Source organism: Oxyura jamaicensis, chromosome 1, assembly GCF_011077185.1.
Source record: "Oxyura jamaicensis isolate SHBP4307 breed ruddy duck chromosome 1, BPBGC_Ojam_1.0, whole genome shotgun sequence".
Taxonomy (NCBI): Eukaryota; Metazoa; Chordata; class Aves; order Anseriformes; family Anatidae; genus Oxyura; species Oxyura jamaicensis.
In genome coordinates, this window is record NC_048893.1 from 22,843,604 (window position 1) to 22,987,782 (window position 144,179).

The 144,179-nt window shown below is 39.9% G+C and overlaps 4 protein-coding genes and 2 long non-coding RNA genes across 7 annotated transcripts in view; 1 reads left to right on the forward strand and 5 right to left on the reverse strand.

The window, feature by feature from the left end:
* Nucleotides 1-4,650: 4,650 nt before the first annotated feature.
* On the reverse strand, nucleotides 4,651-31,732 carry LOC118175260 (ADP-ribosylation factor-like protein 8B). 2 transcript variants are annotated; one of them, XM_035341253.1, is made up of 7 exons: nucleotides 31,157-31,732; nucleotides 26,825-26,905; nucleotides 13,088-13,161; nucleotides 12,177-12,270; nucleotides 10,014-10,081; nucleotides 7,996-8,066; nucleotides 4,651-5,061 (listed from the first exon to the last, which is right to left on the reverse strand). In XM_035341253.1, the coding sequence occupies exons 1-7, from the start codon at nucleotides 31,715-31,717 to the stop codon at nucleotides 5,012-5,014; spliced, it is 999 nt and encodes a 332-aa protein (XP_035197144.1). In that variant the 5' UTR covers nucleotides 31,718-31,732; the 3' UTR covers nucleotides 4,651-5,011. The 2 variants fall into 2 exon arrangements, with proteins under 2 accessions (XP_035197144.1, XP_035197154.1); XM_035341263.1 differs by lacking the exon at nucleotides 7,996-8,066.
* Nucleotides 31,733-39,625: 7,893 nt separating this feature from the next.
* Nucleotides 39,626-45,812, forward strand: LOC118175267. Its single transcript, XR_004754930.1, has 4 exons — nucleotides 39,626-40,025; nucleotides 41,291-41,458; nucleotides 43,724-43,814; nucleotides 44,393-45,812. It is a non-coding gene; the product is annotated as an uncharacterized LOC118175267 (long non-coding RNA).
* On the reverse strand, nucleotides 41,230-77,453 carry LOC118175252 (hyaluronidase PH-20-like). The gene is made up of 4 exons (XM_035341241.1): nucleotides 77,407-77,453; nucleotides 45,756-46,945; nucleotides 43,693-43,782; nucleotides 41,230-41,889 (listed from the first exon to the last, which is right to left on the reverse strand). Exons 2-4 carry the CDS (start codon nucleotides 46,722-46,724, stop codon nucleotides 41,230-41,232), a joined length of 1,719 nt encoding a protein of 572 aa, XP_035197132.1. The 5' UTR covers nucleotides 46,725-46,945; nucleotides 77,407-77,453.
* Nucleotides 77,454-84,145: 6,692 nt separating this feature from the next.
* HYAL4 (hyaluronidase 4) lies at nucleotides 84,146-95,243 on the reverse strand. The gene is given in 6 exon segments (XM_035347387.1): nucleotides 84,146-84,190; nucleotides 89,736-89,825; nucleotides 91,604-91,608; nucleotides 92,402-92,799; nucleotides 92,801-93,227; nucleotides 95,165-95,243. Coding segments are annotated over 6 exon segments (1,044 nt in total).
* Nucleotides 95,244-106,692: 11,449 nt separating this feature from the next.
* On the reverse strand, nucleotides 106,693-115,458 carry LOC118178717 (hyaluronidase-1-like). The gene is made up of 3 exons (XM_035347468.1): nucleotides 114,541-115,458; nucleotides 108,303-108,392; nucleotides 106,693-107,121 (listed from the first exon to the last, which is right to left on the reverse strand). Exons 1-3 carry the CDS (start codon nucleotides 115,456-115,458, stop codon nucleotides 106,693-106,695), a joined length of 1,437 nt encoding a protein of 478 aa, XP_035203359.1.
* Nucleotides 115,459-142,807: 27,349 nt separating this feature from the next.
* The window catches only part of LOC118169897, a 2,218-nt gene continuing 846 nt past the window's right edge, over nucleotides 142,808-144,179 (reverse strand). Inside the window, exon 2 of the long non-coding RNA XR_004752347.1 lies at nucleotides 142,808-144,022. This is a non-coding gene — a long non-coding RNA (uncharacterized LOC118169897). The remainder of the gene's footprint in view (nucleotides 144,023-144,179) is intronic.

A 144,179-nucleotide genomic window follows, 5' to 3' on the forward strand; every position in this document is an offset into this window, starting at 1 on the left:
CCCCTTTTGGCAGGTAAATACCTTCACCTCCTGGAGGACACAAATAGACCTAGTATATGAGCAGCTGATGGATGACACCTAGAACAGGCCATGTGCATTTGTTAATGGCTGTGGGCAGAACACAAAGCACTTCTGGGTGTTAGGCACATATTTAAGCATTGTTATATTAACTGGACAGTATCCTCAAGCACAGAGGTTTTATGTTACATACATTTCTTTTTCATTTGGTGCATTTACAAGAGAGGCAGCCACTGAACCCCACTGTTGAAATTCACAATTCATAAGGTCTCAGATGTTCAGTACAGGCTGGGTCATAAACACTGAGAAAATGTGAGTGTCTGTTAGAGTCAGAGATGTAGGATCTGAGGTAATAAAAAGGTTAAATACCTGGGATACCTCATTTCCTCACAAGCAAAATTTATACTTGTGTTTAACAATGCTCTTGGTCCAATATGGCTGTACCATGCAGCCTTCAAAACAAGCAGCATGCTGCAAACTTGCATTCCTTGTCCTTTAATGGATAAATAACTTTAAATACCAGCAGTGCATGTGCCTGCTTTTGCACTGAAGGATGGATTAGGGAAGTGTATTGACTTGTTTTCCACTTCAGTGAAAACACTTTCCACGCAATCTATAGATAACAATGAGCAAAGAGCCAGGCAATGCTGCTTAACAAACCCACTTACTTTAAGTGCACTTAACTGTAAATACCTTATTCCTGAAAAAGTATACTGCCTACATAGATGTATCATAATGCTTCAATTTTTGAAACTGGAAGGCAGATGAGCTACCTCCTTGGGGACCATTTTGTAAAATTATGCGCACTAGGTGCAATCTAGTCCACTCACTGTCAAAAAAAAAAAAAAAAAAAAAAAAAAAATTTAAAAAGACATGCCTTAGGGATGAGTCTTGTCTGGAAGCAAGGATTAAGTATTCAGAGATGACAGAAAAATCACCTCCCTGTTCAGCTCACAAGTGCAGGCCTTCAACTCCACCACAGCAGGTGCTGGACACTGCAGCACAACCCATAAAGAGCAGAATCACCCAGAGCAACGGGTCTTGAATGAAGGCTTAGGTGCCCAAATAAATATTTGAATGGCTACTAGGTCCTACACCTCACCCACACTGCCATGGCCTTGGAGAGCCATTAGGAAAATCTGTGCAGAGGCGGCTCACCATTCTGAATGGTCTTCTCAGTGCAAATACAAAAGCACACGCTGACGCAGCCTCCTCCCGAGTCCACCAACCCACACCCAACCGCAGCAGGGCAGAGCCAGTACCCCTGAATGGCATGGGACCACCTATCCTCCCTCTTAAAAGCTGTCCTGCAAAATCTTAAGGATGTGGGCAGTGGTCCCAGCCCCTTACTCCAGCAGCCTGAGCATGCTCCCACGCCAGCAACATGTGCCTGCAAGAAGAAATTTGCTCAGCATTTACCAGAGCCAGTAAGCACCTGCCAGCGTACCCCAGAATCCTTGCTGGGAAAAATATGAATGTGTCCTGCTGTCTGAAGGCATTTGAGTAAGACAGATCCACAGGAAGAAGTTCTGCACAGATGCTCTATAGACTAACACGTACAGACTTGAGGCATGGCCTTGAAACCACAGGGCAGAAAACTTGATAGCCAGAAGCCAGCCCTCACCCTTATCTCACGTCCCTTGTGTGCTTTTAAGCTGTGAGGTTATAGCCTGAGCTAGGTGGAGTTTGTCATGCAGCGCCTTGCAGGATCACCGTGTGCGTCCTGCAGACCCAGCTGCATCATAGCCAGAGGCAGAAGAGCCTGGCTGGAGGTGGCAGCCAAGGGTACAGCCTGTTCTGCTCCACAGACTTCTAAACATCTTGGGTGGCTATACACAATTCTTGTATTTGTTCCGTCGGCATGCTCAAAAGTCGCATGACAGCCGTTACGTACAGCCTGTCCTCACGCACAGAACAAAGGCGCTCAATTTGGTATGCTGCTCAGGTGACTGAAGTACCAGTGTTTTACAAAGTGGCTTATTCAGGAACAAATTATGTATGTGTCACTGCTCTCCGCAATAAATGTAGAAAGTTTTATAGTGCATTTGATAAATCCTTGACTTTTTTTTTTTGTATCATTTAACTAAAATTTTATGTTCGGGATTACTTTCTGCAATACACAATGCAAATGAAAAAGAAAAATCACATCTCCAAGCAGAAAAATAAATAAATAAATGAATGAATGAATAAGTGTGCTGGGTTTAAAACAGATGGGTTGTACCTGGTGGTCCTGTATAGCCCTGGGTGACAGTTACACTATTCCTACGCTTGGAGCAAGAAATAAGGGAGAGGAAACGTGTCTGTATGGCTGTTGCACTAATACTGTTTTAGGGCTCTCGGCGTTCTGGGTCTGGCGTTATTAGCTGTGCCTGAACAGAAGGTTAGTACAGGTTCCACAGTTGCCCACAGGCCCTGGCACTGCTCTGTTCCCATGGCCTGGAGGACATTGTGCATGGAGGTCCCTCCCTTCTTCTGAAACACACCTGACATGGGAAGAGAAAGCCTGTGACCCCTTCAAGTAGCTTTTCTGCCGTACCATCCCCAGTGGTCTAGACCTCGGTAACACTTTATGGCCATGTCCGGTCTCAGAAATAGGATGTCAGAGCTGACAGCCACAATCCATTCTTCCCGCAAGGCTATTGAGTGTGACAGCTAACACTCACTCTGAGCTAAGGCTGTTTTGAAAGATCACTTGAAGGCAAGTCGCTGAAAAACACGCAGGCTCTTTCAAATGGGAACAGCGAGACCGGCGCCAGTGCTGATTTGCCTTAGCTTCAGATACAAGGTCACACAGTAGGAGAAAAGAAAAAAGGAGAAAAAACAACCAATCAACCAATCAAAATTAAAACAGAAAAACAGCACGTGCTGTATATGGAATTATTTTAACACGAAAATCACTCATTCTCCTCTATTATTCACAGAGGTTCATTCAGCCAGCCTTTTCCCTCCACAGATTGTCTTTACTTTACGTTGGTACTTGCTAATGTGTATACCACATAAGAGAAATTAACTTCTTCAGTCCTTGCCCAGAGGAACACTAGGGAAGAATAGGAGCCAGCACTGCTTTTATCACCAGTACTGGTTCCAGCCAGCCAGCACCAAAAGTTCTTGCTTCTACCCCAGAAACTTCCTGCAGCAAACAAGGCAGGTCCACAGTAAGGAGCAACGCAGTAAGATCTGACATGAGCTCCTGACAGAAGCACGCCCTTGTATGCAATATTAGTAGGTCAGAAGGATGAGGCAGTACTGTCAAAAGGCACAAATAAGGATATTGAGACCAGCGATAAAGAAGTGGCGGCTCCTCTTTTGCTTTATGCAAAATGACTGCAATTCCAGTTACTACCTTTAGCAATGGCTCTACTACTTCAGAAGACCACGAGCAACAAGTGTTCAAAATTTATCAGCTTACTCATCTGATGTTGTTTTCTTCAGCATACAACATGTCACTGGATGGATTACTCATCACATTTTTGAAAGTCTTCTCCAACATCCTATTTCAGTAAAATCCACTGATTTTACAGAGCACTGAGCACTCAACACAATCAAATTATTTTCATGTAACTACTATAAAAATTAGCCTCTCTGGCCACAGCTCCACAGGTGATAACAAACAAGTGCTACACCTTGCCTATCGTGCTTACAGCAACATTCCTGTTACACATGAGAAAGATTTTATCAAGGCTGCTCAGCATTTATTTTAAGCAGCTTATTAGAGCCACGACCCAAAAAGCATCCTCAGACTCAACAAAAAAGTTACTATTTTTATAGTTCATGTATTTAATTACAATAACTGCATAAGCTACTTGGAACTGTTAATGCTTACAGCACTCAGTCCATCTACCACATTTCTAGACCAGGATCTCAGAACTTCGCCCTCCTTCATCTGCAAGTGTCCTTGAAACACTTGGCCACTGAGAAACTATCTCGTATAATTTTTAAGTCTATCTACTATTAGTTGACAAGAACTTTTCAGATTTAATAGAATTTCCAAATTCACAGAATTCCCAACAGAGTGCTTCTGAGTGAAGCACTCAGACACACGTATCTGTAAGATGTTAGTAATGCATCAAAAATGTAAAAGTGAATTACTCCTTTAATCTGTTTAAGAGAACTGATTCTACTTCTAAGCCTGGATATACAGGAAAATTCTGCAAGATTCAGGAATGAAAGTAGTAGTCCAGAAGCAAACTGAAAATTACTTCAGGCATGCTAGGAAATACATGAGTTTTGGGGGCAACAATGTCAGTTGGTCCATACAGAAAAGATGCCTGTGCTCTTACCTGCTCTGTTAGAGAAACTTCGACTGCAGCCCCAAACTCTCCTTTCCCAACAGAGGACAAGGTTGTCTAGGATTCATGTTTTTTGTTTTTTGTTTTTTTCCGATTCCCAAAGAATATTCATATGAACCATTTACCTTTGTGACTAAGAAAACTAGGTAACTGCAGATATGTAACTTCAGAAAAACTTCTCACCAACTGGAGTACTTGAAAATGTTCTGATTAACAGCATACTGGCAAATAAGAATCTTTTAATTATGGCTTCAATTTATTTTTGATACTTAACTACAGGTATTAATTGGAAAAAAATATGTACGAATAATTGATATCTTAATAAAAAAAAACAACAGTCATACCTGTTTCCACTGTGCAGTTTATTCAGTTTCAAATTAGAAAAAAATACTAAGTATTTGATAATTCACATGCATAAACTCAAACGTTACAGCCCAAAAAAGTACTGATTTCTTTCAGTCTTGTCTTAAGGCGTTCAGGAATTTCATCTAGGCAGACAAATATCTGGAATTAAAAAAAGAAAAAAAAAAAAAAAAAGGAACCCAAATGGAGAGGCAAGCTATAATTCAGTTTTATTTCTGTTAACAAATATGATCAAAGTGAGTCCTGGTAGTATGTAGTTGCATTCTTCATCTTTTCATTTGTATATAGCTGATAGGAGTCAAAGTGATTGGGAAAGAAGAGTTATCTTCAGCAAGTTTTCTTCAACAGTGCCTTGATTTGGAGTGCTGAATAAGCCATTGCAATGTTATGTCTGCCAGGACAGATAAAACAAAATGAAAAACTCAACAGCCTATTTGCAGAGTATAAAGGGATAACAGAGCACCAGCAGGTTAACACAAATAAAAACAAACAAACAAAATCCAGAAACCACAGATCTTCACTCACACCCAATTAAAAATTCAGGACTTAAGACTCCAGGGTTCTGTTTTCTGTTGCTTTTTGTTTGTTTCTAAGTTATGTGCATTTTACACTCCTGAAATATGATGGTTGACATCAAGTTCTCTAAGCCACAGCTGAAGAACTATTGGAAAAACAAAGATTTAAGATGACCATAAAATGTACTGTAAAATCCAGACTGGAATGAAATGCAGTATGAGAACAAAGGCAGAAATACATGACCAGAAGAAAAGAGAAGGGCAAGCATCTGACAAGACATTAAGAAGCCATTTAGGTAGATTGTAGGAGTCCAAGGTCTCTGAAAGACACGGAACAGTGGAGCAGAATTTGATAGCTGAAATTGGTCCCCCTCCTGACACAACCTCATGCACTGGGCTGAAAACTGCAGCAGTTTACAAGCTGATTCATGAGCAGATTAGATGCTTTTGCCTCAAGGCAGTAACATCTGTCAGGGAAGAGGGAAGAGTGTCAGGGGGCAGCAACAACTGCAGCCCTCAAATTTAAATTTGTTGTCGCATCTGTGCAAAGTTCAAGACATCACTCCAGGAATATCCTGGCAGAGCAGCTTAGGCACGGAGATTGCAGACAACAGCATCCCACAGAATCCAAAGCTAATAACTATATACTAATCTTCCCCAGTCTCTCAGGACCCAGAAGCTGGCAGCCTTACACCTATGCCCCTTGATGAGACCCGTTAGCTAGATTGCAGTTTGCACTGAAAAATGACTCTCTCATTCAACTGCATAGACATCAATCAAAAATGCAGACAAAGAGGACAGCTCCCACTCTTCTCCGTAACAGCCTAGTAGTTTCATCACTTTAATAAGCTAAATATATTTTCATTACATTTTTTCATCATTGATATTTGCCAGTCCTTTGATCTCCCCAGGTTCTTGCTCTTGCTTTCAGTTTCTCCAGGTGTTCTTCAAAATATGGCACAGGAATGAACACGGTGCTCCAGCAATGCTCGCACAGTTCTGAACACACAATGTACACTGTCTAGTCCCATCTGTTATTCCTTTGTGTGCATATTCAGGAACCAGTTCAGCCTTTCTAAGCACAGTGTTACACTGGAAGATACTTGACTGATTCTCAACCAGAACTTGAGTACTTTTCATCTCTACTCTCAGAACTACCACAAGTAGGTGATCTACAGTGTTCTGTATCAGTGATCTTTTACATTATTTTCTCATTTACAAATTCTAGCACACCTTCTACTGCATGCTTTTTTACTCCAGGCCATTCATATAAATGAGCTAGGATTAGAACTGACTTTCTCCAGGATCCTTCCAGAAATAATGATGATTGTTACTGTCTTGTTACAATACCACTTTGAGATCCTCCACTGCAGCCTTGCTAATTTGATGAGGATCAAATGCCACATTTATAAAACATGACAGACAAGATGGTACTTACGTAGCTGGGGAATATATCTGAGTTTTGAACAAACTAGTTCTTACTTAACTTGGAGCCATGCAATTTCTGAAGCCAACCAGCTTCTGGAGTCCTTCACCAGCAGTCTTCAGACTTGCTTTCCCTATATTCTACTTCATTCCTTTCAGTGTTAGCTGAGGCCTGCGTCCATCTCAATCTGCCCCTCACTTATGCAGATAGTCCAGACTATGCAGTCTTCCTCAGTCTTTATATCCCTAAGCCTATTCTTCACAAGTTTAGCAGTGCATTCTGTCCTTCCTTCACTCAGAAATAATGGCTGCACACCAAACTGCAGCAAAACTAGACCTTTTGAACCAACTTACCCAAACCCTGTACACCATTTCCAAGAGAATATATGAGTGTCCTGCCTGACACTGCCTAACAAGTTCCTGACAAGCACTCAACTGAAATCTTCCCAACTCTCTGAAGCCCAGGTGTCATAGCAGTCTCCTCACTACCTCCACTACCTGTTTCTCCCTGCCTGTGATGAACATTTCCCCTGCTGCTGGGAGAAACTGGCTTTCCTCCCATTTCCACTCCCACTGTCTCTCACTCAGCTGAGTCCTACAGAGCTGCATAACTCTTCCAACAAGCCTGGTTTCCTCAAGAAGCAGCTATAAATATCTACCCAGGCCGCATTCCTCCCAGCCAGCACCACCTGTCTTAGCAGTGTGTGGGGAAGAAGGGTGGCACAGAGGCAGCATGTCCCCAGCCAAGTGCTGCTGCTGGCACAGCCTGTGCTTCACCCCACTGGCAGCGCTGGCCTGGCCCACCTTCCCTCCCGCTCACCTCAGGGGCCTGAAGAGCTCAGCTTTCTCCACAGGGTACCCGGCGAAGGGAAGGGGAGAGCATGACAGAGGAAAGGGACAGGGAAATGGAGGAAAAAAGAAAAAAAAAAAAAAAAAACAGAAGAGAAAAAGAGAGAAGGGCAAAAAGAAAGGGCTAAATGGGAGACAACTTCGTAAGGCATTTATAGGTCCTCACAGACTTTAGGGTAAATATCACTGGAAGGCCTTCGTACCCAGTTACTTTTTTTTTTTTTTTCTTCAAAGTAACACGTTTTTTGTGAAGGATTCAGGTAGTCTGTTTTTTTAAACACACTTTTCCAAGGCCCCTGACAAACTAATGTTATAACTTCTTGTGGAACTGAATCACTCTAGAAGTGATTTTTAAATTATACATAATTCTGTATTAAAAGCAATTCTATTGAAGGAATACTATTTGAAGCAAAATCTTTCAAAGTAATTTGAGATTTTCAGTTATATGTTGGAGCTAGATATTCAAATCTCATTAATGTTTTAAAACATCTGATCCAAAGTATACACTGATGATGCCATAAGAAAAAGAAGCTTACCGATGTTATCCTTCTCTTTACAGGAAATAGAATAGCAACAGATTTCTCTGTCTTGAATAGCTGAAAGGTTTCTACAGAACAACAACAAAAAATCATTACATGGTGTTATAACTTCACTAAAACTGACAACAGAAATTGCCATTAAATTATGTATTTCCTGCTTTTTATTCAGTGGGTAAAATCCTAACCCCAGATTGTCAATTTTTAAAATATGCTATGACATAAAAAAGTTTTTTAAATTAAAGATTTTAAGTTAATAAAGTCATTTCAAACATTCAAATTTCTCACTAAGTCAATATAATAGTGAATAATAAAAAAGCAGAAATCCGTAAGCTGACAATAAAATTCTGTACTGGCAACTGAATAACAGTTTGTCTTAGCATTCACCTTTTACTCTTTCAAATTAGAATTCAGTGTTTTTAGATCTATTAAATCTTGCAGTCGAGCAACAGTACTCAGCATTAATATTCAATAAGCTTATTATATCATACACAAAGATATCAGATACGATTCCCACTGAAAGGATACTTCTACAGTTAGCAAGACACTGCTTCTTAATTTACTTGTTTTGTTACAAGAATTTCCCTATTCCCCCTCAGCATTTTTGAACGCTTTGCTATTTTTCATTTGTTTATCCTCACACAAGTCACGGAAACATGCAAGAAACAGATGATGCTCCTAGAACAGATGGGAAGTAGAAGCACTGAGAAGGGGAGTCTTAAGCTTTGGAGAAAAGGACTTGGAGGACCTGGCGGACACCAAGCTGAACAAGAGCCAGCAGTGTGCCCTTGCCACAAAGAAGGCCAATGGTATCGTGGGCTGCATTATGAGGAGTGTTGTCGGCAGGTCAGGGAAGGTGATGCCTTCCCTCTAATCAGCACTGGTAAGGCCAAACCTGGAGTACTGTGTCCAGTTCCAGGCTCCCTAGTACGAGAGAGACATAGACATATTGGAGAGGGTCCAACAAATGGCCATGAAGATTATTTAGGGACTGGAGTGTCTCTCTTGTGAGGAAAGGCTGAGAGAGTACAGACCGTTCACCCTGAAGACAAGGCCTGGGGGTGGGGAGTGGGAGGGATATCTTATCAATGTGTACAAATACCTGAAGTGAGGCTATAAATTATATGAAGTGGTGCCCAGTGACAGTACAAGGCAATGGGCACAAACTGAAGCACAAGAGGTTCTGCGTGAACATCAGGAAACGCTGCTTTACTCTAAGAGTAACCGAGAACTGGAGCAGGTTGCCCAGAGAGACGGCATAGTCTCCCTCCTTGGAGATACTCAAAAGCCATCTGGACATGATCCTGGATAACAGGCTCTAGGTGGCCCTGCTTGTTTAAGCAAGGGGCTTGGATCAGATGATTTCCAAAGGTCCCTTCCAACCATTATGTGATTCTGTGATTCCTAAGTTTCAGTTTAGTTGCTTGGCCTTTGGAGCATCCTTCTATACTGAAGGCTTTTCTTCACTTCCTATTGATTACTATTATGTGGTCTGAGATACAGAAACCTGTTCTGCAAAGTTATTGCTATACCACCCATTTTTACAAAACTGTATTTAAAATTACCCTTACAGTGCAATAGTTTAAGTTAGTTTCAGTTATACATAAATATATGCTTTGGATACATGCCAAAAATATTCCAAATTGCTTAAATTTACAGACAATAGTTTGAAAGGTTCCGTTGTAATGTCATTCAAGCACTAATCTGCCACTACAAAGTACTCAGAGAAGTGTAAGTGAGCCTATTACTATCTACCAGTTTTATCTTCAGTGATGAGAAAACAGGATTATCTGAAACAACTTTGCACAACCGAAATAATGATAAAGAGAAGTTCAATCTCCTGCAGTCAGTTATCAGCCTAGATTGCTACTTCAACTGCCAGCAGAACTCGAAGTGGAGCATCTGAGAATGTAAAACAGAATCTGTTACAGCTAGCTATTGCCATAGACTACCAATTCCCCATTCATACATACCCCATTCCTCAGCATTTCAGCTTTTTACACAGCCCAGCTACTTACAATTTCTCAATTAACTGCTTTTCATCCAGTGCACCTGGGAGGTCTCTTTTATTTCCAAGGACTAACACCTGAAATAAATAATTCATACTTATGTTAATCCAGGGGCAGTAAAAGTTTATTTTTGTCCTTAGCCACCTGCTGGCATTATTTTGGATCTCACAACCAAGTATTTAGAATGCAGTAACTGACATACTCAAAACAATCAATGTCTGTGTGAGCATCCTGGAAATACCCCTCCTAGTGTGGGTCTGGTGTGGGTACACATCCTTTGAAAACTGAACCTGTCCAGTCGTCTCTGGGTGTATCAGTATCAGAAGTTCCCTATGTGGATCCCTTTAGCATGAAATTAAACTCTTAAGGGAGCATGCACCAGTGCACTCAAGCCACCAATGACCATTCAATCCACAGGAACAGACTCTTGTTCATCAGAAGTAGGGCCCCAGAAGTAGATACTGGGTCCTCAAGACCATGATTCTCTCCACAGTTCTGCTTCCCTGCTTCTTAACATAGGTAAACCAAGGCACCCAAACCACAACCCACCTAAACACCAGCTAAATGACTGATTCCTTTCCCTCCCCTCTTTGAGCAACCATGGTAAAAATCAGAGGGCAGCCATTAGGAATTAAGTCTGAGAAATGCGGTAAATCTACCGAAGAGATGCTGGGACTTACATTTCCTACACAATACACAATACTTAAGACCTCAAGTATAAATTAAGGTCAGATGAATGGTTTGAGCACATTCTAAGATAAAGTAAGCAACAAAGGCTTTTCTAATTTTGGTTGCATTATTGTTTTCCAGATGTGTTGCAACTCCAAGTCAAAGTCAGGATTGTTCCATTATTTTCCATGCAATTGGAACACAAAAAACTCATTACTTGCACTCTCAGATTGAAAAAGGTACCTTAAAATCTATAATGCCAAAGCCTAAATAAAATAAATTGAAGGAAGTTCAAGCTAGCTACTACCTATGAAACAAAAATAAGTAAAAATACATTACTGCACCTTGGAAATTACTGTGCTGGTCAGGCTGGGGAAATATATGGTACAATAACATATAAAAGCAGAGAAGCTTAATTAAGTACTTCTGAAGATATTAGAGACCTACCCTGTCAAGGAAGGGGCAGTAAGAAGTAAATCAGAATGTGCAAACAGGAAAATAGAAAGACAACGTCACTGCTCATGACTGGTCTGACTGTACATTTCTGTAGGATTTGTTCAATATGTAATTAACATAGAAAAATGCAATAATAATATCAAAACTTGTAATAAATATGGAAAATCACTTGAAAAATTCTCCTCTGAGATGGATGCATTTACCTAATTTTATTTTCATGGTGATTTGATGGGGACTCTGTTGACTTTCTGTCTACTCATCTGCAGCTGACTTCAAGCATTTTCACTGGCAAATACTTGCTTACATAAATGGGCCAAACAAGATCCATAAAGTCATTATTAACTTCTCCCTGATTTGTATGTAGCATTACTTGTTCTTATGATCATTTGGTGATGCCAGCATCAAAGATCAACGCTTATCAGATTGACTCATGCTAGGTCTCAAATGGCAGATTACATTTAACTGAACATCAGCCTCCAACTTCATAATTCCTGACTAGAATTTCAGCAGGACATACTATTCTTTGACACCTCTTACTTCAGAACCAAAGTATTTTTGTACTTTTTCCATACATTTTTAATTTGAAAGGCTAAAAAGAAAAAGAAGTCAAGAGAAAAAGACAAATTCCTCCACAATCTCTGGAAGCAGAGGTGACTACTTGATGTTAGCATCTGCCAACCTTCAGTAAGACAAATCTCACGTCTTAAGATATTGCCACAATCATATCTAGGCCAGTAGTTTAAACCCAGCCAACATGGGGACTGACTGGAAATAATTATTATCTGATAATGCCACATGTGAAAATGAATTTGTTCCAAATCTATTCTGACCTTTAGACTAGAAAATGTACAAACACATTGCACCACTGATAAGATGCTGAGTTGTGTGGAAAATGTTACTTTTTTTTTTTTTTTAAGAGAGCTTGCTGTGTTAAAGCTACATTACACTTCCCCTAGTATTTTCAAGAGTCCAGGAGAATCCATTCATGAGGATATAAGACTACACAGTCTACATTCAGGTAAGAACCATAAAAGTCAAAGTACTTACTGGAATTCCATGCAATTGTGGCTTATCTATCAAACTGTGTAGCTCATTCTTTGAAGCTTCTACTTTTTCTAAGTCTGCTGCATCCACCATGTAACTGCAATGGGAAAACAGTTATTAATGATATTGTCTGCTACTTACAGGAAGTTGCATTAAAACTTCTGAAATGTGACAAATGTGTTCACATTGACAACAGCATTGACACTCACCTAACTGTATAAACCTTGCATTTATTAACAAAGGAAAACACAGAATTAAATATGGGCTGTGGGGAAAAATGGCCTGGAAAATGCAGTTTCTTATGTAAGTGGGATGTGGGACATGTAAAAAACGTTCCTTGTATTGTGCTGGTTCCTCTTACTGAATGGTTTGACAGGTCTAAGTGTCCCATTAAAGACTCTTCCAGAAGCAACTGTTTCTATTGGAAGGATTTTTGCAGTAGGAAAATCCAACATCATCAAGATACTGAAGAGTCACAGGCAAATGGATGGAAAGAATGGCCACTACTAAATACATCTGTATCTATATCTAGTGCTAGGAAACAAGAATATTGCAAGCATAGGAAACAATTTTGTGCCAGCTGCATAACGTAATACCTTTCATCCAGATGGCAGTGAAGTCAAAACAAGACATTGGTAAGTTAAGTAACTCACTCTTACAATCCAAATAGTTTTTTATTGAATTCTGCTTTCTGCTGCTACATCAATGAGGTTCTGAAAAGGACACTGCTGCGTATCTTATGCTTACTCTTTGTTTTCATATTATTACCAAGTTCAGGTAAGCAATTGGTCATAAGAGAAAAGCAGCGTAATTAAGAAAGGGGTAAGTAATTAAGATGGAAAGGAGTAAAAGCATATCTATATCAATATGTATTTTAAGTTACATTTTATATAGGCATACACAAGAAAACTTACACCACCGCATTGACTCCTCTGCAATAGCGTTCCCACATGCTTCGAAACCTTGGTTGCCCTCCAATGTCCCATACCTGGAAAAGGTAAAAGCACACCAACCCCAAAACGTTTTTAAGTACACAGAACTAACAAAACAACTCTTACATGCAGGATGCAGGTTGTATTTACTCTGCCTAAATGTAGGCATCTCTTAAAGTAATTGTCCTCAGAGACTGGTCTTCTCAGCCCATTCCAGTCAATGGGCAAGTCAGTCCTGTGACCATAACAGCTCCAAATGCCCACTTGGACACCCTCTTCCTCTAACTGCAAGAGAAGTCTATCTCAGATAGCAAATACACAGTCTAAAACCCACAGATAATAGCTTATTTGAATGAAAACAGTTAAGGAGTTGCATTTTTGATGGGGCTAGGGAGACCTGAGACAAGAAGGTCTGAAGTGATTAATCAGTAAATCTTAAGGAAGGGGAAGCTCAAATGCTTCTTGGGATTTTATCGATATCAATAAGCTCCAATCCTGCAAATACATACACATATACTATTAGTGCTGGAAAATCCCACTGAATTCCTTATCATCAAAGGGCTACCCCATCATTTTTCTGTAAAGGAGGAACTTATTCTGCTGTGCTTGCAAAAAAAATCAGAGAATAAACAGCTTCAGAACTGTTTCCAAGATCAAAAAAAAAAACAGGGAAAGAATCTAAATCACACCGGCAAGGGCTGCATGATAATACAGCTGTTGCAGCTACATACAAAGACAGTTGTATACAAGTGACAGACTCTTTAAAATATTGATGAATACTGAAAAATAAAAGGATTGGATTTGTTTCTATGTCAAGGGCAAAAATTCCTTATTTCAATCCGATTTAACTATCAGAGCAGTATATTCCATATACCTAAACTAGGAGGCATATCCATTACAGCATAGACTGAATTTAGAAGTAGCATGTGCAGAAGCAAAAATTTATGTCTTCTAAATGTTCTTAAGAGTTGTTTTCATATTTATACTTCCTAAATACAAACACATTAAAGCTGCTGTGGCAGTAAAGACTTGCACAAAACAGACTTAATAGACCCTTGGGGTAAGGACTTCTTAAAGTAATGTGGGCTGTATTTTTTACTCCACAGTCCATAAATCATATTTATGTATCAATTTCTCTATCATTTTCAACACCTTAGGTCCATATTTTGGAAACAAATATTCCCCAAATCACCATAAAAATCATTCCATGATTGATATCTTACCAATCCTCCTGGAATAAAATTAGTATACTACTTAAATGTAGATTGCCTTTGATCCCCTTTATAAGATTAAGAATTTTACACATTAAAGAGAGTTGAGTGAAATTCTGAACATGAACCAGGTATCAATTATTATCTGCACTGACATTTGAGGTGCTGTTTCAAAAGTCTTAATAAAATACACCTTTTATTTTTAAAGCTTGAAAGAGACGACTACACAGTTCAATATTATAGTTAGATGACAAATCTCACACCAACACTAATTATTCCAATAACTCATCAGGACCTTGAAACTATCAGTAGCCATCTGGTGCACATCTGTGTGTCTGGAGAAGTAAACTATATTATTTGCTTGGTAGATCTGAGAGGAAAGAAGGGGAAAGAGGACAGAGCAGGCCAGCAGCAAGGTTAGATTTTTGAAGGCTGATAGCCATTATTCCTGGTAGCCAGAAAGATCTACAAGATGATGTGGACTGGACTAATCAGAAAATAAATTCAAAATAGCAAAATACTGGGTTTGTCCTTATTTGATAATATATTGCATCTATACTATATTAAATTGCACTACAGAACGAGTGTTACTGTCATTAGGAGAAAGAGTCACCTTGAAGCAATGGGAAAATAAGTCATTTCCAGTCAGTTTCCCTAATAAGGCTTACAGCTATTCATTAAAGTACAACACAAAGGACACAAGAGAGATTAGGTGTTTCTAATAGCACTTTGAAATCCATTTTATATCAATATATTATCATTATGTTAACTAAGGAAATAAAATAAGCTGATAAAAAATCCCTCTCCTCCTTGCTTATGAAATTAAAATGGTGCAAGTACTAACTTCCTAATAGTCTTTACTATATTGAATAGCCAGTAACAGTGTTAGCTACTTTATTCCAAACAATTCTCTGCCTCAAACCATTTTCATTGTAAATGACTGAACAGAGAGAACTGTGTTACAATAAGGGGCACCCAAGAAGGGAAGGGGAGATGTGTCAGCATCACAGGTGTTTTCGTGCATGAGCCCTGCACATTTTGTACAACACTTATTTTTGTACCCTAGTATTTAGTACACATGGAAAACATTCTGGGTGTGAACTGGGAGAGGTGAGGGACTAGATCTTAACAACAGAACATCAAGTAACCTGTAAAAATAAAAGTTAATTTTGTCTAGGTGATTTGTAAGAGACTGGATTTCAAATTGCTTCCGTGGCTTTTGTTGGGCCCTCAGGAATATAATTTTCACAATATTTAATAGGTAGCTTTATCCTTAAACCAGCTGATGTTAAGTATCAGACAATGCCTATACAGGATGACCAAACTAAACAGAGGAAGAATTTATTTAATATCCAGTGCCATTGCCTCAGAGGAGATTAAAATCTCAAGGAGTTGCTGTTTAGGCTAAATCTCACCCTAGTCCTACTGCATTTTATAAATCGCTATTTTATCTGTCCCTGTCTATTCCTGCGGAATAGTAATTCTGATCATGCTTGCAGGTTCACGCTCCCATACAGTAATGCAATGTTTTATTTTGTAAATTAGACTAATCCCTGCACGTTGGAATCATCATTTACCATAGTGCTTATATTTAACTGTTTATTCAAATTCTTCTCAAACAGGAACCTCTCTGGGTACGTCTTGTGTTCAGCTTCCATACTTCATGTGGCTCTAAGGCTCCCTCCTAAGACTGCAGCTACCAGCTATGCTTAAGGAACAACCCTTTTCCTTTTGCAGAGGTGTATCATGACAGGTGAACAAAAATGCAGTTGTGGCATACGTTCAAAGGTTTGCAAAAGCTTTCAGTGACAGAAAGGCTCATTAACACTCTAGTTGTGCTTCTTTTAATTAGCTTTTATTGTGGGAGAGTTTGACAGTTAATGAGAAAGTTGCAGGAAGGGAGAAGTAGTATTTTCTCGATGTCAGTTTTTCATGGCTTTTGTTTTTCATACATGCTGGATGGGATTTACCTTCTGATAGAGATGCGTACAATGACACGTCTGTATGTCGATGCACGGGCTCAGTACCTAAGATCTCACTGTGGTCTGACAGCTGTTCAGCTGACCCAAAGCAATGTCTTCTTTAGGATGACAGCATTATGCCCTGGGGTTGTCGGTACCAACTACAGCTCCTCTCACTATTAAAGGAGCTTAACCCTCAGGCAGGCATAAAGCTGTTTACATTCAAGCATCTTAATTTGCTAGCTGAAATGACTCTACAAGCACCTGAATGCAGAAATATATCTTTCTAGTTGGAAGTACTCAGAAAGTATCAGCCAAAAAAACTAACCTGAACAAATAGGTTAAAGGATTGTAAACTCAGAAAAATATTTGGGCAGAATAAGGTAGCATCAGCAACACCTGACAACATGTTGTACACAGGCAAGTCCATGTACACTACTGACACGTCTTAAGAGCTCGCACATACACAGCAAACAGGTAGTATTCAAAGACAACACAATGTGAAAGGACGAGGAATAAATGGAAACCACTGGATTTATTTCCTGCAACTTCAGCCACCTAAAATGTAGGCATGTAACCCAAGTTAAAAGCATCTTCCTGGGATTACAGAGGGAGCCCTGAGGGCACCTAAAGCAGAAAATGATGACATCTGTCTTACGCATCTCCTCTATCAGGCTTCCTCCTTTTCACCGGTCTAGGGCTAGAGGGGAGAAACCCTGAACAGTCACCTACTCTAGACTGGATCCTTCCTTCAGTAACGTTCACCTTCCTCATCTAATAAATGGGAAAAATAAAGAGTTAAACAACCAACCTTAAACTTTTAAATAAAAAAGTCATGTGGCTACATTTTCTGCAGGCAATACTTCCCCAAACACTCTGTTCCTTGAAATCAGTCTTGGTCTGTGAAAGAACCCTGCTGACAACCCCCACTGGCGATAAAGCTCCCCCCCCCCCCCACCCCCCCAAAAAAAAAGAGCGCTAAAGATCTTAAACATCTTTGCAATTAGATAATTTATTTTAGTCACATCAGGAAGAAAAAAAATACTGAATGCACACTTCACATAGTTTATAATTATTTCATCATAATACTTTCACTGAAGAAGTGGAAACAAACTTAGATTTGCAACACAAAACAGCTGAGTAACTTCAACTCCTGAAAACAAGCTCAGAGGCATTTTGGTAGGAGAGGGTGTTTCTCAACGATGAGAGTATTTCTGCCATTCTATCAGAGACACGAGGTACAATATCCAAAGGATCAACAGCTGGATTATAAGCAGGACACAAAAGCAAAGTCTGTTCTCAGTAACCATTTTCTGAATCTAGTGCTGCTTACATCCGCACTGTGTTCGAAGGCAGGATAGCACCAGGGAACCTAGATTTAGAGCTAAGATCCTTAACCAAGATGTAACACACCCCAAAATCCAAGGAGCCAATCCCTCCTAGCCTCAATATTGAGTCTTCCCTCAAGAAGAAAGCCCAGAAGTTGGATGATCATGTGCAGTCCTCTGCACACACTTTTCATGTGATCATGATCAGGCTCCAGACATCAAAATCCTAGAGATTCTGGTGAAGGCTGGTACACAGAAGTTGTAAGCTGTAAGGAGAACTTGCATTTGGAAGACTGACAGCAAGGAGACCAGAGGCAAGGACATTGCTAGCTCAAAAGGGCTGATCAATAACTCCTGTAGTGATTATTAATTTAGCTTGTCCTTGAAGAACGTATTGCCATGAAAGCAAAATGAGTATTTGCTCAACAACAAAAGCTAGTGGGATGCTGGGAAAACATACACACAAGTGTGTATGCTGGGAAAACATACTCCAGTATTGTTAGACAACAAAAGGACATTCTCCCATGTCAGATTTAACCCCCAGGGCAGCTGCCTGACACTCTCCTCACGTGTCCCCTCTTGCCCTCTACTTCTCGGGTCTGAGCAATCCTGACAGATTCTTGGCATTTATCAATGAGACAAAGCTGCTGAGCAGAGAGCTAATCAGAGGCAGCATTTATGGTCCCCTGGTGTCCCAGCAGGATGTTCAAATAGGACATACGTTTAAATAAGTTGCAGATAACTTCAAGCTGAGAATGGATAGAAGATCAGAAGATCAAGAGAAGATCTTCAAGAAGATCTTCAGAAGATCAAGAGAAGATCTGATCTTCAAAGAGAAGATCAGAATCCTAAATGATCTGGACCAATTAGAGGAACAGTCTGAAATAAAACTGCTGTAATTTTACAAGCACAAGTTCAAAATACCACATTCAGAAAGGGGGAACCAAATGCACTGATGCAAAATAGATAACCAGTGAGAGACAGAGGACAAAAAGATCTCACACAGTTCACTTAGTATGAGTCTTCAGTGTTGCAGGTGCTAAAACAGCATGTACTAGCAGAAGCAACTTATGTACCACTTTGGGAACATTTACTGCCCTATCCTCAAAGACTGTGAGGCTCCTGTACTGGTTTTGACCATCAGTCTATATGAAAGATGTCAAATTTTAAAAAGTCAGATCAGCTTGGTGGCCCCCACACATACTGGTGCCTGGGGTTGTTCCCTTCCAGAAGCAGACCTGGTATGTCCCCTTGTTGGACCACACGAAGTTCCTGTCAGCTTACTTCTCCAGCCTACTGAGATCTCTCTAAATGATGAGCCAACCACCTTGTGAATCTACCACTCTGCTCAGTTTAGCAGCATCTGCAAACTGTGTCCCATCATCCAGATCCCTAATGAAGACGTTAAACAGACTCCAGGGTACATCAGTAGCAACTGTGTGGTGTCCCGATGAGGTGACTTAGCAGGTAAGGTATTTTTTATTGTTGCTGAATAGTAGGATGAAGCATTAAAAAGCAAGAGGATTATGTTTCTCTGTGAATATTTGGAAATTGGAAGCTCTGCTATCTAGAGGAGGAAGGAATGCAGCAATGAAGGAAGCTGGAGAGGAACACACAGAGCTGGAATTCTCCTCCTCCTCTGCTGTATTCCAGCAAACAGCAAGTAGCAAGAAGCTTGGCTTTGCCCTCCAGCTCATTTGCTTGCACTTGCCGAGGCTGCAGCTCCCATGGAAGGACGCTGGCCTCTAGTGGTGACAGCTGGAGTGACTGCAGCCCAACCTCTACAGCTCCAGTTCCTTCCAGCGTCAAATAGTCAGTGGGGCTGTGGGGCTGCAGGAACTGGCTGGTGGCGTGATTTTAAGACAGTAAGCTTAATACAAAGTGAAACGGCAAGGAAAAGAAGTTACTCTTTTGCCTGTGTATACAGATTTCTTGTGTTATTCTACTTCTTTTTCATATCTGAGATTATTCTAAGACAACCACTGTGAGAATCAAAGGCTGATTAGTTGGAATTTCACAATCATTTTAAGCAATGTGTAGTGATGCATGCCTTCTGAGCCTCTCAAAATTTGGTATGTCAAAAGAAATGTTGTAGCTGCTCTCTAGCTTATTGAACAGTAAATCTCACCAAACCAAAAGTACTACTACTACTGAGCTAATGCAGAAATGGAGCAATCCCACAAAATCAAATTACTCAGCAAACGACAAAACTTGTTTGGAATTAAACCCTCACATTATTTCTGTCACAGAAATTTTGTCAGAAAAAAAAAAAAATGATAGCTATCAGTTTCATTATAAATTTCATCAAAATAGTTTTAAGATAACCCTAGATTGCGGTACATCAGGTATTTTGATGCTGGAAATCATCTTGTAATTTAATAGCTCAACCACAGCCTCAAAATCCATAAAGCTTCTTGCTTGGATTCCAAATGGTGCCTGGTAAAATCTTTTCTCTTTTCCTCACCTGCTTTTTGCTAATTGTAGGTGACAGGTTTTATGAAATACATTGATACGCTGAATTTATGGAATTGATATGCTGAAGTTCGGCAATACATGGTTAAAGCTAACAGCTTTACAATTCTGATCACGCCCAACCACATGAGCCACATTAAAGATGAAATGAAATTGGCACTTTTCTACTCTTTAGACCTGCTTAAAATCAGTGTTTTTCTTTCAGCGTGGTTCAGATAAATACACAGATATGTCAGTGGCCATACTTTTACACTCTAGGATTACAGACTAAATACGAGAATAAACCTGCTGACTTCTGGAAAAGACTGCCAACATATTGAGAAAGTAGACAGCAGGGTCCTTAGTTTTTGCTGTCTTCCTGAGTTGTATGGAATCTAGAGATAGAACTGTAGCCAGGAAACCAGACAATGACGCTGCGCTAGCATAGTATTTCCTTTTTAGTGGCCTGACTGAAAGTATGGCAAAAAACAGATGAAGGATTAGTATCACCTACTTGTTGGCATTGTAGTTTTCTTTCCCTCAAGTGATCAATCTTAGCCTTCTGGATGACTTTTTGACCCAGATAATTTCTCAGTCTCATTCTTATATTAATTTATTCTGTCATACAGTGTCCCCTTAGACCTATGAAAAAGGTTAGATGCAGGACCTTTCTGCTTAATATGAAGATTGCTCCTGACATGCTTGAAGGACTTTACAGGTTTAGTAAAATAATGCTTTATCCAAGAATTCTAATAGTGGCTGATAGCTGGATATCATGCTATTTCTATGCTTCAGAAAAATAACCTGCTTTGTTGTGAAAGGTTAAATAAAATTACACTCAAATTCCTTCCTAACTATGCTGCAAATAGTTCACTGAAGGATGAGCAAGAGGTATCCCCCTCAGCACTCTCCAGTTATCAGCTTATCAACAAACAATGTAATTTCTTCTCACAATAAAGTAATTTTGGAAACTTTATCTAGCAATTAGATGGTAAGATTTTAACAGTTTATTTAAATGCAGTACTTTTAAGTACTTCTTGACAGGCTTTCAAGGAAATATGCATCTATATATGAGCCATATTCTCCCAAAATGCTTATTTTCACCTATACATTGTTGTAGCAGAGAGACCACTAGAATTTGTTGATAAACATTATTTTCAGTGCATATTGGTTTCCAAACTAAGTACTGTTTTCAAATCTAGTAAACTTACTACTAATGTTAGTATTATCCTCTTTTTCATATACCATCCTTCTTGAGAACAAAGTATAAAACAAGGCAGTTTTACACAGAAACTCATTACCTCATCCCTGAATGAAGCTGACCTTGATGTATCATCTGTGTAACCAATTCCGCTACATACTTTCTTTACCTACTTGAACTATCATAATTCAAACCACACTTTATTTTGAGGACTATGTTTACTTGTAAAATACTTTTGTTTGTCTAGTTGAATGAACCATCAACAGCTTTCTCCGTTTCTTCCATGTCTGACAATTCGGTAGCAGCACCAGTGCAGCACTCCAACTGTCCTTCTGTTTTCTATACATAACCATTAAATCATGGCTTATTGTTTCTTGTCAAAAGACATAAAACAGGGGAACGGAAAGGCAATTCATACTCTTATAGATGATTTATCCTATCCATAATCTTTTAGGGATTATTTATGGTTGAATGAGGCAACTTTTTTATTGACTGTGGCATACATGGACTTCTTTCATCAGTCTCATGGAAAGGCAGATGCGATGAGAATTATATAAACTGGATGTTTAGGAATAAATAAAACAGACTATCCTCTCCTGGATAAATTGGGCAGCACAGCCAATCGAATCTGGCAAATCAATAGATGGTTGCAGGACTGGTGCCACGACCAGGGATTTAGCTACTTAGATTTATTAGACTTATTCACTCCTCTGAATAAGTGAAAACTTAAGACAGTTTGACTACTTAAACAAAAACAAATAGCTTTGGCTTGCAAACCTGCTGCTTCACATGTTGCTGCTTCGTATCACAGCACTAATCAGAATTATGCCACTGGTATAGTTCTCCTACACATCTGCCATTGACTTTTAAGAGGCCAAGAATGCATGGGATGACCTTGGGATTCATACACATGCAAGGCAGTACCTCTGATGTTCTAAATACACTATCTTGATCTACTATCCCAACTAGTGCACATGTTCATTTGTGTATAATAAGTAGAATCTTTGAGAAGAAAATCTATACCATTAGTGCATCAATCAGACTGTTCTGGTACTGGTGGCTATTGACTTCATAAATTCTCTTTCATAACTAATATGAATAATTAATTAATCATGAGGATTAGAAAAGCTTAAAACCATTCAAAGTTTGTAAATCCTAACAATATAGCATTAAACTTTTATTTAAAAAAATATTGCCACATTTTTCCAAATCCACAGTCAGCCTATGTGTGCATACTGAACACATAATTCTGGCAGCCCCCTAGCCACATGCTGTGTTAGCTGTACTTAGAAGTTTGTAGCTATCAGGGTGGAAGAATGAAAAGCTTAATTTTAACTTAAGGAAAACTTATTTTTTTCTCAGAAGTGGAAGGACTGCTTTCTTCCTGTCCATATTCAATGCTCTAAATATGCAGTCTTACAATTGAGTCAATCTATCTAAGCTGCCCTCAAAATGCATGTGCCTGCACCCTGCTTTCCGATATTGGGGTACCACCACCAATCATGCAACCGTTTGGGGGACCGCATTACTTAGGTAATGTGACCATGCATAAACTAGTAGGGTTGTTTTTTGTTTTGTTTTAAAGAGGTTGCATTCAGCTAGATCAATTGGCTGTTCTGCTTACTGCTTTGCCATGTGATAGTTCCTGTGATAAGAAAAGGGGTGCTTGGGTACATGGCCAGGCTTAAAGTGGAACGTAAAGCCTCTCGTCATGGTCTACTTAAACTGACTGTAAAACCTGACCTTTAGTCTCCATCATCCTCACCTGATTCCCTCTTAGGTTTCCCAGAAGGGAAATCTGCTTTGTCCCCAGCATGAGGAATATCACTGGGAGGTTTAGAAGTGCTACCACAGGCAGAAAAGCAGGTGTGATAAAAGGTTATTTTTTGACTTTTTGGAAAAAGAAGTTGATTTCACCTCACTCTACATGAAAGGTTCTGTTTGGAAAGCAGAATTTGGAGCCAATTTTGAAAATACTCAGTTCTGATTTTGATTAAAAGACCTTCTCTTGTAGAGAAGATAATCAGGAATGTGCCATACTACTGTTATGTTCAAGTATATTCCTTCTACAGCAGAATTCAACACTTGCTCAGTAGTAGTGATGGCTGTTAAGACGCATTTAACAGAGGCATTCAAGTCTAGAATTCTATTCTTTTTTTCATTCACTGACATCCACTCCTAGACATTTGCTGCTTCCTCTTGAATTGGTATGAGAAGATACTTTGAGGAATGAAATGTTTAGGGTTTGGCCTTTGTTCATAAATGAGATGAGGCACAACGAAGCATAGCAGAGGGGATCGTGTTTGATGAGAAGACAGTGATTGTGAAGACAGTGGAAAAACAGTACAGTCATTGGTCACAGCCAACACGAGTTCACAAAGAGAAAGCTCTGTTTAACAAACATGATCCTTTTATGATAAGGTCACCTACCTAGTTGACCAAGGGAAGCCAGCTGACATAACTTTTTGGAATTTAGCAAAGCTTTCCAGACCATTTATCACAGCATCCTTCTAAACAAAATATCCAGCACACAGCTGGATAAATACATAATGCGATGGGTGAACAATTGGCTGGCATGCTGGGCTTAAAGGGTTTTAATAAATGGGGTTACATCAAGCTAGTGGCCAGTCACTGGTGGGGTTCCACAGGGCTCCGTTTTAGGGCCAGTTCTCTTTAACGTTTTCATAAATTACCTGGATGTAGGACTTGAATGCATACTAATTAAGTTTGCAGATTATAGTAAATTAGAAGGAACTGCTGACTCCCTCTAAAGTAGGGAGGCTTGCAAAATATTGACAAATAAAGAGATCTTAATAGGGAGATCTTGACAAATTAAGAGTGCTAGGCAATCAGCAAAGCTAGCAAAGCAGCTCCCTCACGAGGGGAGCGGAGGGGCAGGCACTGAGCTCTGCTCTCTGGGGACAGCGACAGGACCCGAGGGAACGGCATGGGGCTGGGACAGGGGAGGGTCAGGCTGGGTGTTAGGAAAAGGTTCTTCATCCAGAGTGTGGTCAGGCACTGGAATAGGCACCCCATGGCACTGGTCACAGCACCAAGCCTGCCAGAGCTCAGGAAGCATTTGGAGAAAAAACACAGGGTCTGATTTTTGGGTGGTCCTGTGTGGAGCCAGGAGTTGGGCTCACCAGTCTTCATGGGTCCCTTCCAACTCAGAACATTCTATGATTCTATGAAACTCCATAGCAAGGAAAAAGAGGAAACAGCTGTCCACCAGTCAGTATACCTTCTCATTACTGCAATACAGTAGATGTTCCTGTAAATCAAGATTTCCCCTTACCAGGCTTCCCTTACTTGTAGCGTAAGCACTACTACAAACAGAGCTGACCACAGATACAAGCCACAAGAGATGAGGGACAGCTTGGATGATCTCGTGTATACTGTGAACATAGGTGAAGAAGGGCCAAGACCAGAAGTTAAACTTCTGAATGAAATTCTGTACATGTTTTTTCATTAGTTTCAAACATAGCATTAATAAGAATTAGAACAGAATGTATAATGAAATAACATCTTCCATTTACAATTTACAGGAGAAACCAAAATTAAAAATCTTTTGAAGTTTTTCTCTCAAAATTTCACAAGTTTCCTTCTTTCAACTCCAGCTGTGTATGCTTTTTGTGCTACCATATATATTTTAGTAAAAATATGATAAAGATATAATCATTTGTATTTATTTTAAAACATTAAATTGGACATCATCTCTGCCATCACACAAAAGATGGTTGTTTAAAGTTACAGAAAAGGATTCCCTACAGAAGAAAATTTCTCCACCAAAGTTTTTGTGTTCTGTGATGACATGCTTTTTTTACTTCAAAGAGTTTGGCCGCTCTGCATTGACTTTGCAGTGGTCATCACATGACAGTTTTTTTTGTTTTTTTTTAAACTCACAAACATGCAAGCACCATCTATACTGGGAGAAGAAAAAAAAAAAAAAAACATTTAGGCTTCTATCAATCATTTATCTTGCAGGAAATGCTCGAATTAAGAATTCTTCTTTGATTATAATTTGTCTTCTTGCTTACCTGTTCCGTGATAAAAGTAAGATCAGATTCTCTGCCAAAGGAGACTCTTATCACATACTTACTGTAATTATCATCCACAAAGTCACAAAACTGAGCTTACAAGGCAATAATGATTCTCCTCCATTTTACTTTCACTCCACTTTACTTTTAAGCTTTTCCAGTTGTTACCATAGACCTAGTTTTAAGGTACTTACTATCATTTATTTTTGGTATTCTGCCAAAATTTCATGGGAAATTAAAATCATACCAAATCATGGGTAACATTAAGAATTTTTAATTCATCCAAACCTGATGTGAATTTCACGAGGGTATATGGGAAAGAGGCTTGGAGTGCTGAGAGGAAATAGCTGGGTGACATTAGACTTTCCATTTCAATAGATTTCAAAAGACGGGCTTATTAGGCACTTATACATGTGGTTGTAGAGGTTTCTCTAGTGATTATTCTACAAGCTTCTATCATAGAAGGAGATACTCAGTTAAAGTGTTCAGCTGAAGGCCCTACAGTCATGAGGTTTTGAAAAAGCATACCAAGATACTAAGACCAGAAACAGGCAGTCACAATATCTATATCCCTATAGTCATTTTAGGTTTTGGATTATTATATTCCTTCAGCTTGAACATCTCCCAAGCAACAGAAATCAATTATCCCTTTTACCACCCTTTACCTGCTCATTGTTTAAAGTGAGTGGGTAGACAGTTACAACTGTTTATTTTCACATTATGAGTGTTCTCAGAAAATCCTTCCTAGGTAGAGCCATACCATTCCAAAGGAAAAAGGACATCTTTAGAACTACACAAGAAAGGAAAGAAAATGAAGGAAAAGAATGGAAAAGTCAAGCAAAGAAAAAAAAACAAAACCCTATATTGTCTTCACCTAATTTTAGATGGAAGTTATGAATTTGATCTAAACTAATCAACCAGGCTTCCTTCAAAATCAAGCAGCAAGAGAGCGTTAATGCTAGTGATTTCCCTTTATTTTGATGCTTATGGCATGAATCACAACCAAAGGGGTGGCATCTATACCTCTCTATATACATAGGAGATGGTGCCCTGACAACTGACTTAGATTAGATGTTCTGTTTCTGGATAGCTAACATGATGTGAACTCAACTATACTCTCTAATGAAATGCATAGCTGAGGAGCAAAGTTGCTTCACATTACACTGAAGAGTTGTGAAAAGGGGGGAAGATAACAGAAGAAAGAGGCACCTCCAGGAGACAGCTTGGCTCCCTCACTATCTCCAAATTTCATGACTTTTCAAATCCAACAGAGTGCCAGCTTCGGCCTGGCATGGATATCATGAAATCACATAGGTGAATGTAACACAGAAATATATATATATATATATATATATATATATATATATATATATATATATGGCTATATGCTTTAAAAATATTTTTGAACTAGGAAAACGGGTAAATGGTCCTATATCACCTTAAAATAAAATTTCTAAACCTTTTCATTGTAAGTTTCAATCGCTCTCTTTTAATTATCCATTCTGTATTAATGCAAACATGCACACCTACCTTTATGGTAACGTTTCCTTTTGTTATTTTCCTCATATTGAATCCTACTGTAGGAATCATATCTTCTGTGAACTGCCCTGACTGGAATACAAACAAAATGGTTACATATATTATAAAGTAATCCATACACAGCAGATACATCTCTCATTTGCAATCTAAATTTTTTATTTTACAAGACTGTAAAAACACCACATTAATTTTCTACAAGAGCATTGGCCAGCACTTCAATTAATGCATTGTCACGCCAAGGAAAACTGTTCATTTCAGTCCCTTTAAATGATCTTTTATTCTCCTCAGTGACAAAGACCATCCCAGAAACCACGAGACTTCAGATAATTCCTCATTTGATCTTTGAGCAAATCAGAATGCAGCATTGTCAAAATACGATTAAAGTAACTATACTTGGATTTTTCCCTATAGTTTCTCACCACTAATACCAACAATTTAACATGAGATGTAACAAATGGTGAAGGAGTACTCCTGGAGAAAACTTCATGCAGTCCCTTCCTTCCGAGTAGGTGACAGCAGAGAAGACCCACTGTGGAAACTAAACAAATGCCACTGAGATGGAAAAATTCAAAGTACTAACTCAGCACACCATAAAACTTAACCATAAAACTTAAGTGCTGAATGCCTGCCTCTACCTCCTTAGTTAAGAGAAGTATTCCTACAAGACAGACATTTATCAATACGACAATGGAAACCTTACAAAAATCTACCCAACTACAGAAGGTAGCTTTTGAGGAAAAAGGTGAAACTCACTTCTAAGAAGGTAACTCATTATTCATTCTTCCTATTCAAAATGCATTGTTAATGAGGTATTATACCTCACCAGGAGTGGTGCATTCAGATATGCAGCAGGGTACTTTACAGTTCTTTCTCCACAGAGGTCCAGGCACTCTGCAACTCACACAGTAGTCCTGGATTTCCAGTCACTTAGAAAGGAAGAGTGTGGTACCTTCATCTTCTATCTACTCCATATTCCTCACCTCATCAACCCATGTGACCTGCTTGGTTGGGTTTTTTGTTTGTTTCTCCCCAGAGAAAATATGGGCATAAGGACCTCACTCCAGCAGGTCCCTCCCATTCCAGAAGCAGATGATCAGAGCTTCAAGGTGCACCACAGCAGCAACATGCCTCCAGTCGTACGCCACCACCACCAGCTATCCCTAGTGCTGTTGCTGGCCACTAAATGCTTTCTGCAACTCTTTTCTGGCAGAGTGAGAATACAGTTTGTACCACGACTCCAGTTTGTGTTTACAGACGAAGATTATTTTAATTGGAGACTTAAAAAGCTGTATAACCTTTGACAGCTATTTGCTCCTCTTGCATGATTTTGGGGTTTGGAATTAGATCCTTTGGGCAAGAAACAACATCCATCAATTTCTTGTTCAACTTTACCTGCGGAAACCCCACTGCTAAATTCTGTACTATACATCTTCCCCATCTTTTGTTTCTGGAAGACTCTTTTTTTCTTCTCATTCCTTGGTTTGGTGACTTGTCAACAGCAGCAGCAAGGAAAAACAGGGAAGACAAATGTACCCGTAGTCTCCTACGGATATACACACCCAGCAGTGACAGAAGTTTTTAATTGGATAGTGTAAGACAAAGCCAATCAGTAACAATCTGCTGTAGCGGGTACTGGCCTAATTTGCTAGAACGCTGGGAATGTAATATCATTATTCAGGCACAGGAAAGCCTGGAAAACCAGACAGCCAACTCAGGAGGCTATCATTTAGGCAAGCTCATAGAAGGTCAGCAGTCCATTTCTGTTAGCAAATTATACACCATGCATAATATGCTAAACTAGAAGACAAAAACCAAAACAAAAAGCAATCATAATTGCTGTAGTTTGGGGGATAGACTGCAACATATTAATGTCTCCTTTACCGGTCTTTATTATTCTAAAAATTTTCAGTTATGGTTAAACAGAACAAACTACAAACTGTTATGTTTATAATTCTTTATTTTCTCCACACAAGAAAATTACTATGTTGAACTTTTTGCTCGTATTAGTCCACAAACTCCAATTACTGTGGTTTGTTTCAAGTGCTGCAAGCACCATAAAGTAAAAAGTAACTTCAATTTTGCTTGCTAAGGAAGTTTAACATGACAAATGGCCTACTTTCGTCAATATTCATGATGTGCAAACAATTTTGTTATTTCTCAGCAAAAAAACAGATTACATCCTGACACAAATGAAAATAACCAGTGCTAAGAAGTTTGTAATGTCCTTTTTAAATGTTGATGAATATTGAACTGACAATGAATACTGTCACTACCCCTTAGTATATCAAAAACAGTGGGCCAGATTCTACTTCATCACATCGTGCATATCCACAGTAAAAGGCAATTAAGTTATCCAAGGCTTCCACTGGTAACAGAGGACTAAATACAGCTCAAACAGGGTGAGACTGTTTCAAAGCATGTTTATTCAGTGTTAGTATGAGAGGATCTCTGAATACTATTCTAAAGTGAGAAAAATAATTATTTCCGATGTTTGGTTAATACAATCCATTGCCATTTTTATTTTAAGAATACACTGTTTTGTAATGGTTATGTTCACCTTGTCATACACCAGCCACATACATTCAAATGCACACAGAGATCCCTATCTATTTGCCATGCCACCCTCTTCTCAACTGGAATCAAGAGTACACTACTACCCATTGCCTTATGCAAAATTGTTTACTCCCAAATTCTTCAACTAGTCTTCTTTAGTAGTTATCAGGGCACGTGATCTCAAAATGGAAAGATCCGGAAGCTACAAAACCAGTCATCTGTTACACTCCTCGAGTCAGAAAACATGGATGCCTTGCAGAACACCCTTAAGAGCGATGTATGCTGACAAAACCATGCCTGCAGCAACAGGAGTGCTATCCGATTTGTGTTAGCATGAGAGAGGCGTGATATCATTCCACAGGTGTTGGTGCACATATGAGTGGGCAAACATTTACAAGCATTAAAACCAATATAGCACACTACTGTTAGAGCACTAAGGTCTCTGAACTGCTGTTTTCCTCTGCTCCCTTTATGAAATCAATACAAGAAGAAATATCATTTATTAAGCCTTTTTTCCCTTCCTCACCAAAGCCTGCTGTTGGGACATGAATGCTCCCTGTGGACATTAAGAATATGGAGACCCACATGAGTGCCTAAAAATTAACTAAAATACAAGTTTCAGAAAAATTTACGTTTATCGAATGATATCCCTTAAAGCATATCTTCATTGTTAGCTGCACTCTCCCTACCCCATTCCTCTTTATCCTTCTCTGTCTTAAGTTCTTCACTCACAGTAATTCAGTCTCCTTTCTTTCCTTTAATCCATAATCACATCTGAAAAGAAACAAGTACCCTTTGAGAGGGTATTTGAAATTACATTGAGACAACACATTGCCTCAATTTCCTTCACTGTAGGCCCTACCCCTCCCTGTCTGCTTTTGATTCTTGACCTAATAACTAATCAGGATGAGGACTGATGAACATATGGGAGCTCCTAAATCATGGCAGGTGAAGCTGCCATACACCTAACAGCAGTGGATCACTGCAGAGAAAAGGGTATCACCGATGAGCTTCCTGATTACTACTAATCACAGTTAATGTATATTTGTTTGTGTTGGAAAGGAAAGCTTTGGGATGCACCCAAATGCAGGTGGGTGGGCAGCACAGCAAAGACGTAGGAGGAGGTTATTTCAGCGTGGTGACAAAATGGAAAACGCCACAGCAGACGTCAGTGCCAGAGATGAAGAAGGCAGCAAGGCCATTGTCACCAGAGGAGGGGAATAGCAGAATCGGACTTGAATGCTGGAAGGAGCTACTGAGGGATTGCAGGAGACAATATTTGATGTCGCTGATAGATGGGGAGAATTCAGTGAAATGAGAGTTAAGGCCTTGGGGGAAGCACAATGTATTGGTAATTATTTGGCGATATACCGACACGGACTTTCAATGATGGGCAACAGGCCTTGGCTGGGGCTCTGTTTGCGGTGGCCACACTTTACAGTCACATCACGGCAGACATCTACCTTCTGTCCATTGCAGGATTTAACATACATCCCAGCCCGGTGCGAAACCCTGGTGGCTGCCAAAGGCCCACGGGGTCCTGCCGGCCCCCACCCCCCACCCCGGCTCCAGGGCATCCCACGCCAGGAGGGGCGGCTCGAGCAAAGCCCCCAACTTGTTGCGGGGAGCATCGAAGCTGGGGCCGAGCCCCGGGCACGCCACCAGACCTCCGCCCCCCTCCCCTACCCGCAGCGACCCCCGGCCCCGGGGCGCTGCCGCCTTCCAGCCTCCCCAACCCACCCCCAGCCCCGCCGGGCCGCGGCCGCGTACCGCCAGCACGGTGAGCAGCGTGGTCTTGCCCGAGTACTGCAGCCCCACCAGGGTGAGCTCCATCTCCTCCTTCCAGAACAGCGAGCGCAGCCACTCCAGCAGCCGCGCCACCAGCGCCAGCATCCCGGCCAGAGCCCCCGACCTGCGGCAGGCGCCCAGCCCCAGCGGCACCGCCTCGCTGCTGGGCATGGCGGCGGCGGGGTCGGGACGGCAAGGAAAGGGGAACGGGGAGGCGAGCGGGAGCCTTCCCGTGATGGCGCCGCCGCCGCCCTTCTCCCGCGGCCACTTGCTGCAGCCAGGGGAGGGGTTTGGCCCGGCCAGGGGCGGGGGAGCCCCGCGGGGGGCCCGGCGGGGAGGAGGCGGCGGCCGGGTGGGGTGGCGGGGACCGCCCGCAGCGGGGCGGCTCCGCCGGGAGATGGCGGCGGGGCGCGGGTGGACCCCGAGGGGTGAAGGAGGGGCCCGGGCGGGGATGGCCCCGGGGTCGCCACATCGCCTGCCACATCGCCTGTCACATTGCTTGTCACAGTTTGTCACCCCGCCTGTCGCCCCCACAGTGAGCATCGGGCTGCCCAAAGGTGGGGCGCCTCGTGGGACCTAACGGGCTGTGTCCGCCTGGTGCTGTCGCATGGGGTACCGCAGGCCTCGGGAAGCAGCAGGGTGGCCCTGGGGTCGCTTGGCTGGTGGTGGGCAGACTGGGCACAGCAAGGGCCCTGTGGGGTGAAACAATCGGTCTGTGGCAGGAGAGTGCTGTGACGGGGCAGGACAGGGTGTCACAGGGCCCCACAGTGTGGGCATGCAGCTGGGACCGGGAGCCACCATCCAACAAATTGCATCCATGCTTTCATTCTGCAGCACTTGTTTATGAGAGTTGGTGGACTTGGTCTACATTACGTGGTCGTTTTGTAGTTCCACCTCCTATGATGACAGTTCTCATAGCCCTCGTGCTTCCCACTTTCCGTGTGAAAGTCTTTTCCGAAACTGTTCTCTGCATGGGGACAGATTGGCAGTTCCAGGGCTTAGCACGTTTTTATTTGGGTTCTTTGACAGTGTTTGGAGAGTCTCCCTTAACATGCTTCCCTGCCTCAACAGGAGATGCTTCTTATGGTTGTTTTGTGAAGCTGGCAGTGACAAGATATGCAGCATCTTTTACCTGTACTAGGTAAGTGACATTTAGCATACTGTCTTGCCACACAGCATTAAAGAAAGGCTTGTTTTCCCTAAAAATACAGAGGTAATGCTTAACCTGGATCCATCTGCCAAGCTCAGAAGTTGCTGTTTAAATTATACATGATGCTCTAGGACATTACAGTGCTGGGTATTGGTTGATGAACTTCTTTACAGATATAAGCAAAGCACTTCAAAATGTAATATGGATACTTCTACATTTGAAACATAGCAAATTCATTAAACTGTTTAGAAATACAGTCAAAATGACTCATAATATAATTCCATGATTTTTTTTTTTTTTTGTAGATATTTATTTACCCTGTAAATTTAATTGAACATTTTCAGAAGAAAATAGGATGCTGGAACTGGCCTTGCCACCCAATGTTAATTCTAGGGAATTGTTTTTCATTACTTCTCTTATTAAAGTCTGGAGAAAAGCAGACATTAACTAAGTGGCAATTCCCAAACAAATAACAGGAGGCTTTTTTTTCATTAGCATAAAGTGTTGCCCTTTATACAGATATAATCCCTTTGTCTTAAAGCTATTTCCTAGTTACTCTTGATTCCCCAGTTTTGGGGGCAAGGTTCTGGGCTAGAAGGAGCGATGATTGGATCTGATATGATCATTCTTATGTCATTGGGAATTAGTATTTTTAATGCTTACGTTATTTTCACAGTTTTTTTATACTTATGAATAAACTTATCAAACTGGAGGTTGTATGGCTCAGCAACTGAAACAATTGTTTGCTCATACCTAAGACTGACTCCAGTTAAGAGTTGTGTAATTTTGTGTTTTTCTGAGTTTTGAAGTTTGAACTCAGAGAGATGGAAGTTGCCCTAATTATTTGTGTTTCTTCTTACTATGTTAGTTCACTGGTCTCGATCCTTTGTGCTAAGTACAGGGTGAAGTTAAAATGGTAGAGCATTAGCCTTAATGATTCATAAATCTAAATGAACAATACGGGAAGTCATGGGAGAAGCTTACAGGCTGCCAACCAATATATAACTTCAATGAATTTTCTTAAATAGAGTTGTGTCCTAAGCAAAACAACTAGTGAATTTAGTTTCTTACATAGCTAAGAACCACAAACTCCTGCTCTTCTGCAATAACTCCACTATTCCTCTGTCTTCATGTCTCCACTGCTACCTTTCTTATCCACAGCTCTGCATACACCCAAGACTAACTGCCTTCAGCAAACTGAATACAAAATGGCTTAGTTGTTTGCCAGATAGAATACTTGGGCTTGTAGTTCCTTCAGTGGAGAAACTCATTCATGTTCCTCTCCCATATCAACCACTACCTCTTTTGAAGTTTGTAGAAACATGATAGATTAAAGCTTCTGCCCATGATAATTGAAATTGTCCTTGGGGTTTAAAAAGCATTATGAAAATGGATGGTCAGGCAGCTGGTAAAGTTGTAGACAAAACAGTTTCATAAGTCTCTTTTTCTTAGGTAAGAAATTAAGATAGAAAATGGTGAAGTAGTTAATTTACAAGATGAAAAGCTTTGCTGTTTTTGGTTAAGGCTAGAATTTTGGATGCTATTGTTAAATCTGAGGCAGTAGTGGTGTCTTCAGGCAATTTCAGAGCACGGTGCAGCTCTCAAAGTTTCTTGAAACTTGGTGACACAATGGAAGGAAGGAACTTGATCAGGTTCAGCACTGAAGGAAACCAAAGTCAATTATTTTGCTTGCTTCTTGGTAGCAGCCAAATGGTCATTCAGTATGCACATACTGTCCTCAGACAGCAGTCACAAATTTACTAACTGATTACATTTTACTCTAAACATAAGCAGGGGGGATCACTGGAGACATTAGCGGAAAAGTTGGGGTAGGAAATAGGTTATTCTGGTTGGATGGGTAAAAGGATTTAGGGAAATAATTATAGGCAAACCAGTGTTCTTTTCTGCTGTTAATCTTGTTATTTTTAAAATCTTGCTTCAGCCAAGGCAGTTATTGATTTTTGAATGACTAGATGAAATGTTCCTGGCTGCATTCAAACTGAAAATATAAGAATTTCTCCCTCATCCAAAGGTCACCCAGCTGGCAACGCATGGACTAAAGACAGGCCATTTGTAAGGGTAGTTTCTGTGAATGAAGGGGTTCTGATTACTGCATGAGGGAAAACTCACATAAAATAGAGCAGTCTATTTTTTTCAAGAATTTTTGATAAGGAGTGCTTAAGGCCCATAGTCAAGCTTAAATAAACTATCTTACAGATACAGTGGCATATTCTGGAAAAAAAAAAAAAAATCTATCATATCCTAGTAATAGGCCAGCAGAGTAAAGGCAGGTAAATTTTAAAACTCTAATTCAGCTATCCACGCACTGAAATCTGTTACAGTGTTTAGAGGATTGAAATACAATATATTAAAAATTCTTGGAGTACTTGTTCACGTTCAAAGATATGTAATACTGTTTTTACATCTTTTATAGTGTCCCTACTTTTGTGACAAACTATATGACTGTGAAAGGCAATTCTTTAGTTTGCAGACTGTTTGCTAATAGAATATTGTAAAAATACTGCTACCTTGCTACAGTGAGCATCTCAAAGGGCATTTGTTCTTGTAGTTTAAAGCCAGAGCCAGGGCACAGAAGGCCACCATTCATTATCCCATGTGACTCTAGGCAAGCCACATAATCTCTCTGGGAAACATTTAACCACTGATAAAATATTTTATTTTTGTGTCTTGTCTATTGAGATTTACACACTTTAAGAACAGCGTAGCTGTGTTATGGCGACATGTAGCACATACTGTATTGAGTCTTCCAAGTGCCCTGTCTCTGAAACGATAATAAAGCAGATCACTCCGTTGCAGAGACTTAGTTGTGCTATAAAAATTATAGCAGTACATCTTATGTTTCAAATGATGATGATGTTGATGTTATAAATATATGGTCAGAAAAATTTGACCTGAACACTACAGATCCAAACATTTGATCAGTATAAGATGTGTGGGTCCCACTTCTTTAGTTCTGAATACTACCAAAGAGATCAGATCTGATTGTCTGTAGCATAAGCATGGGTATTAGTGACAGCTGTAGATCTTAATGAGAAGTCTTCAGCTGAATGAAATCTTTAGAGAGGAGACCATGAGAAGAAGTGACATCTCACTCTGGTATTTTCAAGTTTGTCCTGATATACCAGATGTTTGGAAAAATAAATAAATAAATAAACTATACGTCTTTTCTGCTAAAGAGGCATTGCATGGGTAAGACATTGGTCTTCCCTTAGTAGGCCAGAGTCAAGCAGCTGCTTTGCTAAGGAGAATAGAAAGGCTGTATTGAAGCTCTCAGTGAAAGCATTGTACTGCACCTGGTGTTTCTGTGCATCAGCTGTGCCCCCTACTGGCAGGAACCTCAGAGCCTCTGTAGTTAAGAGAGTAACTTACTGAGAGAGATCGTAATAATTTTTCTCATACTCCAATGAAGAAAAGAGTGAAAAAGCACTTAAGCATGGATTGGTACACTGACAGAGTAGGGCACACTAAGGTTTTTAACTCAAGAAATCTGTATTTTGGTTACCTAAGTTGCAGAATGAAATATGCAGAATGAAAACTTAAACTACATATTGGATTTACCGACAGACAAAGTTTGTATATTATTAGTCCGGTGTCCTTAATTACTAGTTGGGCCCAGCAGAGATACTTCCTACTTTGTTGTGGCATTAACAATACTGTTATTACGGAACCACAGGGTTCCCTTAGCCTCCCTTTTAAATGAGTGGTTATTAGGTCCCTGCCTCAGGAAACCATCACTTGACACTGGCAACCTATCATCTTGTCTCAACCTGGTAGTAGCCCGGGGGAGCAGTATGCTCCAGAAGGAGACATATGGTGTATTTCTTCTGCACAGTCTTGAAGTTCTGTTGAATAAATGTCCTTCCTGAGATGAAAACAAAGGCAGATAAAGGAGACTGCATGTTGTCTGAGGTCCACGTATGCAGCTGAACACCATTCTCCACAGTTGTGTGCACAGAAAAAAAATGATTGCTCAACATGCAAAGTAGTGTTTCACATTAATTTTCATACTGTCTGTTCATGTCTGATTACTAATCAATAAATACCTAATTAGTTATAAACTAAGAGATGTACAAGGATACACTGAAAAATGTCATCTAATTACTACTACCAAGGAGAAATATAATCAATATACAGTGATGGTGATAACACATTAGTGAACATAATGAGATCCTGAGTTAATTCCCTTAAGGATGCTAATATTGATAGTTGCCCTTTACCTCCCTGCCCTTTACTTTCTCATATGTAATGAAGGGACAAATGCAGGAGGATTTTGCAGTCCTGAGTACTACTAACAGTGAGGAGAAAAGTAGCTGCTGAAGGTTCAGAACACCTACAGAAGAGAACTGTTCTGTAAAGACACAGCTCCTTGACTGGCAGACACAAGAACTGGGGATTGATCTCAAATACTTCATGTTTCCGTAATTTTTCATAAAGAAAAATATCGCGATGGTGGGTTAAAATTTCAGTGGAGTCTTTCCAGCAAAATAGACAGAAGGGTTTGGGATAGCTACACTGCAGGAATTACTTAAAACTGTTAAGGGATGAAGTTAGATCAGTTAACTTTTTGAATCTGTTTCTAGCCACCTATACGCTGTTTTTTAGTTAGACAAGAAAAAAACCTGCAACAAAGGAACTGTGAAAAAGAGATTTCTTTAAGAAAGATGAAATCTTAGCTCAGTAAAGCAGTATTTGTTTCTTTTTTTTTTCTAAACCATACAATATTACTTTGTATCTATGTTATTCTTTGGAATGAAACTCATGACTGTGTTGAAATCTAAGGTCCTAACCTTGCTGACTGCTTTGACTTGCTAGTGTGAATAGGCTTGCCCAAACTGGCTGTGAAAAAAACTTCCAAATATTTTTTATTGTGTATGCTTGAAAGACAGAATTTAGTTGTCTCCTTGGAAAGGTCACTTGTGCTTTGTAATTGAATATATTTCAAAATTATGTAACTGACTGCTGTGTTGTTGTTTGTAATGTTATATGATGGATTGATACATATACAAATCTAATCTGTGTCTGGAAGTTGTCTAGTGCATCTTACACAGATTTGAAACCTTCCACACAATTCTTTGCTTATATATACACAGCAGGGTGTCCCAGTATAGTGCAAGCATTAACGCACATTTTCCTGGACTCTTTGGGATGCTGGTCACATCCTATGCTGCCTGCAAAGTGGTCTTATTGGCCTGTCTCTCAAAATCTTTTTGCGCATTGGTTATTTTTCAAACAGAGAAGCAAGAAGTAAGACATGGACTAGACTATGATTTCACTTCTGCTCAAATTATGTAAAAGCCAACAACCATCTCTCTTGAAAGTGCTAATATTTTTGGGTGTCCCAGAATAAGCAACACAATAAACCAGATCCAGATTCTCCATACAGAGAAGAAGAATTTTAATGAAAATTTTAGCAAAATTTACACTATTTGAACATCTTTCATTTAGACCTCTTCATTAAACCCAGTTTAGCGTTCCTCCGCCCTGGACTATTGCCAGCCTCCATTCTGCATGGAAGTGTGAAGTACAAAATAATGAATGGTAATCAAAGTGAAATGATTGTTCATCTCGTATTTAATCTTCTGAAAAAGATAAGAACATAAGAAACTGAAACTATAAGGCTACAGAGACAACATAATGATTACAGGACATGCAATTAATGCGAAATTATTTTACTTTTTGTCTGCTTTAGGAGAATACAAGTTTGGCTTTGAACATAAGGTAAGTCACCAGCAACGGAAGGAGCAGTTTTCCTTTTCCTTCTTTTCTCCGTCCTTACTCCATGAAAACTCTTGCTGACTCCATGGTGACTCTGATATAGAAAGAAGCAAGACAAATACAATACAGAGCAAAATAATGTATTGGGAAAATACTGTAATTATACACTGTAGGTAGGTGTGTAGGTGTGTAGGTCAGTTTATTGTGATGGCCTGCTTTACTCTTACTTTTCTTATACTTTTCCTATCCTAGAATATGCTCTCAAGAAAAAGATCAGATGGATCGATCTAATCTAACATATCAGTTACTGTGTTCTTTTATATTTATAGTGGGAATTGGGAAAAGATTGTCTACATTAAATACCAGGTAGATAAAAACTCTGGTACACAAAGACTGATCTGTCCACATTCACTATGCTTCACTCTTTCACTTCTGCAGTTCACTTCTTTTGCATCTACTGGGAAGTCCTAAATGCTCTATCTTAACTCTTCTGCTCATTCCTACTTCTTTCCTCATGATTTCATCCCTTCCCCATCACAAACACTCTGCTTGATATTACTTGGTTGATAGTCAGTAATATTTATGGTAAGACTTGTAGGATTTTGTGATCCTGCAAACTCTCTTATCACAAAGTAATACAAATCCAGTGTCTTCTAGGGAGCTAGATGTTTACAGAGAAGCTTAACCTCAGGAAACTTGTGATTTAACAAAGCGGTGCAGCCTTTGAGCTAAAACTCTATATGCCAGCATAAAATTTTAGCTGTGTTAAAGGGTTCTGCTGAAAAAATAAAACTTCATATAAGTCATACAAAATATGCTAAGACATTACCAGTGAAGTTTCCACTTTTTAGAAATCCTTTTATAGTTATCACAGGTTCAACATGAAACAGGGACCTCAGATGCAGCAATAATGCAGAAGGTATACAATGGCATTTGGTTACCCAAGGTCAAACATTGTCAAAGCTGCAGTGAAGAGCCTGCATTTCTACAGAGGTGATCAAAACCTGCTGGCTTCTTTGGTACCAGAAAAATTGCTACAAATATAGTTTTACTCATTAGTCTACTTGTAACATCAAAGGTAAGAATAGCTTTGACTTTTGGATTCAACAGCATAAATGCAATGAGAAAACCATCGCTTTTTCTTAATAACTTGCTGTCCAAAAGCCATAAAACATTATTTCTCCATGTTAAATCTAAATCCTTCATCTATTTTGCTGCACATCTGTTATGACTGACAATCTGAAAATTTGAAGGCGTTGGCTGTCATATGGGTTTTCTGCTGGATTTAGACATTAACTTTTCGTAAGTAAAAGGTTACTGTATTGAAATTCCAGGTAGTTCCATTAGTGAGGCACATTGTATCTGTGGGAGGTGATGATTTATTTATGCAGATCATGCCTAGCTCTAGGGAGATTTTTTTAATCTATCCATGCCAGCAACCAGTCTTTACCCACCAGAAGTCAAGCTTTCTATTAAGCATCTGACATAACAATTTGGAAATATTATTTTATCAAATGAACTGCAGTTAATTGCTTCTAAATGCTTAAACTGACTATACATAAATCATAACTGGCCTCAATGTGAAACTGGAATGTTTTTCTTCTGAGGTATATTTGATACTTCAATGTTGCTTTTGTCAATAAAATAATACTAGGCAAATAATCCTACTGTAGCTATGCTGACACTCTATGAGTGGGTATTGACATGTCTTTGACTTGACTCATTTTCTCCAAATCCCATACTGAATACACGAGGGTCTTTCATGTCTCTCCTTCACGAGGCAAATACAAGCCGCGTTGTCTCTGCAAGACAGCTGAGCATCTGCAGTGAAGACACAGGTCTTTTATGTTTGTCATTTCTCTTTGGAGCTGAAAGAAAGTGGTTTCACTCTGTGGTCTGGCCTGCAGTGTCCCCAGTGGCATGCTTCCCGTGTCTTTCTTCCACCAGACTCTTCTCCAGATACAGGTATTACCTCTTTCACTGTCTTACCCATCAACTGCTGTCTTCCTTCCCTGGCTAATGACGCATGGCAGTAGTGCCCCCACTGAGAGTGCTCGGTGACACACAGCTTTTTTGTGTGTGTGTGTGCCAGGGCAGGTGGTTTGTGAGCAGAATAGATCAGTAAGTTGGTCCTGAGATTACAGATCACAGACACTGAAGATGAAGAAGGAGAGTCCCGGGCCCCCAGCATCATTGCATCTTCCACTGTTGAGCTTTCCTATGGAACAAACTGGCTTCCACCAAATAGCTTGGTTAGGAAATAGTCAGGCATAGAGAAGGCAAACAGCCTTTTGTCTCAATGGCACAGAGACAAACAGATGCACTTGATAGGACTGGCTGAACTGAGAAAACAGGACTGGTGACCAGTGCCAGTAGGGAGTGAAGAAGCAGATCAGATGAGTTATTTGCTGGGCAGACAAAAGAACTGAAAGCCAAGAAGGGGAAATCTGAAACAAGATGTGGACTTGGGAGAAGAAAAGGAGAAGAAAGAAGGAAGAATTAACCACTACAACTAAAATTTGAAATAATGAAGCTGTAATATTTGAAGACAACATTTACAATAAAGCTAAAAACTTTTCAACAAGAGTTATGAATATATTTAATTAAAAGAAAAAAACACATTGTCTTTGTGAAAAGTGAAAAAGGGTCACATTAATCAAATAAATGTTATGCTGCAAAGTCCCACAGACTTAAAGTTAAGCCAAATATTTTTAATAGCTAGTATTGATATGGAATGAAATTAATTCCTGCATAGAGCATTAAACCTGTTGACTGCTCAGGATGAAGTCTGGACCGTGTCAGATTTGACAGGTTTAACTTGTTGTATACAAAATGACATTATCAAGAAATTTGTTTTTCAAATGTAACTGTTAAAAATGTAAACTGTAAAAAAAAAAAGTTTGTCATTCTGGATTATCCTTTCATACGTATAATCAGTATATACAGATTAGTATATTTTGGCACAAATAGTAGTTTATAGAACTAAACTGGAGAAATAACATTCAAACTGAAATGTCACCTAAGGAATAGAAAAGGTTACCTGTTACAGATAAGACCACAAAGCTGCACCTATTTTACACCTTTCAGGAGTGATTTCTCTGTGCAAATAAGACCTTTAGAATTTCAAACACAGCTAGGGGAAAAGAATATTCTCGCTTTCATGAGTTATTTATATTAAGGTTCTAAAAATCAGAATTAAACAGAGCAGATTAAACATCCTTATTTTATAGGGTGAAGAACTACTGAAAGTACGAGTGTCATTTGCTTCTACATCATATATAGTGGCAGCCGTGACAGTGTTATATTCTGCAGCAGTTATATGGAGAATATTATTTCCCATGTCAGGTTGGAAGTCTTCTGTTTCAGGATGTGTAGATAATGTCACCTTACTGTGAGAGGTAAGTGAAAATGCAGTCCTGTTAGACAGGATCTTTTCATCAGAAGCTTCTATATTAGAAAGTGAATTTGAGGATATCTGAATGCAAATATCTTCTGAAATGCAAGCATGGAGGTATTGGATGTCATTGATATTAACTCTAGGTTCACAAGTGTGCCCTGCATAACAGTGGCAGTCAAATTTTTCTATGAATGCTTGTAGATCCTGAAATGCTGGTTGCCCCTGTAAAGTGTATTTTCCATCCTTTGTCATTCGAATTACAATATTCTCTGGGTTCAGGTGAAGATAGTCACTGGAATTCCATTTTTTCCGTGCACAGGCACCAGAATCGTGGCATAATACTTGGCTACAGATTCTGGCTGCCATTGTGACATTGATGAGGTAAGGAGTCAAAGTCCTCCTAAGGTAGTTGTCCAGAGTCTTACAGGTGTTCTGTAAAAAGAGCATCATATCTGAAAAGTTTAGTGCAGAAACTAATAAAACGTTGTTATTATAATAACAGTACTGTAGTGGATATCTATAAATGTTTATCCTGAGGTTTTGATAATAGTTATAACTGGTTGTTGGAAGCAGGTTTATAGGAGAAGTTGCTATATAATTCAAGGACCACAGTAAGCTAATCTCGGTTGGTTGTTGAGTATGTTACTAAAAGCACTTGCATTAGAAAGTAGATAACTTTCAGCTTTCACTTTATCTGTATGACACTTCCTGTAGTACTTTGAATCAGATGCATTTTTTAAAGTTCCTTTTTATGTGTCCTGAATATTTTGAAGGGATCTTGAAGGAGAAAAAAAAATACCCAAAATGTTTCTTCAACCTGAACAAATATTTTTTCTATTAAATCATCCTTTGATACTCTCCAATTTTCCCTGACACAAGTAGCTGGCTGCAGGAATAGGGACCTTTCACAGCATTTTTGAATGGAATGCATTTTGGGAGGATGGACAAAAAGTATGCTAGGTGAACATCTAATTGATCATGAATCTGGCATATATTCTGTGTATGCTTGGCACAGTTCAATAACTAGAGGTTTGTTGAACTCTTTGTTTCTGAATCTGTCTTCTTAGAGGATTTGCTTAATACCATACATCAATAGATAGAAAAATCTAATTATTTACTCCCATGGAGATCATCTCAATGAAGCTGAGGTATATGTAATTGTTTTTCTTTTAGATATATCTAAAATCCCTGCCTAGAAAATTTTGGTTTATGCAGTTCATGCAGAAGTGAGGCTCGCAGTAATATTTCATTGCTGAGACACCACAGACTGTGATTCCTTTGAAAAAAAGTGCCATTAGTGCACAAATGCATAGTCTGGCTGAGCTGTAGAAAATCCTGTTTGCTCACTTAAGTTTCAAAATTTGAAAAATTAGAGTTGATAGGCTTTGTCAGAAGCAGGGACATACAAAGAATGGTCAGTGGGACACTTCTGAGAATTTGACCCTTACAGAGCTGTGGAGGTTTATTTGGCCATGCTGTCTGTGACAGGAGGTTCAGCAGTGCTGAAGATTTTTGGTTCTTTGCTCTTAAAAGGCTTCAAAAGTGTCTTCCCGTACAGTAGTTTATTTTATTCATTTTGCCTGGATATGAATGAGCTAGTTCAAAAGATTTGAATGTCCTTATAACAATGTTTCTCAAAATGTGTTTTTGACCTTCCTAAGACAATCTGATTTTTTTTCCTCGTCTGACTCAGATCTTTCTTACCCTGGAATTAGTCAAAGTCGTACTTATAGCACAGGCTAGAGCTGAAATTTCACATGCTGACTCCTAGTATTTTAAATATTATTGCCAAATGCACCATTTTAAAAGTAAAAAGTGGAAGGTGTTTTTTTTGTTTGTTTGTTTGTTTGTTTTTTTAAGAATTTTTCTGTGCAACTTCAAGTAATTTGTTCTGTACTTCACAAGTGGAATGTATGAAGATATGGGACTTCTTTCCTTAAGTTAAGTGAACAGGTGATAACTCGCTTACAGTTATCATGGTAGCTTGTCCGGTTACTTATCGCCAACAATGAAACTTCAAAAATTTGAACTCTTATTCTGTGTAGTCAATGGCAATCTTCGTAATCCTGAAATGGGCTTGTTTTTGTTTTTGATTAGTGAAGACAGTAGGTCTGCTGACAATATGGACTCATCATTTTTAAAGTGGAAGATATGATGTAAATAATTATAATGTTTTATATCATTTTCACTTTATTATTTTTTTAAAATGTCATAGTAATCATTAATCTGGCATACCTTACTTTGTGTTAAATTCATATCGCCCCAGATCACAATTCCAGAAGCACCCAGTGCAGCAGATTCTCCAATGGTATTTACCAGGTCATCCTGAGAGTGAATGTGGAAAGAATCCTACTGATGTAAGTAAGCTATAACATATGGGCAAAAGGTATAATACATACAGTAAATTACATAGCCAAAATAACCACTCTGAAAACAGCAAGCAATTATGCACAATGCAAACATTCCACTCACGATTACACTATTTTATTCTGGGATGGAGTTGAGCAGGTGATACTAGAAAATACTGCCAACCATTTCCAGTGTATATATTTCATCTGGTTAGAAAAACATGGCTGTAAAACTGAGCCGGGGGTTTGGCCCATGCACTCCACCAACCATTTTAAGATTTATTTTGCTGTATTGCCTCCTGACTGCTCAGCTGGTAGTAACCAATTTCACTAACGCTGCCTGAAGCAGAGGCTGGAAAGCACAGAGGTGGTAGTGGGGGGGGGGGGGGGGGGGGGGGGGATCCAATTTTTTTTTATTATTATTATTTTTGGTTGGTTGGTTTGGTTTGTACTTAATTTCAGTTACCAGAAAGTGCTGAAGCTGAAAAGTAGCAAGAGAATAGCTTTCACCAACAGGAATCTCTTTTCTCAGGAGAATGCCTCTGGCCTTTTACAGAGATTGATCTGGGAAATTTGTTTCTGTTCAGTTCTCTTTCTAGAGTCAGCTATTAGCCCAGCCCTAACAAAACGTTAAAACCCATGTGGGATAGGAGAGAACTATGGATAGAAAAAGAACAAGGAAAAAACTTTCTGTGGAGAACAACATGAAAAGGAGGGGTGTGAGGGTCTCAGTGAGTACCAAGAAACCCAGCAGCGACCCTAACAGCACACCCTGTTCCTCAAAGATATGCACAGAGCTGGGGGCAATGCTCAGTGATGCTCAGACTAGGATGTTAGAGGACACAACGTAGTCACCAGGACCACAACCTCTGATTTCCCCTTCCTTGTAGCCTGGATGACCAGGAGGAAGTTTTCCGAAGTGGTGGTATCTATAATAGCATAGATATTTAAAAATATGTTAAAGAAAAGATGTAGCCAGGAGTGTAATAAGATGGTTAGACCTTAAACAGAGGCTAACCTTGACAAGGCTGTGAGATGCTGATATGCCATTTAGGAGGCTACCCCAGTACACCTAAAGACAGAATTTCCTCACCAGCTTTAAAACCCGTTTACCAAAGAATCAGTAAACCTAATATCCTTGCTTTGATTTTTAAAAATTGAATTTTGCATCAGTACTTCAAGTCCTAGACAGACAAGGAAATTCTTTGACTTTGGAGAACTAATTAAATTATCATCACAAAAATCTGATGAATTGGGGTGGAAGAAAGGTAATTTACTGTTTAAGAACTCCTGCAATAGAAGTTGTCTTAATATGCATGTCATAATTTCAAAAGAAGAAAAAGGCTAACATTCTGGACATGGAAGTGATTGCTGAGTGACCTCTCATTCTCCAAATGTAGGCTGAGGAGTGGGAGAGGTATGAAAGTATGAGAAGATCTTACACTAATCATCTTTAATGATCTTCTATAGTCCTCTTAAAAAAGAGATATATCTCCTACTTATCAAAGTGAAAAACAAGGAGAAAGGAACACTTATATAACAAAAAAATAAAAATATATTTTTAAAAATCGCTTTTATTGTTTTTCCTTATAAATTTTAAAAGCAAACATTAGGCCAGCCCAGTTTTACTAATTCTCTTGGAAAGGTTATTCTTTCCTCTGAGTTAACATACTAAGTTACGCTTTTTAGCTTTCTAACATTTTGCTACATGTGAGGACTGTTCAGAGTGCAAAATATTATTTAGTAAATATTTAGTAAGTTCATTAGGAATGCTTGAAAATAAACCTCTTACTGTTCAGTCTGCACATATTTAGATGATAGTTTAATTTATTTTTATACAAAATCTACATACTTTTTTTCTGAAACAAATTAGTATCTTTGCTAAGTAAGTGTCACCTAGTAATTTCTTTCCACTTCAGTTTGAAATATTTAAAGTGTAGCTCCACTCACCTGAGAAAGATATTCCTCATAGACATCTGTGAATACTGGTCGTGTATATACAAAAACTGGAAGGGGGTAAGTAGAATTGGAGACATATGAAACTCTAATGGCTTCTCGAACTCTGTTGCGAACAAAGAGTTGGGCATTTCTGGAAGATCTTAGGGCTGTCTCTAGATAGACAGATGGATAAAGTGCTGTGCTTTTCTCCCACAACCAATTAAGTTCATTATTTCTTGCTATTTCAATATCCAAACAGGTTCCCGTATAATTACGTGGGTTTTGTTTGTAATCATAGTTATAACAGTCTGGGTAAAGGTAGTATCCCCATAGACGTTTTGGCTTCATTGCTATGCCCAGCTTCAAAGACTCCAACATAATAGATTTTGCTGCAGCTTCAAATTCCATTTTAGCTATAGTCCTGGCTTCAGCTTCTGATAGACTTAGGTCTCTCTGCTGAACAAGTTCAATGGATTCCTGTCTGTAAATGTCTTTTGATCCCCAGTTCCTTATCCACACAGGTCTCCAGTTTTCCCAGTCAATAACAGCCAACCCAGACTGTTCATCTGAAGGAATATAGAACTGGATGTCCTCTTTGGCTTTTTTCAAATGATTCTCCAGCTGCAAGAGTTGGGGGAGTCCTCCATTGAATGCCTCTCCCGTGACTTCATTTTTGTAAGGATAGTAACCAAGCCTGTCTGGATAGAATAGAGTAATGTTTTGCCCAATGGATGTCTTCAATGTGCTTCCAATGAGAGAAAAAAATGTCATATCCAGATGCACTCCAGTCCTTTCAGTACAAAGTTCTGTAGGAGCATTCCAGATAGAAAGGAATGGTGAATTAGAAATAAGTGGACGAGCTCTTATGTTCAGAGATGAGCAGCAAGAAACTAGAACAGTGGCGAACACCACACCAGAAGCTATGGGATACATACTGGTAACACGGATTCCAAAACTTTGTATTTGTCTTAAAGTTTCCATTGTAGCAACTGCAGTGGTATTAAGTGCTTCTGATCCAACAAAAATTAAATGCTCTCTGGGTGTTGACAAGTTTGGTAGTCTGTCAGAAGCTTTACCATACAATATATTTCTTCAGATTGAAGCTAATAAGCAATGTTCTTGAGGTGTAAAATCATCATGTTCTTTATGCAAGGTTCTATACCATTTCAGACTGGAGGAAAAATCTGAACAATTTTTAAGACCTAATAAAAAAAAAAAAAAAAAAAAAAAGCGCAGATAAAGTAAAAGGGGATAAAACCTTCTTTTCTAACTGTGAAACAAATACCATTTATGGTTTTGAATATATTGTCATCTTTGAGTAAAATTCCCTCTTAAAGGAAAAGCACAATGTACAATCTTAGAGGACATAAAGTATGTAAGAACAATGAAAATTGTCAGTGAAATAGTGTCCAGTGAGTTGTGAATCAGAATGAGTATGCTTGGTAGTCGTGATTGTGGCTGTGAATGATGTCTGTAAGCATGAGCAGTCTCACAATGTCTTCTCTTAGTCAACAGTAATCTATCAGTAATAATTCTCACCTATCTTAAAATATTAAAGTTCGAGGTCTTAATTGATTAATTGTACAGAGCACTTAAGGGAAGATACAAGATAACACAAAATTGGAACCCAAACTACGGCTTACATCCAAGAAAACAATCTATATAAACTCATTTAACTCAGTGAGGTATCCGTGATATGACAGACACTCTGTCTGCAGAGTCTCTGTAACTGCATATAGTCTTGGCATATGGCCATCTATCTGTTGCTTGAGATCACTTGAGATTTACAGATTAAGTGACACGAAGGCCAAGTCTACCCAGGAATGTAATGCATTAGGAAAGCTGAGGTCGTCCATACGTACACAATGAGCAGTCACACTTACTTTTATTCAAGAACATAATAGTAGTGGTGGTAGTCATGGTGTGGTCATCAACGTTTACATAGCAGAACGATAGCTAAAGCATTCCTCTGTGAAGGAGCTTACCTGAATTTACTTCCCTCCTGATTTTGAGACAGTTCAAATCTGGATCAGTCACTTCCCCTGGCAGCTTCATGGTTAGGCCACAGAGTATCTAAGGCAGATGAGAGCATGGAGGAAAATACGCGAGGCACCATGAAATGGGCCAGTGTGTTTGGGAATGCCCATCACCCAGATAAATAATGAAGATGTTAAAGAGTGGTGGGCCCTGAGTGAACCATTAGTTTATATTACCAGAAACAGGCCTCCGGCTGGACTTCCTGGCCCCAATCACAGCCCTTACAGCCTGCCAGTTCAGGCTGTTTTCAGGTTCACTGTCCATATACCTAGCCTGTACTTCATCAGTGAGAACGCTATGGGAGAGGGTGTTGAAAGTCTCGCTGTAATCAAGATCAACAATACCCACTGCTCTCCCCTTGTCCACTAAGCCAGTCATCTCATTACGAAAGGCGATCAGGTTGATGAGGAATGATTTCCTCTTTGTAAATCCATGGTGACTACTTCCAATCACCTTCTTGTCCTTAGTGTTTGGAAGCATTTTCCAGGATTATTTGCTCCATGAACTTCCCAGAGACCAAGCTGAGGTTGGGTTAACCAGCTTGTAGTTCCCCGGATCTTGTTTTTTTTTTCCCTTCTTGAAGATAGGGGTGACATTTTCTTTCTTCCAGGTCTCAGAATCCTCCCCCAGTCACCATGACCTTTTAGAGATTATTAAGAGTGACCTTGCAATGACATCAACCAGCTCCTTCAGCACTCATGGGCATGTACCATTACATCCCCTAGGCTTGCATATGGCCAGTTTGTTTAAATGTTCCCTAACCTGATTTTCCTCCACTGAGGGTGAGTCTTCCTTGCTCCAGTCATTGTTATGAGTCTAAGGAGCCTGGGATCCCAGAAGGCCGGTCTTTCCAGTAAGGACTGAGGTGGAGAAAGCACTGAGTATCTTGGCCTTTTCCATTTCCTTTACTACCTGATCTCCTGCCTCATTCAGCTGCAGACCCACATTTTTCCTTGTCTTCCTTCAGCTACTGAGAGACCTGTAGAAGATCTTCATGTGGCCCTTCACATCTCTTGCCAGATTCAACTCCAGGTGGGTTTTGCCTTTCTTAACACCATCCTTACACACTCAGACAGTATCCCTGCGCCCATCTCATGTGTGCTTCCTTTTTAGGTTTGAGCTTTGTCAGAGCTCCTTGTTCATTCATGCAGGCCTCCTCTTAGATAGCTTTGCTGCATGTGAGGAGGGACACTTCTTGAGCCCAGAGAAGGTAATTCTTGAAGATTAAACAACTGTCCTGGGCCCCTCTTCTCTCCAGGGCTGTCTCAGAGGATGTTTCCAAGCCAATCTCTGAGAAGGCCGAAGTCTGCTCTCCTGAAATCAGCGGTTGTGGTCTTGTCTCGTTTAGCCTTGTTCCTAGTTTTCAGGATCCTAAACTCTACTATCTCATAGCCACTGTAGCTAAGACCGATCCCAACCTTCACCTTGCATGTTTGTAACTCTGAGGTCCAACAGAGTGTCACTCCTTGCTGGATCCTACATTAACCAAACAAAGTGACATCTCTTGACATGATACAGACAGACTTCCAGGGCAAAATAAAAACATTCCATAGAGAAATTTCGGACAAAAATATTTTGCACTTATGCAAATGCAACTTAATAAAATGAAATTAAATTATCACACATAAAGAGCTGATATACACTAGCATTTGCCAAGATAGTGATCCTTTATGTAATAGCTTTTGTCATATTGAAGTGGGATCACTTCAAAAAAGGAGTTGTAGGAGTAGTTCAGCTCTGATTGTGCCTCTGGCTCTGGCTATGAATGATTTCTTGCCTCCACTGAGGTCAGAAAAATACAGGACACAATTTTTTTTCTTCGTTCCTACAAGCTTTTTCATAAGTGTATTTCATTAACAGGACATTGATAAAGAGGAAAGCATTGCTTTGAATACTGTATTTACTGATTTAGCTAGAATTCAGTTATTTATTATTGGCTAATCTTGCAAAGTTTAGTTTAACATTGTTGGGAAATAGTTCTCCAAATCTTGCTGTAATGTACTCTGCTGGGTATAAGCTAATAGATTACTTTATGTGATTGCTTCCACTTAAAAGGATTGCCTTTAGCCCAGCCTAACGATGACAACTCTAGTAAATGCTATTCTTTTCAGTCTCCTTGAATGTCAGTCTAAGCAAGCTGAGTAATAAAGCTGCTCTTGTCTTTGTCAAAAAGTCAATATCTTTACAATATATTAACACTAATTGCTCTGGGGCTATCTAACTAGAAGTACATACTGATGGATCTAAATGCCCTTTGTCTACAGAAAAAGCTACTGCTTTAGATTTTCCTGAATTTGGCATTTGTAAAGGTTGTATTAGAAGAAATCACAGGAGTTTTCTTGGTTTAATTACTTTATCATTTTTCACAGCATAAACTGGACTGCAGAAACACACATAATTAAAATACAAGTGTGCTCCCATATTTTGGAAGCTACACTGTCATAGAACTGGGCCACATTATGTGACCCTGAAAAAAATGACCTACTTGGCCAAAAAAAGTTAGAAAATAAAAGGGAGAGGAGTACTATATGTACATTTGAACCTCACAAATATTATGCACCATAACCTGATTATATGTCCTATCAAAAATTACTGGTTATGCTCTTTGGCTTATATTCCTGATGTGTTAGAAGAAATTAGCTTTTTTTTTTTTTTTGCTTTGCTTTTTTTATTAGTGTACTTAAACTTGGAACCTGAAGTAGAATCCAAAGTTTGTTTGTTTTTTAAACCAAAAGGTACCACAATACCAATACAGTTCATAAAATCATGGTTCCCTGAAAGAGGATCAAAGCAGTTCACACTGCTGGCAGTTCACACTGTCAATATCTGTATTTTTAAGGGATCAGTAGAAAAACCTGTGTTTGGAACCACCAGTGCTGCTGGAACTACAACCTAGAGAGGATTTACACCCTCGTGCTCCTTTTAGAGGTGCATATCCTGGGCAAGAGGCTGTTTGTTCAATACAGGCAGGTATCAGAGTTATAAACCAGCCACAGAAGGAATGGAAGAATAATCCTGCAATTGCATTGCACTCCCCTCTTGGGTCATTTGGGAATTTCTAAAATAGAAGGCAATGATATTCAATTAACACAAACACACTCAGACATTGTGAGAATAACATTAACACTTGTGAGGGGTAAGAAGCTCCCTGGGAAGAAGGTACAACTCTCTAAGCATGAACCATTTGTGCTGCACAGCTGATGGCAAATTTAACCTGATCAAACATTACGCATGAAGGATGGCCTTCGCAGGATTTAACCTCATTGTTAGCAATGGACTGAGATGCACTTGTCTGTGAAGTCAGAAATGGGTAAGCATTTATTTTGACAGGTTTCTAAAACTCCACCCTCATTTCAATATAATCTTCTCACTTGAACTACTACAACTGTCTGTGGGGCCACACGATGAATTGCTCAAGTTAAAAACACCTCAGCCAAAAGGGAAGAGAGGAAGGGTGTTTTTTTTTTTTTTTTTTTTTTTTTTTCTGACTAACTACACAAACCAGCAAAACTGGCTAGTTTAGCCAGCACAGATGATTCAAGAAATGCTTGTCAAACTACACCCCAGTGCTGTAGCTGTCCTTATCATCAATGACTGCCAAAACAGCTCTTTCATGATTGCTTACTCCCATTCCTGAGTTCTGGTTTTGAGTACAAGGCAATGGTTGTGTGAGAGGACTTGAAGACTGAGAAAATCTCCAGACAAATTTCTGTGCTGGCATTCCCAGCTTGAGAGGATTTTAAGTTGCCCATGGAAGAAATCAAAATATGTCGATGTTGTAAAGGCCAGTAGCTGGGCATCCAGGTTGTAAATAGCCTTCCTATAAAAATGTATATATGAAAGATTTTGTCAAACTACTGTTTGATTATTTACATGTAATTTTGCTATATGTTTTGTTGATATTCCAAATATTTTTCTACACTCCATTTCTCAGTTTTTTCTCTTGTTCTAATTCTCAATTCTGTAAAGTTCTGTAATATCCTAGCAGCCTGTTTATTGATGTTCTAATTTGATTTTTTTGTGAGTTAGCCAAATAAACTGTCTGAACACATTTCCAAGAGTATTTGGAAAATTTCTGTTGCTCTATTGTGGATAATTAGGCTTGGCAGAACTCTATTTCTGTAATGACAGTTTCCATTGCAGAGGAATCAAGGACAAGATAAGAGTCCATCAATTGTCACTTGGTGGAGAACTCCATAGCAGGCTTTGAAATTATTAGAAATATGCACTACTAGTCAATATCATGTGAAAAATATATGTCTACCGTTAATATCAATTAGTAAACAGCTAATTAAAGAACACATCGTATTGGGGATAGACTTGAATCACATTTCTGTAGTACATTAATGCTACTATAATGTAGAATATTGGGCAAATCACAGCCTCATTTTTAAAGGCAACCAGTGTTTTCCTTTGGTCTGTTTTTAGTTAAATATTCTTCACTGTATCATACCAAACCCTATTGAATAATTCTAATTAGAAGCCTTCAGAAAAAAACTCAACACCTGCTTTCTGTTTTAGCCCATGCTTTCAACCTGTTTTTCCCTCTAACTGCCTGACAAGGTTTGTAGGTGTAATTTTCATCAATTCCCCTATCCCATGGGGACACAACTCAGTAAAGTAAATGATCTTTGAATAGTTTCATCAAAATAATGCTTTGTAATTCCGTTCCTAAAATGCCCAATGTCTTTTGCTTTGCTGCCAGACCTTGTGTTCCGGCATCATTTAAAACTCTTTTGGACAGCAGTTTTTGTAAGAGAGCTGTAGTGCAGATGGCCGTGCTTTTGGAGCTGCAGTACAAAAACAGGCTTCCTAGGCAGTTTACTAGATCTTGCAAGTGAGCTCTTCCAAACAAGACAGTGTTATGCCTACAGGTGTGTGTATGGTCTCAAGGGGAGCCAATAACCTGGAGGATTACAATACTCCATTAATAAACATGTATGTTCATCACCTCTCATAGGAATGTTATTTTGAAAACCAGATATCTGAACTGAACAGGTAAACACATGATATTCTTTCCTTGTAAGCCTTCCATGCAGCACAGAAATATAACTACAGCACATTTTTGGTCAAAGAAGATGGCATTTCATAGCTGTGTTAAGAATATTTCCCCCCCGCCCAGCAAATCATGACCTTTTTTAGTAATTAATATGAAAAAAATTATTTACACTGTACAAAAGTAGCTGTCTTTGAAAGAGGTGAGACTGTTCCAGACATCTCTGGAAGAGACAGAATAGACCTTTGTTTAATCCTCTTTTAGTAATGCAGTATTACAATTAACATAGCAGACAATTCAGAGTGTGAAACAGTTTCAGTCACAAAATTATGCCCTTTTTTCTGAAAAAAATAATGCTTTATAACTAGAACAAGTGGAGGGAGAGGTAAGGGAGGCCTTCAAATCAGAATTAGCCTTTGAAAAAATGCGTATTATTAACCTCGGAACCAGTTTATATATTAACATCTGCCTTCACAGTGTGTGATTTCAAGTTCTCTTGTGTTATACCTGAATGCTCTCTCTTTCTAAACTTCCTCCCCTGGGACTGTAATTCATTCTATATTCACTTCCCCCATATGACTGTATATAAATAATCAGAGGAAAATATGAAACCACATTAAAAAATGAACCTTCCCAAATAATAATTTCTCTTTCCTACTGTTTTCCACTGCATCCCCTTTCACCCTCTGTTTCTTCACAATCTCCCTAGTCTTTTGTTATTTTGATAAACCTCCTAATACCAAGGAGCCAGTGTAATTGCCACCCATCCCTGGAGATAAGTGAGAGAGATGGGTAAGCAGATGTCAACGTCTCAAAACAAAGGTGAGTACAAAGCTATGCAGAACACTGGTGATTTATAAAGGAGACATTAGCATTATCGAGCACTGTTTGGGGAAATGGTTATGCAAAGAATTAACAGTTTCAGATGAAAAGAAAAAGGAGTGCAGTTGGACCTGCCTGAGCAAGCACATTAGCATAACCCTTAGAGAAAGCCTAAAGAAAAGGATTTACAGTAAGGGAGCTGGAAAGCAGAAGCTTGCGGCTCTCAGGAAGCAACAAGTTCTGTTTCTTTGGATCTGCCACTGCTACAGAGGGGATAGCTTGTATGGTTCTTAGTGCCAAACAATGAGGATACCTGACCTCATCATCAGTTTTTCTTCTAATTGAAATAACCTGCAAACCCTTATAAATCCCGGCTAAACAGCAAAGCCAAGAGACATAATGAACTCTACTGTTTTTAAGGATAAAAGGCCTAATGTCTTGAATTTGGACCACTTGCCAGGAGCTGTGACCTGGACAGCGCATGCCGTTCAGGCTTTGCTCTCTCAACCTGGAGATGTCACCCACCTCCACACCTTCTCTGAGGTTTCTCCTCTCCGGTGGCTTCAGCAGAAACCCACACCAACCTGTACCTGGGCAGGATCTGCCCGGCATTTGCTCTATTGTTTACAAGCAACTCTGACTCAAACCTGTTGCCTTTGATATTTTGTGGATTGCCTCGCCCATTTGTGGCTTTGTATAAAAAATAACTATTAACCTGCAACATATCATTTACCTGAGTTGAAATGTTGAAAACATTAAGGTCTCATCCTTTTTCACCCCAACTACAAACATTCACTAGGGACAAATAAGTTCTTACTCAGCTTCCCCAAAAGTAAGTCTATTCCAATAGACTCCTAAAGAAACAAAATCCCGTGGTAGTGTACTCCTGCCTGTAAATGAAACTGATTCCTGTCAAACCTAAATAGTTTGAAAAGTGTCATTTCGACTAAGATGGTTTTAGCTATTTTGTTGGTATGTACACACAGATTTTACTCAATAGGTATGTCAGATTTGTATTTACTGCTTGTAAGTAATCTTTTGTATGTGTAATAGTTCAATGAATCACTTGGAATGAAAAAAAATATTAAAACTTGCTGAGAGAAAAATAGCTGATAGTATCACACTCGGCAGAAGTTCAATACATGATTCATCAAGGTGGTTATGTTGTTACACGTCATGATTCCTGACAATCCTCCCAAAAAGTCCTACTGAAATTTACCTTAACTTTAAATGTCAAAATAGTAAAAATTCAAGCAACATAAAAATAAATAGTAAATACTCACCTACATGATACCACAGGTCAGGACTTGCTGGAATGAATGAACGGGTGAGTGGACAATATAATCAGTCTTGTCTGGAAAGGCAGGGCTCTGGCCCAGCCAATTGGGATTTGTCATTTAGTGAAAACCTTAGCATAATTATAGGGAAGTTGATTAAGGGTGTCTCCTGTCATAGCTGACTGCAGTGAGCACTGTGACAAAACATTACCTGTCGAAGATCTTACAACTAGTTTTATAGTATACCTCACAAATGCCAAACATTTTAAAAGAGGGTGCTTTTTTGTGTGTTTAGTTTTTTGTCTAAAGTAAGAAATACCTTACATTTCAACTTACTTTTGCTTTTTGATGCACCAGTGTTTTGACCAATGGAGGCAAAAGTTTTTTTCATGGTTTTGCTATGCAAAAATGGGGGCGGGGGGGGAGGGAGGGAGGCAAGACTGCCTTCCGTGGTGCCCAAGCACAGGTACCAATAGGAAATGCATGAATGCTTTGTGGCAAACAAGGTAGCAGGGAAAATTACCCACTGGGGAGCAGATCCTAAGGTTGCTAAGGATGGGGATCACTGAACTGAGCACCATGGTGCCCTCTGATTGCTCTCAAGAGAGATCCAGGCAGGAGCGCTGGAGCATCCCTAGTGGACGCTGGTGTAGGACATGTTACCATCCATGTAAAGGTCACAGAACAACTTTCCTCTCCCTCGTTCCAATCAGACTCGTACAGCCCTGTGGGATGAGGGCTTCCCACAACGATGGGATGGCAGGAGGTGCCACGGGTTATAACAGTTTTCAGCTGTAGGCCTTCCATTTTGCTTGTAATAAGGCAGATTAGAACCTGGTCCATTTCTCCCTCAGCAGCTTTGGAGCTCATCAACTTTGGAGTTGATATCAGTCTCAAGTCTTTTGTTTCACTGTGGAAAAAAAATTGTCATTTCAAATGTCACGTGTAGTGTTGTCTTTGTATTTTTTGTTTTGTATTTTTACTGTGTTCTGTACTGCATGACATATCCTTCATAAATGTATATAATGGATCCAATGATAAATTCACAAATGACAAAATAGCCAAAATACACAGTTATTTTACAATCATTAAGGTCAGCTGGCATATAGAATTAATTTTTACATTGATTTTAAGTAATTATTTAGAATACTAATTTAGAAATAATGGTTTCGAAAATAACAGTTTATAAAATCATTCTAAAATTATGACAAAAAATACTCTAAAGAGTTTTCTATGATGAAGGATGAAGATTTTTTCAATATTAACATATATTCATGTCATTGTTCCACAGTAACATGCTACTGCACATTACACAAACATTTTAACACAATATTAACTGGTAAAAGTCTTGAAATTCTAAATTTTTTTCTTGTCTGGATTTATTTTTTTCATTTGATGAGCTTGTAAAAGAAAGTATTTTCCTTCATGGAAACTATTAAGCCAGCTTTCTGTGTGAGATTGCATTATACACCATAATGAGACTTTTTAGGTCAAATTGCTGTTGAGATGCATGGTAGCTGTTTTCAAAAAGCCTTTGTTGTTTCTACTCAAGCTATAGACTGCAAGGCTCTACCACTTCACCTGTAGCACCGTTTTTCTCTCCTGTAACATTGCATCTTTGTGGTACACGATCCACTCCACAGCAGCCTTACAGACAGAATCCTACCCTGCAACTTTACCGCCTATCTTGTGGTCTAGCATCCATTACCACTGTCAAATAAGAATATCCTCCCCGAATAAGACTTTTGCTGGCTTTAGTATTAAGTAAATAAGTGAAATAACTCTCAAAACTGGAAGGAAACATTGCCATGGTTGGTGGAAATTATGTTGTGGAACAGAATGAAAGTTGAGAAGCCTGAGGAGATGTGGAAATGGCTCTGCAGGGGTATGGGAAACAAAAGGAAGGGAAGAGGAACTATGACCAAACCATTCTTCACACCTCATTAACCTACTAGTTTGTCTCAGACATTCAGCAACATCCCCTCTGGCTTCTATCATTAAACTATTTCTTTCAAAGCAAGACTTGGAGTTGCTGGTACATAAGGTTCCCATCCCCACAGCAAGCCCAACAGGGGTCAGCAAATTATTCACTCCGGTACTCTGGGGCTTTTCTGTGGTCACTGCCCAGCATTACAAACAGCCTCACTGCCCGATGAATGTGTCAGTCCCCTGCTGAGACTGCCAGCAAAAGTGTTAGTTTTGTTTGTGTGTTTATGATGTGGACATCTGTCCATTAGCGACTGGAGAAGAGCCCCCAGTGTCACACCCCACAGCTGCCGGCTCATCAGCAGACACTAACAATTTCCAGTTGCTACTGAATGAGCTGGATTCAACCCAATAACCTGATGCTAAATGTCTCTGTGCTCCTCCAAATTGTAAGAGTGTGTCTGTTAGGTGGCTCTTGATTTCACTCTGATACGGCACAAACTGGAAGGTGTTCCTGCTGGCTGTGGGGCATCAGGAGAAGATAAAAAAGAAATAAAAATAACAATAATAATAATAATAAAAGAAAACAGGAAAGCCACAGCTGGCAGCTAATAAAAGAGGAGATGTCTGAAGCCAGATGGGAAGAGAAGCTGGTAAAGATATGCAAATACTGCACAGTTTATATCACCGAATGCTACAGATAAAAAGTCGGGCATGTAATGTGCAAAGGCAGAAGTGGCCCAAAGCTTTTCAGCAGTGTATGCAAAACTGAACTGCTGCCTCAAGAACAAAGAACAGAGGAATTGACTTTTCTCCCATTATTAATCAGTAGCAAAATTCCACATTGTGATTTTGGCAGAATGGTTTGCAAAGCTAACAATAAATGGTGGACTGACGGGCGGCAGGGGGCTGAGCTGAGGATGTGGTGTCTCCCTTCCCTTCTCCCTTTCTCTCCACACATCCCCTGCTCTCCAGCCAGTCTGATCCCACTGAGATGAATCCCTCTTCCCTGGTACTTCATCTCTGCGGTGGTTTTACTCGTCTGGGCAGCTGAGCTCCACCACAACTGCTCTCTCCCCCTCCTGAAAGGGAAAGGGGGAGAAAATATGATGGAAAGGGCTCAAGGGCTGACATAAGGACAGGGAGATCACTCAAAAGTTATTGTCATGGGCAAAACAGACTCGGCATAGAGAAATTAGAGAAACTTATTGCCTATAAATAGAGGACTAGAACACTGAGAAAACAAAACAAAACAAAAAAACTAAAACCACCTTCCCCCCATCCACCCTCTTCTACCTCCTCCCAGCGAGTGGCACAGGGGAACAGGGAATGGGGGCTGCGGTCAGGCACTTCGTCTCTGCCGCTCCTTCCCAGTCCCTCTCTGCCCCTGCTCCCCATGGGGTCCCTCCCACAGGATGCCGTCCTGCCTGAACTGAGCCTGCGAACTGAGCCTGCGAACTGAACTCTTCAAGAACTGCTCCCACATGGCTCCGTACCACGGGGTTCATCCCCCAGGAGCAAACTGCTCCAGCACGGGTCCCCCACAAGCAGCAGCTCCCCCCAGACCCCCTGCTCCTGTGTGGGCTCCTCTCCACGGGCTGCAGCTCCGGCCCGGGGCCTGCTCCTGCGGGGGCTCTCCATGGGCCGCAGCCTCCTCCAGGCCACATCCACCTGCTCCACCGGGGGCTCCTCCACGGGCTGCAGCGTGGAGATCTGCTCCGTGTGGGACCCATGGGCTGCAGGGGGACAGCCTGCTCCACCAGGGGCCTCTCCATAGGCCACAGGGGAACTGCTGCTGTGTGCCTGGAGCACCTCCTGCCCTCCTGCTGCACTGACCTTGGGGTCTGCAGGGCTGGTTCTCACTCCTCACTCTCCCACCTGCTGTGGTGCAGCAGCTTTTTCCCCCGTTCTTAAAACTGCTCTCACAGAGGTACAAACAACGTTGCTTATTGGCTTGGCTCTGGCCAGCAGCAGGTCAGTTTTGGAGTTGGCTGGAACTGACTCTTATCTGACGTGGGGCAGCTGCTGGGCTCTGCTCAGAGGCCACACCTGCACCCTCCCTGTTACCAAACCCTTGCCACGCATACCCAGTACAATCTCTCAGGATGAAGGAGGACATGAAGGCACATGTAAACCATTTCTCAGCAGCTATCCCCTTACCCTCAGTCACAGGTCAGATCCTACTCTTCACATACCATGTCACCTTTTCCTAAGCTCACCCTTCACTGAGGTGCCCTTCTCTTTCTCTGTGTCAGCACAGTTCAAGACCTCAAACCTTCATTTCTCCAAAGTGCCTACCATAAAACTTACTTCCCCCAGGCAGAAGGACTGGCTCAATACTAACGTCATCCACCAGCTTGCCATAGAGCTAGTGCTCCAGTTTACACCCCTCAGGATGCTTGTTTCCATCAGCACTTCACAATATGGGGCTCAATCCCATAACTCACTCCCTTTGTGGAGGCCACCATGTCCAAACTGAAATATTATGGAGCCTGTCTCTGCAGCCCAGAAGTGGAGCAGAAGAAATGCTTCAAACAGGCTAAGGTCTCCTTTCCCTCTTTTCCCTAATGGGTTGCCTATGATCTCAGCACTGGCAGGAGCTGGAGCAGACACCACGCAAGCAGAACACAGCTACCAGCAGCAAGGCCACCACTGCGGCAGTACTCTAAGTGTTCCTGTGCATTGCCCTCATCTGAAACCAGACTTGGGCAGTGTTGTATAGCCCTTGCAGATAAGATATAGGAGCTCTGATCACTCCAGCAGTTTGGCTTGGCAGCACATATGTTTGGCTTGTCTTGGATTTTGCTTTCCCAGATTATTGCAGATAGATCTTTGTCACTTGCCTTTGTCACTATTTACCATACCTTTCCTTTGGTCGTGATTTTCTAGATATTCTCCTTTGTACATTATACAGTACTTTGTTAGTTCCTGCCTAAAGAATTCAGACTGCTTTTTGGAGAACTGTGCCAAATCCCCACCCAAGCACCCCACAGGGTTTAGCTACTCACAGAGGTGGGCCATCACAGCAACTGTCACCTGCATTCTCTTCTGTTTGACAGAGCCATGTTAGGTGCTAGTGAAGCTGTAGGTCTTCCATTTTCTAGGACCTACTGGTCTGAGGCTGTATGAGAAACCAGGGCACTGGGGAAGAGCCACAGAAAACAGTGCACTTCCCTATCTTGCACCAGGATGGAGGTGACACACACAAAACCAGGGAGTTTGGGAGCATATTGTGGTTTAAGTTGGGACCCTTCCTACATGTGCATAAACTTTCTGGGTGGAAGTATCTCCTGAACAATGGCAAGTCAGGTTGTCTAAACAACAGAGCCCTCTATTGTATTGCAGCAGTTCAAGTCATTTTGAAAACTTCCACTGTGCAGTGTGGCATTTGACTATGTCTGCGTCGTGTACTGGAGCCCAAAGAAGATTTTCCTTTGTGATTTCCAAACGAGCCAGTTTACCTATGTAGCACAATACAATGCAGAGGCAGCAGCCTGGGTCCTGAAAGCATTAGAGCAGACTAACACATTTCACCTTTTCATGTGTAGCATTGTTCTAATTTGGCACAGCTCATTTCTGACATGTGGACTACTTTTAGGACCTGAGCTGGTCTCTTTGTGGGACAGTTCAGCACTGCATCTTCTGAGACTAAAAGCCCCCTTGGATCAAATGGGCAGGATTCTGTCCCACACACCGTTCTGCAGAGCAGCTATGCTGTCACTGTCTCTGTGGAGCTTTTAGTTTGGGCATAGCACCACACTTCTGCAGTTACCATTTTCCCTGCTCTGGGGCTGACATGTTTGCATATGCAAGGCTACCTCTGACTCATGATTCTCTGTACAAACTGAAGAAGTCCTTTGATGGGCAGAACAGCTCTCCTCTGGCAGGCTTCCCACAACGTGGTTTGCACTCAGTGCCTTCCAGGACTCAGATCTAAGCTTTTAAAGAAATTATCTTTTTCTTCCTTTTTTTCATTTTTGCATAACTAACTAATTTTAGTTTTGAGAATGACACATTTAATTTACATTTCAATCTTTCTAAGCCATTGCCAAGCTTCCATGACAATAGGCACTACATAAATTTGTAAATAAGAATTTTCTTATTTACTTGATTGCCTTTCATGTCTCATTGTCTTTCATGTCAATCTATGCCAAGGCACTTTCAAGTTATAACTTCAGATGTGGAAGCTAAAAGCAATCTGAGTGAAATGGTTTTATGTCAAGAAAGATATATTCCTGTGTATCCTGCAGCAGCTTTAATAAAGAACAATAGACAAAGAGACACCCTTCCCTCAGCCAGACCAACTGCAAAAAGGTTTGGGAAACTAAAATCCAGCTTAAGCCAACAGCAATAGCACAAGATGCTTCTGAAGCTCACCCAGTCCCACGTTCTCTCTGCTGAAAGTCACTGCATTGCGTGTAGCTCTGGTGCATCTATGTGAACTTACAGCAGTGACCCCACATTCATTAATACAGCAAATGCTTGGGATTGTGTCTTTAGCAAGAATAAGCTCACTGGCCTATTCATGCCCACTGACATGAATATCTAGAAAGTGATCCCTTCCCCATGGACTGGCTCAAAGCATATGTGAAAAGAGGGAGAAGCAGATGTCCTCACCAAACGGGCATCATAGAAAAGGAGATAAACCACCATGGATCCTTTCCATTGTAACTACGGAGTTCAAAGAGAACTTCATAGTCTTCCCTAAACTCACAAATCCTTGCTGTTTAGGATACCGGACAACAATAAATCCTGCTTCTCACTCTCACTTGGCAGACTTTACTTTTTGGTGCCAAAATGCATCTCGCAGGCCAAAACTTTTCCCGTATTATGGAAATATAAGCTACCTGGAAATTATTTGTGTGCAAGACATACAAAATGCAAGATAATATTCTCAATCCTCATAGTCACCAAGAACAGTGTGGGGTAGAACATATCACTTAAGATACTGACCAGCAATAAACCATCTTTACTGAATAATACTGACCTCCACCCCAAACCCAGAGACATATCACTGCCCCAGCCAAAGATACATGCAAGGCTTGTGAGAGACAAGACCTTGTTTCCTGACTGTTGTTTTGTGACAGGTCGTGTCTGTGTGTATAGACAGGCAGAACAACAGCATAAGATGAGGAAGGAGCATACCTGGAAGTATTCCCTCACAGCTCTGGCTGGGGTGACCACAGGTGTTACAGCTTTCCACTGCCCTTTCCATCTCTTGTCTGGAAGCTCTCTACATGTGCAGCAGAGATGGGCAATACAGATGTGGGCAGCGTTCCTTAGCCAAAATAATCTTCAGCTCTATCTCACCTTAACACAGCAAGTCCTGGACCGCGGTAGCCAGAACAAGACATACCAGCACTGCCACTACACATTTCAAACTGTGAGAAACAGTATTTAACTAGTCAATGTGTACATGCATAAATTTAATAGAGAAGCCTACAGTTGCAGTTTGGTCTTCTGCTTTATTTTTTTAAAACAGATTGGAATATTCTTAAATAAAATAAAAAATAAAAAAATCCCATCCAGCAGTACTGTACAGTGTATTTGATTGATAGGTTTTTGTTCTCTTCATGTTTGCATGTATTGAACTTGATTTGGAGTTTGATCTCAAGGATTTTCTTCTGAGACCTTCCTGCAGTTAAATTAGCTCTTTTTCCTGAGCATTTGAAACTTCCCTGCTGAGTCTGCTTTTTTCTTTTCCACCCTGCCTGTGAAGTCAAGGAGAGTAAAAACTCATTAAAGCTTTGCCATAACTATTCATGCACTGGAAGGGCATTTTGAGATGTAGGTACTAAGAGATACTAATTAATCTTTGCCCTGTTTTAAGTGAAGTTTGGGGCTCCAGAGGCTTCTCTCTATTAACATTTTGAGTTTATTTTCCTGCTGCTGTCTAACACATCACTTCTGCAGAAATCAGAAATAGTTTACTAGCCATTTATCTGTACAGAATAATTCTGTCTGTCTTAAACTTCACCAGAGGATATTCCTGATTTGTTTCTGCCAGAAGAAGAGGAATCAGACCCAAGGATTTTTCCTTGTGATTTCTATATCAAGAACAACACCACAAGCAATTATAAACCCAGTCTGACAAGGTCTTTATGCACTTGTAAAATAACTTTGAAAAAAAAATAATAAAAAGAATTATTTAAATTAATAGGAATCTCTGTTCACTAGAAGGCTTGAAGAAACAGATCCATCTGTCTGTTACCTTCAAAAGAAAAAGGAAAAAAAAGTCCACTTTACTATGCCTGCTGAGAAAAGTGCTAATTAAAGCAGGTCATAAATGTTCTTTGTCAGGATGACTACCTAAATTTGAATTTTAAAAATAAATAAATAAATAAAACCAACACGAGGCTTTTCAAGGAGGCTGGGACAGGAGGTTGCTTACCACCCAGCTCCACCACCAGCCAGTTTCCACACCTTCTAACACAGTTGGAATGTGGCCTTAAAGAAAATCTGCATTATAAACTGCCTCTGAAGTGTTTCACCTGCTTGTGAAATGAATTTAAATGACTCCTAAAAGCTGCAGAGGTAGCAGTTCATTTGGATTGCAAAACATTATAGGAACGGTAAGTGTCTTCCCAGGCTACCCATCTACATACTAAAGGCATAAAAAGAACTACTTGGAGTCATAAAGACCAGTGCCAAAACAAATTCAGGGAGACCCATGGCAAGTGAAATGGTGGCAGCAATGTTTAGGGGTTATTTATCATACAGAGTCCCAAAACGTTGTACGTTATAAAAATTACACTTCAACATGGCATTGCCCAATATTTTTAGGCCCTGAAGGAATGAATAGCTTTAGGAAATAGCTATTTCTGTGAGACGTTCATATCTAGACTGCATTTGATTTCCAATAGTTTAATTCTTTGCAATATAAAATAGAATTACTGGAGGGTATTTTTGATACTCTTCAACTAGGCATTTGAGAACCATTACAGTTTCTTCTATGCTTGACTCTGCTCTACAATCATCTATGTAAAGATGATATATGAACTTCTGGAATACTTGTATAAAACAGAGTGAAACGTTTATTTCCAGTTCCATCTTTCAGACCCCTACATGCGGATTTGAACTTGCCAGCAAAACCATTTGTAATATGATCATTATGAAACAACCAGAACATGAGAGCAAGACAGAGACTTAGAAGTACAAAAGCTTTATGTAGGATTGTTGTAGATCATGTTTCGTCAACACAGAAGGAAGAAAAATCCAAAAATCCCCCCAAAACCCACTGAGTAAATAATCTATGACAGATGTTTCTCTGAACATAAAGGAAACGATCAGTTTCCTGAGAAAGGGGGAAGATTTTGCAAGCTGGGGAAATCCTGCCGGAATTTCAGCATGAGTCCTATATCAGCAGTACATGCGTGTGAAAGTGGCAGCTCTTTCTCTCCTCTCACATTACTTCATGCACTCCCAGATAAAAGAGGAAATTGATAATGGATAACAGTTCATTAGAGCCTCCTGTTTCTTAAACCTTTACTGTAGGACTTTATTATAGTAGTAGGACTTTATTAAGGAAATATTAGGGAAATCATTCATTTTCGAGATATTTCACAAATACATTTGAGCTCCATACAATGAAGGCTGCTATTGTGCGTGTTCTGTGTAAGTGCAATACTTGCCTCCCTGATCTGCATTGTTCCACTGGACCCTCCACCAGAAGCACCACAAAGTCAATCACTTTGTATTTCCATAGGATGTACAACCATTTCACTACAGCATTTAGCAGACAACCTTTTATTCACTAGTTAAACAGTTTTATAATTTATAACTATAATTATCTATGACCCAATGCTGGATATCTTGGGAATATTGTTACGGTCAATTAATATACATCTTGCTCTGGTGCGGCTTCACTGCTTCAAATACCTGCAGCTTTGCATAGGAGGAGGTGTTTACATGATGGATGCTAAAGCAGGCAGCGCTTTATCTGCAGCACCAGGTGGGAGAGAAAGGTGAGTCTTACCTCATGGTCACTTTCTAAGAACTTGTCCAGATCCACTTTCTGTATGCTGAGTCTGCGTCAGCTTCTTTGGGTCAGAGCAAGTGTCATGAAACCAGAACACGGCACTAATTTGGAGTATGAGATCATTAATTTACAGCTTTCTTTTGGCCTAAACCAGCTTCTTTTTCTTGTAAATATTTCAATACTGGTTAGATATAAGCAGAAATATTATGTTGAAGTAATTTGTTGGAAAAAAAAAAAAAACCACCGGGGGGGGGGGAAATGATCAGGAAAACACATTAGTACCAGAAAGATGTAAAAAAGCCCCCAGACTGAGGGAACAAAGGACTTTTATTTAGTCTTTAGATGAGAAAAGGAAAATGTGGCTGTTTTAATAGGTGTGAAAGGGGGGAAGGACTAAAAACAGATGAAGGAACGGAGAGATGGGAAATCTTTCAAAGAAGCTATAGTTATAAGAAATCGTAACTTTGGAAATTGGGATAATCAGATGATCTCCAAAGAACCTTCTCAGGAGTCTGTTCTTTGAATTCTGCAGTATTTAAACGTGTCTGACTTCAAATTATTTTCTTTAGATTGACTGATACATAATGCCTTTTAGCTACAGGTATGTCAGACAACATAATAATTCAAGAGATGAGACATACCACAGGACTGGCTGCTAGATAAAGCCTTTAAAGGCTGTGCACTTTCTCATTGAAAGTCAGTGTAGAGATACAGGGACCACAGTCCTCATTTCCAAAGCTGCCTGCCAGTTTCCGGTGACACGTATTTTTTTCCATAAGCACTGAAATCTCTTTACCCTTCCTTAGTCATTCAGAAATTTTAATCAGCAGTTCCAAGACAGTTACTTAGACACTGCACTAGCCAGAATTAAAAAGTAGGTTTAAAAATACAGGGCCATGACTTTTTTTTTTTTTTTTTTTTTTTTCCCAGTTGCCCAGATGAAAACATCAGCTTCAAGATAATTTATTTCTTCCTTGAGCAAAACCAAACTTTGAATTTCTGCACACTGCAGCCAGTAACAATAGAATAAGCTTTAAGGACTTGATCTTCATTCTGCCACATCTCGGGCCCCACGCGTCAATAGTAAGCCACTTCTCCAAGGCTGGTGTGCGTAGCCTTGGGAGGAATTTCTCAGAGTAGCAGCCGGTTGTTCACACTTGCACGAACTATGGTTACAGATTACGAGGGCTTTTAAGAGATTTTAAATGCTTAAACATGACATTAAAAAGCACTAAAAATCTATTACAGGTATTGTTACCAAAAATAAGTGATCAAGGCTTAAGGAATTTGAAATCTTTCTGAAACCTGTAATCTTTATCCCCTGTTCAAGCAATACTGGTCCTTTCTTCATCCTTTCTCTTTAAGGATTCAAAGTATCTACAGTGAAATCTATTTTTTTCTTCTATCACAGCATCACAATTAAGTTGAAAGCTCAGTTCCATTCTACTCTGCTAATATCTGAACTACTCGATCTTAACTACCTGCTACATTACATAATATCAGCATAGTGACTGTTTAGCTCTCTGACATAAAAGTTACAGTACAGTTGAAAGTAATTGAGTTAATGTCAATGAAGACTGAGCTATTTCCCCACTCTTCTGGCAAGTCAGAGCCTAGTAATTTTGAATGAAGCTCACTGAACATTATAGGGAAGCTTGTATCCTGCTGCCTGTTTTATCCTACTGGATAAGCTAAAAGATCGCTACAGTCTATTGAGCTGCTAAATTGATACTTTCCTTTATCACTTAGGAAGGGATTTCTCTCATCTGTCTTAAAGTTAGGTGCCTATTCCAAGATAGTTACTCCAAACACTATTTGTGGTTGATGAAAAAAGTAAGAAACTTTTAGAGCGTGTTTCGCTGTATCTGTGTATCAGTTACCATCTAGTAGCTTTATCTTTGCCAGGATATCCCATCTCCCTCTGATGACTGAGTAAATCATGGATGCATAGCTGGGCCCACAGACCTAACACATAAATGGTTAAAATTGTAAGAATTAGATGCTATGATGCAGTTCACCCAGGTAACTTCAGGCATTTTTGGCTGAGGTGCCTACTTGAGGAATGCAGTCATCCCAGACTCGCCCTGCAGGAACCTCTCAGCCTCATCTCCAATCCTGAACACAGGTGAGGGGGGAGGAATCACCAGGTGTCTGTCTCTATCCATTGGCTGCAGATGGTACCTAATGAGAGCAGGCCTCTAATTAGTGCAGGAGAGGTAAAGTATGGAGATTAGGTAAGGCCTAAATAGTCACTTATCACACAAAAAATGAAAAGTAATTTCTGTCTCTCAGAGATGGAAGCACTTTCTGCACTATATTGCACTAATCAGGATGTGATAAAGGACAACGTGATTATCATCTTAAAAATTACTCGGCTTGAGAATCAGTGCCTGGTCTGAAGGTGTGCTAGGGACCCACTGTGGCAGAACTGTATATTTTAGAGGCTTACCAGCATTTTCTCCAAGATACTACATGACTGAATACTTGATGTGTAGCCTAAATATCAATAAAATTGTATACAGATAAATTCTAATAATTACCCACTTGAAAGGGGAAAAGCTACAAAAAAAAAAAAAAAAAAAAGTAAAATGATAACATGGTAACATGGATATTAATGACTTTTCCAAAAAAACATACAGCATTAGACAGTTTAACGAAAGCACTACCCGTACCAAGTTAGCTCTAAAGTTGCCCACTATATAAACAATTATAATCAACTTGCTGCAATAATACCCTGTGCAAGTTATTTTTATAAAGAACAGGTATAGGACATAGGCATGCTCATCAACAGGGTCTGAGAAGCAACCAGGGCAGATTCAGCATCGAGTGACCCAGAGAAAATGAATGCAGATACCACTCATTTCAGGAGTTCATGCATACAAACATACACACATACAAACCCCTCAGCTTTATTAACTACAGCAGTGGGGCCAGAAATGTAGTTTCAGAAAATCAGGAATGCTTACAGCTCCTGAGACTGTTCATCAGCCAGTACCATAAACTAATTGAACAGCTCTGAACTAGTTTACCGCAGAGATTGATTACCCAAAGTCAGTCCTAAAACATTTGCAAGCAAAGGAACCACCCTTTTAAATTAATTTATTTTCAAAATCAAATACCAAAGCTAACCAAAGTAAAGGAACTTCCTGTTGGAAACCCAGTAGCAGACATTGTCCTTATCTATATGGGCGGCTGCCCTTCCACATGGCTGGCCCTGAGGTGTGGGTCCATGCATGCGATGTCAGCCGCTCAGAACGCGGGAGGTAGGGGAGAGGAGCCAGCAATTCCTCCATCCCTTCTCCACACCACCATAGGTAAAAGATGCAAGGGAAAATTCATCCTAGTCTGTCGTCTGTGCTTTTTCAGCATGTTTGAAAACATGACGTACATTGCTGTGATATACATTGTATATCCCAATGACAGAATGCGTCTACAAAACAGGGAGAAAAATTACCCTTTTTTATTATTCAGCTAGGCTATAAATTGCCATCTGGAAGCCGAACTCGTAAAATGTAGCAAAAGAGGTAATGACGACAGACAAGGCCAGGAAGAAAAATTGTTTGCACCATCCTCGCTGCCCCCAGACTGGGTGTTATATCCCAGCAAGGTGCAATCCATCTGGGATCCGTGGGAGTACGCATGGCTCTCTAATGGCAAATTCTGCCTTTAAAAATTAACTCACTACCCTGGGTTAACAGCTGGCACTTAGCAAATAGTGTGTATGCTCTACTGACTTTACCTCCTTTATGGCTTTCTCTGTGACTGCCCTTGAGTTAATGGTTACATCATGCGTTAGTAGGATGGTGCCGGTCATTCATTTCCCAACACGGTGAGTGCTGTCACGTGCTGGATGTTAAGTACTTCTCAGCCAGCCTAAGTCCTGTGTAATTAACTTTGGCCCAGCGCACAGAAGCGTGTTTGACAATGAGCATCATTCTCATCGGTTCTGCTGAGGGAGGCAGGGAGGATTCAGGGGGATGATATGAAACAACCTGGCATCTTTTTGCGGTTAATAGCACTACAGTTGTGAGGGAATGTCTCTTTGTCGCACTGCAGGGATTAGAAAATTGCAGAATGAGTTGTGATGGCCTAAAATGCGTCCATTCCTTTCGTTTGCACCCAAAATAATTCAGGCGATGATAATTTACACGGTAAATAAAATATTTTGTATTTTTCTTATTCAGAAACAAGGTGACTGATCAACTTCTTTTACTGAAATTGTCAACGATATTGAGGTTAGTGACATTTCTTTCTCTGAAAATAGCTGTCAGAATCTTAGAGTGAGATTAAGTTTAATAGGTCACTTGGTCTTTTCCTTAACAGTGTATGTTTCCCTTACCTCACATATTCTTTTCATATATTTCTGAGAGCACATCACAGCTTACAACTTTCACTTTACCCTACTATTCAGCAGACATTCCCTCCTTTCCTAGGTTGATCCACTGACTTCTTTTATAACCTTTGATATCTATAGAGATTTTTTGATAGTCTAGGATTTTGTCCCCTTTTACCACGAGTCATTGTGTAATCAATAATTTTTATCTTATTTTTTTATGTATATGGTGATTTCTTCAATTCCTTTTCATGTTCTTTTTTCTCTAACTTGCTTAATGTATTTTTAAGGAAGGGTCCTGTTTAGGCCAGTTGGCAATATTGCAGATGCTGGGATATCGCTTCATGAGATCACATAAAATTTAGATTTTTTTTTTCAGGTAGATGGCTTGCCAGCCACTGATATTTGTTATTCTCTCTTAGCATTTCTTTTCCTAAATACTTCTCTTTCACTGAGCCAGTGCTTTATGTTATTTTATTTTATGTTATTTTATTTATGTTATTTTATGTTATTCCAGCTATCTTTCTTTCCTTGAGGGAGAAAGATTTTTCCTTCTCTGATTGTTACCACTAAGTTTACCCTATTATGCCCACTGGCCTATGAAACCTGAGGAATTTACTACAACAAATCCCCTGAGAAGATTTACCAACTCAGAAAATGTGCTCCAGTGCCCAGCAAATACGCTTTACATATTCAGTGGCTCTTACTGTCTCTGAGGGAAAATCAAGCAGAGAGAGGTCTTTTCTTGCTTTAGTTTGTGAATAACTCTGAATTTCTTCATGCAAGGGAAACTAAAACACTGCAGAATAGAAGCAAAGTTTGAAAAAAACCAGCACCCTCTGACACCACACTCTTTCTTAATTACGTGGAAAGAAGAGAACTTGGCCTTATGTGAGAAATTTCAACAAACAGTTTAGAAATAGGATGGGAGGGGAAAAATAAGGCAGACAAATGGTAAAAATTATAGGTTGCTAATGGAAAGGTACAAAGAAGAGAGAATAATTTTAAGTAAATATGTTTATTTAGTCCATTTACTCGTTTCTAAAACAAACACAAACAAAAGAACTGATAAAATCACTTGCCTGAGGAACTGATCCTGTGCCAATAAAATTAATGCACTCTTTTTCACTGACTTTAATGAGTAGGGCCAGGCTGTAGATCTAAACAAAGACTTAGGATCTAAAGAATTTAGTGGGCTGGAGCTGTTGAGGTTGCCATGAGCTGAGCAAGAGGATCACTTTGTGAATGGATCACAGGAGCAGTCACTCTGCAGTGATGCATTTCTGTGGCGAGACTTGGAGTGAAAGTATTTTCAGGAGCCACAGGAAGGCAGTGTGTAACAACTTGATGGTGGTTTTGAAAGCTTCATGTAGAGCATCTGAGGAAAGGATGGGTGGCATCTATCAGCTCTTCTACCTGAGCTCAGCTTAAGAGTTGGTCAGAGAGTTTTCAGTGGCACGTCATTTTGGGGCAGAAAATGTTGACTTTTGACCTTTGGCTGACCTATAGCATTTTGATTCCTATAATGTAAATGACTGGTACAATATAAATTTGCATTAAATAATCACGGGGGTGTTTGACATTTATAACATTTCTATCTTCAAAGTGGAGTCAGCCTTCTGTGAATGCCCTGCAGCAACTGCAAAAATGGAATTTAGGTCGATAGATGATGAGATGTGTCAGGCAGCAAAATGCCTGGAGCCACAAACGTTCAAGCAACTCTAACAGCCGGCGCTGGTCGCTGCCCCTGGGTGGGGGTGCAGGGCTGTTTGCGATTTGAAGCTTTTTTTTCACAGCCACAACAAGAGGCTACCCAGGATCCATGACCTCCACTTTCAGGCGCAGCTAATGTGGGCAGCAGGCAACGAGATCCTCCCTCTCTTTTTTGGCTGCTCTGTCTTAATGGCCCAGGTGCTCGGATCACGTATCCAGGGTATTTGGTGTGACCCAACCTGCAATTACATTGGTGTCCCTTCAGAGGAACTTGCAGTCAGAAGGGGTACACGCACACCCTCACCATGTTTGCATACAAAACGGTTACAGACAAAATCCCTGCTCTTTCCAAAGAGTAAGATATTTTTAAAGGGTCCAATTCAAAGCTGCTTGAAATCCTTCTTTCTGGTTCTGCCCTTTCTGACTCCTCTAATACTGTCATTATCACATCTTTGTCCTTATAGAAGAGTCTAATAGGACCTCCACTGGTCAACAGTGTGTGATTACATTTATGGAGGGAAGTGGCAGGACACTGGTGTGTAAGAGCCCTCCAACAGAGATACCGCGTGGCTGGCAGGTATCCTGGTGCAGGGGAATCAACAAGTTGTCCTGTCCTGCCCATCACCAGCGCTCACTCTGTGCTTTCACCATCTTCAGAAACCCAGCCCTGCCAGCCTGTGCTCCTGGGTAGGCCGAGCTCTCTGCACAGCAGTGGTAACCATGATGGGTCTGAATGCAATCTGCAATGTAAAGATTGCTGCACAAAGAATTCACAGTATCACTGGACCCTTTGAAAAAGGTTCCTAACATTTGGCCTAAATTTCTGTTTTGGATCACTGTATTTCATGACACAAGCATACAAACTGTTTTCCCCAACTTGTAGCCTGACACTCAGCTTTTTTGGCAATAATGCAATTATATGAATTTCCATGTATTTTTCAATTTTCTAAAGGGAAGAATATATTTTCTTTCAATCATCATTTTCCCAATTTAATTAGTTAACATTAATACAGATTTCTCATTATGTAAATCAGCTTACAAACCCATTAGCCATTGTGACTCTTGTTGGTATTCCTAAGTAGCTTAGTCCTGCAGAACAGACTCACACAAAGTTTTCACTATGAGAAAGAAAACCTTATTATACCGCTCACCTCTCAGGGATATATTCCAGTCAAGCACGATTTCAGAAGCAGCTGTGTTTGCCGATGGGTGAATGTCTATCACTGAACTCAGCTGGATAAAACCTCTGGCTAGGGAATATGGAGAATTTTTGCAGAATTAAAGCAGATAATTGAGGGAGAAGAAGAGTTTTGCTGAAGCAGTGGGGGATAGCAATGTTTTGTTGAGTCTTGCAGCTTATATGTGGTAGAAAGGAACAGCTGGCTTGTGAACCTTCGAGTAGAAGTTCTTTGAGGTATTTGCTTTTTTGCAGTGCAGAAAACTGACAGCATTCAAGCCCCAAAGGGAAAAACCTTCAATTCTGCCCAAAGCCAATAAACTTGGTATCTGCTTTTGTGACCTTTTAATATGACAAACTTTCAATGTTGCCTAAATTGCTGTTTAAAGTATAAAATCTGAAGTTATATACATAACTACCAATATTGGGGGGGGGGGAGGGGTTCATAAATAAAAGGAAATTCAGAGTGCTAAATATTCAGAAGCTTTGATCAGCTTGCAAAAAGCTATCCAACAGTAACTGAAACTCAACAAAGTTTCCTGAACGAGGCAACTTTCCCAAGTAAAGTTGTCTAATTCAATTTCTAGTAATTTCTCTGTTCATGAGTTTAGTGGGATCGTCGGATGAAGGATTTCTTGCGGTATCCGTTGCTATTTCTATTTCCAATTTAAAAAGTGAAATTGTGGCAAGGTGCATTGACTGTGACAGGAAAAAGAAAATTCTCTACTCTTTTTCCAAGAATTCAAACTTAGCATTTTTTAGAGTTTTGGGGAAGGATCACTGAAAGGTGCTGGTCAGTTACTGAATCCACTTCTCTCTTAATTTGGATGTTATTTCCTAATCCTATTTTCAATACTGTAATTCCTGAATTATCATTATCAATATACATTAGAGTGGAGGGAGTAAGCTTTAGATCCTAAGAACTAATTAAGCATTTAGGCTGAAAAGCATTTCAAAGACTGAATTCTACTTAAATCAGCTGGAGCTTGTTGGTTAAATACGTTCTCAAACATGTCCACAGTGCAAATGTTAGGAAAAAAATATTACCCTTGCATGTTTATTTGCATTCTAAACATCGCTGGCTTTAAAATGTCGAACACCCTCTACACACATGGAAATGAGCAGAGGATATGAGCATTCTAAAGAACATGTCTAATAAATGTTTTAAAGAGTAGTTTGAATTTAGTATTTAAAGTGTGGGAGGCACAGCTGCTAGAAAAGCTGCTTTGCATTAAAGAAGTGCTACTACTTTTAATAAAATATATTTTTAAGATGTATAAAATGATTTAATTTTTGCCCATCATAAAATTTCAGTAAAAAGAGGGGAGAAAGTTGCAACAATATTGAAAGAGTCTGGGAAAAGTTTGTTTGTCAGTTGAAATGACTTTTCATTTTCATTTTGTATTTAGTTAGAAGTTGAAAAGCTGACGGCAAAATCATCTGTTGAAATAAAGCAGCTATAAAAGGACTTTTTCATTTCCTGACTGAAGGAAAAAAAAAAAAAAGAAAAAAAAAAGAAGAAGTAAAAAAAACAACCACTTTTGAATCTCTGAAGTGATAGCCAGAGAAGCATCTGGGTTACATTATCTGAATCCCTTGGAAATAAGAGGGCATAACTGCTGGAAAATGAAGTTGAAAAGTTGAAAATTAAGCTCTCACACAGTTGTTCCTAATCTTTTTTTTTTTTTTTTTTTTTTCTCCCAGGCCTTGCCCATTGCCTGTGAGAAACACATAGGCAGAAGCCCTGTGTCTGCCCTGGCTCTGAGGGTTAAACCTGGCTAGTAGCACTGACATGATCCTGAGCAGGAACAGATCTGGATCCTCCACTGGTGTGCTCCTCTGCAGCTGGGGGCTGGTATATGCAGCTGGCATATATGCAGCTGGCATATCATGGCCAGAGCATTGCCCTTCAGGATCTTAATCTAGGGGAAAAGTCACTGAATTCTGAACTCATAGGTTCCTACACTGCCTGTTGCACTTTTCTTCCTACTCATCTTGTTAGGAAAAGGATGAGTTATACTTTAATTAGTGAAATTTTATTTATGATTTAATAAAAGAAAAAAAAAAACAACTTGCATTCTCACTTCTAAAATCTTGCTTTGTTGATTGGATTTATCATAGAATTACAGAATTGCAATTCTAGAATCTATGATTCATAGAATCATAGAATGGGTTGGGTTGGGTTGGGTTTGAAGGGACCTTAACCATCATCTAGTTCCAACCCCTCTGCTAGGTGCTGGTGCTAGGGACACTTGCACCAGACCAGGTTGCTCAAAGCCCCATCCAGCCTGGCCTTGAACAGCTCCAGGGACGAGGCATCCACAGCTTCTCTGGGCAACTTGTTCCAGTGTATCATCACACTTACAGTAAAGAATTTCTGCCTGATATCTAATCTAAATCTACCCTCTTTTAGATAATATAACCCCTTGTCCTATTACTACAAACAGTAATAAAAAGGGCCTGCTTATGGGCTCTTTATGCTACTTACATGTTAAACTAATAGTAACAAGTTTACCAGTACCTATGCCCCCCAGCATACTGATAAACAGGGATACAACAGGCCTTGTTGTGACACTGTAAGATGCTTTCTTATTTTAGCAACAGATGTAAATACAGCAGAAAAACTATTCTATTTCATATATTGCTCAACTGCATAAAAGATGATTTTATTACCTTCATATGAATATTTTCAAGTGAAAGCACTTTCTTTATTGCATGTGCAAACACAATGAGCTGCCAAAGATTAACAGGCTCTACCACGTTGTAATAATTGAGTTTGTCTACTTGCCAGCATCACATTCTTTCCCTAACTTTGTCTCTTCGAGAGAAGTACATGACTTTTTGGAATCTTCCTACCATTACTATTGTCAGTGATTTAGTTGGAAGATATCATCTTGACTATGTGTCAGTTCTGAGAGTTATTTTCTGTATTATACCACGTACTTATGTCTGTTAAGTAGATATTTTACCATGTACACTGCCAAACCAGTGAGAATTAATGTACACAATAAAATTCAGACACCTAGTCTTGTTATCATCATTAACACTATGAAGAGCAGGAACCAATGCTATAATGTTTATAGAAGGCCTGTCTATGGACGTGTAAATAAATTTGACAAATAGAGCTATTTATTTGTGAAATGATGCTCAGTATCCTCCAGAACAATTTTTAGTAAGCACTATTCACAGAGTTCAGCTGTTTTTTCCCAAAGGGAGCAATGTATATTTTGAGTTACTTGCTATTTCTGTTCATACAGATCCTGATTTATTTATTTTCTTCTGGCTAGTTAGAATACTTGAAGCTTTGTGCTAAAATGTGCAAAAACTGAGGGAACTGTGAATAAACAAATAGAATGTCTTGGTTGTTAAGTGCTAAGTGATTTGGAGGGTTTTCTAAACCTGTCAGTAGAGATTCTGTGTGGTAACTACTCATTTGCTTTATTTATCTCGCTACTAAAGGAGGTTCCCTCAAATCTGTTTTAATTTTCCTTGTATTTTTCTTTCTCTACATTCCCGACCTTTCTCTATTCAATTCAAAATTAAATGAGACAGACATTGCTTTAGTAAATATGCAAATTCCAGTCGGACAAAGAAATATTGTTAGGAGTAATTGGTGATTGTATTTCTACAACAAATCTCATGAAGATGATGAATTAAGCAATTCTTTGAAAGTGAAAAATAATCACAGACTTTCCTATGACCACAAAATAAGGACAGAAGCAAGAGCAGTTTCAAGAGATCTTAATCCAGCACTTCATCCATGTCTGCAAATGTGTTACCTGTAAGTTTCAAAACACTCTCTTGACCTGCCTTTCTCAAAATAAACATCCAGCTAGCAAACATTAGTGGGAATTTAGAGAATCTGAGCCTCCTTCCTACTACACCAAGGTTTTAGGAACGATACACATGCCGCAGCTTCATTGCTACTGCTTGCAAAGCTTCTCATGGCATTGCTCATCTCATGTCTGCAGCCCTTATTTTCTATATCTTGGTGACTATTCAACAGGAGTTGAAACACTTCTCTATTACGGCCCTGAGGGTACTAATGGACTTTTTGCCCCTGCCTACCCTCCCCTGGGGCATCCCTCCACTCCTGCCTATGGCCCAGTACCCCGTTTCAGCTAAGGTCAAGGCTGTCATTTCTTACCCCAGCAATTTTGCAGGGGTGCCAACTTCTCCATCCCTGTTCCTGTCTCTTGTGTGCATCCCTTGGACCCACACCACCATCTCATCTCTGGCCCCATCTCCTGCTGCTTCTGACTGGGCTCCCTGAACAACCCCTGAACCTGGCACATCACTTGCCTTGTCTGGGGCTGTTGATGGATCCCTGTTACCAGCACCCAGATCTGCTTTCCATGTACAGCCCCCATGGGACTGCACCCTTTGGTAAGGGCATAACCTGTGCTGGGGTCACCTCAGCTTTCAGCTGTCAATCTGTCATAGAGTTGCTGGCTCTCACAGTCCCCTGATACTATCATCTTTGGCTTTCTGTTCTGAGCAACTACAAACAGCATCACATAGTATGTACAAAGAACAAAAGCTCTCTATTTTTCCCAACACTGTAATGATTCAGCAGAATAAACTCTTATTCTTTGCATGACTATGTGAAGATTCACCAAGCTTAAATGTACAGTAGGCCTGGGTTTAGGTCTCTGCTCCCAAACAAGAGCACCAAACAAGTCTTCCAGATGAATTGCCTACAATACTAGGCTGTTGAATAAAATGGGATACAGTTGGTGTTTATCAAGATTAGCTGGCTGTCCCTCAAATGTCCAGGCAATATGCTCTAAAGACACTTAGAGTGTTGTCATCTGCAGGACAGATAGTTGAGAATCCCAGAGAATCCTACCAAGCCATGGGTTTGAAATGTGTGTCCCAGTAGCCACATGTCAAGAGGAGTCAGCTGGTGATGAGACATTACTAGGAAAGCTTGATGTGCTGAAGGAACACAGTGGTCTGAACAGCTAGGAAATAGCTGAGCAGAGGAGTTTAGGAGTTCGGTAACATCTGCATACTAGACGTAAGCATCTTACCTCATTATGATTGCTAGCAGTGCACTACAAACCATCTTTCTGAGTGTCCCAATGGACACACAAATTTCTTGACTAAATATAAATTAATGCCTGCTAAGTTCCCCCTGAAAACAGTGCAAACAGTTGTAAAAACACTTGGTGATGACCCACTTGCCTATTTACAAGCATCTAGGAACTGCCCTGTTCTATCCTAGATATCTCCATGGGGTTGGCAGGTATGACACAGGATGTACATGCGTCCTATGTCCCTCTAGGGCAGCAGCTAAAAGTTAGATGGGATACACCCGAATCCCACCCTTAGCTTAGGAATGACCCAGCTCAAACAGTAGCAGGCTTAAACCAAAATAAGCAAATTCATGCAGAGATTTTACCTGGTTCTGATGAGATCTGCTGCTTACAAGGCTCTGCAGGAGAGAGCTACCAGAACTACCTGTTCCCAAGTTACCTTACCTTTATACTGGCTGGCGGATATCCAGTTCTCCCCGTCCTTCCTTAAGTGGCACAGAGTGAAGTTTGTGGCACACCACTTATGCCCACATTCACTTGTTACAGCATGTACTCTTTGGCAGGGCAAACAAAGCGATCCTAACCTCCCCCGAGTGTTTGAAATCAGGAGGAGGTGAGGGCTCTTGGTATGCAGACAGAAGCACTCAGTGCTTTGTAGAAACACAAGTCCCTAATCAGAGATGTAAAGATAATGAAAACTGAAAAATTCTGGAAGCTTCTGAACTGTAGGCATAAATATGAAGCCCAAAGGATAGTCTAAGACTTGATAACGTGTTTGTACTTTTTACTGGATCCTTGAACTAGTGCACTAGGCCTCCACATTCAAGTTAGACATCACTCACTGAAAAGCAGTATTACATAAAAGCAATGGGGATATTTGGGCAGCCCTAGTATATAAATGTTTTATTTCTGATGACTTACAAGGATTGGCTGAAGTCATTTGGTTTGCTCAGCCCAGAGCAGAGCAGGCTGAGGGGAGGCCTCATGGCGGCCTGCAGCTCCCTCACGAGGGGAGCGGAGGGGCAGGCGCTGAGCTCTGCTCTCTGGGGACAGCAACAGGACCCGAGGGAACGGCATGGAGCTGGGACAGGGGAGGGTCAGGCTGGGGGTTAGGGAAAGGTTCTGCACCCAGAGGGTGGTCGGGCACTGGGACAGGCTCCCCAGGGCAGTGGTCACAGCACCAAGCTGCTGGAGTTCAAGGAGCATTCAGACAGTGCTCTTAGATATATGACTTAACTATTAGGTTGCCCTTTGTGGGGTCAGGAGTTGAACTCAATGATCCTTGTGGGTCCCTTTCAGCTCAGGAGATTTTGCAATTATTATGTACACCACATCCAGCAGAAGCAGTGCAAAATTGTGAAGAAGTTGTAGAAGTCTTGCTCCTCAAGAGACAACTGGGTGCCCAACTCTGTGAGTATGAATGGGCGACATTTCTCATTCTGTCTCCCTGAGTAGCAAGCTAATTGCTTAGATTGTGGATCCTGTTGCAGTGCTGAACAAGAGCCCCACTGTCACTCTGCACAGCATCACCAGCTTCCCAGCCGCCTGCACACAGCCTCGCAGCTGGGAAGGGGCTCAGAGGCAACCAGAAAGCCCAGCACTGGAAGGCAGCAGTGGAACACAACATTACCAGGGCAAATAAAGTTGGGAAAAAAGCATTTCTTTCTTTCCTATCAAATCATCCTTGGGGAGGAAAAAAAAAAAAAAAAAGTTTTGGATGGCATTGTTTAAAAATATGTTTAAAAGTGAAGTCTGGAATAAGGGAAGGTGATGTCTCCTTTCTCTTTTCAATGACCAGACAGATCTACCTTATTTTGGAAGTGGTCCTTTCCCAGGAGATACTATAAAAAAGTGATAACTCCCACTATCTTTGATCGTTTCTACACTATCAAAGCTTCTGCTGAGCAAAGAAAATATCAGAAAGGTTATCTGTCCATGTTTTTCAATGCAATGAATTGATCAATGCTACAAAGTCTATTTGAGAAACTAGGCAATCAAATTCCTCTAGGCAGGTTTCAATAAATATGTGACTCTGTCCATGACCCTTTTCTCTCTATTTCCAATTAATATTTTAATGAGCAAATTTTCTTTGAAGATTCTCTTGAGGAAAAAGCAAATTTTATTTGAATGGAGAGAAATTCTCTAAAAAATAAATTTTATATTTCTTTTTCGATTAACAGTTGCCTTGGAGCTTGGTTGAAAGAATTTGATTGATCTGGTCAGAGATATCAAGTCACTCAGGAAACCTAATCAAATTGTGTATATTATTCATTAACCTACCAGGAAAAAGGACGGCACATAAAAATGTAAAGATTTTAATGTAAAATTCAGGTACTGCATTATATTCAACAAGTAGGCAAACCATGTAAATAAAGGTTGTCTGCTACAGAAAAACCTGATTTCTCTTGCAGAGGTTTGGTGGCACTATAAAGAACTTTCTTTTTATAGACTCTAGTTCCTTTATGTTGATTTCTGTGTATGCAGCTACAAGCTAGCCCCTACCAAATGCTCACCTTCATATATGCTATCACTTTTTCTATACTCTTTATTTTGCCAGTCAGCACTGTAGGAAATGTTCCACATAGAAAAAAGCAATGGTAGATTTGCAGGAGTTAGCAAATACAGCAGCCAATGAGTTTTCTGATGGCTACCACCAAATAGCCCTGCAGCTCACCTGTCGGTGCTTCACCCCTCCAAAGAGTAGACAGGGCCCCAGAGCCCAGCAGTCACATCTCACCCACACCCTCCCCTTTCCTCCAAAGCTTTGCACTGCTCAGACAAACCAACTGGATGCAGCTCAGGTACATGTCATGATCACTCCTTTTTCTGCTTGGAGCTCACCAGTATCTGAAGGGTGGCAGCGTAGTGAACCAGGGTGCAGATAGACCAGGGTGCTGGCAGTCCTGAGGAGCACACCCTGCTTGAAGCACTACATCCAAAACTTGCCTCATCAGCGCTGTTCACCACTGCCCTTGCTACTCTGCCTTCAAATCCCACCACAGCATACAATGCCATCTCTACCAACCTGTGATGTAAATAGGTTCCTCCAAAGCTCTAGTATCTGCCAAGACTGCCCAGGAATGGTCATGCTGATGGTTTATTATAAAGCTCTAATATGTAGTTAATGACAACAAATTTTCTGCCATGCCAGTTGGTATTTTAATAGCCTTAATAATAGTACATATTAGTGGCATTATTACTTGCTTGTGTAACACCCATCTTCACTGCGCTATGCCAGCAGTAACTGATGAGTACACATCCTAAGAAAATATTTGGCCTGGAGCTGACTTTTCAGAGCAGGTCTTTAACCTAAGGGAAAAGAAATGTGAGTTTGAGATGGGTAGGAGAGAGATTTGATGCTCTTTTGGAGTTACATATCTGCTTCCAGATTCTGCAGATGCAGAAAGCAGCTTAAAAATAGATTATTCCACTTGGGCTATTGCTGTGCAGACTGCTCCAGACTCAGCCAAGAACAGCAGACCTGCTGCACAAGCCAAGCTGCCAAGAGGTAGGAATCCAAGATGGGGAGATGCCAGTGTGCCATCTCTCAGACTGTGTTTTTTTTAATCCATTCTGCATATGACTGGAAAAGTTATTAGCAAGAACAGATGAGATGACTGGGTCAATATAACAGTTCTGGGGTGTCTAATGAGCAGCTTGCTAGCTGTCTCATATATTCAAGTACTGAGAAAAAGTAGGAAACCAGGCCTAAGATCATTTTAGGTCTTCTATTTGGCCTTGGGTCTTCTGCTTTACCCAAAATATCATGTAATCATAGGCCTAATCTATCAAGTTGGCAAGATAAAACTTTAGGATTGTTGACATCAAAAAGAAGAAGAAAGCCAAATTCTATAGGTTCCTGGTGAGGTCAGCTCCTGTCAAATGCTGTAACTACAAGGCTGCTGCCCAGAAGAGGGTCTTCAGCACCTCTAATAGGATCCCATACTCCACTGATGCTGTGGACTCCCATCTGGGGCAGATGTTGGCCTGTTTTGTGCTGAGCACTTGGTTCAAGTTCATTTGTCTTCTGTCTATTTGCTAGATGCTTGGTCCACACACTGGGCATCAATGTCCCTATGTCCTATACAGATCATCTTTCACTGGCACCATGCTTTTTCCTGTGTATGTTTAGGAACCTGGTAAGGATTAGAGAGTTTGTGCTAGTTTCAGACACTCTCTTTTGCTAAGTAATACCTGTCTCAACTCATAGTAGCTCCCAGGATGATGACCAGTTTGACATAGTCACCCAGGCTCTTTCCTTTGGCTCTGTGTTGATAGTCAATCCTTTGTTTTTCTCTATCCATCTGCTGAGAGAAATGGTCCCAGCACACAAGTCCCACATGTCTGTACCCCCATTTCATGTTCTTCCTGGTTCCTTCTCCCCTGTCCTGAAGTGCCTGTGAGGCCATGGCAGCTGCATCAAGCAGAACCTGCAACCTGGGCACCACTAAAACCATTGAGACAATTTTCTTGGCAAAAATTCCACCGGAAAAGCCAAGGACTAAATTGGCAGCTGAATGCTATTTTTCACATACCAACTGATTATTTTTTTTCCTATTGATTGGCAATTAGCCTGTTCTAAAACACTCAGGGTCAAATTTCCAGCTGGCATAAGTCAGAGAAGTACCACTGACGTCTCTGATTTATTTTCCAAAAGGTTTAAAAATTCAGCAGGAGCTTTAAAATGCCAATGTTATACATCAAACAGCTGGCTAAAACTCACAAATTTAGCATATTTTCTATAATGCTCTTTGACATTAAGTATTCCTTATGGACTAGTACAATAAATATAAGTGCTAGAGAGAGTATTCTGAAGTCTTTTTTTAATTTTTTAAAAAAAAAAAAAAAAAAAAAGTGAAAGACTTTATCAACATAAGTTTTAAGGATAAGAGTCAAAATGTGGATACAAATTTTACATTTTGAGCCCTTTCTATCTTTTACAGACATGTGTCAGTTACCATAATGAATCAAATTTCAGTTTTAGGAGTCCTGCAGATTTTTTTGCGTGGAAGTTAGACACTGCTGTCATGGTGACTGGAAGGATTTTGCCAGCTTTCAGTGGGAGTGGACTTCATCCCTTGTGAAGACCAATTCCCCAGCAGGTGTGGATATCATCTGTGTGCAATTTGCATGACACAGTTCCTGCATTTCTGTTACACTTCTCTTTTCAAATTTGCTTCTCAAAGTATGCAGCATGTTGCCATCCCAGATGAATGTTCTAATGAAACTAAAGGCCCAGGAGCTGGGTGCCCTTGGGGAATTCGGGTGGTAAAGGAAGGCAAGAGAAGCTCCGTATTCCATGTTGTCTCTTGTTGTCTCAAAGGCATAGTCTGAGGAGATAAACATTGCCAGCACTTATTTCATAAGTTCTGGGAAATCTAATATCAGGCCTGCCTCTATGATCTGCACATTTTAGGAAACTGTTGTAAGTCATGTAATTCTGACTGCAGTTTTTCCTATGCTTCCTTCAGTTGCCAACTAAGCAGAACTGGTTTGGGGCTGCACTTAAGAGTATGCATCCTATTTCTGGACATCAGTACAGACATACTAAGTTTTCTCCATCTGCTTCACCTTGTTGTGGAAGTGAGTCACTGCTACTGAAGTCTGTATTGTAACAAGAGAAGAACATGATGTATGTGATATAGAGAAGCGATATTTCATTCTACCAGCCTGAAACTCATGTAGACGAAGACAAGACCAGGCTGTAAATGGCATGTTTTCTTCTATTTTACATGGATTCAAAATACAACAAAAGCCTTTCTTTTAATAGACTCAGGTTCTTTTTTATATTTAGAATACAAGAGATCATGATGCAGAATATAATATATATATATATATATATAAAAGTGTGTTATTTGTATAAAAGCAATATACTCAGGAAACTCTGGAAAAGCATTTTACTACCTATAGAAACACCACCTTCTTCTTAGTCCCAGGAGTTACAAGTAAATCTTCTGTATTCATGTTGCCTTAACTGAATGCTAGTTAAGTCTAGGTTGTTTTCTAATAAAGAGTGATTTCCTTGGTAGCAGAGACATGTAGTAGTCTTTACTTCAGATATCCAGTCTTTTAAACTAAGGACTTTTCCCTCAATGCTGAGCAGCCATTTCTGCTCCCACTTTCTGGGAGATGGGAGATATGTCCCATTTGCTTAACATAGATCGCTCTGGTAGATGCAGAGATGACCAGAAAAGCTGGGATGATTTCAACAACCTGTGTCTGAAGATCTGGAAAAAGGTTAGTCTTTTCTTTGCTGAAGTGTTCCATGAGACTTATTCCAGATTCCCCAAGCAGTGGGAAAATGCAGAACCGTTCCAGCCCTAAATAAATCTAAAGAGAACCAATACTCAAGCCTTCACCAGCCACATCCAGTGAGGGTTAAAGAAAGAGCCATGTTTTCTATAGTCACATCTAAGGTGCAACTGCAGCCAATCCTGGCAGATTTCAAGATAATCTTGCTTATCTGCTGAGAGAGAATCCTTACACAAACATGTATCTCAGGAAGAACTAATAAGCTCCTGTTTTCAAGAACTGCTATTTACCCATAATCCTAGCAGAAACTAGATTTGATGTCATTATTAGCACATACCGTTATACTACCCTTGGAAAAGCAGAGCCTTGACTTTCTTTCCAGGAGGTTTGCCTTTACTGATTGTCAAAACTTGTTTGAGTAAGGATCTCAAGCATGGTGTTTTGGTGAGATGGTGGTGCAACACTTCTGTCCAATATTACCTTAGGAAAGAACTTGAATCTTAATCTCCTGCAATGTGTGTTAATAAGTGATAATTAGATGTTCCAGTTCATGCCACATTTTTCCTTTTCCACCTTCTCAGAACAGCTCCAAAAAAATCCAAAAGAATCAGAAGAACAAAAGTCTATAACAACAGTTAACATCTCACTTCAAAACACAGAGGAAGTCACTTGTATTTGAGACTTTGTTTCTCATAGAAAGTCCATCTGTGAAAACTCATCTGAGTACTGAGTAATCATCCCCATTGATTAAGTTCACAAGTTCATGTAGCAGATACAAGCCACAATTGTTCTGAATTTGCTACAGGTGTGAGTCTTTGAGTCTTTTTTTGTTTGTTTGTTTTTGTTTTAATTTCAACTGGATCTGTTTTCAGAAAATCCTGCATTAAAGCGGGAATCCTGTGGGAAAAGATAAAAGATAAATTAAGGGTAAGGGTAAAAGATAAATTAAGATTTAAATGTAATTCTGTAATTTTCTTAAAATGGTACTCCTCAGACTTCCAGCAGTGAAGCACAAGGTGGAAGTATACACAAGAATATACAAGACATCTGTACTTTGCTCTGTTATTCTCAAGACAATAACCATGGTGATTAAATTATTCAAGGTCAGCATAAAATAATCTGTCATAACTGAGAGTACTAAGGCTCAGATAGGTACTTTAGCTTTAATCCCTTCTACATGAAAATAAGAATAACAGAAGCAAACAAACATTAAATGTCCTATTCCCTTCAATTTCAATAAAATATACAATTACAATGAATGTGTCATGCAATCTGTACAGAGTTTATATGCTGTATCTAATAGTTTTTTTGCTGTAAGTTTAACCATCATTTCAGGAAGTTAGGCACCTGAATTATGCCAAGGCAAACCTGTTTTGCACTTGACTGTCAATCTGATATGCAGCAAGGCCCCAGCCTGGGATTAAGATCAACATCCAGACATCTGGAACTGGCTGAGTGATAAAGAAAAATCCTTGTCTGTAAGATCAAGCAGCAGAAATGGGCAAGAAGGTACAGCATTACCCTTCAGCTGCCTCCAGGCTAACGTGAAGAAAATGGTTTAGTTCTGAATAAATTAGGATGGTTGAGACAACGGCTGCCTACACAAGATCAGAATTTCTGATTTAATTTGAAACACTAACTTAACCTTGCTGTTGTTTGGATCTGTTCGTTCAGATCAGAATTTCTGATTTAATTTGAAATGCCTACTTAACCTTGCTGTTACTTGGATCTGTTCCTCATAGCTGGCTACACATGCAGATGGGGTTTGCCTGATTGGATCTAGATGAAGGAACAAGACCATGAATTTTACAGCCTCTTCACCGTATGACTGTAATCAGGTGCCAGCTTCAAACATCTGTCCTTTTCCAAGATGACAGTAAATGGGAGCAAAAAGAGAAGGTATCTTTATCGACATAAAGCCAGTGAGAAGTGTGGTACAGGGTTTTAAGGCTAGACATTACTACAAATGGAGCTTCTGAATTACCTGAAATTCAGAATCTGTGTCAGATTTCCCCTTTCAGAGTGATTCATGGAACAGCCTAGGAGGGTCATCAGCAGCCGATAATGTCAAAGCAGTTTTTCCTTATGTCCTGTTCTCATTCACAGCTTTTCAATAACCGTGGTTGCCTCTGCTAAAAGACTAGATGTACTGAAAATTGAACACTGCTTCAAGTATTAGTGAGACACATGCAGATATTTAGCTGAATGTTAAAGGGTTGTTAATCTTTTGTTTATGTGAAAGATCACAATGTTATCCTCATATCTTACACCAACAAATATTGTTAAATACCAAATCACAGAGAGTATTATTATTATTATAATTATCTAAATGCTTAGTAATTTATCAAAACCTTTAACAACTCAGATAATTAAGATTTTGTTTTGATGCTTTTTAGATATTTTTAGGTATTTTTTTGTATTTAGATACCTATACAGGTATTTTTGAAACTTTTTTTCCTTGCAATGTATGCCTTCATCCATCTGATTTATTGTAGGAATGTTCTAGCACAGAAGAGGCACCCATCAAAGTCTGAAGACTCTTGCAGTGTAATACTCTAGAAGACACCCAGCTCAATGCTAGGCCTATGGAAACCAGGGGAAGCTTAATATTGACTCCATATGGCTTTGGCTTGTACCATCAAAAGCATTGACTAAAATATTTCCATGTTTATCAGCTTTCCTCTGATTTTTAATTCCATATATTATTATTTTCATGTGCAATTACTAAGAAAAGTTTAAGCTCAAAAGACATGAAATAATAATAAACTCTAATATAATAAAGTATTAGTTATATTTTAAAACATTCATTCTCATGTATGTACAGAGATTAGTAAAATTTGTCACTATCATTTAGTGAGTAAAATAACATAAACTGGTCTCTAATCCTCTGCAGAGAAAAAGCCTACAGCTAGAACAATTTGTTCCACTCTGAGTTTTATTATGAGATGCTGCATTATGTTCTACATGCCATGTATGATGGTTTTAACCAGGCAGCTGCTGAGAGCCAAGGCACAGGTTTTGGGGCCTATTTAGGTGCCTAACTCCTACAGCAATCCATAAAACAATTTTGTCACCATAACACTTAGTTTTGGCATGCCTAAATCTTACAGGCATTGACACCAGAGAGGAGTCCAAAGTCTGAAGTTTAAGCAGTTTGATTCTTTATTGGGTTTTCTATGGCAGTTAAATCCCAAGGAGTTTTCAAATACTAGCACATCACCTGAGGATGGTGAAATATAGGCAATAGGAAACACAAAGAGAAGAAAAGAGAAATCAAAAAAGTTATAAAACTGAAACCAGAAACACTCCTTACATGAGCATAGAAGAGAGGTGGTCTCATCATAGAGGTGCAGCTGATAGGAGTTGATACCAGCTCTCACATAGCCTGAATCTCTGGCCTCAAAAGGAGAGGGATGCTAGCAGAAGAGCCATAAGCTGGTTCAGCTTTTCCATTGAGAACAGAGTCAGCACATGTAGGGGATAACCTGCTGTGGTTTGGGAAGTACCTCAAGTGTACCAGGCAGCGGTTGATCACTAGCACACCACAGTGTGTGCTAATTTGTCCTCACAGAATCATCTGGGCTGCCCATACCATTTAAAGAGAGAGATTGAAACTCCTGAATATAACTCCTGATTGAAACTTCTGAAATAGTTGAAAATCACGTTTTGTTGTATTGGTCTGTGCTTTGTTGGTTGCCTTCCTGGGCTGTAATAATGAAGAATTATAATTCTCAATGAAACCTGGATTTTGAGATCTTCCTCTGAATATATAATAACAGGAGAGCACTTGAAAAATTATTTGTGTTGTTGGGGGAAAAACAGACAAAAAAATAAGCAAAACTTGTATCTCTCAATGAAAGGAAGCAGTACAGCAGAGCTGTTTTGTACTTCCATAGAAAGTTATAGTACCTTTGACTAACAAGGAAACATGGCCCAGATCCAAACCAGGACTTACATGCCTGGCTTAAAACTAAGGTGAGATATAGGCACCTCTGACCAAACTGCCATCTCTAAGAGCTAATGCTCAAGTGTGACTTACTTCAAAAACAGCTAAATCCTACTGCTAAACCCTAAAGTCATCCTCAGGAGGTCTCCCTAACCCCACCAAATGTGTTTGCTTCTCATTTAGTTGTCCCATTTCAATGGATATATTGGGTGGGAGAAATCTGGGCCTGGAGAGCTGTATCCATGCCAGGATAGACAGAATATAATAACATTTATATAAGATGCATTAATGTAGTATAGGCAGGTACAACTTTATCATATAGAATAATAGAATAGTAGAATATCCTGAGTTGGAAGGGACCCATGGGGATCATCAAGTCCAACTCCTGGCTCCACACAGGACCACCCAAAAATCAGACTTTGTGTCTGAGAGCACTGTCCAAACACTTCTTGAGCTCTGTCAGGCTCGGTGTTGTGACCACTGCCCTGAGGAGCCTGTCCCAGTGCCCGACCACCCTCTGGATGCAGAACCTTTCCCTAACCCCCAGCCTGACCCACCCCTGTCCCAGCTCCATGCAATTTTTGTATCCTCTGTCCTACAGCATGTCCCTCAGTCCTACAGCACAAGCATAATGCTAAAAAAAAAAAAAAAAAAAAAAAAACTACAAACAACAACAACAAAACACAATCAGAAGATTTCTACTTTTCCTATCAAGAATATGCTTAAAAACATTTATTTTTTGAAATATATAGTCTGAATATCATATATTTTTTCTTATAAAGGATCGTTCTAAACTCAATTTATTTCTTAATCATTGGCTGTGGTCTAGTCCCCATCTCCCTTAACTTAAAAGGAATTTAAAATATTTCATTCTGTGAAGGAGTTCAAGGAGTTCTGTCAAAAAAAAAAAAAAAAAAAAAAAGTTTTCTTACATACCTTCTATAACTCTTTTAAGATAGTGTTTGTTTTACAATAATTTGCTTAACATAGCTATTATGACAATAACTCACTGAGGTTAGATATGAGGATAATAGCATATGTTTGAAGAATTAAAAGCTGCCAAGAGGTGCAAAACCACAAAGCTCTAAGCCTAACGATCGTAAAGTTCTGGAACAAAATGCATAATGAAAGCCAGTGGGAGTTACTGTTTCATTGCCTGTATAAAAAAAAAAAAAAAAAAAAAAAAAAAAAAAGTAGGGAACTCATCTTAGGTCTCATAGGTCCCTCATTGGTTTTGCAGTTATTTGTCTGTTATTTTTTCAACTACAGAGATTCTAATATAAAGACAATTATCTCACATATACTTTATGTGTGCATATGAATATTTATATATCTATTACCAGTAACCAAACAGTTTGTAATTGTTTCACTCAAGTAAATTCTCTTTTGGAAATACTTAACCCCTAGAAACTAATCACTCTGCTTTTTTTCTTTTTTTCAGCCCACATTAATGAATTAATTTGGGATAACTTATGTGTAACTAATGTAAAGGGTTGTCAGGAGATTTTATACAGAAAATGTAAACCTTGTGGAAGTGCAGAATTTTACAAAGGGCCTTATCAGTCTGTACTCCCCAGAAAACATTGCAACCTGTAGATGTAGAAAGGATCTATGATGTACGCTAGAAATGCAGGTGCTGACAGCATGGCTGTGTGGCAAGAGCATGGGGGTCTGGAGCTGATGGAGGTGCTCCAGAGGCTTGCCTATGTCACTTGACCCAGCTGAAAGGAAGTTCAGCCCTCCTTTTCACATGGACTCTGACAGAAGTCATGACTGAATATTCACAAAAATGGGCTTAAGTAATGGAATTTGCTGAGGACAACTGAACACTTACCTTCAGCCATTTATTCTCATGATGGCTGGGTTTTCTATACTATCTGCCAGGAGAAAAGTGGCCCAGAATACTCACTTCACACAGCTCTGAGGACAAAGCCTTTTCTCCTGACAAAAAATGTGGCTGTCTGAAGGCTCCAGGACATGTTGGGGCTTCAGACATAAATCTTTGAGTTTAATGTGGCTAAGTCTGATATCACATGATACAAAGCCTCTCCACTTGATCTGAACAGCCTGCTTCACTTTGCTTGCCCACACACAGACACGGTTCGAGTTCTTGTAACCAGAGAAATTGTTGGGCAGCACTGGTATACCTAGTCTGGGCTGACTGTTGTGCAGGTCAGGCCCTAGCAGATTTCCTGGTGTTTTATCAACTGGAAAGGAATCTGACGAGGATGACAAATACTGAGGAACCATCGCCCAGAACGCCAGGTATTAACCATGGACTTCCTTCCCTACCGCCGGGTTGCCCATAAGCCTCACAAGGCCTGGTTGAACCAGGAAGAATTGCATGTTGTGTGGTCATCCTGGCTGAGGGACAGCAAAGACTGATTAAGCAGTCAGCTCTGCCCTACTGACTACTCAGAACTGGTGCAGTTAAGGTCTATTAATAGGGTGAAATGAAGATCTCACACATTGCATTTAAATCAGGCACAGGCTTACTTCCGACAAAGTTAAACTCATCTCTCTCCAAATAACAATGACTGCAGCTCCCAAAGCAGCACTCTCTCCAATAGTGTTAATAAGATCTCGCTACTGTGAAAAGAGCGAAGATATCACTGTCAGGCTAATTCGGCATTTCACAGCCTTTCTCAAGCAATCCAATGGTTATTTATGTGGCAGTCCTTTGGAGTGCATATTCTTTTCATACTGGTTCCTATAAACTGTTTTTTATTGTGTTTCAAGGTTTGTTGTCTAGAGTACAAAGATTATTAAACATAAGCCGATCCTTGCAGACTTAGGTATTACCTGAGATACCTGAGAATAAGCAAGTGAGCAAACACTGGGAAAAGAGTGCATTTTAATCCACTGTGAATTAAAAAAAAAAAAAAAAAAAAAAAAAAAATTAAATATTTTTAAATTTTAATTAAAAAAAAAAAAAAAAAAAAAAAAAAAAAAAAACACGATTGTAATTATTTGATATCTCATTATTACTAGAAACAACTAAAATCTTTTAATTAAAGTGGGATTTTTAACATGAGAATTCCCGAAAGCATTCCATCAGCTCTGGTTTTGCTGATAAGAGAAGAAGAGAGCCATTCTGCCTTGTCAATCATCTATTATCCAGTCCCACTCCAATCTGAAAGCTGTGATTCCAAAGGCATGCATTGTTCATGCTGCTTTCCCTAGGAACTCACAGTTTCTTATAAAAACCCTAGAAGATGTTACCATAAATATACACACACTATAGGAGGGTGAATGCTGGCATTGTGTAACATTAAATGAAAGAAAAAATGTGGCTCTTGGTAACTCTTAAGAATTTCAGTTTGTTTTCATGCTCTTTCTATGTTTGTTTCAGAAAGATGTCTTTCACTATACTTTTCCCTCAAATTGCAGGCTCTAAGAGAAGGGTATTAGCGGCATGGATGTTTATCCCTAATTTGACTGGTGATTAAGAATCAGCAACAAGTAAATTATGATGCCACAAGTGCTGAAGATGAAAGACCATTGATATGCAAGTGACTCCTTAGACACCACTGTAGATTTAAGGGAGATTGACGGCCACATCACATGAAGAAGCAAAGTAGAAAATCTTCACAGGAATTGACTGTGTAAGGGGGAAAAGAGGTGGAAACTGGGCATAAAATGGTGAAGGGGTTACACACCAGCATGAAGCAGTTCTTGATGTCCATCTATCTTCTTGCAAAGCTAAGGAAAGGTAAGCTGGATAAAACCAGCAAAGCAGATGCCTATGCCTCCTTCAAGTCTGTCTAGGAATTAGATGAGCAAATAACTCTTCAGCTTTGCAGCAGGCTACCCTCTGAAAGATTCAGTTATCCTCACCCTCATCAATCCACATCTTTCAGAGTTAGGTCAAGAAAGTGGTCGGGTATAGGAAAGGAAGCTCCCTAGCTCAAAAGCAAAACCCAAAGAAAACTCAGCATAGACAGCCACAGGTACAAAATAGCATTTTCTTTCATCACCGTGTTTTGTCCATATGTGAACTGCATTGTCTCCAGTCTGCCACTTGATTAAGCTGTCACACATGGTAAATCGATAATACAGACTGTACATGACCACAGAATGTATAAAATTAACATCTTACACTCCTCTTTCCCAACCCTACTCAGATATTCAATGGCCTGCCCATCCTGTGGGACCTGCTTCCACTTCCCCCATCCCCAGCATACGATCTGGACTTTGCCCCACAAGACACAAAGAGGCCCAAAGCCAGGTCTTCAGCCAAGAACAGGCACATGCCTCCCAGCTGGAGTGAGTGGGTGATGGCAATGCTAGGGGAGTAGTGGGACCTACTAGGAGGGTGAGCTAATTCTCCTTCCCAGACAAGTTACCAGCTTCAGATTCTGTACCTGTGCTGAAAGGCTGAACTCAGCCTTTAAAAAGTGAATACAGCTGACTTGCTAACCTCTGAAATACAGAATTTGAGACTTGATAGTAGAGCAACAAATGTCTATCAAGGAGAGATAGATTATGCTGCTTTATCACAGGAAACCTGATGTCTTCATCCAATTTCTAGGAGGATAGCCAGAACCAAGTAAAGAAGGGGTAGGTTAAGACATTTGTTTTAAAAACATTTCTGTGTGTGTGTGTTTTCAACTGCTGTGACAAGTACTCCTTGCTTCTGGTGCACTGTTTGTCTATTCTGAGGTAGGCATGGGAATAAATTACATGTTTTTGAGATGGAGCCATGCGTCCTTGACTCCTGGTTTCAATACCTAATCTGAGTAAGTTGCTTAGTTGTAACACTGAGCGAGTTGCTAACATCTCTGCCTCAGTTTCCTTTGTATAAAAGGGGCAGCTACCTGGGGATTAGTTAGTGATTGCATACCTGAGCAGAAGAAAGTACATCAGGGGGAATTAATGTATTAACCGCATCCTACATACTACATCAGATTGCTGAAATCCTTTTAATCCATTCAAATGCATGTTTGAGTATAGCACCGTGCTGAAATAAAGCTTAAAAAAATGAAAAAAGAGTATTTGAGACTGATTTTTTTCTTCAGAACATTGAGCTCTTTAAGCATGTGGACAATTAACACGAACCAGCAGAGCTGGAGCCGGTTGGAGGTTTTCCATCCCAATGTACCATCTGCAAGAACGGTTAAAGCATAAACGCAACCCACATTGTTCCAGCAAGAGCTTATGACAGAGAGAAAAAAATAAAGGTTCATCTCCATAACCTAGTCAACTATACACAAATACAGGCAAAACATAACCTTGGAATGTCATGGAGAAAATCCTTATGGATTCATTCACCATAAGTTCAGAAAAGTGCAAAATATTTTCACTGCTTCCAAGGGATTTTTTAACGCCGATGGAAGGATACAGGGCTGCACTGCCATCCCAGAGCCAGGGAAGTTAATTGTTCCCCAAAACTTCACTCTTTAGGCAGCAACCAGAGAACTTCTGAATGCAGAAACTGTAATTGTGACAGTCAGGGTATAAACAGTGTCCCTGCAGGCCCTTTGGTCTGCTTTTGATTTCTAATGCAATTGTTTCCTTCATAAAAGATTTTGCACTTTTTTCAAAGGAAAATCTGACAACGTTCAACATCAGCTGCTGAAAAATTCCCTTCCATTTGAGAAATGAGTTTCCTGGTCTTTCTTCTGTAAACATCTTTTGCATCCCAGTTGCAGTCCCACTGAGGGCTCCAGTACTCCCAGTCTGTGTACACTAATCCACAGAAGTCCTTAGCTGGGGTGGAATACTTAATGTCACAGCTGCCTTTCTCCAGATGATTTTGCAAACTGAAGTTCTGTGATCAGCCGCCACTATCAGGGATTTCCTGTGATGTGTACCGAGGATAATAGCCAAGCTTATTAAAATAAAATATGGTCCCGTTCTGCCCTCTTGCTTTAGCTAATGGTCTCCCAGTTATACGGAACATTTTCAGGTTCAGCACTACGCTGTACCCCAGGGAGCACAGGTCTCTCAGTGCGTTCCAGGTAGCTATAAAACATTTCCTCTCCAAAACTGGTGGTCAGACTGGTTTCACGGCAGGAGAAGTCTGGGTGAGTGGTATGCACAGTCAGGCCAGGGGCTGAAATGTGAATGATGAATAATAGTATCCCATTTTCAGGCACTATTTTCGAGACTTAAGGGACAACATGACATGGATCTTCCAGTTTGTCTGTAAAACATAATAGAAGAGGCATTAATACTTATTCCATATACATCTATATGAACTTGCATCAGCCGTATCTAAGGTATCTGCCATGCTAACACTGAAGAAACAAAGTGGGCGCAAGCTAAAACAAACAAAGGGGTAGATTTTCAGAGTAGTACCTCAGTGTAGATCTGTGTATCAGCCCACAGTAGCTTGTCTCATCAGTCCAGGTCTTACTGAAATCACAGAGGATGTTGCCATCACTGCAGTGGGCCCCAGGGTGTCTTAGTGGCTGTGGCTGCTGTAGATGAAAAGGTTAATAAAGAAGCAGTTTTCTTATTCTTCAAGCTCTCTTAGTAATAATAAAAGCAACTATAAAGTCAAACCTTAGCTTTTATCACAGTCTTAATAGTTTGTGAACATCCCTGACCTGCCTAGTACAGTGCCAGCCAGAGATACTCCAAATAGCTCTAAACAAGCACACATATTTCACTCCCATAGTGCAGTACCCTAAAGGGATCCAAGTTCAGACCCCTGACAACAATAAAGCAGACCCATGAAAGCCTGCTCTGAGCTATTTATTAGCCTGGCTGCACTCTCACATTGAGCTAGCGCCTTCCAGACCAGCTCTGGTAGCTCTGCACAGCACCTCATTGTGCAATGTGGACTTTGATGCCAAAGCCTGTGACCACTGCTATGAGCAGAATCATTAGTCACAAGGTCCCTGCTGATTATGTGTGTGTTAAGCAGAAAAGAAGACAGAAAAAGAGAAAAAATATACATACTTATATGTAAGAAGGAGGGAGGGAAAGAGTGAGAAAGAGAGAGATGACCATGAAGATGGTCATCAACCTGCCCACCACAAAAAATAAATAAATAAATAAATAAATAATAATAATAATAAAAAATCAGCTTCTGACCAGTGGCATGTCTGAACTTGGTTGAATCAGTGAGCCTGAGTTTTTTACACAAGGGCATAGAAACCACTAAGAGCTTAAAGCATTTGTTATGTCTGTACAATAACAAATTGGTAATCAGTAATGGAATCCTCAGCTGTGTTCTCCTTTGCTCACATAGTAAGTGACCTCTTATAAAGACGTTCCTATGTACATCGAGGGTATGTGCCTCTCTGTGAGGATAGCACTGTCACAGCATCCTCTGCTTTGGTCTCACCAGTACAAAAATCACCCACTTGGTCTTATGCACCCTCCAACCCTAGGCTTCCTCTGCCTTCAAAACCCTGGGGTAATTCCATGTAACCATACAACCAGCTCTCAGGGATGATCATGGATTTGTATCTGAGTCCTTCTTCTTCTTCTTCTTCAGTCCTTGCCTACCTGTTCATTTCTCCTGGGACCATGACCCACTGGAGGGTAGAACCAGAGGTTTTGTGTGGGCAGCCAGCCTGCTTCATATACTAATAGGAATTGAAAGTCTATTCCTACCAGGCATCTGTGTTATCCTTCCTTTATCTCAAACCACAAAAGCAGTCAGATATATCTATGCACCTTGGATAGCTTATGGGCCTCTCCATACTCCAGTTTCTTTGCTATTTTAGGATAAGACTAGAAAGACCTAATCTCAGGTACATGCAAAAAAAGCACATTAACAACTGAACAGCCAACCTAGGTACTTTTAATAAAGCACAGATGCTTTTAGGAGATAGACATTGACTGTGACATCAGGGCAATCAGAAATGTCCTAGGTGCTCCTTTTCTTTCTGCTGATCATGCAGGCAGTCCCCAGGACACAGCAGTGCAGTGCAGACATTGCAGAACTCAGCGTTTCACCAGAGAAGCCTCACCTCTGGACATTTCCAGTGCATTTAGTGCAGAGGAGGCCCAGGTTTTCAAAACCACTATCCGTATATCCACAAGTAGCATGGTGGCATTAATGGGCCTTTTTGAATATAGCTTTAATGAAAATTAGCCTAATTTTCTGAGTATCTTCTCTAAAAGCCTATACCATACCGAGAACTCAAAGCATGCCCTGCATGCTCCCCTCTGCCAGCAGAGACCTCCCTGTGCCGGAGCATCGTCACTGAGCAGTGCTCCTGCAGCTTTTAGAGAATCAGAGCTGTAAAAAGTCCTGCCAGAGGGCAGCACATCCCTACAATTATATTTTCTTGAATTGTAGCATGCAGTTTTGAATTGCAGTGTGTTAAGTTGCCCCTTTGAGATCTGTGCCACTGTCCTGCCCCCTTGCTCCTGAGTCTGTCACAGGCTGGATCCGGGAGGTGCCAACAGCAGGGCCGGGCACATCCCTGGGGTGATTTGCCCCAGGATTCAGGGAGGGCTTCCCACACAGGGCCTGTCTGCATTGATTTTCACATGCAAAGGCACAGCAAGCAGTAGAAAAAAAATGCCATGGGGGACTCGCACAGAAAGATATTTCTAGCTACTCTATTGTTAAAGAGGAAACATTTACCACTTCATATTCCTGTGTGAGGGCAAATTGCTGAGTTCTGACTTCATTCCACTCGATGCGTTGAGCCATCACACAAGCACACACATACTCCAGCTGGGAGCACTCTGAAGTCACTTCTTTGCAGCTTGCCGAAAGGAATTCCTGTGCCCAAGCTCTGCTCAGGATTTTTCCTTTAGCCAGGTTTTTCAAATCTGCTTTTAATAGTCCAGGATGAGAGCATACGCTAAAATGTTCTACTCCTGTTTCTGCTAAGTATGTCTTTCATATGTATCTGTCAAAGTGACAAAAAAACAAACAAACAAAAAAAAACAGGATGACCATATCCTGTTATACCCCTTCTGCTAATTATATTTTTCTGTAAGCCAAGTCAATACAGAGGCAGTCCATGCTGGTGTCCAGCTGACCCTGAGAATGCACAGTGGGCAGCAATTCCCAGCAAAGAGAAGAAAGTGGAAACCATATGTCTTTACTAGACGGCACGCAGTTCTAGCTGGGACCAAGGAAAACCAGCTCAAAACAGATGGTTCAGATCTGAGTGGATATAGAGGGTATTACTTAAACCAGATATTTAAACCACAGAATACTGCTGAAAAAAATAAAAAATAAAAATAAAAAACTGACTAAATGGTAAAGAAACAACTAGGCATTCATCGGATTGTGCAAAGCCTGTATCCCTCTCCCCCAGTCCAGTTAGAGCTGAGGAATGTACTTTCAAGCCTTGGTATTTATCTCGTAACAAAAATCCTACTTCAGAGATGTTACACTATTCTTATTGAGGGATTAGAAAAATCACAGATGATAAATAAACACAATGATCTTTTCTCCTCTCTGGCTAACATTGTTACACAAGATGACATTGACTCAGCACAACCCTGATGGTCCTAAAACAGGCTGTCTCAACAGGCCAGCCAGTCACCAAATACTCTTATCAAAGACGTGCATGGTTTATAAAACAAGAATTTTCACACCCACAGAGATCCAATAAAATCCCTGGATTTTTACAGAATAATCCTTTTGTTGACTTTTTATCAGCAAAGCTAAAGCTGATGCACTCAGAAGTCTGATGAGCTGGAACAAGTTTTGTCCAGCTTAAGGCATGCTGCTAGAAGTGAATCTTGCTTCCTGTGCCAGATCTGCATTTGGAGGCAATATGCTTGGAGGCTGCACAGATGCCCAGAGGCTGGTGACGGAAGAGATGACCCTGAAAGCTCCGGAGACTCCAGCAGCCTCAGGGAGGACAGAAAGGGAGGATTCATTACTGTTATCTTCTACCTTCCCCCCTAAGGATGGGGGCTTATTAGACCAGTGCATCCATTTGCCTGGATGAGATTTTGCACAGCATCTCTGTTATGTTTGTAAATGCAGGTGACTATGCAGCATAATGAATAATAAAAATGGAACAGGATCTCACCTCACTGCTTTCTGACTAACTCAGTGATGCTGATGGCTGATTGTTGCTGAGAATCAAACTCTTTTAGTACAGTGTTTCACTGATCCCGATGAAGGTGCTGAATCCTGAGCAGCATGAACTGTTATGGGACATTTAACAGTGTTTCAGACCCTGGGCAGGGCACCCTGAAAATGCTACAAATGAAAGTACGAATCTATTGCAGAAAAACTGTTTTCCATAACACCTGTGAGGAATAAGAGGAATAATGCATCAAAAGCTGCAACTTAGCATTTTAACATAACAATGGCATGTTGGTATACTGATAGCAATTTTGCAGTGAAGTTTAACCTGTTATGAGGAAAGATTGAGACTACTGGACAGAAGAGGGCAGAGTTTAGCAAAACAGGCCCCAAGTCTGTGTGGGGCTCATCAGGAGTCACCTGGCCTCTATTATCTCAACTCCTTTTGCCACCACAGTGGAATTTTGTCATTATCTATGTGAGACTGCTTGTAGTCTGGTGGTCTACTAGATATCTAGAGTCCTGAATATGGAAAATGAAGAAAATTGATCAAGTGCCCTTATGCCATTTACTTTTCCTCTGGTTCATGCTGCATAGATGTCTCTCATCTGTAGACAATCACACCTGACAGTAGTCCAGCCTGGGAGATTAGGCTCATGCTTAGCCTTAGCAAAGAGGCAGCTGGTTTGAAGCATTGATTTAATGGCCCACTGAAACATCCATAAAATCAGTTTTAATGCTTAGCTTTGTGTTCCATGATGCTCTGGATACCAGTGACAGTCAGTTTCTGATATACACTTAAATAATCAAAGGGCTTCTTTGGCCTAGGTCTAGCCCATGCTCCATACCACAATTTTCCCCATTTTAAGCACAAAGGTTTTCTGGTAACATTCTTTTCCAAAGAGGGTAACCCTTGCACTGGGAGTTAGAATTTGTATACTTACGTTATAGAATAAACATAATGGCCTGAATCCTGTAATAGCCCGACTGGTCTGCAGTCCTATCACACTGCCTTCATGTGACAGTGTATTAGAAAACTGTAAGGATTGCACCACGTGCAAAGCAAAGGAGGTTTACATTCTTTGAGGGTACATCAGCCACAAGACACAAAGACTGTGGTCAGGAGTTAGCTCAACCTCTGACTCTCAGGATGCCCAGCTTTCCTGCCACACTGTTTATGTATCTGTAGTTCAAAATACCCACATCACAGAGACCCAGGTTTAGCAGATGTGCTTGGAGGACACCGCACAGCATAGGCAGCCCCCTGACTTAAGGATGCAGTGAAAAAACAGAGGAAGATCATTTTAAGACATCAAAACTGCTTGGGCTTTCCCTTTTCAGGGAGCTCCCTCACCTGCCAGAGCATAGCATGTATCCACACAGTGTGGATGGAGAACATTTTTAGACCAGAAATGGTCTTTATGGTGTGTTATTGCCACCCTTTTTCCTGCATTTCTGAGGCTACTGAGAGAAAAGAGCAAATACCAAAAGTTCATTGCTGATTTACTATTATTACTCATAGCATTTTAAATTGTTTTGAACTGATTCTCTTAAGAAATAGTTTTCTTCTTTCTGTTTTCCTGAGTCAGTTGTATGGTAAATCCCAACTGAAAAAAAAAAAAAAAAAAAAAAAAAAAAAGGAAAAAAGAAAGAAAGTTTTTGCTGTTCTGAGCATATCTTTCTCACATAAATTAAACAAAAGGGTAGCCCAGCACAACAGCAGGGAGTTGACTTTCCTCCCACCAACTTTCCCGCAAGCCCAGCAGAGTTGCTTTGCGTTTGCACCAGGATAAGACCGGCCCCCAGGACCGTGCAGAACAAACACCCACAGAATCGCAGCAGTGATTACAGCTTGCACCCAGCACCAGCACATTCGGGTGACATTCCTTTCTTCCCACTCCTACAGAATAACTGAAAGCAACAGCAAAAATAAAACAGGCATTCGATTCTTTCCCCAACCCCCCCACAGCTGAGTATTACATTAGAACTAAATGTTATTTTTGGAGGGAATACAACAATTCAGTGTTGTCAATCCAAGGGATTATTGCAATTATTTTAAGACAGGAATTGTGTAAACCCCAGTAAGCCTCATGTATGGATTGGTTTTGAACAGGAGACTTTGAACAAATCTAATGAGCCTGACCAGTGGAGTGCTGGTGCAGCCTCTCGATCTAGCTCTCATCTGCAGCCATACGACCTGCTGCTTCGAAGGGAGCACAGAGAGGGGATTTTAAAGAATTGCCACAGACTATCCTTGTAGCAGCTGGCAACTGCTAAGAACTAATGGACCGGTGCCAGCCTAAAAGGAAAAATCTGAGGATGAGGAAGGCAAATGTGAATATTTCAGGTCTGGTTTTCACCTACTGCAAATGAATAATCATGTACCATCTTAAATCAGATGGGGTTGTGCCCCTGTAAGAGTGGGGAAATCACAACAAAAATAATAAAAGATTGCATGCTGGAAAATCACAAATCAAGTACTTGCTATCAAAAGCAGGATAATGACCACTCAAGTTAGCATCTTTACTGCGGTCAGGTCGGTTTATTACCAGGATTTGATTCAAGTGTACTTGAAGCTGAGTATTGCTGCTGAGGTGCAAATGCAGCAGTGGTACTCACAGATTGCTATTCCTTCCAAATCAAGATGCATCAGTACCTCAGCCGCTACACAGGCCCAGGAAGAGTTTGTCTTATTTCTCCCTACTTCTAGGATAAATAGAAATGATATTTGTCCAAATTCTACAAAACAAAGTTCAATCTAGATACTTAAGAAAATAACACTTGTCTGTGAAGAAGTCCAAATTTTCCAAAGGGCTTCAGATCATGTTTGTGTAAATTATCCCCATGTGATCACTACCTCCATCCCATCCCCACCTCAGCCAGCTTGTACCTGGCCTGGGTGCAGTGTACGCAATGGCTCCCGCTGCAGCCCCATGACGGTGATGAGGGGGCAGGAGGACGATCAGAGGTGCTGCTGGATTCCCACACAGGGGAGTCCCACAGCAAACAGCCAACAGCCCCTGGGCCTTCTCCCAGCACGTGAACTGGCAAATTTCCTCCCCATGGCCACTGAATTGAGGCAGCCCCACATGGTGATAGAGACTCCTGGCGTGAGCCTGTGTGTCTGCATGTCCACCAGGAGCCCTGGACAGAAATGACAGGCTGATTCCCCCAGCATTAATACATGTACTGAAGCTCAATTCCAATGTACATGGTGAGATGCATAAGCAGCTGTACATGGCAGGGACAGCAGTAATAATCTGAGTTGAAGGCAAGTGTCAGCTTAGGAAAACCCAGCTGCCCTCTGTATGCATCGTTGTCCTTACTGCAGTCAAGGACTGACATGTAGGTCCTGTAGGGTTTCCATAGCATAACTCCTTCCTACCAGAGGGAAATGGAACTGCCCCCAAAGTAAGGAGCAAAGTCAGTAAGGGATAAACTGAATACTTTTTGTTCTGTCCCGAAAATCCTGCATTTGAAGGAGCAATATAAAAAATGCTCTTAATAATCTGCAGTCTAATTGTCTGAGAAGTTTATTACTGGTGTGCAAACAAACATCATTTTTCCAAAAGCTGCCCACAGATGTCAGACTGCTTGGCTATCTGAAGAGAAAAAGCAGAAGCCATACCCTGGGCCGCTTTGCTTCTCACAGATACAGGGCATCTTAAATAAAAAAACAGAAGAGTTTGTGCTGTAATGGAAAAATGAGAAAGGATCTCTGCCTCTCTCTAAGAAAACAGGCTGCCAGTATGATAGAATATCATCCTAAACAAAAAATAAATAAAATGTCTAAAAAGACCACTTTTATTGCTGAAAGAGAAGCAGCCATACAAGAGGTCTAAAATAGTGTCCTTTGAAATTACAGAAGTCTGCTTATTTTTAGCTTGTTAGATGCTGTCAGCTTCCTGTATAAACTCGGTTACATAATGGACATAATCTGCACCTCAGCAGGGACTATACGTGCCAAGCTATAAGGTTATACAACTGCCTCCCAGTTTGTTCCCACAAGACAGAAAATGAAAACTCGTGCCTGTCTTTGCTGTTCAGCTTCTTCTGAGGCTAAGTCAGGCATATAGACACATACAGACACATCTACCACAATTATGTTCAGTCATATATATGTGTACATACGTATGCACATTCCCTTGTTTTCTTATTGCATGCTAAGTGAGGTATTTCCTGAATCAGAAAAAATAATACATCGGAATTATTCTGGTGACATTAAACAAGGAATAAACTGGTATGCTGCAGCTATTAAATGCAGCAGAATTAAATCCCAAACTTTCTGAAGCTACCAAAATGTTCCCCCCTCTTTTCTAATCTGACCTCCAAATGCTCCTTCTTTTTGCCTGCAATGGTATGTGGAAAATGTGCAGTGCCGTTGCTGAGTGAGAACAAGCTAGTGGCTTTAACCTCATAAAACAGTGTGTGACATTGTTTTTCTTTGTGATTTTTTTTTGAAGGACTGCATTTTCATCTTTGAGAAGCTGTACTGTTCCCAGCTTGTATTGTTCTTCGAAGTGTACAAAACTATATCATTTCCAACTTATTTTTAGAGTAACCTGTGTTTGCAAATACTCCCACTCTGAGCCCGGCACAGATTGACAGGAAATTACTTTTCCCGAAATGTAAACAAAAAAGCAGTTGTGCCTGCCACAGTGTCTTAAGCGTATCAGTTTCTTTGGCAAAAATCTTTCATATGTCTTCTTATTATGCATGATGTGTGATTTTAATTCACTTTCCATTAGTTGCTCAGAACATGCAACTGCATTTTACAGAGTACAATACCCTGCTGAAGTAATGCTACCTATTTCTTGCTTGTCACATGGCTTTGCTACTGATCATTCAAGCTTTGTAATTCAAAGGTTGGTGTTAGTTGCATTTCCAGACATGGAAAAAAGATAGCATACAGAAATAGAAAGCCCAGCATGGAACAGAAGTATGCACAACGGCATTCATTCAACTTCAATGTGAGCACAGGATGAATTGAGTGTAGGAGATCGTGGCCCTCCCATGTGAAAACATTTTGTCCACCTATTCATTTTTTTGCTGATTACTAAGACCTCTGGGTACAGAAAGCAAGTGTCTTTATCACCAGAACAAACAGTGACCTAGTATTAATGAGATGACTTTGAAAACGTTTCCATCGCTTTGCATGTACATTTACAGACAGTAGTGAGGGAGAAAAAGGAAATACTTTCCTCAACTTTCAAAATTTTGGAATATTAAACTGGCAAATTTAGGAAAAGCTGGAAGTCTGTCAGTTGTGCTTCTGTTGGTATTGTTTATTCTCTGTCAAGAGGCAGAAGATTAGAGAACTCTACAGGTCAGCATTTGGGAAGAGTTATAGAAACATGGGGTCTGAGTACACAGCATCTTGAAACAGAGGTGCTCCAGATCATGTGCAGAAAATCATTGTTCCTATGATCTCAGGGAATCAAATCCCACCTTCCAGGATCAATTATTCTTTAAAATCTAGTTTTAACTAAGGGGATCATTGGGTGGCTTAGAGCACAATTCTCTGTGCTTCAAACTCTCCCTCCTCCAAATAATTCTAACACAGAGAGGCATCAGATTCTATGTTTCCAAAAACTGGAATATACAACTTGCAATTCATTATTTGTACTACAGAAGCATCTGGAGTTTGATTTGATCCCAAGTACCATCAAAGAGAGAAGAACCTTATTAAGAAATAAATTGGTAAGATTGTAACTACATAATACTGTGTAGGAGCATCAATGAAATTAAAATTAAAAAAAAAAAAAAAAAAAATACAGCTCCCATACCCTCCAGGTAGCTGGGTAGCTGGTCTTTGCAAGAATGGCTATTCATTTGAATTTGATTTCAGTGTCCTGACCCATACTATCAATTAGACCACCCATTATTCTGAAGACTACTATTAATTTAATGGTAATAGAGGATAAAAATATCTCATTACCAAGGTTATTACCATGTTTCACATTTCTTCATGTAAAAGGGAAAAGTAGACAATAGCATATCAGCTAACAGTTCACTGGAGGGGTGCCGGGGCCCCTGATGAGCACAAAGTACCCATGAAAAAGAAGGGACGGGAGCAGAGGGGTCTATGGACTCCCTTGCTATCATGGCAGCCAGCCAACAGGCCCTTCAGCGTGGTGCATCCTCTGTGGTCCCGCCAGGCATCAGGCTCCAGCCAACCTCACACAATCCCGTCCTGCACATACCCCAGTACAGGTCACAGTCACAGCACCACACAGTTCTTATACATGACCTACAGCCTATTCACCAGTGCTAAAGGGATGAAATGCATCCCAGTTTTGGTACTGCTTGTGTAGCTGGTGGTCCCACATGGGAGCACGCAAGCTTGCAGTTGCACAGCCTCTGCCTGCTCCAGTCAGCAGCACAGCTTATCTCCCTCCTGCCCCACCACTGCCAGCTGCCATTGTACAGAGCTTCCAAGGACACTGCCTAATGGTAAATCTTTTGTTCTAAAAAAATAATAATAATAAAAAAAGGGGGAGAGGGTTGGCTTTAACTAGCTGAAATACAAAAAGTCTGTATATATAATACCATTCACTTAAATGCATGGTTCCATCAACAAACACTATGGAGCCCAGGCCAAATTCTGGTTATGCTTAGGGAACTCTGCTGAAGACAACATGGTGATGAGGATGCAGAATTGGGCTTGCAGTTCTACACAAAAATATGAGCCAAATCCAAATACCTTTGTATCTGGGATTCTTTGTATCTACTACCACAGACCTTATACACTCCTCCATGTGAAATGATAACCTAGACTGAGAAAGAGCCACTGGGCAAATTTACAACTGACATAAACTGACAGAACCCTATGGACTCAGTAAGTCAGTCAACTCTGATAGCGTATATACATCTCAGACTGACCTGGGATTATTTCCAATTCACCCACAGCGTTTTTACTGTTTGTATAAACACCCTAGCTTCAGTCTGAAGCCACAGTTAACAACTTTCAGTTTTCCTAAACTTTAATTCTAATCCCTCTTCTGTCATAGCAAAATGTGGAAGTTTTTTACCTTCATTTTTCTGTCATCTATTGCTGTGGCATGCTGCAAAGTAAAAGATCAGTGGCAAATCTCTCCTGTAGTTTCTCAGCACAAGAGTCATTACTCAAACACTATAGCTAACAATAAGTCTCTATTTAACTGAAGTCAGTCCCATTTCAGTGTCTGGATTTAAAGGGATCATTGTGGCCTTAAAATATCCACTGCAGGTCTGTTATGAGCTGGGTGAGTCTGAGCATCTGTTATGAGGCTGGAGTGAGTCAGATCGCCATAGTTCACACCAGCTGTGAAACTAGTATTGGCAAAACAAATAAAGGGGTTTTTATTGTTATGTTTTTTTTTTTTTTTTTAATTTATTTTATTTTTTTGAGAGATTACCGTGAAGAAATGTTTAGAGATAAGAGGAGATTATAAAGAACATGAAACAGCATGGCAAATTGTAATCCATAGAGACATCACAGAAGCATAGAATATCTTGAGTTGAAAGGAACCCCCAAGGATCATTGAGTCCAACTCCTGGCTCCACACAGGGTCACCTCAAAATCAGACCATGTGTCTGAGAGCACTGTCCAAACGCTTCTTGAACTCCAGCAGCTTGGTGCCGTGACCACTGCCCTGGGCAGCCTGTCCCAGTGCCCGACCACCCTCTGGGTGCAGAACGTTTCCCTAACCCCCAGCCTGACCCTCCCCTGTCCCAGCTCCATGCCGTTCCCTCGGGTCCTGTCGCTGTCCCCAGAGAGCAGAGCTCAGCGCCTGCCCCTCCGCTCCCCTCGTGAGGGAGCTGCAGGCTGCCATGAGGCCTCCCCTCAGTATACGGGAAGTATCCTCTTCAAATAGCCCTGCTGATTTAAAGGAAATTGCTACAGAGTAGGATACTGTTTGATGGAAACAGTGACATCTGGCCACAGCTAGTCAATACAGTCACTATTGTTATTCATGGTAAAAAAAAAAAAAAAAAAAAAAAAAAAAAAGACCTACATATGTATTTCTCCTTTATTAATGCATACCATGCTCTGGAACAGCACTCAGTTGAACCTACCATAAGACAGCCTCAAAACAAATTTCAGTATTTTGCCTAAGTCACAGAGAGATGTAGGGAATTTCTTGGTTTTGACATCAGTTCAATGAGGGCATTCATTGTTTGTTACACGGAAAGGCTGTGTTGAAAGTAGATATGTTTTTGATGAAATATATTTGTTCACACATGAGCATGGACCAATGAATATATGGTAACAAATTAACATGCTACAACCTGACTGTGACAGGATGACATTTTATATATGCTATATTATCCAATAATCAGGGGGGTCTTTAAGCTACAGAGCCTCCAAAGGGGTCCCCATCTAAATCTGAATGAAGGTTGCAAGCCAAAATGTTGTCAGTAAAGTCCTTAAATTTCTCCCTCTCCTGCCTTCAGTTTCTCCCTCTCCTGCACAAGGGAGACACATGCTATCAGTGGGATCAGTCAGCCTGCTGCTGTTTCCCAGCCACTGACTAGCTTTGTTGGGTGACTGAACAACAGCTGTACAAGAGCAGAGCTACCAGACCCATGTTTCTAGCAGAGCAGAAAGCAGCCCCAAAGGGACCAGTGACACCAAGCAGCAAGGCAAAGGAAGTACGAGACTACCTGCTTCCCAAGGGCTCAGAGGAAAGGAGAAGTATTCTCCCTTTGTCTGCCTTCACAGGAACGCTGCAAAGTGCCAGCACAAATCTCCAGGCTCAGGATCCCCTAACCTAAACACATACATTCTGCTGGTTGACTGGTGCTTGTGGCTAAATGAATATTTGACCCAATTACTGGTAATTGCAGGGATTTTCGGTCAAACTACCTTTGAAACTGACGGCAGAAAACTACCACTGGAAATACTGATAACACTAGAAGTAACAAGATACAAATTAGACCCTGAAGTACTGAAATACGCATTTTTAAACATGCACTGATACATAACCATTTATGCTCTTTACATGCTCCATGCAGAAGCATTGGGATCAGTGAGCTGTGGTGGATGTGGATCTGGGGAATGTGCTGCTGCTCATGCAAAATGCCATTTGACTTCAGCAAGACCTGCAGCGAGTGGTTTGGGATCCCTGGTCTACATGAATACTTTTCCTCACCAACATATGTTAAATCATCCAACCTTGCCCGGAATAAAGAGGCACTGGGTTGTTTTTTCAGTTTCTGTATGGAAGAATCCTTATACAGGCTTAATCACCCCTTTTACTCAGATAAATTTTCCACTGTAGCAGCAAAAGCTTTATCTGCTTAAAACATGAGTAAAGAAGATGGTCAAAAAGAAGGAGCTACCTGAAATATGTTTAATGTCTGGAGCTATTGCAGAAGGCCTGGGGCACCAGCAAAACAGCATAAACCTATTTAATCAACAATGTCTCTCCCCTTTGTAATAAAAACTTGCTAAAAAAAAATGGAATTCCTAGTTGCACCATTTCTTATTTCCTTGCACTGCCTCAGAAGAGTTTAGCATGCAGTATAAAGCAGAATCAGCTGCATGGCTCCTAAGAGGAAGACATAAAGCTTTTGTTTTCTTGATCTACTCAACACAATGTGATCCCAGTGCTCCTTCAGCCTTTGGTCAGGCAACTCACAAAATATTCCCGTCCATCCTTGGTAACACTGGCACATGAACCTCTGCCTCATGGCTTCTATGTTCTCCAGGCTTGGTTTACCAGTCACCTGCAATCTTGGGCCCCTCCCTGAGTGACGGATTCGAATCTTAAAGTTAGTGGGTGGCAAATGGAGGTAAGCAGAAGAGTCGCTGTTTTTGCGGATGCATCTTCCATTCTTCTTGCACAGGACTTTGCTACAGAGTTTGGCTGCTGAGGTCACATTAATGACATAATGTCCCAAGGGCCCATCAATATATTGTTTCACAGTTGAACAGCTCTCCTATAAGAAGTAAAAGACCATGACATGTTAATCAGTAGCTAGCATTATGTCCAAATTTCATACATTTAAGAAGATACTAGTACAAAACTGTTCTTAGCTAACGTAATTTCTTGAGATAAATATGTTGGATTTACATACTGGAGTAATTGATTGTTTTAAGTGAGACTACTTCCACAGGTAAGATTAGCAAAATATTGACCTTTACTATTTTCGCTCTTTGGGTGCTTGGTAGCAACATACTGCGTTTGACTGCAGATGTATCAATATGACACTGATCTCTCTGATCTGATATTGATATGACACTGATCTCTCTGATCTGAGACTAACTTGTTCCTTAAGTGGAGATTTCTGGGAACTGCTGACAAGGAGCAATGTGTGTGATTAATAGGTTTTAAAGCACATAGAGTCACTGCTTTGGTCCTGTTTTCTCCATCTTCTTCAGCTTCAGGGGAGTTACATCATTCTCAGAAATCAGCACAGAAGTTGCAGCTAGAAAGTTCTTGGTGGTTTCCTTCCACCTCTGCTGAAGTCAGTGGTGCTTTCCCAGAGACTTCAGGAGCAGCACAGCAGATTGCATGAAAAGCAGAGAGGGAACAGAACCAAAGCCCAGCCTGGGTTCAGGATGCAGGAGGAAGAGTGTCTAGCATGCCATGCCCCCTACAAAGCCCCAGGGCAGCTTCCTGCACCCTCCATCACTTCAAGAACAATTTGTGAATACCCGAGGGACTTGGGAGGACTAAGTAAGCCATTTCTTTTTCTAGCAGCATTATTTTTATCTGTAATTTCAACACAAATTCCACTAGTGGCCAGAGAAAACTCCCCCTCTAGACCCCATACCTTCCCTGGGTCTGTACAAACTGCCATAGATATGAAGAAGAACACTGTAACAAGCTGTGTTTACATTTGTATGCTGTTGCTTCAAAACATGTCTATTTTCTAATCTGGACTCATTATTGCAAGCTGGCACAAATGGCCTGCTTGAATCAATGTGCTCTGAAGCAATGGGACCTCTCAGCGTAACTAAAGCACAGAATGAACAAGACCTGAGAGTAATCCTGTGCCTTCATTGTCAGCTGTAGGCTGGTGATGTTGATAACGATAGATAGCTACTATGAAGGGTGTGGTGGCAGAGAAAAGGTACCGATGTGATTCCTAAATGCTAATAAACCAATAGGACCTACCTTTGAGCTGGCATATTGCATACTGCCCCAAAGAACAACTCCAGCTGCTCCCAAAGCTGCACTTTCACCGATGGTGTTGACCAGATCAGTCTGAAAAAGAAGGCCAAAAATATCAGAAAACAGTGGTAATAATAATAGTTTAAAAAGCACTGGGACATGGGCATCACTTTTTTTTTTTTTTTTTTTTTTTTTTTTTTTTTTCCCAGAAGACTCAATGATACTGTAATATATTTTTCACCATAAAACCACTGTTTAGATTAGAAAGCTTTTCTGTGTAACTGCAAAGGTTCGCACGGGTTTTTATTCACAAGTGGGACTAGGAAATAAAAAAATCTTTAGAATTTATTCACAAAGTGTCCTCCAACCAAACAGGTGGTGTATGAATTGAATGATAGGTTTTATCTACCAGTCTTTGAATGATTACCATATGCAGACACCATTTTTGGCAAGTGATGTTAAGTATGGTCATGTCATTGGACTGCTCCTACAGGGCTTAGTTGCAACTGACAGGGTATAGGCAGGTGCCTAACTTGTGCTGCTTTAGTCATAGCAGTTACAGAGGCGCTGTTCCTACCAGCATGAATACCATTATTCCAGGAAACACACTGTTGAAACAGAAGCTGCTCCCTGTGCTTCTTTATGCCAAATGGGAAGAAAGCACACATTTAATGACTTAACCATGTCCACCTTTAGGCCTGTACCAATATGCAGTCAAGTCATCACAATTAGCAGTAATGCAGCTCTGCCAGAACACAGACTGTGTGTTGCACAGGAGTCACTGGTGCCCTTCCAAAAATATTAACCATCCATGTATCTTAAAACCATTCTGTGAAGCCATGAATAATGTGTCAAGAGAAATGTGACTAAATCTTACAAAGTAGGGAGGAAGGTTCTTCCATCCCCGTATCTCAAGGTATGATCAATTACATCTAAAATCATTTCTACCTACGGTAATTGTTTACTGGGTAATTTCCATTCAGTGTTTGCAAGGACAGATACTACAATATTTCTTGATCTGGTGAGAAAACAAGAAAGAACAAATTCCTTTAAAGCATTACTGGTGGTCTTCAATACAGTCTTTTAATCTCTTCTTAAGGGAAAACAGTACAAGAAAATAGCCAAATTATCACAGTGTGGTTGTGGGACCTTATAAATACAAACTTCTAGAGTGGAAGAGCTGTGTTATTATTGCAAATTGCTACTAAATAATTTATCTTACTCTTTAAGTGGGGCTTAAAGTGGGGATTTAACAGAGTATAGCAAGGAGTTCCCATTTCTGAAACATGGATGGCCCAAGAGATGTAAAATGAGGCATAAACTAATGCATTGCAAAAGGGAGATTCTGCTAAAGAGTTCAAGATTATGACAGAGAGTTGTAGTGAGCAGTGGTTTTCACCCTTAGCTGGAGGTCAGACAAAACAGTGCAGGAAAACCTGTGAAAGTTTCAAAGAGTAGAGCTTGCCTACTGCAGGGTTCAGAGCCATATAACATATAGTTAGTCTTGCCTGAAGATTATGTTGCTGCTGATCATGAAAGCAGTCTTTTAGAGAATGTCATTACTCTTAAAAGTATATAGTCCAGTGGTACTTTTATAAAATTAGAGTAGTGTGTGCTGCAGGTGTTATTTTCTACTGGGAAATGGTAGTTTTCTTCTTATGGGAATAAATGTATCTGACATAATAAATAAATCAAGATATCAAATGTGAAAAGAATGTGAAATATAACCTGACCTCTTGGTAATGAGGGTTCCTAAGCTTTTATTATCTACAAAGTATTTTATAAAGACTACCCAGATACAAAGGCTGGATGTTAGCCAAACAATGGTTCAGTGATTTAGCACTAACGCATTAACAAATCAATGAAACCTTTTCGTTCAGCCAAAATAAATAATCAGTAGACAGTTAGCGTTGCTGGATGGACTAAGATCTGAGCAAAACCCAAAACAGAGATTTTGTAAGTAATATGCTTTGGGATTTATGTTGCTTGATTACAAGTCAGTAAATCCAGATTTGATTCTCTAATATTCCACTTCTTTCTTTTGTTAATTGTAGAAATAGTTTATGTTTTTAAACACAAAAGTGTTTCAGAATTTTGTGTATGATTCATAGGGATATAAAATAGCAAAATTCAACAGCATGACCCTTGAATTTCACCTCTGGATGTATGAAGTCTATTGGCACAGGTAATTTCACAAATGAAGTTCCCAAAGCACCTAAGCTTCCACCTTTGTACACACCTAGAATCACCACTTTGCCAATGGTGAGAAACCAAGCACTTTTCTCAGACTAAGGCCAAAATGTGGCATTTGATTGGAAGGCACATTCCCCTAGGGACATTGAAGGACACTCACAACACCTTCACAGGCATTAGATGCTGTAGAAATCAGTAGGGATTTCAATTAAACAATCTCCTTCTTCCTTGTATTTCCTCCTTCTTCTTGTGTTCTTTAAAACAAAGGCCAAGTGGTAGAAGGAAGAATGAGAATTAGGAAGAATGAGAATTAGAAAGGAAAAATGAGAATTAGAATAGGATACGCTGAATTTTTCTGTCTTCCTCATGCACCTTTTAAGGTACACCATCTCCAGGTATGTAAGGGTTATCTTCACTGTGAGGTTACAGACAACACTTTAGAGGGTAGCATTTCTCTTTCTGATGCCATTTCACTTTGCACCAATTAAATGAAGGTTCAAAGGAGAGCAAGAGAAACAAGTGTGAATCTGACTACAGTTTATGATTAATTCAGCTTAATAATTACACAGCTTTTCCACAAGGAAGGAAGGTTTCTGACTGTCATTTCTAGACATAGCTATGTCTTTCACTGAATGACTGATTCATGTTAAGTACCTCAAAAGCCTTTAGCAGAGAAGGGCTCTTCTTTTAATAATCTATGAGCACTAGATAGTATCATCTTTTCCCTTTCTCTCATAAATACTTGTTCTTTTTGGTCTAGTGATTCCTTAACTCTTTCCTGGTGTCTAATAGAGACTGAGAAGGTCCTGGATTCAGTCTGAGCAGGCTGGGAAGAGACCTGAATAGAGAGCTCCTGCTTCAGGGTCGGTACTCTGACCACCAGCCAGCTGCACTAAGAGATTGCACCACCACCACCACTCTACCCTGTCATAAACCTGGCTAGAAAATAAAGCTCTCATCCCCTATCATCCCCCATTTGGATATTTGGGGGCTGGGGAATCATAAATGACTGTCATAACTGCTGAGAGTGGCAAATTGGAGGCAGAGATAGGGAGGTGCCTCCCCCAAGCTCTGAGCAAGGCACACAAGCTCCAAGATATGCAGACACACATGTCCATCCTGCAGCCATTCCACTTTCAGAACTGAAGCTGGTGCCATTCCTCACACAATACAGCTTCACATTAGTAGGGCTCACTGGCATGGCTTTTCCATGTGAGTGCAAGAAGACAAACTGATGGGCTGGTAAGAAGGTTTTCTGGCCTCTGCTAATTTATCTAATCTTCTTCTTCATGAGGAAGAAAACATGCAAGTTTTTTTTTTTTTTTTTAAAGTCATTATTTTAAATATGATCATCATGGCATGTGTCTAGATGAGGAATCTTGTTTCACTCTTTATATCAGATCCTCATCCATCCATGATACAGGGAGAAGGCACAACTTTACAGGTCAGCTTCACTTCAGTATTTCTCCAAGTGATAAACAAGTCAACAAAGCCTCTTTCCTTCTGGTTCTGATGTTTCTTCTTGTTCAAGCTACTAAGGGCGGTGTGCAACAACCAAAGATTCTTAGGATTATGCTAGACTGTCTCCTAGCAGAGAGCTGTTCTGGCACAGAGGAGGAAACTCTAGTTCCTATCAATGCTTCTTCATATTTTGGTCAGCCAAGTCACCATATTGACCACTAAAAAAGAAGGAGGTGAGCTGTTTCACTTTGGGAGCCCGAGAGGAAGCAGGACACTCAGTCCTTGTTACATGTTGAGAAAAGGCAAAGAAGTAATCTTTCTTTTAAATTTTGAACACTGTCAGTTTCAGACATGCTTCTTCTGTATTCAGGAATGGTAGTGCAAGCCTAGTGTGCTTGTAGGCAACGGCCTCTGTACACATGCACACCTTGGCATCAGAGATGACCATCAGGACTATCTGCAGGTGAATGAGAGAAATTGCTATCTATTTTTTCATCATTTGTTGGTTTATTTATAATTCTGCTGTATTCATGACTTCAGTCTTCTAGGCAGGAAGCACAGATGCTACTGTGCAACTCCTCTCTCCCACACCGTTAGTGAATTGTCAAGGCAAAGTTTCTAAATGCCCTGCAGATGGCAAATTGCTTGTAGGCATTTCTAGCAAATACAGAAACCTTTCATAATGACTGGGATCCCACCTGATTTCCAAGTATAGTCAAGGTGAAAGGCATAGCAGACATAGCTACAGCATCAGCTTTGGACCTGTGCCTTGTGTCTTTCTGAAGATCTGCTAGACCTGTGCCTTTCCCCTAGAGACTCTGACCCACAACCATTGTTTCTTTTTTCTCTCACTGTAATGTTTACTGTATTTGTTATACCATTTAGAGAAGACATTACACACAAAGCTTAAATACGTCACCAAATATTCCTTTCCAACAACGTCACAACTCTTGCCCAGCTTAATGGGGCAGGGCAGTGGTTCTCCTGGCCCCGTCCCTGTCAGAGCTGAGGTCCCTATTAGCCTGCTATCCCCATTTCTCATCGTACTACACTGGCTCCATTTCTCGTTGCACTCACACCCACTGTTGCTGGTACTCTTGTTTTAGATTTGTGAGCTTCACTTGGGAGATGTCATGGGTCAAATGAGAAGCTCCAGTCTAGTCTAAAATCTAAAAACAATAATAGATTTAAAATATTTTAGCATGGAGTGGAGCACGACCCAAAGATATTTCTATGTCAATGCATGGATGTTCCCTGGCTGCTGGTTTGTAAAGTGGTATTTAAAGCATCCAATAAAAAATGTCTGTATGCAATTGAAAAAAACAGCCATTGAGTTAAAGAGTATAACGTAAGAGAAAGATCACAGTACCGCTGTACTGTTCAGAAAGCAGTTTAAGGTGAAACAGTAACTTTGATTTTGAACAAATTTTGAACTCAGGCATAATTGGTAAGAGCATGTTAGTTTTCATAGCTTTCAGTAACATTTGTGGTACTTTTATATCTATCAGGAGATTGGTTTATACTGTAAAATTTATTATATATTGTAGACCGTTCATTTATTTCATGGCCTGTTTTAAGCTCTTCAGTAAAGGCATTCTGGGTGAAATCCTGCCTGTACTGACCCCAGAGGCTTCTAGTCTTCGGTGGGATCTGGCTTTGCCTGTTTGTACATGATTTCCAAGACAGCTAGGACCTGCAGTTTCCACACCACACAGAAAACAGCTGCAAAGAGCCACCTGTTGCTAAAAATGGGGCAGGCCGAATTCATGGTTGCTTCAATGTGCCATCTGCTTCCTAGGAGCACCCTGAAAGGCTTCTCAGGCTGTTGAGGCTCCACCACCCCTGCCCAGCTCCAGGCTGCAGCCTCACTCAGCTTGTGGCCTGCTGGTCTGACCGCTGCTTTTCCCTTTGCCCCTTCTTGTGGTGGCAGCTGTGTATTTATTGCACTTTATAATTGGTCGAAGAAACATTGCATGGCTCAAAAACTCAGATTCTTTGTTAGAAAGACTCCAGTGTTAGCACTGAATGCTGGATCAAGAAGACATTTGAACGTGTTGTACCTCTGAAAAGTGAAATGGCCAATGCTCATCATGCAGGAGTTAGGAACTTCAAGGCAGACCAGGTTACTTTACTGGTTTATTTCTGTACTGAGTGAATTTCCGCTTGGATAATGGAAGAAAAGCCGTGGGGTTCCTTTCTTATGAATATTTATCTTTCTATTATACTAATAAGTTTTAAACTTCACAAAAATTTGTCAAGTTTATTTCACAAGCTGTCCTGAAGAATTAAAATATCAGAATGAGTTACTTCCTTAAGGGAAAGATTTCTTCGTACTTTCTTTCTAAATTAGCCTAATTAAAAATATACAATGTTATCCTACAAAAATATACCATAATACTGCAGGATTAACTATTGAAAGGTGGAACGTTTTGTATGGTGACTACAGCACTTTCTTATGGAGTGGTATATTTTCATTAAATATGAAAAACTTACATAAATGCTTTTATATAACGGAAACTTTTAGAAAGTACCTTTTCTAAAAGGCTGTTTCTAATCTCTACATTTCTAAAAAAGTCTGTCTGCTTACCTCTGTTAAAACATGAAAAGTATAGGCATAAAATGGTCTGGAATAAACAAAAACGGGCAAAATGTAGTCTTTTCTAGCAATTGAGGCAATACGTATTGCCTCCTTAACCCGATAGTGAACAAATTTTAGTGCGTTTGGACTTGACTTCAGTACATAATCCAGGTATATTGAGGGGTAGAGAGCAGTGCTTTCCTTCCACAGCCACAGCAGGAGATCATTGCGGGAAGACTCAATGGCTGGGCATTTTCCTGTGTATGTTTGTGGATGCTCTTTGTAATCATAATTGTAGCAGTCTGGGTAAAGATAGTAACCCCACAGACCATTTGGCCTCATGTGTTCAGCCAGAAGGATGGTGTTGTTCATGAAACTCTTGCCAGCATTTTCAAATTCCTCTTTAGCTACTTTCCTAATTTTGTCCTCTGACCACTGAGGATGCTGTTGCCTTACCATCTCAAGAGATTTATTTCTATAAATGCTTTTACTTCCCCAGTTCCTGTCCCACTGGGGTCTCCAGTTTTCCCAGTCAATGACTGCAAGTCCCTGAAATTTCTTCACGGGTATGCAATAGTCAATGTCAGACTTTGCTTTATTAAGGTGCTTGATAATACTTTCATTTTGGGGCACCCCTCCGTTCACAGGATCTCCGTTATCTGAGTAGTACGGATAGTATCCCAAATGAGTGTGGTAGAAGATTGTGACATTTGATCCACTCAGAGTCTCGTTGGTGTTGGACGCAATGTCGAAAATGCTGAGATCCAGGTCCACCTTGTAGCGCAGCCTGCACTGCTCGGTGGGCGCGTTCCACACCACGATGAAGGGCTTGTGCAGGAGCAGGGGGGCCTGCGCCTGCTTCTGTACCTGAGCATCAGACACTGCAAACAGTGCTGTGACCGCCAGACATTTGATCCAAAGATCCATGGTGTGCTGCTTTCTGGGAAATTGTTATGCTGTGTCCCTGAATACAAAAATGAGAGAAGACATTTTATGTCAGTAGCCACCCTGGAGACAGATGGGATGTCTTTGGGTTTGATTTGCTTTTGTTAACGTCATACGTGGTGCAAACAGAGGAAAATGCAAAACTGTGTTTTGGAAAAATGAAGACTAATTTCAAGTGCTTTGAAAGACTTTTCAACAGACTTCACTTTCTGGAAGTGTGTTCTGATGCTTGGCTTTCCTTGCTTTCCTCTTCACCCAGACACCTAACACACTCGATTCAGACCTTTCCTTAATACTTATATGCTACAAGAAATGAGTTAATAAGAGAATAACTTAAAACAGTATAGAAAAGATTGTGTTGCTCATTTCAAATATCAGATTCCAAGTAAGTTCTTCTACAGCCAGTCTGACTTGCTTAGAGCATCATCACAATGGGGCTGAGGCCTTCTTTATTATTTGTATATGCTATTGATCATACTAAGGGTAATTTAAACAAAAGATAGACATGTCTACATAACATGGATTAACCAAGAGATTTCAGAAATGCTGCAATTTTTAGCACGTCTGAAAAACAGTATATTGTTACCTACCCCTGAATTAGCTTTCATTTTCTAAATGAATGGATGCCAGAACAATAATCAATCTGCAGTCTAGAAGGGTGAAGCTATTAATGGCTTAAAGTCTTAAGCTAGTTATTATACTGAAAGTAAATTAAATATCAATATGTGAAAGAAAATAAATTATGTCAAGCAGATCTGAACTAGCCAGAAATGCATGCTACAGCTTGGAACAAAAATTTAAAAGGGGAACTAGTGTGTAGAAGTGGGGACTTATTAAAATTATTTTTTCCTTTCAGGATTTCTTGTTTCCTATGGCTGTAAAGCACGCTGGTTTAGGGACTACCAGTACTCTGAGAACTGCCAGTGCTGCAGGGCTGCTGGTACCTGGGGCACCCACCTCCACACTTGGCACCCCATGGGGCAGATGTTCACAGGCTGCTCACAGCTGGCTGCTCCAGAACCTGCCCCTGCTCCTGTCTCTTCCCCAAGAGGCACAGCCCAGCTCTGTGTTGGATTTGTGATCAAGGTTCCGTTGTACAGTACATATTATCTTTACTGTTGTCCAAATACTTCATGGTTGGGTCCAGCTGATATATCAACTTCAATCCAGAGATCATAAAAATGGTTTAGTCTTATGAACATTACTGAATCTATACTACAATGTGGTTCATCCTCTCAGTTATCATCTATCATTCACTTGTTTATCCATTTTCTTCACATTAAATACAATCAAGAAGCAATCACTGTCTACATTGCAGGTTCAATTCATGTACTACTAGCCTTATGGGTTTGAAATGACCTGAACCTGGATATTTCTGTATTCTCATGTTCATTGTTAATGGCTTCTTTCCTTGACTGTAAACTCAGACCCCCAGTTATCCCACGCTAATTAGCCTGACTTCACCCACCCCTACTATCTTCTCACTCAGTTATAATCAGTTAATCACTTAACTCCTAGATAATGAGCACTCTTCATACCTATCCATCCTTTAATAAAACATTAGGCCATAGCTGAGGAGTCTAGGTTTCTTGCTTTCCAAACCACCACTTGAAATTTCCAAATTAACAAATGTACTACCCTAAATGCCAGATTTGGTTGTATTCCTTGGATATTGACTTTTAATCTGTAGTGGGACACCAAATCTACAGGAAGTCTGCAAGTACCCTATCTGAGTCTGCCAGCAGACTTATTAAAGAAAAAAAACATTTTTCCATTTTCTGAAAAATTGTTGGATCTCAGAAGAGATATAATGCAGGATTTCTCTCCCCGCCATTTGTCCTTTCTTCCTAATTCTATCCTCCGCATTTCATACTTATTTTTCTATATACCACTCCTCTCCTGATACTCTGCCTTTCTCTTAGGTCTCTACTTTGTCCTTTTACCTCCTACAGAACAATCTCTCTCTCCTCTGTCCCTACCCTTGAGTTTTTCCATCCTTATTCCCAGAAAAGGATTGAGTCCCTCTTCCCAGTGCTCAAGAGCACCTTCGTAAGGGGTGGACAAAGGCAATTTGCATTAAGTGATAGCTCAAGGCAGCACACAAAGAGCAGGAGTGCAACAAGCTACAACCCAGTTCTCAGGAGCAAACCGTCATTAGCAAGCCTAAGATTTACACTGCCTTTATTTCCTCACTCAGTCTCCAGCCAATGGCTTTGCATGCTTAAGTATAGATTTAGCAAAGTTTTAAAACTTTGCTCACAATCCTTTAGATCCTATTAAAGATAACGTCCTTGAGTGAAAATGACCATTGCTACAGGCCATCAAGCTGGTACAATATACAAGTGTACCTGTTGGGAAAGGATGTCAGGTTATTTTCACTCAGCTGAGCTGCTGGAAAGAACTCTTGCAACTGGTATCCTTTTCTCCATTTTTCTGCACAGTCCTACATAATAATCTAAATAATGTCACAGGCTAAAAACAAAACACACACACAAAACAAAAAAAAACCAACAAAACAACAACAAAAAAACAGCAATAAACAAAAAAACAAGCAAGCAGACAAACAGAAGAGATTCTCTCTTTTTTTGTACAAATTGTTAAATGCACCACAGTACTTCACACTCCTTTGATGCAGCATACTGACACAGTACATATTGGTGATTTTTCATGATGTGAACTGGATTGCTTTGAGAACAAGCCCATAATATGAACAAGGAATTTTTGGGGAAGTGATACCTCAGATGAAAGAGCAACAAGAAAGAAAGAATAAAAAATAAAATAAAATAAAAAACCCTAGACCTTTATTGAATTTCCGTGTAAGAAGAGATCCAGGAAAAGACCACAGCTGTTTTATCCCACAGTCCAAATGCTGATTTCGTTCAGTCTTATGTTATGTACATATAATTGGATAATTTTGTCATATACCAATGACTAACACAGTACAGCTTTTGTCTTGATGTGACACCTGTAGGCATTACAACAAAGCAGAACAGAGATAGTCCAGGAAATATATAATGGTGCAAGATAATTTCAAATTACATTTTTAATTCTGTGCCAATTCATGTCACTGTCCTTGACAAAGCTTTAAATCACAGAACCACAGAATGGTTGAGATTGAAAAGGACCTTTGGAGGTCACCTGGTCCAGACCGCCCTGCTCAAACAGGATCACCTAGAGCAGGATCACCTAGGACCATGTCCAGAACACTCCAGGTGATAAAGTGTTTATCTCAGGATGTAGTGAACAATTCTCAAGGGTCTGTTGCCTATATTGACCAAATCTTCACTGCAGTTGTGAAGGAGCCTGAACACCTTGCTCAAATGCAGACGTGCAGGTGTCTGCATCTGCAAGCTGAATCCCATGATAAGGGCAGGTGGGGAAATCTGTGTAATCCTGTTGAAGCTATTTAGGAGTCAGGGATCTGGTCGAGGACAGTCATTCAGGCTCCCCCAGTGAATAATTAACACCTCCCAAGGTTACTATGAATTCTTTATTTAGAGCTGCACAGAATTAGTTACACCGCTACCTCTGTTAGCCTAGAAAGAGGTGGAAAAAAAAGAATGGAGACAATTCCTAAATAATTGTCCTGTGAAAAATTTCCAATCCAGTTGCATTAATCTGTGATTAATTCAAATATTATCGGAACATGGGAATTAAATTACAGGTGCTTACTTTTGCTTCTAAAAGTAATCTGAAATAAAGTGAAGCAAATTTTCAAAAAAAGTAAGCCTTTAATTCTGGAAAAGAAGGGGAAAATAAATTATCTGTTGTTTCACAAATGCAAGAAAGAACCTCTAAAGAAGAACAAAACATCTTTTATTATATTTTTTTCTGCTGATTCTTTGGACTATGACCTTTTCAGTCTCATGCAAGAGCACTAATTGGACTGCTTTAATTCCTATTTTTTAATGAGTGTAGACAATAATGATTCCTTCTTGAAGCTCATTATCAACTTTTTTTTCCAAATCATCCAATTTTTCTGATTTAATGACATATTGTCATGGTTAATTTAACTTCCCAAAGATGCACATAATTTACTGAGGCACTGTAGTATTTTCAGAGCATAATCTGTTCCCAGTGTTTCTGCTCTATATTCTAAAAACAAAATGAATTCCTCATAAGTGAAAGAATGGAGGGTTTGATCACCAAGCCATTGAAGTAGATGAGATTTTGTATTGTGGTCAGGACAGTCTGGATCATGCTCTCACTGCTTCCTCTATACAGCTCAGGATGAGGCAGGTTATAGCTGGTTTTCAATGTACCCCTCAATAACTTTGGTGAAATTTACAGTGTCTTGAATAGAAAGTACATTTCTGCATACTCTTTTCCACATTTTTGTAAAAAGAAACAAGAAAACATTTTATTTTCCCAAGCAAGTGCTCTTAATTTAGCCCAATCTTTATTTCCACTGTGTTTATTGGCTAGAATTTCACTGTATTTCCATTTCCATACAGCTGATAACAGCCAAACCGGAAATCTTAACTGTACACTTTGTTTTCAGAATAAACATCTTTAAAATGGTAAAAAATGTAGACCTGCACCCTAAAGAAACCTATCTGCACAAGGTGGGTCCCAATACAGCCCAATGGCGGTGTCCAGGTGACCAGTTCTGCTCCTCTGACATTTTTTATTAATTATCCCAAGGTTCTTTGAACTAAAACACACTATGTTACAGCTAGCACTTTAAATTATGATTCATATGTTGGTCATATAATAGCTTGCCAGCACAGCTTTGTAGGAGTCAGCAAACACATCCTCTCACTTTATACTCCTCCATCTGATGACTTTTCAAGGAAGTATAATCCATACATTTAACTATAATACCATTCTGCTTTCATCTTCTACAGGTTTTAACTGGTCTTGAAGCCCAAGATTTTTGATAGCTTCTGGATGAACAGCTCATTTTTATGGACACATTCACTATTCATATTTGTTTTGCAGGAGTGCGACATCAGTAGTGTTTTGACTACCTATGGAGTTGAATGTCAATGCACAACAAAATGAGAGTCTTTCTTGCATTAAATAAGCATTTCGTAAAGCTTCATAATCTTTCACTGTACACTTTCATTAATAGCTGATGTTCCAGAGATATCCTTTCCTTATTTTTCTTCACCTGCCAGGTGATAAACTCTAATGGGAGATCTATGTCAGTTGTTCTACTATTTCTGAAGAAAAAAGTGTAACTTCTCCAGAGCTATAATGACAAAATATGACAAAAGAGGAAAGAGATTTTAAGCAGAAGTTGCAGTGAAGCAGAGAGTATGTAGATTTAGACCTAATTTCATCTACGATTTAAAGGTGGTTTAGTTGACATTTCAATACTCAATAGTGCATGTGAGAGGCTGAAAGCAAGCTTGGTAAAATGCTGTAAATCTAGTTTAAGCCACAAAGTGTAACTCTTTTCTGCTAAAGTTCCTGCTAAGTTGGATAAAACACCTTTCTTTTATGATATAATTGTATGTCTTTGATAAGTAATAAAACACATTCTGATTTTCCTATTCTGGATTTTAAATTATATTAGTCAGATACTGGTTGATGAGGAAATCTGAAGTAGCTGTTACTGTAAGAATCTCTGTTTTTTTTCCCTTTTTCTCCCCCAAATGTGTACCAACACATTTCTCCTTGTATTTCAAATACTAAGTGTAGAACTATACTTTCCTTCACTGTAGACACACACATACATTTTACATTTCTCATATCTGTAGGGAAACATTTTACATTTCTCATATCTGTAGGGAAACATTTTGCTTTATTTATTTATTTATTTATTTATTTATTTATTTTAATATGGCAGCACCTTAAAAAGGTAATTAAAGCAGCTGGATTCTTTGTATTCCACTGAGGAATGTGCAAAATTGGCAGGTAAAAGAGATGTCCTTCTTTTGAACACAGGCTGATCACATTTGGAGTAGAAATTATTATTGTGGCTAAGAAATATGGACAATTCAACTGTATTTGAAAAAAAAAAATGCATTTAAATGTAGCTTTTGAATTACTTAAAAAATCATGTGCATTGATACAGTATTCTCTATGAGATATGATTTATATGCACAAAATGTACCTTTACAAGATATAATGTATTTATCTATACAATTATTTCTTAGGATGTAAGGGAAAGACCAAATCCGTCCATCTCGTCCCTGTCTTACTCCCTCTCTACTGTTATTTCTCTGATTCAACATTGTCTCAAAAGTCTTTCTTTTCTTTGTTTTATGGCAAAATGGCTTGCACTGACAAGATGGTAAGGTAGACATAGACTGCATACCTATTGTGAATGGTATTATGGTCCAAAAATGTAAAACTGCAGTGTTTAAATGTCACTTCTCTTATATTTTCATTACCATAATACTTTAGAGAAATTAAGTGTTGACTTCATCCTCACCCCTACCAGTCTCTCTATTCACATCATCTTAATTCTTCAGCTTTTCTCAAGCAAGATTCAAAGTTGAAAAGTGAACAGAAGAAAAAAGTAAAACTAAAATGCTTGCAGTCTTCCTCACAGAGCAATAAAAATACAGAAATGGATGTATTACTGACTTTTTCCTTTGGAATTCATGTTAAAATCCACTTATAACAGGTGCACAGAGAGACTGGGCTGCAAGGTGTGAAGCAGCATCCCATGATTTTTGTACACAATATATGAAAAGAAATTCAAAGAGCAAGGAGATGGGGATCCATGTCTATGCTTTCACTGTTATCACTGCTGACCTTTTGTAAACTGTGGATTATTCATCTTAAAGCAAATGGAAAACTGCAGAGGACATTCTTGGGTGCATATCACAGTTTTACAGTTAATAACATTTGGGCCAAAGATCTGCTTAGGCATTTCCTGTTTAGTTTTATTGTTTCTGTTATGTGCAGTTTGTGTCATGCTTTAAATAGAGAGAAAAGACTGTAAGGAAGCATAGGAATGAAAGATAAAAGAGTCGGTATTGGAAAGATATTTTTTTCCTGGAACCCATCATCCTTCTGTTCTAATAAAAATAACCATTTTTTGTACTTCATGTGTCCTAGTCTACCTGTAATGTTTTTGTAGGACATTTTTAGAGGCCAGACTTACATCTTCGCTCACTTTTTTTCATATGCCAAGTCATTGCATTCATACCAACAAGACTGACGGCTACATAGGGTGATAAATGATGGCAGCATTTTACCTTAGCCTTCACTGTAGGACAGGTTTCATAGGAGTACAAATCACTCCTTAAACTACTTTCACATCACAATAAACCTCAGTAAAACCAGGAGACTCATAACTTTTCATTTCTGGTTGCAATGTTTGGTGTGTGAAATGACTGAGGTTTGTGTTGTGTTTACAAGCAAGAAAAACAGCATCAGTTAGCAAAGGGCAGAAAAGTCAGGTTTTCCCTGTTTTCCAGTATCTGTGCCAAACCCTTGGTGAAGCCTGCCATGAGCTGCATTCATTCCTTTGGGTTTTGCCATCAAATATGCTCTTGTCTCTGAAGTAAAGGCTTGGGATCCTGACCAAAGGAAGGTTTAGAGGCTAATTTCAGAAGGCAAAATTAGGCCTCTGAATTGGAGAACCATAGCTCCAGGCCCCACTGCTGACAGCTGTGTCCCTTCAGATGATGAGGCCCTCAGGAACACAAGACCAAAGGGCCACAAGGACACTCTGTGGCTCCATCCCGCTCCTCATGTCTGAGTTTTCTCCTCAGGGCATGGACAGTCTCATCTTGACATGAAGCCAGGATGAAGATGAGTCACATACTGAGGCCTGAATGCTAGATAGCCTGGTGACTTGCAGATCTCAAAGACACTGAGGATGCCTGCAACTATGTGTTGTCACCAAAACCCCACTGGTAAAATGTCCATACTTTCCCCTTCCCCATGTGTAGACCTTAGGCACCCTGAATATCTACTGATCCAGCACTCCAGTGCTGCCACATCGTCCCTCTGTAAACTCACAAATGACTTCTGGTCGTGTTTTTGTAGCCTGCATTATTATTATTATTATTACTTATTTATTTTTTAACACAGGGACCCCACACTGGTTCTCAAAGTTCAACTCCCTGATGGAAAAGAATACATCCCATGTCACACTTGTACAGATGCTCACATACAGAAAATTTTATGATTTGCTAGCAAATGGTGGCAGTGGGAAAAATAAGATACAGGTCACGGTTCCCAGTCCTGTGTTTTAGTTAAAAAACTGTCATGTCATTTTAAATCACTGAGATTATGGATGACACTTTGAATACCAGGGGAAGATAAATTATTATGGTTCAAATCTCTCTATGCAATAAAGGGAGATTAAGTATATATGTGCCACAAACAATTTTTCAATTGCTTAAGGACTGAGCAAAATGAAGAAATATTTTTGAGTAGATGAAACTATATAAAATCTAGAGTATTTTACCATTTTACCTATCTAATACTTGAAGTTCGATGATATGTAACATATGAGGTACCTATATGATTTGTTTTAAGAAAAAGTTTAATGTATTGTCTTTGTTATTTTCAATTCCAGCTGCTTCTATTGCATTATAAACTGGACACAAGCATATTTTAGAAAAAAAGTATTCGCAATGTTTAAAGTTGGCAACTTGTAAAAGTAGAATTAAAAGAGTAACCTTTTGTATGCAACTTTAGGATTTTTTTTTCTTCTACATGAAAATATCTTGCAAATAAAAGAGAAAAATAAATTGTACTTTTTTGCCTTCTTCAGAAGCCATATTGATTGTAAGAGCTGTTAAAGTCTTAATTCCCTGAAAAAATTAAGACTAATGTTCTCAGCAGTGCTCACTAGACTGTTCTGGCTGTGGCTTGTAATGGGTGAAAACAAAAGTGCATACAAACAGTATTCTGAACAAGAGTGCTTACTGGTTTATAGATTTTCCTTTTAATTTATTACTAAGCACTTTTAGCTGGAGATCATGAGCATTAATTGGCACTAACAGAATGCACCCTACCTTCTGGAACATAATTTTAATAGCATTTAAGACTGTATGAATGGGCAATACCATACAATAAATAATACATGGGTTTACATTGTTGTGAAGCATTTAAACTAGTTCAGCTTCTTTCACACCATCTGCTTAAATCAAACATTCATTTTTTGAAGTTTATTGTTATTAGAGTCACTAATAAAAGAGAAAATAAAGTCTAACTGATAACACAGAGAATTCCTACAATCAGGCCTTGGCTTAATCCTGAGAAAATGCTGTAAGCTAAATTAACTTTTGCTCTCTCAGAGATAAATTCTGCTTTCAGATGGTGTAATTCAAGAAACTTCAATTGAAATTAATTGAAGGGTATAAATCTGGAAATATTCCAGTTGAATTAATGGAGTTTTAAGCATTTATAATCTTGTGCAAGGAAAAATGTGTTCTTCAGTCAGCCAAAAAAAAACTAATATCTTGGCAAATTCTTAAAACGTTTGTGTATTTCCACTGTAAGTCTCTTATTGCAGTAAATAATTCCTATTATTTGGATAACACAAAAGGAAATACTACACTTTGCCAAACAGAAACTCAGGACAATTTGGAAAATATGTGTAAAGCATTTGAGGTGAAGTTAACTTCAGACTTTATTTGCATGCCAATACCCAGCTTGTCTGGTGTCTCCATTGTCTCAAAATAAAAATAATAATTAAAAAATAAAAAATAAAGGATTAAAAATCTCTCTCTCTCTCTGCAAATACCCAGCACAAAGCACAACACCTTAACACAAACCATGAACATAAGTCATTGTCAAGCAATTACCTGCATCCTCTTTTGGGCTACTTTTGAGATTATTTAAAAATATCCTCCTTATAGGTGATGGAATGTCTTAATGTAAATCTATGTGTCATCTTGAAACAATCACCTCTGATGTTTAGTTTCTAATGAAAAAAAAAAAAGTATTTTTTATTTTTCATATGGAATTAAATATGTGCCCAACATACAATTAGCTGCTTTGTTGGTCTGTAGTGTTGTATGCAAAGCCTAGTACTAAGTACTAAGTATTAAATTGGTTAATTATTATTCTAAAATATATTTAAAGTCAAAACATTACTCCTGTTTTTCAAATGTGAATCTTGCTCACAGACAGCTTTTCAAGCTCAGTTTTCTCATCTAAAGTAGCTGTTATACATTCCAGAGTAGAACTCACCAAATAGCTGTTTGACAGGAAAAAAATAAAAATACAAAATATATGGTCCAGAAGTGACGTGCTCCAGAAAATAACACAGAAAGACTTCCTAACTGGTAGACTATAAGCAGAAGAGAAAACTTCATCTTTACTGAGTATTAATTGAGTAAATAACATGGCACTTACCTCTGTAAAATCAGTGAACAGCAGAAAACTTTGGCAGAACAATTTACAACAGCTGATGCGTTTGTCCAGACAGTTTGCTCTTCCTAATGAGTGGGCTTTTAACTAATGAGAAACTGAGAGGATCTGAAGGTATGCACAGATATTTATTTAAACACTCATCATGTTATTGTAAAATAGGTAAACGAATGCACAAAATATTGGGCCATCGGCTATTGCTATGATAATTTTGTACAACCAAGTTTTATGGCCCAATAAGGGATGGACCCGATGGCTGTTTGAGCAGAATAAAGTTGTGTTTTGGGAGCTGCATGCTCAGTAGTGGCGAGCATTGACAGCAGAGACCGTGGGGCAGGGAAAAGCAGGGCCACTTGCAAAGCAGAGCCAAGAAAACGGTTCAGGAAGAGCTGTTTCACAGAGATCATTTGGCCATAAACCAAATAAAGCTTACCCCAAGGTGTTCAGTCTTCACTGTTCCCTGACCATGACAACTACAGCTGAGGACCTCTGGCATGAATGTTGACCAGAATAGGACAGGAAAGAGCAGAACCCTTGCAGCACCCATGTGTGCTCCTGAAAGAGGCTTTAAAAATGCCCAGCCTGATAATAGCTCTGTTTCACCTGACTGAGCAGTGGAAAATCTATCAGATGTGTTGGAATTTACAGAGGGAGACCCTACGTATAGAGGTGTGATGGCCAAAGGCATTTATTTGTGTACTGTAACAGTGCAGACAAGGAGCTCGGAAAGGTCCACATCCACATGTGGGAACTGTGAAGTGTAAAAGAAGGAAACTCTGCATTTCCTAATCTTGTCAAGCATGGCTGTTGCCATTTAAGTATTAAGTGTGAAATAAATACAGGAAAGAAGTACAGAGAACTACTGGAACAACTACAGACAATGTTGTTGTTGCCACCCTTGGCCCCGACTTTGCACAACTATTTGAATTCAATAGGAAACAAGTAGCTCCCTGAGCCCTGGAAATAATAAAGGCAAGTTTCCTATGGACCTGTGTCTCATCGCTGACCGAGCTCATAACTAAGTTTTCTCAAGGTCAAGGCATTTACTGATCTCTGCCACGCTGGAGCTCTGGCTTGCAGGACGATCACAGCACACGCCGCAGACTTTCCCTGCAGATAGGCTGTTTTCTTGTCTTTAACTCAGCAGGTGGTTTCCATTGATGGGTAGAGATGTGATGATCTCCGAGACCTGACCCCCTCCTATGCGTCTGGCTGATATTTGCTGTTGGGGGAAGACACCCAGTTACTCAGACAGCCCATATCTACATATGGTGAGGGCTGTAGCATCTCTTCTGCAACGGGAGAGGCTGGAATACCCTGTAGGCACTGCCTGTTGCCCAGCACCTCCAGTGGATATGTCAGACGGTGTTTCACAGCTCTCCCACCTGTGCCATGGGTGATGGAGGGGTGGTAGCCCTCCCAGGCCACCTGCACCCCCGTCAGGAGGTTGTGAGCAGCTTCCCAGACTCAGAAACAGCATATGCAAAACAAAATGCAATTTATTCACCTAGAATAGAACATAGGACAGAAGGTAAAATCAAACAAATAGCATTATTATTATTATTATTATTTAGCCTGGCCTAATTACCCATCTTCCTTTTGAAGCAACTGTAAAGGTCTCTTCAGCCCAATTACTTCAGGCTGGAGGCTCAGGGCACAGACCAACCTGACATGTGCAAAATGCCTCTTTCTCAATGTGCTGGATGGTGTCTACTAACCCAGGTGCTCCCCACCTGCCCCATACTACAAAGCCTTTGCAAGGGTTGGCAGCCTCAGCATTGCCAGCCCTGCAGCAAATATCTGCCTTGTTACTCAACTAACAGATTTTTTCTTTTTCTTATCACGTACTCAGGTAGAACAACGCAAAGCAAACTGACTCATAATTTACAACCAATTTATTTTGATGATCCTCTTTGCTCTATCAGTTCAAATAAACTATGTATAGAATTACTCTCCAATTAAATGTTATGAAATATATCAGTATGTAAGTTTCAAATATATACATGCTGTGCACATGTACTTGGTCTGTATAGATCTGTGCATAAAATCTTTGGTATAGATAAAAAATAGACCTGAACACACTTCAAATAGAGTGTCAAGGTGGAAGAAACATCTCAGGTTAACCACTGAAAACTATCACATTTCTTTGATTACAGTGGGAAAGAACAACAAATTTCATATAAATGACTGGCAGCCTACCAAAGTACACCCACTCTGGGGTTTTCCTCAGAAGCACACTCAAAAGTGAATCCTGAAGGATAAACAGGAGACAAAGAGAATTTAAGAACTTGTCTCTTCAAGGCATTTGGGCTGTGCTCTGAACTGCTGAAGAGAAATCCCTCCAACTGCTGGGGGAAAAAGACTGGCAAGGGCAAAATATGTGTTCAGGATGATGAAACAACCCCAAGCAACCCAGAATAGAAGAACCAGATTTGATAACAAGTACCTTCTGTTTTACAGTACTACTTGATAGCAATGCCAATACTTAATAAAAATCAGTGTAATAATACAATCTCCAGAGGTTTTTTGCTTTCGTTCTCTTTTACCTTTCTATCTACTTGCACTTGTGTGGGCACTAAAAACTCAGTGCTTTCTTTGCTGTTGTTATTTTTACTTGGTATTAGAGTTACATTTGATATTTGAGAAATGGAGATCACAAGGGTGCTGTAATGACGGTGAGTCAGTAGCTATTGATTACTGCCATTTGACAAAGGGAGATGTGTGTGTATATATATATAATTCTGGCAGAGAATGATACTAGGATTTGCAGCCTAGCTCCTGCCAACCTCCCTGTGCACCATACAAAGCCTTTGCTAAATCTGAAAGCCTGGTGTAGCTTGAGACATTTTTTGTGGAGAGCCCAGCTCTGTCTGGATCTCCCCAGACTCAGGTGCTGGGCATCTCAGTTGGGATCCATCTCAAGTTCTGCTCCTTGCTCCTGCAGATGGACCTCAGCCCTGCCATGCTGTAGGGAAAACAGAATGTGTTCTCTGGGACAGACAGGGTGGTGGTGGGATGCAGCAGGAGAGGGAAAACTGTAGGGACAGGCTGCTAGGGGAGTAATTCAGGGTAAGACTCATGCTTTGCTTTTATTTGAATTACAAATGGAACTGAGATCTTTAATGGATGAAATCTGAGGAAATCTGCACTTTACGGAGAGCAGTATTTGTTTAGAGCTTGATAGAAAGCTCAGCTGTTCCCAGCCTCTTATTAGGCATCTAAAAATAATGGTATTTTTATTTTAAATATCCTATATATATCCTACATATCCTATAAATATAATCTGGCTTCTTATGCATCAAGAAAGAAATGCCCCAGGAAAACATGGGTTGTCACTTGAATAATGTAATCTATTTTCAAGTACAGGACTTGGGTGGGTTGTGGATTTTTTTATTATTATTATACCAGATAACTGACAAAATAATTAGAATGTATTCTGCTGAATTAACCACGTAGTTATTGATACTGGTGTTTAAAGACTATAAGAAGAATATGAAGTCCTGCTGTATATTAAAAACCAGGTTCTACCCTATGTCACAAATGCCTTCTGAACAGTAAATGTTCCTAAAACACTCACAGCTCATTAAACAACTGGACTAACATAGCAATTCTATGAAGAATACACATTTAATATTTAAATTACTTTGAAGAGTTTCAGACAAAATTAAATTCAACGTGGCCTGCGGAATAACTCCTTATACTCCACAGCTAGGAAAAAGAAGGTTGAGAAAAGAGATTGGAATAATCCAGTTTTGGACTGGATTTAATATTGATTTTTCAAATAATTTCTGTCAAGGTCATTAGTCCTGTGGGTATGGACTTCATTTTAAGCCTGTACATGTTCCTTGAGCTGAATTCCATTCCTAAGAGTTTATTTTATTTAAAGCTAAATAGGAAGTAAGTGGGCTTTGTGCCCCTGTGGCCAGATTTCCAAGTCACATCATTGCCTAAAGATGCAAACAGGCACTTACTGGTGTTGTTAAAAGCAGTTGAATTGATTGAGCCTCATAGGACTGGGGGCTTGTATCTGCAAACTTGTTAAATACTTAATTCCTGTTTATTACTGATTTCATTGCAGTCAGGCATCCAACTGTCTTTGAGCATAAGACAGATAACATTGAGGCAGTTTTGTTACTTTTGAAAATATTATTAGATGGTTGTCTGCACTTTAAGCCCATGTATAATTTTATAAATCTATCCCTTCAAAGGTCAGAGGGTTAAAGCGTTAGGCCCCTCTCTTGCATTTCTGAACACATTTCATCATAAATGCTGGACATTTGGTTTCATTGCTAGATAAACTGAAAATAAAGCACACCCTACAAATATTTAGATAACCACAGAACAGAATAAATGGTCTCTCCCAGCTTTCCATTTGCACAGGTAGATGTTTGCCTCAGGGTCCTTGTACCTTCTGCTAGCTGCCTTTTGGCAGCTCATCCCTGACTTGTTTCTGGGGAACACCACCCTGTTGTGACAGGGCTTCCAAGAAGCACTGGTGACATTGAGGATGTTCACATCACCTCTACCAGGAAAGAGCTGGGCTCCTATTGCAGTGCCCACACTCAGCCTGCATCACATCCACCTCCCTCAAGCTGCAGGACCACATCCAGCCTGCTCCACTTATTCTGACTCTTCTTGTGTCAGCTGTGAAAATCATGCTGAAGTCTCACTGGGACTGCCTGCTGATGCATTGCCAATGTGATCCATGGATGCCAAACCATATAAAAACTCTTCCAGGTAGTATTGTCTATAATAAAGTATGTAATAACCTGCTTGTGAATGGCAATTCTGCCACACAGGAAAGGGCAGCAAGTGCACAGAGCCTTAGGGCAAAATCAAGCCTAGGCCTGTGAATATCAAGGCAATTACAAATCAACGCCAACGTCAATGCAAAGTTTGGGCTGGATATCTGATTTCATCAGGAGCAAGGTAAAAATTTAACAGTGTTACAAGGAAATTTTGCAACCAGGTTAGAGCTTCTGGCCAAGGAATACCAAATATTCCCTCTCAGCCAAACACAGAACATAAGAAAACAAAGATAAAAAGCCCTTCTGTTTCCTTATGTTTTCTAAAGAACCTAAAATCGATTTAAGACAAAGCTATTTATAGAAATGCCTCTGTATTTCTGTAAATATTTAATTCTGTGGGTAGATGCAAAAATTATGCCCTTTACTAACATTCTCTGAATGTATCCGGTGGGTTGGTTGGTCTTAGGTTTTAGGTATCCTTGCAAGAAGCTCCTGAGAATATGTTAAGCATACCAAGCCTCTGCACTTAGACAGCAGAGATCTTGCTCTGCTGATGGTTATGTTGACAATACCAGGAGAGAAAATATGTTCAAACCTCAAAACCTGCAAACATTTATAAGCTTATCATACTCACAACATAATTTTGGAGGAGAACTTTAGTAACAGCTCTCACAAAATCCGATCCGATCTCCTGCTTTTAGTATAGCTATCAAATAGAGGCAAGTAAGGCTGGCTTGCTGAGCACATTTCTCTGAAGATAAGAGTATCCAGGTCTGAGATACTTTACTCAAGGACCTTTTTCTATTTTTTTTTTCCTGTGATAATGCCATTATTTCAGCACTCCTTTGGAAAACAAAAAATGTTGTGCCTTCACTTTTTTCTGAGATTAGATGAGTTTTCATTGTCACACCAGAGGGAGTTGGTAATTTCATCACACAAGGAGAGAATAACTAACAGACCTCTTTCCTAGCTGAACAGGGTAATGAAGTTATATTTAAAGTGTAAGGAGGAAGAAATGGAATTTATTGTTCAGCTTCATGCAGGGAGGGTGCTGACTCACAGGCCTGCACGGCTGACAGTACTTTCAAACAACAGCAGGAGATAAATGAATAAGGCAAAAAAAATGTCAATGTATGTTTACTGAAGAGGAAGCTAAAGAACAGCCATGACTTCCCACATTCTTCTGCAAGGCAACTCTCTCTGCAAGCCTGGAAGCAGAGGCTGTGTCCTGTGGATAAATTACATCTCCATCATTTTCTATCAATACATGAAAACAAGCAGGATCATAGAAAATTCATGAGATCCCTACCTCTTCTACCTACGAAGTAGAATAGAGGAATTTCAGATTCTGGAAAAAGAATAAACACTCACTTTCTGGATGCTAAACAAAAATTAGGCAGCTATTGAGAAAATAGTTTTTTTTTTTTTTTTTTTTTTTTTTTTTTTTGTGGGATATAAGGCTTTGCTTATCTAAAAGTTATCTTACTATATACAGAAATCCCAGCCAGAAACTTCCTGTTACCAAAATGCCCTTCATGTGTGACACTCACTACAGCTAGTGCTGTAAAATGGAATTTGGTAAGTGGGGAGGGTATCAGCAAGCTACTGATGAAGCAAAGAGATTTTTGTTTTGTTTTGTTTTTCTGAAATTATTCATCCTTCTTTGTCAACACTCAGGTTCATGAAATTTTGTCCAGAAGTTGTTGATGCGACTGCCAGAAAAGGAAAAATGCTTTCAGAATAGCTCCCAGAAGTCACCATCGCTGCATGCCATTATGACACCACACAAAAACACTGAGCAAACCAGCCATGTTCAGAGTTGGTGTCACCCGAAGGCTGCTGTGTCTGCAGGGGACACGATGACTAGCAGCCCTGGAAGTTGCCATCAGTCATGGTGGGGTGGCCATCCCCTTCCTCTGACACAAGCCCTTGCTAATAACCATCCTCCTAATGTATGAACTTCCTTACAACTTCTCTCCCTTTGCTTTATTTTTTTTCCATCATTTCTGCCCTCTGTCTGCGTAAGAACCCAGCCTAGCCAGGCAGAGTGTCTTAACCCTGCTACATTTAGCTTAGCACAGCAAGCTAAAAAATGGCCCCAGACAATCAGATCTGGTTCTAAAAAAAAAGTTTTCCATGAATTGTAGAGAGGAAAATAAGCGCAAAAAGGTGAATGTTTTTCCTGGCCAGAAGAACACAGTCAGGATCATGTGCTCCAAAAGCTACCCAGATACAGAAGCTATATTTTCCTGCTTTTGCTATTCCTTCCTCCTTCCCCTTTCTAGCAGAGTGCTTTGTTTTGCTTTACAAGGAAATATGACTCAATTTTAACTTTGAAACACAAAAGCCACTGTCTGAAATCAACACCTTTTTTATTATTATTTTTTCACAGAAGAGACATTAATTATGACTTTAAAGACTACCAGATAGGAGCATTTTTCCTCTAAAAATGTATACAATCTAATAGAGGGGAACAATTTAGGAATATTATGTACTGACTTTTCTCATAAGATTTAACTCAAGTTGTATCCAGTTCTTTAAAAAATATTGCTCTTAATTCTGAAGCTTTTTTTTTTTTTTCTTTCTCCCTTCTCTCTATTCCTCTTCATTTTTTTGGCACTTAATAAAAATGAAATGTAATTTTGTTTCTTATATAACCAGCAAAAAACAAGGGCCTTGTAATATAACTTCATATCCAGATTTTGTGTGCAAATCAAGGAAGTAAAAAAATCATTCTTCATGAGTGTTTGTGACTGATGTCTAAACTAATTTTAATTTTTAAGGCACAGGCTGCATATGCATATGGGGAACTCTTATAAGAAACTTGATTACTTAAGCTTCTGAGAAACACATTCTGTGACTTAGGCTGGGAGACATCCTCGGGCTTGTAGCTAACCTAAACAAATCAGGTATGGAGCTGTCACACCTCCATGAGTCACACAACATCTCATACCTATGCAATTTGAAGCTATCCCTGCTGATACCCATAGGGATGGTGACGTGCTTCAGGTGGTAAATAAGCTGTTTTCTCTGCAAGTAGACATTACGATACCGATGACACTGTGTCACCTGGTCCAGAAGAAGCCAGGGAGCTGAGTGGGGAATTACCCTGAGACAGTGACTTGCTTCATGGTTTGGAGGCGTGTTCATGCATTGTCATCCAGCTACCTGTAGCAGGGTTTCTACATTTAAGAAGAGTTAATTGGGCAATAAAAAGACTGAAACCATTTTAGTCATTCACACTGCTGTTCCTTGCCATGTGATTAGAAGCACTTTTGGATTGTAGAGTTATGGAACCACAGGATGGTTTGGGCAGAATGGACCCTAAAGACCACCCAGCTCCAACCCCTGTGCCATGGGCAGGGACACCTTGCTCCTGACCAAGATGCCCAAAGCCCCATCCAGCCCGGCCTTGAATACCTCCAGGGATGGAGCATATACTTTCAAATATAACTGTCAAGATTGTTTGAAAGATATACCAGCTTGTGTTTTTTCAGCTTTCAGCAAGTCATTTTAATAAAAGGTTGATTTTTCTTCCTCTTGGTTTAAATGCAGATTGGGATTTCCTTGATAAACACAACTCTCCTCTGTGCTTAATAAGAAACATATGCTTATCACATGTTGGAGTGGGAGTGATGCACACAGTCTACTTTGTGCAATGTTTTCCAATTAGACACTATTATGGGGGTATTTACACCCCAACTAAATGCAGGGGGCCTCTCCATGCTATTTTGCTCCCCTGCACTTCTTTGGGTGCCCCATAGAGGAAACAGGTACAAAATGAGTGACAGGGGAAGCAGAGCAGAGGCAGGCAGGAGCTGCTGCAGCATGGATGGGAGGGCAAAAAGAAGACACGGGAGGGGGGAAAGCAAAGGATGGAGACAAAACTGCCAAGGGGCTGCCTCATTTGCCATCTCTTGCCCCTTGGGTATTTGACTGGAAGGTATTTTTACAGATGAGATTTTGTACAAAATCGTACATAGGTTTCTTAATCTTTCAGGTTTTCACCGTTAATGAGGTAAAAAGTACATAGGTTTCTTAATCTTTCAGGTTTTCACCGTTAATGAGGTAAAAATAATAATAAGCAGCAGTCGTCATCCCCAAAGATCTTCTGAAATGGCATTATAAATGATATCATGAGTGTTCTGCTTTTATGGATTTAGTTTAAAAGAAAAAAATATTCTTTTTTTCTTTTCTTTCTAATTTCCAGCTTGACAAATCTGACAGCAACCTAAAGGAAAGCTGGTAGCTTTCCACCCAATTAATCATCCCCAGCAACAAGGGCTCTCAGATGTGTTCTCAGCCACACGTTGGCAACCCCATTCTTTTCACATCGCGCTCTCGGATCTGTGCAGATTGTCCGTCTTCGGTACATTTCCTCAGATATAACGCTTTCAAATTTGGTAAATTTTTATTTTTATGGTGCACAGAAAGGAACAAAAACCCACTCAGACCGAGTCGTGTGACTCTGAAGAACTAGCAGCAGAGACAATATGCACTAAAAGTTATGTCTGTCACTCAGATTAGCAGACAAACCCCTGAATTCGTGCAGGACGAAATTTGTGCAGCGGGCCAGCACAAGGACCATATTTCATTTACATCCCAATGAAACCCTATTTTAAAGACACTAGTAGGATTTCTGCACTCCATTATTCTTTTCATGAGGATTAATTTCCTAAGTGTCATTTTTGAATATAGTTTTCAAAGGAAAAATTCACTTTAAATTGAGGAAGTGGCACCATCTTGTGGGTCAAAATGAAAGTGTTTTTCTTTAGTAAAGTTAGTTCTGTTTGTATTTTTTTACTTTTCTCTCTCTCTTTTTTTTTTTTAAAGAAAAAAAAAGTTCTCATAATCTTGCAGAGTAGTCTCTTGAGTCCAAAAAATAATGACTGTTTCAGAAGACAGTAGAGCAGCTCCCTGCTCTCTTATGCAACAAGTGCATCACATTTTGATAACTGATGGTGCTACACAGATTTCTAAGACACCAGCTAATGTCTGTGAATGATTTTTTAAAATCCATTTTGAGGTCAGTCCCAGATTTCCCAGAAATAAAACTCAATAAATATTTTTTAAAAGCTAAAATACATCTATCAATAAAATACATCTATATGAGCATGGGCAATGTCTTACTGCCAGAAGTGACTTGAAATCGTTCAAGTCCACATGGAGAGGTTTTTGGTTGGTTTAACAACTGAGCACAGTGTCCTCACTCTGAGAATATCAAGATCTGGTGTGCTATGTGGTCTTCTGTGGATTGGGACTGTGGTTAGGACCAATGCCTTCAGGGAAGCCCAGCCCTCGTGTTGTGTCCACCCAGAATTGACCAGATAAGACTCCGCAGGTGGGAATTACAGGTCAGACCTGAGGCAGAACAAGCCCGTGTGCACCCGTGTGGGTGCAGCTCCAGCCATGCTGCATTCTCATTTTTCTTTTCTTCTCCTAAATACCTTCATTTTTTCTGGTTTTAAAGAACAGGTCAGACTTGTCAGCAACTTACTGTGGAGGAAAAAAAAAAAAAAAAAAAAAAAAGACCAAGAAGGGTGTTGATGATAGAGTACTACAGGCTACAGGCTACACATTTGGGTTTAATACATAAATAGCTGTAGGGCTAAGAGTAAGATGTGTAGTGCCTGGGCTCATTTATTTAAAGGAATGCCCATAATTACAGTCAGTCACCTCAGTGGGGTTGACTTCTCATCAGTGTGTCTATACCTGAACTGGTCACTGAAAGTCCTTTTGAAGTCACTGGGGAGAAATAGTTGCTTTTAGAGTGCAGGTCAACACATGGTAAACCAAATATCTGAAACAGATATCTGAAATAGATCAGCTGACTCATACTCTTAAAGTGCTTATTTCTCTTCTTTGCTTATAAAGAGAACATGATGTGATTAACATAGATGTAGATAGCTCCTGGAGCGATTTGCACGCAGTCAAATGAATCCCACCCCTTGTACCTAATATAAATGACATTATCAAGATTTTTTGAGCCCTGTGGATGGTATTTAATTCAGCACTACAAATGACTTTATACTGCCTATCTTAAATATGGATTTCAAGAACAAGCTCTAAAGATCAAAAATGAATTAAGACCCATTGAAATAGCTTAATATAGGACTGCACACGCTGCATCAAGAGGTTGGCATGATCCTTTGTGGTGAACCTATGAGAGAAACTATGTATTAGAGCACTCTTTTGTCATTCAGAAGTGTTTGCAGTCCTTCTTGCCATTGGTAAATACATGTACAAACTGTGCGAAGTAACAATAATTGCTCTTTTTAATCACTGAAATACAAGTTAAGCCTAAGATGTTTGTTGTTAGCTGCAGCTATTTTCCCAAACTGAAGTGCCAGAATAGGAGCTGGGCTGCAAAGCAAGACCTAGCACAACAGCTTTCCAAGATCAGACACTCATGTAAAGAATTGGCATTGTCCCTTGCAAGCAAACCTCAGAGACAGTGTCCTTGTTACCAAACAGAAGGTGGAATTTAACAGTACTCTTTGGACACAGCTCTTCTCTCTGACCCTGTCACAGGACTAGCCACTCCGAGGAACACAGGCATGAAATGGGATGGCCAGGTGGTTTTGCTGTCCAACAGGTCCCCTACGTCTGCAAGGTGTGGAGATCTGCTCTGGTGAGATGTAGAGGTGGAGTAGGCCTTACCCACCCTTCCTGTGTGTGACACAGGACAGTGGCTCAGAGCTTTCTGGTGCCCAAAACTCACACAGGAAAATGGACAGTGTCCTTGTGTGTCCTTCTTCACCTCTCCAGGCCCATTCTTGGTGGTTAAACTGCTAGGGATGTTACCGTATCCATCTGGCTTTATGCTGTGCCTCACCCTCAAGGAGATTAAGATCTATCTCTGTTTCAGAACTGCCGGCTCAGGAAATATCTACAGGGATTCCAGATGGGATGAATCCTCTTTAAGATCTTCTTCCCGTGATCTTCTCTTGAGAGCTGTTACTCCGGTGTGCTGAATAGATGTATGTTGTAAAATTATGGCATCATAATAATATAAAGAGATCTACCAAGAATACAAATACATAAAAAGTTGTGAAGGCAACTTTTGCAAATGCTTCCCCAAAATGTTACTTAGCAAGGATGTAATTAGCTACCTGTAAATTTCTAGAGATTAAGCAAGATGGATTAAAAGTGCATACTGTAAAGCAGCCTAATTATTCACACAATGTGGAAAGACACCAGTATCTTGTGAAAGGACATCTATTAAAAAAATGAAAATTTACAGGAATACAATATAGAAGTAATTTGGTTTAGATGCAGTGTCTAGAAGTTAAAGGTCCAGGGTTTAAGGAAAAAAGACAATCCCTTCTCCAACACAGAGCTCTTGGCAAATTTAGGAGTTTGCCTAACCTCTCTGGCTCTGCATTTGTAGGAAGCATTTGAATATACCAAAATCATTATGGAAATACTGCCTTAGGTAAAGCAAGAATCTGGTTGACCATTTGGCCAGTTCTTGAACTGAACTTTTTTTGATGTTTGAAGCAGTCTGGTTCATTCAGGTGCTAGCCACTCCACCCAGCTTTTCATCCCCTGCCACGTTTCTGGGTTGGAAACAACACTTGGAGTGAAAGCTGCTCTTGTGGCACCCCAGGGAGCATTAGAAACACTGTAAGTAAATTTATTGTTATGAAAAGGAAAAAGTCAAAGGATTTATCCAGATTTATCGTCATCAAGATTTATCAATCAAAAAAGATTTATTTAACAATCAGATAACAATATAAGACACCACCATAGCAAGAGAATTTGGAATATCTCCATTCAAAAATAATATATTTTTTAAATCTTGGTATTTCTAATCGGGACTTCATACTTTCAGTGACTGCCGTTCAGTTCAAGATGGACAGGACTCTTTTCAGTATTGTATCAAAAATGGTTTTGGTGAAACAGTTTAGGATTTTGAATCTTAAAAGAGGCGGTGGCTAAAAATTGTGGTAAAGAGAATACACATGCATTGGGCACTGACCCATAAGAGCTGTTTGGGCATCCAAGATCATTCCCACATCTTTCATTAGTAAAAATGCATTTGAATATATCACTGGAGATAAGACTGCTTAGTGGGGAACCAATCAGGTTCTCAGTGCATTTAAATTTTCATATCTCTACCAAATTCAATTTGCACCCACTATAGATCTATTTAATTTATTGTAAATGTTTACCATAGGAAGAGTTTAACATTCACATGCCAACTTCTTACAAAACTGTCAAACACATCAGCACTTTGAGAGCAGGACTTTTTTTCCACGTGAATTTGGATTCAATTTATCTGGGATGACCAGCAATGACTTCAAAAATCTGTATGAAAAAGCAGAGCTATGCAAAGTTTTTAAGGAAAAGCTGTACCTCCTTGGGACTCCTATCTGTCCTTAGGCTCTTGGCAATAAGACTGCATCCGGACAGTGCAGCCCCATTAAAAGTTCTATTATAGTCTTAGCTGGTGCAAAAGCTCCTGTATAAGATGCTTTTGAAAGGCCAAAGACAAATGATACTCTTCAAAACTGTTGAAGGCAAATGATGAAATGATTCTTCCATGGTGAGAGTTTTGCTTTAATCACATGGCCAGGATGCATCCCTCTTGGAATATCAGTGTAGGACAAGAGAAACTAGCGATGATTTATATGTGCTAAGACATGGAGATATATACACGAGTGTTCCCATCTATGCAATAATAGGTGGCAACTGTAATGAAACCAACAGTAAATGCGAACGCTGCTCACCAGATTGTGCACTACCATGAGACACGATGTACTGACGTGTTACAGATTCATTAAGTGCCACTTTTGCCAGGGAAGGGGGGTTACCTCCTGGTGTGGAAGTACTGATAATCTCTAAAGAGTACATTACGGCCGATTAACTTTATGGCCTGTATGGGCTAAGGTCCCACGATTCTGTTTCCAAATATTTTAAATCTCTGAGTGCTTGCTCAGAGGCATGTGTTGAAATACAATTCACTTGAGTAGCTTGTTTACTGGGTTTTGTTTGTTTGTTGTTATAACTTTTGGCATAATTTTAGCTATTCGGTTTCATCCAGTGCACAAGGAGCAAAACACAAACCTTGAACTTTTATTAGTGGCTGTGCCTCTGAGGGAGAAGGCAAAGTTAGACCAGCCGACAACTCACAGCAAGTGTTGCTCTAAACAAGCCAAGAGGGAATAACTTGTAGAAATGGAGACTGTGAACAAAATTATTACCAATGTCAATATCAGTAAGTAATCAGGTATCAGTAGCTATTGATATTAGCAAATTCTGGTAGCAGTATTTGCTAATGGCAGCAGGGCCACTGTTTATTTCTCTTTTTGCTCTCCTCTCCTGACAAGCACCACTCTGAGCACCACAGGGTTTGTGTCCACACGTCCTGCTTGCCATCACCTTGAGATGCCCTTTCCCAGGAAGCTAACAATAGTGCCATATCTGAAGCAATCTAGAGGTTGTGATAGTGGAAGTGTGAAAACAAGAAAGGGCGCGGACAGCATCTTGTTTATGACCAGCCCTTGGGACTTGTAAGTGCCGAGATGTAACCAGAGCAGTAACCTCATGCAGCCCCAGATGACTGGTGCCCTGTTCTCTGCTGTTCCACAAACCTGTCCAACATCTTCATGTCTCCTTTTTTTCAGCATTCTTCCTTTGCATCATTACAACATCATCTGTAATCTCCCTTAGTTTTCTCCTCTGTGTGTATGCCCAGCATCCTGAGTGGGCTGAGTGGCCTTTATGTTTGCCAAACTATTATTTCTAACACTAGAAAAATTAATTTCCCCTACATGTATCTTATTTTCCTGTGACAAGAGAGGTGTCTGCATTTCTTAAAATCATTTTTAGTACATTTACATTTTTCCCTTATAAGTTAGCCAGAGGTTATAAGGGTAAAGCCTGTGGCCACATTCTGCAGTTACATGAGAGCAAACACAGAATGAAGCTGAATTCAGCTACAGGAGATACAGCAAATTCTGATGAATCCACAAAGTAAATTTAGAGGAAATGATTTTTCTAACTTTTGTATGTTTAAAATATACACGGAGAGGTACTGTTATAGTTATTTGCATTTTAGTGATATGCTTGTTTCAAATGAAGCTTGCAAGAAAAATTCCCTGCTTTAATGGGATATTGAAAAAAAAAAATAACTACACCCACCATTTTTTAAATTTATATAGCTGTTGCTGTTTTCCTGTGGGCAAACACCTCATCAATAATTGCTGCTGGATGGTGGGTTCTGTACCATTAGATATCCCAACTTTCTGATGAGATGCTGGAGGTGTCCTAGTCTGGCAATTCCCAGCCTTATTCCTTTTGCACAGCTACACAGATTCTCTACAAGCTGTCCTCTGAGATACTGCAGCTTACTGCCCCCACATCCAGTAGAAGAAATTTATCCTTCAGCATTTATAGAAGCATATTGTTTAATAGGATTACGTTTAGGTTTCTATAAAGGCTGTCAATCCAACGCTTATGACTCAGAATGGAAACTTCCTCTCAGAGAGGCTTCATTTAACCACTGACTTGTAGATATAGAGTGTGAGCAGAACACTAAAGAGAGGCTATAAACTTTTTTGGTTTTAAGCTAACCAGGCTTCAATTCTGGCTGCAACACTTTTGTTACTTTTTATGAAATGGGGTAGAGACTGTCTATTACTGGAAAGTGCTAAATAGACTGAAACAACTTTCTGACAGGACCTGTTAGACGTCTTTTATCATGCATTTTCTGTTCAGAGCAATTTCACCACTGCAGACTAAACAAGACTTAAATCAAGATTTGACAGACTTGTTTAAAAGCTACTGCTCTCTATCAGACCCCAAATCATTCACTATTTTTATACATTTTAAGACAGAGGATTCTGAATTCCTTCTGTAACAGTGACTGGGTTTATACTACTTTTTAGATGCATGAAAAACAAATATAAACAGAAAACATAAAGAGAATTTCTGAATCATTGACTACTGTCCTTTGGTGTTAAAAGCAACACCTTATAGAATCCCTTTGATAAATATCTCAAGCTCGAGCTTAAAAACAGTCTGATTTTTATTGCCCCCACTTAATCCTGCTGGAGAAATGTTACAGACTATCATCATGATTAGGAATCCGTGAATTTCTGTCTAAATGTGTTTATTATTATTTTCTAAATATTTTTCTTAAACCAATGCTGTCCTTTTCTTTAAAGAATTTATATTGTACCATGTATAACATGATGTGTTTCTCATAAATTCCATTATCGTCTGATACACTGATGCAGACATTGTGGAAATTACATGTAGCCCCAGAAATTACATGTGTTCAACAGAAATTATATATATTCAATGATCAGGAAGTACGCTATGTTTAAACACCTATATCTTTTCTCAGATCTTCTGTTTTTTCTTTTGCCACAATACCTCATCTTCTCTTCCCTGTTCTCCTAAGCATTGTTCTTCTGAAGTGGTTCCAATCCAAATTCACCTGCTTGAAAACAGGCAGACAGAATCATACACATTATTTCCAGTTTAATTATTAATTCCATACACAATATCTCCAGGTGCATTAGGCCATTATAAGGGTACCAACAGCTCCCTGGCTTTAGCAGGAATCTCTCTCCCCGAAGCCCCAGGACTTGCATTCAGCTTCCTAAGGCTACATTACCATGGCAGCTCCCCACCACATTCAGTTGTTCGCAGATGAGACACTTATCCACAGCACTTTTTCCTACTGAATTTCATCTTGCTCCTGTGACTCATCCTCAAAGCCACCGTGTTCCTTCTGTCTGATGTTCTGATCCTCCTCATATTCAAAGACAATAAATAATGGATAAAGACAGCTCATGTTGCAAAATTAAGCAGGCTGCAGGTTATGGATTGCAGCACTTTTGAAGTAAAACACACATGATTATAGAGACTTTGGCAAACATTCTGTATATTCAAGAACAATATTAAAAACGGAGTGGGTTATTATTCTCTCAAAAACACTTTTCAGTGTAAATACAGATCGATTTTGTCTTCTCCTTTTAAAGTTCATGCATTTATTCCAGTCAATCTGCTTAATACTATACCTTAGCCGTGCCACTAACAAGGGATTAGCTCAGCGGAAAGGAAGTCTCCATATGACAGAGATCTGTGTAATGCTCTCTTTCAGTCTTGACCTTGGACATGGAGATTGCCAAAGAAATAAATACGGACACAGTGCAGCAGCTGAATGCACCTACATCTGCTTTGAATGTTTGGAGTGCAGTTCAGTTATACCCGGTTAGGCATTTTGGGTGACAGAGCACCATAAAACCGACCCATCTGAGTTATGCTGCAGTTGTAACCATGAACCTAGAAAATAAAATGAATTTCTTTCTTATGAATTTCTTACATGCTGGCAATCGAGATGGCATTCGCAAGCAGGAGAATGCAGTGACTAAAGGCTGTATCTTCTCACACTAAGGGTAACTTCTCACATTTTCTAGTTTTGAGACATTTTAGAAATGATCACAGTAGCTAATAGAAACCAAAACATTTCCCTAACCAAAATAATTGTCATAATGTATCATTACAGGAATGATCCCATATTGCCTATAAATATTGAAATATCCTACCTCATCCTACCGCAATGTGATATTATTAAAAACCATACTGCCCCTTATTTCATCTGATTTGAACAAATGACTTTCTGCCACAGTTTAAAACGACTTAGCTGCTAGGGAGTTTAGTGAAAAATTAAACCCCTCTTAAGCAAACACCATGCAGGCTATGCTTATGGAAAATTATTCTCACAGTAATCAGCTGTACATGCTGACAAACTTGTTCTTTCCTGGTTGCCTAGCTGTCTACCAGCCTCCCCTGGCTCCACGCCATGACCTCTGTGAAAGAGCTGCTCCAGCCGTAGCATTTTCCCAGAAAGCCTTATTAACTGTGCTGTAGGTTTTGAGTCCTTAAACAGCTACTCATCTTATTGCAATTATTGTGACAGTATTTTAAATGAAGATATTTGGTTTCATTTTTAAACAGATATGAGAAAATTCAAGGCCAAAAAACTAACTGAAAAGCTGGTCAGCACTGCATGTTACGCAGTTACAGCAAACGCTGAAAACCAAGTCTAGAGTTATGAGTTCAAATAAACCCGATTCTAGCTCTCTTAAAATGCACAAAAATATTCTATCAGCTGAAAAAATAGTAGGTCTGAATCTAAGAGTTTTTTATCAAATTTGATTGTGGGCTTGAAGTACTCTGGTATCTTCAAAAAAAGTGGTACACGCATATCGCCCAATATTTATTCTTTGCAAACAAGTACAGAAAGAAAATGGATCAAAGGAACTTAAATAAATGTCTCTACTTCAGGTTGCAATCTACAGAGTCAATATTTATCCAATGATGATTGGTTTTAAGAGGCAGGATGCGGATGTGCTGCTCCAAGTTTAATGTCTCCTCCCTGGGGCAGGAGCTGCTGGGTTCATGTACGTATTCCCAAGGCACCGAGGCACCAAACGAGGGCAGGGCTTCAGGCACTACTGTGCTGCACATACAGCAGTATTTTGACTAAATACTAACTAAAAGAAAAACAACAACTAGATTAGTTCTCATAGAAGAAATTAGCAACTTCTGCTTCTTTGTGAGAAGTATGACTTTGTTGACAAGCATGAATGAAGTGGTAGATATCCACATGACGCGCTGATACCATTTATATGTGCCACCTTAACATACCAT

Coding starts and splice junctions, on each gene's coding strand:
- LOC118175260 (XM_035341253.1), bottom strand. CDS start 31,717: ATGCTCACTGTGGGGGCGACAGGCGGGGTGACAAACTGTGACAAGCAA. Junction 13,162..26,824: donor AAGGAAACGTTACCATAAAG/GTAGGTGTGCAT, acceptor TACCTTTTCCAG/GTATGGGACATTGGAGGGCA. Junction 5,062..7,995: donor TAAAGAGAAGGATAACATCG/GTAAGCTTCTTT, acceptor CTGTCCTGGCAG/ACATAACATTGCAATGGCTT.
- LOC118175252 (XM_035341241.1), bottom strand. CDS start 46,724: ATGGAAACTTTAAGACAAATACAAAGTTTTGGAATCCGTGTTACCAGT. Junction 43,783..45,755: donor ATGAGGAATATCTTTCTCAG/GTGAGTGGAGCT, acceptor ATTCACTCTCAG/GATGACCTGGTAAATACCAT. Junction 41,890..43,692: donor TGAATTTAACACAAAGTAAG/GTATGCCAGATT, acceptor CTCTTTTTACAG/AACACCTGTAAGACTCTGGA.
- LOC118178717 (XM_035347468.1), bottom strand. CDS start 115,458: ATGGATCTTTGGATCAAATGTCTGGCGGTCACAGCACTGTTTGCAGTG. Junction 108,393..114,540: donor CTTTTCATGTTTTAACAGAG/GTAAGCAGACAG, acceptor CTTCTTTTTCAG/ACTGATCTGGTCAACACCAT. Junction 107,122..108,302: donor TGCAATATGCCAGCTCAAAG/GTAGGTCCTATT, acceptor TACTTCTTATAG/GAGAGCTGTTCAACTGTGAA.